The 144,179-nt window shown below is 34.2% G+C and overlaps 2 pseudogenes; both read right to left on the bottom strand.

The window, feature by feature from the left end:
- Positions 1-29,976: 29,976 nt before the first annotated feature.
- On the bottom strand, positions 29,977-104,099 carry LOC123246670 (annotated as a pseudogene).
- Positions 104,100-111,989: 7,890 nt separating this feature from the next.
- Positions 111,990-112,904, bottom strand: LOC123246669 (annotated as a pseudogene).
- Between the last annotated feature and the right edge of the window lie 31,275 nt (positions 112,905-144,179).

Raw genomic sequence — 144,179 nt, 5'->3', positions numbered from 1 at the left:
CAAAAGAAATTGTTTTGAAGAATGACAAATATGTCTATCTAGAAAGAACTGAAAAATAGAAATAGATAAGACACAGTTTTACATACATATCTTTTTTTTTTATTTTAAACCCTTAACTTCTGTGTATTGACTTATAGGTAGAAGAGTGGTAAGGGTAGGCAATAGGGGTCTGTCAAGTGACTTGCCCAGGGTCACACAGCTGTGAAGTATCTGAGGCCAGATTTGAACCTAGGGCCTCCTGTCTCTAGGCCTGGCTCTCAATCCACTGAGCTACCCAGCTGCCCCCTACATATCCTTTTTTTTTTTTTAAATTTTTTTTTAAACCCTTGTACTTCGGTGTATTGTCTCATAGGTGGAAGATTGGTAAGGGTGGGCAATGGGGGTCAAGTGACTTGCCCAGGGTCACACAGCTGGGAAGTGGCTGAGGCCGCATTTGAACCCAGGACCTCCAGTCTTGAGGCGTGGCTCTCAATCCACTGAGCTACCCAGCTGTCCCCGCCTACATATCTTTTTGAAAGACATAAATTTTTATTTTTTCAGGTTACATGTCGATATATTTTTAAATATTCATTTTCTTATATTTCGCAATCCATGTCTTCCCCCAGCCTCTTTCCATCCTCCTATTCAAAGAAGGCAGGTTATATGATATAGGTTGTATATATATTATAATATATATTTTCATATTCTTTTTGTGAAAGAAGATACATATTGCTTATAATAAAAAAAATTCTTAGAGGAAATGAAGTAAAGAAGGGTATGTTTCAATTTGCATTTATACTCCATATGTCCCTTCTATAGTAGTGGAAATATTTTTCTGTCATGAATCTCTTATAATTATCTGTTTCCTTGCCTTGTTGATAATAGTCAAGTCATTCACAGTTGATCATCAAACATTATTGTTGTTATTGTGTACAATGTTCTCCTTATTCTACTGTGTGTGTGTGTGTGTGTATGTGTGTGATTTCTCTTGGCACAAAAGTATTCTATTACAATCATTTACCAAAACTTATTCAGTCCTTCCCCAATTGTTTCCAGATCTTTACCACCATAAAAAGAGCTGCCATAAATATGTTGATTAAGTAGTTCTTTTCCCCTATCTTTAATCTCTTTGGGAGACAGACCTCATGGTAAGGTTGGGTCAAAGGGAATGCATAATTTGATGGCCCTTTGGGCATGGTTCCAGATTGCTCTCCATTATGATGGTTTCAGTTTGCAAAACAATTAGCAGAGTATTACTGTATTAGTGTCCTAATTTTTCAACATCTCAAACCCTTATCATTTTTCCTTTTTGTCATGTTAGCCAGTCTGACTGGTGTAAGATGATACCTTAGAGTTGTTTTAATTTGCATTTATCCAATCAGTAGTGATTTGCAGCATTTTTTTTTCATATAACTCAAAATAGTTTTAATTTCTTCATTTAAGAATTGCCTGTTCATATTTTTCAACCAATTGTCAGTTGGGAAATGCTTTGTTTTTATACATATATCTTTTAATCAAATGATATCCTTCTCTAATGGGAGCAGGGGAGGGAGGAAAGAAATTGAGTACTTTTATATAACAAACAAATAAGTAAATAATTTAAAATGGAACCTTGTAGTTATCACTTGTGGCTATTGTTTTTTTAAATAAGAGTATATATACATCTATGTAAAATATAGTTAGATTCAGTTATTTAATTTTGAAACTGTTTTGCTATTTTTTAGTAATGTAGTATTAATCCATTTGGTTTTGAGTCAGTAATATGAAATTAACATTTTTTGGTGTTAGTACTAGTGAGAAATTCGCAAATTCATGAGGACCAGATGCCTCTTTGGAAGTGTCTTGCTAAACATAAACTCCCACCTGAACATAATGACTCAGTGTCTCTGGGTGAAAACAGAAAATTTCTTCCGAAAATAGCATTTTGCGTAGGAATGGAAATATTTCACCCATTTGGAAGGGAAAAAAAACATTCCATAAATCATGAACATTTAACCCCACTTGCACCCCCATCTCAACTTCCAAGTCAGGATTTACCTCTTATCATGAGAAAGTACATTTAATGAAACCTTTATCCCCAAACAGTATTGTCATTTTAGTGAGGATTTCTTTCAGGAAAAAGAGTAGGACTATGGATAGGGCTTATTCTGAGTGAGTTGCTAGGGGGAATCAATGCATAGCATGATGAAAGCCAAATGCTTTCTAAAAGCATGTGAGGAGAAAATGCCATTTAAAAAATGAACAGGCATTTAGTGCAGCAAATGCAGCTTCTGTATTTGCTTTTTGAGAGAGATAATTTACTTCATCAGATACTTTCAAAGTTTCATCTCCAGGTGTCAGATTGTTCAGAAAGAGAGAATAGGCTAGAATTATTTTTGTAAACTTGTTTGACTATCCAGGTTTTGCTTATAGCAATAGTGAACACTTCTTGTTATTTGATAAATGTTATTAAGGAATTTTCATGCATTTATTCTTTACTCTTATTTATATTTCAAACTCTTAGAGATTAGGAATTGTATTCCATTATTTTGCTCTTATCTTGGCCCTCCATCTTTCCCTAGTCACCTAATCTAGTTCTCTGAACAGTGTGGCCTGGCTCTTCTTATAAGTCTGCTGTTTGAATGATTAGTATTGATGTTTCTCTCTCTCTCTCTCTCTCTCTCTCTCTCTCTCTCTCTCTCTCTCTCTCTCTCTCTCTCTGTCTATCTCTTTCTCTGTCTCTGTTTGTCTCTCTGTCTCTCTCACTCTCTGTCTCGCTCTCTGTCTCTATCTATCTATCTATCTATCTATCTATCTATCTATCTATCTATCTTTATACTTCTTCATACAATGCTGCACCAACCATTTTTATTGGTTTTGCTCAGTCATGTCCAAGAGACTTGCCCAAGGCCAAGCTACAAATCTATGGCAGAGCCAATTCAAAGCCTTTGACTTCTCAGTACTTTCATCTGTCTTAGGTCCATTGAGTCACTCTTCCTTTGTCCCTCTGTCATTTAAAATACTAAAAATAAAGCAACCCTACCATTTCATGTAATTATAGATGGCTCATTTAACATCTGTATAACACATGGTTTCTAAACAAAGAATCGTGCATTGTACATCTGCTGCACATTTCAGAAGTATTGCTCTAAAATTCTTTCCTGGTTGCATCTTCATTGAAAATGACTTCCTTTTCTTCCATATATCATTCTGTTTTGAAGTTGGATCTCGTGTTTTTTGACCAAAATATCATTATCTAATGGGGCAACTTGAACTTGTGCTAAAAGCAATGTTGTTTTTGGAATATGAAATTAGGTAAATCCAGTATCACATTGCAGAATTACAAAATCATGTAATGTGAGGACTGGAAGGACCTTGGGCAACATCTAATCCAAACTCTTCTTTCGATATATGACATGACCAAGGCATCGTGGAGCGAAATATCTTGAGACTGACTTTCACATTTCTTATATTACTGTAGGGTTTATGACTGCAAAGGACCTTATAGATCATATGGGCCAAGTCCTTCATCGAGCATATGAAGATCTGAATCCTAGGTGATGGAAATGACTTTTATAAAGTCGTACTGTCAGTAATAGAGATAGGATGTATTTCAAGGTTCTTTTGAATAAATCATATGGCATTCCATTAATTAAGATGATCATTTTTTCAGTACTGCCCACTCACTCTCTGCAAACCCCACTGTAGCCTTTTCTATGAAGTTCAGCTACCCTATCAACTCTCATTTGGATGACACTCTAAGAGGAGCCAGTCAGTGGGCCATCAGGCCCATCTCTCTCTTCTTCCTCTGTAGTGAGCAAAGTTATAATTTAAACATGTACAAGCAGCAGTGATATACTTTTTCATCAACAAAGGAGTTTTTTTTAAGTTAAGTTTAAAATGATTTAAATTTTTAACTCAGATTCTTTTTGAAAACTAATTAATTTACAGTATTACAACACATATATACCCAGAAAAGGAGGCAAACTGATCACTCATCAAGGAGAAAGAAAGCACAAAAGTCATTTACTAGAATTGTCTCCCTCTCTTTCTTTCTCTTCTTTTTCTTCTCCATCTTCTTCTTTCTCTCATCCTTTAGGAAGGCTTCTGGGGAGAATTTATGGAGAAACTACTCACAGACAAGAATAAAACAAGATAAGAAGGGATAGATGAGCTATGATCTGAACCAATGAATGTAATACCCACATTGGTGAGATCATGAATCCATTGATGTATGAAAGTCTATTGGCCCAAAAGTAAGACACATTTCTTTCGCCCCTCATTGTTCCCTCTTCAAATAAAGTTTGTACCAAACTCAAGAATGACCTTTAAATTGATTTACTGACTTTAGTTTCATGTACTGGGGAATAAAGTGCAGAATCTATTCACCAAACTTCATGTTCTTTGTTGAAAATAGGTTCATACGCTCACGTTTCCTATATCCCCTTTTTCAAATGTCCAACCCTATAACTTTTATGAAATTTTTTAATATAGTAATTATGTATAATTATTTTTCATTTTATTTCTCATTGCCTATACAGACACATATATAAATATGTAATAATTACATATATACATATATACATAACATATACATAATATGTTATAGACATAGACATAGACATGTAAGTGCACCTACATATGCACTATATAATAGGATTTTATTAAATGGAATTATATAATCAATGGGTATAGCTTATAGTTTGTGATAGATAGTCTATATTCAGATCAATATAGTGGAAACAGACCCATTTAACACCATCTAGGTTCATTATATTCTCTCTGATTATTACATGTTGGTGAAACAGTAAAAATATAGCTTTAAAAAGGAGACCACTTTTAACAATTTTCTATTTGAAGGCTATGCCCATTTTCTTTGTATAACAAATTATTGGTCAATTTATCAAAGTATCTGAATTTATCATTTTACCTCAATCACTGGGACTGTACTGAATAGCCAGAAGTGTTATTATGTCACACCTGAATATGTCCAGTATGAACTGCTTTGATATCTACTACTGGGTTGAGTTACATGGTGATAGCTTGGGGTTGTTGTTATTATTTTAATAGAATTCAACCACTTGAGGATCACACCACTTTACTGCAACATTGATATCATCAGGTGATTTCCAAGAGTGATTTGACTTCCTCGAATGGGAAAAGGAAGTTACTAAAGCATGTGTGATTTTTTTTCCTTCTTCCAATTAATTTTATACCAATTTTTTAACACAGACTCCTCTCCTTTGAAAGATCAAATGGATTGCCAATTTGGGTGATTGTCTTAATTTTCACTTTCACTCTTGTTCATTGAAATATGAAAGAGCTGAAAACAAGGCTTAACTTAATTCTAATGTTTTAAATTCAGTGCTTAGGTGAACATCTGTTGATAGTCATTGACATGTAGGGAATATTTAGAGCAGAAAACTACTGACCTATTCTATTGGGGAGTAAAAAATAGGCTGTTCCCCTCTTTTGGAGATAAAGTTATCTACTTAGGGCTCTAGGGCACTATTTGGTGCACTAGAGCAATCATTTACCAAATGGTACCCAAATTGCCTTAAAGAATGAATGCAGTCCAAAAGCAGAGCAATTGACTCTTTACTCACTGGTTGGCTCAGGGTCAGAGATTTTCCATTTTGCTTCAGTAGGAAACATTTTATAGTCAATGAAAATCAAATGTGAATTCATTTAAAGTATGCATCTTAAGTCAGTTTTTGCCCATAGCTGAATTTTTAAAGTAGTTCTGAGTTGAGGTCTAAGCCAGATATCTACTTCTGTTTTCTCCACAATATTAGAGAAATGACATAGATGCAATGCCTTTCTTGATTCTCTGAGATGTGATTGGCATAAGCTTTGTAGTCTTGTTTGCTATCATTTTGAGTCTTTCCCATGATAGTTTGATGTCATGATCATTACCTACCAAATATGAAGGAAGAAAAGAAAGTCAGGCTATAAAAAATTATAAGCAGGATGATTTCAGGAAAAGTTTGGAAGATCTACATTTACTGATACAAAGCAAAAAAAAAGCAGAAATCAGGAGAATGTTATGTATAGTAACAGCATTATTGTACAATTGATCAATGTTGAAAACTTGACTACTCACTGAAATGCAGTTATCTGGGACAATTCACCTCACCTCTTAAGAAAGAAGTGCTACAGTCAGATATTAATCATATAATATTGATAACAATTTATGAGTATATGTTTCTCATCAGTGAATTTATGTTTTTCTTTTGGGGTTTTGGTTTTAGATGAATGTACTCTAACAACAATGACTAATATGGAAGTATGTTTTGCATGATAATACATATATGGTCCAGATCAAATTGCTTACTGTCTCTGAGTCAGGGGAGGGGAAGGAAGGAGGGAGACAGTTTGTATCTTGGAATTTTGGAAAACATATTGAAAATTATTATTACAGATAATTGAGAAAATAAAATATCTTTGAATAAAAAAGAAGAGAAAGTCAATAGGGTAGCTTTCAGTGGATAATTATGTTTTTATGTGAAAAAGCTAAAATGCTCAAGCAGAGCTTCCTGTTCACCAAGAAAAATGACTGACTGGCTGACCTGATAAGGCAATGAGAGATCAACTTTGCTTATGTTACTTTTCCTACTTGATATTTAGAATTGGAAAGAGGTAAGGCTAACATACAGGCTCCAAAAAACTAAAAAGGCAGATTTTGTTCTGTCATCTCTAAATTTTGGCATCTGCTGTTCTCCTATTCTAATACAATTAGTTAGCTGTATCTTTTCATGTGCACATATAATGTGTGCATACAATAATATTTTATTTATATTTTCAGATAACTCAGAGAACTATGACATATGCAAATAAGCCATTTTGCAACTTTATGAATAGTTTTATGGAAATCATAAAAAAATTGTCATAAAAGCTGAGAAGAAAATAACATTTGGTAGAGTTACAAGAAAACCTTATTCAGCAGTAGCAGATAAATTCTTCTTTTAAAAACAGAAAAATCTTTGTTGCTGTTCTTTGATGAGGAAAATTGGAACTATAATCAATTTATAATCGTCTTTTCCATCCCAATTTCCACCATCCAAGATTGCTTCCCTTACCTTTTGCAAATGTGCAAAATTCATGAAAATATGACTTAATGACCTTTGAGAACTTTCTAGTTCTAAAGTTCTTTTCTCTCCCCTTGAAGTATGAAACAAAAAACACAACCTCATTAGTAGAATTATCCATATTCCCAAACTGGTTAGAGTAAACCCATTAAGAAGGTCACAGTAATCTTTATCACAGAAATTTAGAGTTGGAAAGGACCTCAGAGGTACACTGGGCTATTGTTATGTCATGCCTAAAGAAAAATGTCCTTGTCCTTCTAATTCCAAGACTGTGATCCTGACGAAGTGATCATTCAAACTTCTTTTTAAAGACCATGTTTGATGAAGAACTACCTCTGGAAGCAGGCATTCAACATTTAGAACAGTCTCTGATTGTGGGAAAGATTCCAATACCTACCTCTTTGTATATGTGTGAAAAAATGTCTACATTTTGCTCTTTGTTGACTAAGATCCAGTAGAACAAATGAAATCCCATTGGCTAGGTAGTGGATTTGAGGGTAAATCAGGGCTCTTATAAAGAGAGTGAGTGAGTGAGTGAGTGTGTGTGTGTGTTTGTAGGTAGGTATGTGTATAAATTTAGAGAGATAAAGAAACAAAAAAACAGATTGAAAAACAGAGATAGACACACAAGTGACAGAGAAGATAAAAAGAAGGAAAAAGAGGGGAGAAAAATAGTAGACAAATAAGCAAAGAACTGAAGAGTGCAGACCAAAACAAGAGCTGAATTGTTCATTCATTCTAGTACATATATTTAAAAAATAAGTGTCAGGAAGAAGTGTAGAAATACCTGATGTAGCAAAGAAGAGGACCAGAAAAAAATGAAAATGTCCTGACAAAAGTTGGTGCATGTCAGTAATGCTTTCTTCATTGCTTCTAGTTATCTTTCTCCCTTGACTTTACATATCTGACTCTTATGAGCACACGCTATTTTTCTTCTTTCTGATTTCCTCTTTGTGTTTGTCTGGTTTTCACAAAAAACCCCAACATATTCACTTGGCTCAATTATTATTGTTCTAATGCTTAAGAGTCATTAAATAGAAGGCATTTGTCACATACTGGCTATGTGACCCTTAATAAGTTTGGCCATTTTGGAAGCTTAATTGTTTAGTGCTTAAAGAAAGCAGTTTTCTAAATCTATGACTCAGGAGTCAAATGGGTAGAAAAGGGAGTTTCCCTTCTAAGCATTCTATATAGCAAAGAAATTACAAATCTACTACAAAAATAATGATGGTGATCAAAGTGTTCCAGGTATGTGCTAACAACCCACTTGCTCCTTTGGGGAAAAAATATTTTTTTCAAAATTTAGACCAAGAAAGTTCTGTTACCTTAAGCATTAAGAAACTTGCTACAAACACACTATTATTCTTTATTAAACTTGATCTGTCTCTAGATTATTGCTCAATTCTCCTCAAGTATTCTCTGGAATATATAGAGTCAGGTCTAGACCTCTAGTGACCTACCTAGATATTTAGGTCATGTATATTTCTATTTATAATTATATCTTTATTAAAATTGATTATTGCAGTATGGACAGCATTACAAGAACTTTTACACTTTAGATTTTAGAAAAATCTCCAGTTATATTCTAACTATCATTAAACTTAGGGAGAGACTATGACAAACTTATTCTCATCCATGGCTCTCCAAATTAATCTTGGCATGATACAGTTTCCAGTTGTCTTTTACTGCCCTTATAAAGTCAGATATTAGAGGTCTAGTTGCTTCTACTTCCCCAAAAGTCTCTAGATAATGTAATATCTGCTAGTATAGTTGGAATAGAAATAAGTTTGGGGAAGCATTACAGGTAAGAGGGATGCTATCCACCTCTAGAGGAAAAAAAACACCACTTGAATATGAATGGATATTGAAACAGAATTGTTTAAACATTCTTTATTCTTTTTTGTCTGTTTTCTTTTGCAATATAGCTAATATGGAGAATGTCTGCAGATATATAAGCTATATAAAATTACTTTCCTTCTCAAGGATAAGGGGGGATTGGGATATAGGGAGAGAATTTAGAACTCGAAATTTTAAAGGCCATTTGTTAAAAATTTTTGTTTATAGGGGTGGAGCCAAAATGGTGGCTTAGTAGCAGCAAAAGCTGAAACTGCTCTGACAATTCTTCCAAATCAATTTTGGAAAAAAAAACATTTCAAAATGACATTATTCAGAAACCAACAGCAATATGGAATAAGGGAGCTCTCCTGCTGAACACAACTTGAAAGGTAGGCTTCCTACTTGACAAAAAACTGCTGGGAAAAATTAGGTTTAGATCAACATCTTACACCTTAAAACAAGATAAATTCAAAATGGGTAAATGACTTAAAAATATTTGGCAACAAAGAAAAGTCATAAATATTAGAGGGAATGTGGCAAAATTGTGACACTAATATACTGCTGGTAGAATTGTGAATTGGTCCAACCATTCTGGAGGGCAATTTGGAATTATGCCCAAAGGTCTTTAAAAGAATGTTTGTCCTTTAATCCATCCATACTACTGCTGGGTTTGTACTCCAAAGAGATACTAGGGAAAATACTAGTACAAAAATATTTTAGCCTCACTCTTCGTGGTGGCAAAAATTTGGAAAATGAAGGGGTGTCCATTGATTGGGGAATGGTTAAATAAATTGTGGTATTTGATGGTGATGGAAAATTATTGTGCTTAAAGGAATAATGAACTGGAGGATATCTATGTGGCCTGGAAAGACCTCCAGGAACTGAGGAGCAAAAGGAGAAGAACCAGGAGAACATTGTATACAGAGACTGATACATTATGACACAGTCGAATGTAATGGACTTTTCTACTAGCAGCAATGCAATGACCCACTTATGAGAAAAAACATTATCCACATCCAGAGAAAGAACTGTGGGAGCAGAAATGCAGAAGAAAAGCATATGATTGATCACCTAGTTTGATTAGGATATGATTAGGGTTCTGATCTTAAAGGATCACTCTACTGTAGATATGAATAACATAGAAATAGGTTTGGAAAAATGATACTGTATAACCCAGTGAAATTTCTTGTCAGCTCTGGGAGAGGGGAGGAAAGAGTGGTGGGAAAAATCATGAATTATTTAGCCATAGAAAATATTCTAAATGTAAAAAAAAAATCTAAAAAATATAGGGAGAGAGTGTTGATTTTCATGGGATAAAAGGGAACTGGAAGCAAAACTGCACACAGAGGTGTACTGACTAACCACTCCTCCCCACCAACTGTACCAGATTCTACAGCTGGACACAGGTTAACTTCAGAATCCCAGAAAGAGCCCTATACCAACAAAAGAGTACTCCTTGAAGTCCCAGACTCTGGCACCAGCCTCCAGTTCAGGCCTGCAAGTCCATTGCATTGGGCCCTTTCAATCCTGTACTGCTGGGATAGACTAATCCCATGACAAAATAGCTCACAGTGTCAAATTCAACAAGCTGTAAGCTGAAAAGTGAAGACAGATTCCTAAGTTTTCAGAATTTCCAGTCCACAGGCAAAAATAAAAAAGGCTGAGAAAATGAGAAAACAGCAAAAGAAACACTTAACACTTAAAAATTTCTATGGAAACAAAGAGCAAAGCATAACATCTACAGGGGATGGTGAGATACAAGCCAGCACATGCAAAATATCAAAGAAAAATGGGAAATGATCGCAAGCTCTGGTACAAATCAAAAATAAATTCAAAAATCAAAAGAAAGAGGTCTAAGAAAACTGAGAAAAAAAGAAATGAAAATAATAGCTTAAAAAGCAAAATGGGTCATATGGAAAAATAGGCACAAAAATCCAATGAAGAAAAACATTTTTAAGAACGGATTTGGCTTACTGGAAAAATCCATTTTAAAAAAGAGTGCCATGAAAAGTAGAATGGAATAAATGGAAAAGGAGGATCAAAATGTCACAGGAGTAATTTAGTTCTTCAAAATTATAATTTGACAAATAGAAGCTAATGACTTCACAAGACAATGAGAAATAGTAAAAGAAAGTGAAAAGAATGAAAAATAGAAATATGAAATATCTTGTTGAAAAAAACAACTGACCTGTAAAATAGTTATGAGAGACAATTTAAAAACTATTAGACTACCTAAAAGTCATGGGGGGAAAAAAGCCTAGACATTACATAACAAAAAATTATCCAAGAAAACCTCCCCGATATTTTTGAACAAGAGGGTAAAATAGAAATTGAAAAAAATTCGCAGATCACCTCTGGCAATAAATCCCCAAATGACAACTCCTGAAATATTAGAGCCAAGTTCAAAAACTCCCAAGCCAAGGAAAAAATACTGCAAGCAGCCAGAAAGAAACAATTCATATATCATGGAGCCCCATTCAGGACAACAGAGGATCTGGAAGATTCCATATTGAAGGTCAAGAAAGCATAGGATATTATATTCTGGAAAGCAAGGTAACTGGGTTTATAGCCAAGAATCCCCTACCCATCAAAACTGACTACATTCTTTCAGGGGAAAGTGTGGTCACTTAATAAAATAGAAGATTTCCAAGCATCCTGAAGAAAAGAACAGACAAACAGAAAATTTGATGTTGAAATAGAAATTTCAAGAGAAGCATAAAACAGGTAAATAAGAAAGAGAAAAAATGTAGGAGCTTCAATAAGGTCAAATTGTTTATATGGGAAGATGATATCTGTAACTTAAAATAATTGCTCTCATCATAATAGTAGAAGAAATATATATATATATACATGTATATATATATATATAGAGAGAGAGAGAGAAATGATGTAGTAATAAGCTATTTAAGATTATATGTAAAAAAAACTAGGCGTGAAAAAGAGGATTGTACTAAAATAAATGGGAAGAGAGAAGTAAAATGAGAGTAAATTATATCACAAAGTGTTGGTAGTGGTGTTATTACTATTACAGTGGAGGGGAGGATGAAGGTGGTGATGGGTAATACTTAAACCTTACTCTCACTGGAATTGGCTCAGAGAGGAAAGAAAAGGCAGATTCATTGGGTTATAGAATCTTATCTTACCACATAGAGAAGTAGAAGAGGAATAAGAAAGGGGATAGTGGGGAGGGGAGTTATTACTTATTAAGGGAAGGAGAAGGATGGGAGTGAATAAAAGCAAAACACTGGTGTAGAGGGAAAGACTGGAAGGAGAAAAGGCAGGAATAAAAAAGGAAATCAAGATGGATGGGAATACATAGATGGTACTCAGAAATGTGAATATAAATGAGATGAACTCACCCATGAAACAAAAGTAAATAGCAGAGTGGATTAAAAACCTGAATCTATTTACAAAAATTTTGTTTCCATGTAAATAGGAAAAAAATAAGATGAAAATGAAAAATGAGATGACTTCTCAATGTATATGTCTTTTTTTTGTCCCTAAGTTATGTTTTTTTTTTCCAAATGGCTTTTGTTAAAGGTATTTGTGCACATAAGGCAGTCTGAAATGGAGACAGACATATTTTTGTGACAACTTTTTTGGAATAAAAATTCTTTTTTTTACCATGAAGGCTACCATTAGACCTCTTTTCAGGATGATAAATTCACTTTTACTTACTCCCCATCTATAATCTGAACCTTGCTTTGGATCCTTATCCAAACTTGATCTCAGACTTGGAGACAAGGTCCTAGGCCTCTAAGCTACTGCCATGCTGCTCCCTGTCCCTTCCCCTTCATTCCATTCCATGCACTCCCCTCTCCCTTCAAATTTTCTTCCAGGGCTCTTTAAATAATGTGGTAGTAAACCTTTTAGTACAGAGCCATTATAGAAGTTTATTTTGCTGGAATTTCCATATGTATTACAAGTATTGTTCCTCTTTTCTTCCAATGGATAGGAAGTTGGGGTGTCAGGGATAGAATAACATCCTAAAAAAGAAAGAAAAAAAAGAGTAAAGTAATATTTTTCAAAACTGCAAAGAAGAAAGTACAGAAAGAAGCAGAAAATCAGGATAGCTTTGATAGCTACAGATTTAAATTTTTATATAAAAAACAAACTCTCTATAAAGTGTATCTTATATTTTATGTATAATTCTCTTTTTTCTGTTCTACTTTGTATATCAAAAGCTCCATTTGTTTTGATATTCAGTGCATATAAAAATAAATAAAGTGGTCCCTACCAATATTAGTCATCATTAAAGGGTCATTTTCCTTACAGCAAGGCTTTTTTCCTACTAAAAGAATGTGAAAAGTGCCATTAAGTTTTGACTGGTCCTATAGTAGGTAGGTCCCTGTCCCAAAGAATTTAAAAGACTTTTTCTGCACCAAAATATCTTTCCCACTGGTCTGCTAGTGTTTCTGAAACCTATCATTAGAGTAATTTTTCAGATGAGGACACTGGCTCCCAAAGTCCTTTGTTAAAATGCTAACTATCTGGAAGGGGAAGCATTTGAGTGCATTAGAGCTTGTTAACATGCCAAAGCTCATTGGAATCAGTGTGCTACAATGGGGATGAAAAACATTTTCTGGAATCAGAGTCAACTGTGGGTTCCAGATTTCTCTTGATGCTAGTAGTTTGACCTCTGGAAAATCATTTCATCTCTCTGAAGCTCCATTTTCTCATTTAAAAATGAGTCTAAAACTTATGCTATCTAGCTAATAGGGCCATTGTGACCAGTAGATTTTGTCACAGTAACCTCAAAGGATCTTCAGTACCTCAGCTTCTTGAATGGATTCCAAATCTAATTCAGCAGGCTTCCAAAGTACTACATAAATAGAAACTACCATTTGATCAGCTTAACTGGGTGTCACTTAGGAGAGAGCAAAGACCTGAAAGAATTGGATCAAGAACAGATTTTGTTGAAAGAGGTAGAAATTTTGGATTCTATTATTGTGTGAGGAAATAGGTCTGAGAGGCCAGTGCTAGTCTATAGGCATCAGGACTGGACATTTGATAAGAATGAGATCTCAAAAGAGCTGTTCACTATTGACAACTGTAATTGGTCAATCAGCCAATTAATATTCATTAAATACCTACTGTATATGTTATGGGCTCAAGATTCAAAGAAAGACAAAGGATAGTTCCTACTCCTTTAGAGCTTCTAGTCTGATGAATTTTAAAAAATGAATATTTTAATGAATTAGATTTATCAATAATCAACAGATATTAATTAAATTAAATATAAAAAATTAATTAAACTAATATGTGCTAATGCTATGAGATGGATCCTGAAGATCCAAATAAAAAGATTGCAACAATATAATCTTAAGGAGCTTATTACTATCTTAATAAGGAGAATGCAACTACAGATATAAATATGGGCAGAATAAATTAGAAAAGGGTAAATAGAAATAAATACAAAGAAGTTAAGTAAAGAATCATTTGGGAAGGAAGGCAATAGCAGTTGGGAGCATCAAGAAAAGCTTCATGCAGAAGATAATACATAGAGAGGAATTCTATGAAGCAGAGGTGAGGAGGGAGATATTTCTTTGACAGAAGTTTTCATTCAGGAATTAAAATTAGGTCAAGGCCAAACAATAGGTCAACTTTATTAGTTTAAAGAACCTCATGGGATTGTTTTTCTTCAGCTGGAATAATGCACTTCTCTGTCTTACTTGGAAATCCCTTACCCTACAGAGTTAAATGTAGGCTAATTAGTTTTAAGTTTTCCATCAGATCCTGAGGAAGAGGTTAATTTGCAATGTGATTGCTTTCCAGGAGCCTCTATCAATTGTGCCCTCCTCTCAGGTATTATTTGCTGATAAGTTTGTTCTGATTATGTAATGTTTCTCTTATAATGTTTGACTGCCAAATGCTTATTGCCTTATCAGAAGACAACACAGTAACATTACCACAAAATTGCCATTGTTTACAACAGACATCACGGAGAATTATTGCACAACCCTTGCCCATATTTCATGGTAATTCACCAAGTAATTTGCAGTGCAGATGCATTTGCCTATCCCATTTACTGGCAGGAAGCAGTTTTTGGTGCTCAGACAATGGCAAATTGAGGTTATTCTGAACCTTGAAGAAGCGAGACATTTTAGATAGTGGAGTCTTCTGGATAGCACAGGGTTTACATTTTTAGGGACCAAATTGAAAAAAAAAATACATTTTTGGAAGAAAATCTTTTCTTTCTTTATTTTCAAGTTCATTATATGCTGCACATCTTGGAATTTGGACATTTCAAACACAATTTAGCCTTTCCTTGTCATTTTCAGCATGATAATTCAGCAAGCAGATATGATCCTGTTTTTGACAAGGCAATAAGAATGTTAAAAGAAAAATAAAATTTCCCCTACTCTCAAGGAACTTACATTCTCATTGGGGAATAACTTATATGCAGTCAGATAAGTAAAGGTGATGTATATAGAAAATAAACACAAAGGAATTTCAGGAAGGAGGCAATAGTTATTATTGGGGGCTATACTATGATAAAACATCTGGGTCTATACAATGATACCTTGACACATGCATTTAATTCTTTCCATGGCCAACCTCATAAATCAATTTGCTCCCGTGTCAAATTGAATTTCCCCATTTAAATGAATGGAAATGCAATTAATCCATTCTAGCCCCAAAAAACCACATGAATTTTTTTGTTTTATGTATATGCTTTTAAATAGGAAAATGTACTTTATTAAATAAGAAAGGATGTAAAGAAGTAACTTACTTATCAAATATTTTTTACCTTCAAAGTCAGGTGAAGATGCTGATGGAGAAGGTTTTCATTTTGTGCACTATCACTTATAAGAATTTAAATTTAGGCTTTATGCTAAATATGAGAATTCTGAAATATTATTGTGGTCGCCTATTTAAAAATATTACAGCTTAAGTCAAAATGACTTTTAGCAGCTTTATTTACAAGGAGATAGAAAGACTGAAAGTGGAAAAATGTAGATAAAGATATAGAGGGGCAGCTGGATAGCTCAGTGGATAGAGAGTCAGGCCTAGAGACAGGAGGTCCTAAGTTCAAATCCAGCCTCAGACACTTCTCAGCTATGTGACCCTGGGCAAGTCACTTGACCCTCATTGCCCACCCTTACCACTCTTCCACTAAGGAGCCAATACACAGAAGTTAAGGGTTTAACAAGAAAAGATACAGAAAGCACTGTGTAGCTACCAATACCCTGAGTTTAATCCTAACATCTCCAGACCATAAATGTGAATCTGAAAGTAAATCTTACTAGAATCCAAAGTTCTAATTAGGAAGCAGAAATCTGAAGAGTCAGGAGATGCAAAAGAATCCATTGAGAACCTTCAGTGCAGGAGGCTAAGACCACCAAGATTCTCACCAGAACTCATGCTGAAAGGAGTGTCCCACTGAAACACCAAGGAGCAGAGATCATCTCCTCACCAAAGAACCAAGAAAAGAATCACTCCACTTCTTTTCATGATTGTGGTGAATTTGAAATGAGATATTAGTAAAACATTTTACAAACTTCAAAAACATATGAAGTACTAGCTATTCTTATTATTTGCAATAATAAAATAAAAACTTTTTAAAAGAGGGAAACCCTCAGCTATCCAGAAAACTTGGCTACTGTACCATCATATTTTATATTTTTTTTTGTTTTTGAATTTCCTTTTTGTTCCTGGTTATATATATGTTAATAGGCTTTAAAACTATTTAAGCATTTATGGCTTAATAGCTGCACATTACCTTGGTATAACAACACTTATTAGATATACATGATATTATTATGATACATTCTATAATACAATAATAATTATAACACTATTAATAAATGTCATATTTTTTCACCAAAGATAAAACTAATCTGGTTGTGTTTTTGTTGTATGTACCATAGAAAACAGAAAAGTCCATGCTACCGCATTATTATTTTAATTTCATCATGATGATTTGAATGTGTACATACATATAAGTGCATGTTTATATACATACATGCTTCTACATAAGTGCTGCAAACACACACACACACACACACACACACACACACACAGGGACAAAATTCAACTCTTCTAGCTCTCCCCTCAGGGCCGAATATACACTGGGAGACTTCGAGAGGGTGTCACCGGGAAACTGGGTAACCTGAATGGTCCTGCTGTCCCATAGGAGTTGGGGGTAAGGCTTTCCTATAAGATGTGGCACCCCAATCCAATTCTGAATGAGGACGGGGTTCACACAAGCCTCCCCTGAGGTCAGTCAACTTCACAGCGGGTGGTCTGGCTTCAAGATGGAGGCAGCCATACCAAGCTGTGGTTCCCCTCCCCCTCTCAGGCACTTTGGAATGCTATCTGACTAATGAATAGCTTTTATTATTCACAATTCAGGGATTGGAGAAAGGGGTAAAGTGCAGAGGGATTTTGGGTTTCCCTCTTCTCTATTTCTATGGAGTCCGTCACTTGGGTGGGAACCTTTGGGGTTCCCACTCTTAAGCATCTCCCCTCTTCTCTTCTCCTTCAATTTCTATTTCTATTTTCTATTTCTATCCTTTTCTATAATTTTAAGTTTTGACTGAAAGGAGGTCTCTCAGCAAGGTTGGGTAATGGGGAAAGAAGTCTAAGAGATCACTCCTAAAATGGAGTCCAAAAACTTATCTAACTCAGTAGTTGAAGTCTTGCTGGGTGAGATGCAATGGAATCTTTGACCAGGGAATCAGGGTTTCATTGTCCAAAGAAAGATCCTCAGAAAGCCCTCAGGACTGGATCCGAGCTGGGATGTCCTCCTCCTCTCTTCACACAGTCCTTTGCCTGAAGCCTTCTCCTTCCCCTCCTCCTCTGGAGAATTTCCCAGAATTCTCTCTGGTCTCTCAACTGTCAGTAACTGTCATCAAATGTCTTCTTGCTGCTTTCATCCCATCCCCCTTGCACAAATCCCATCTTTACACTTTGTATTTCACGCTTAAAATGGAATCTAATGGGGATAAGCGTGAAAGTTCTCCTTAAGTACATAGCCTGGTATAGCAGAACAAATGTTAGAGATGGAGTCATTAAACCCAAGTTAAAAATCCTGCCTCTTATGTTTACTAGTTGTATAATCACAAGTCATATGTAGTAAGTCATAAAATTTTACTTTATTTCCACAGTAAAATGAGCAGAACAATTTTACTAACTTACAGGGTTATCATGAGGAAAGTGTCCACAACTTTATAAACCTTAAAACATTACAATGTGAATTATTATTATTATTAATCTAAAATAAATTAACTTTGCACTTACATGATGGAGGAGTCATAGCTTAGGTATTATTTAATGTGAAGAGACCTAGGGGTTTGGGATCAATATGAGCCAGCACTTTGACGTGGCAATTTTAATTCAAATCAATAAACATTTATTAACCACTTACTATGTGCAAGGTGCTGTGCTAAGTTGCTTGAGATACAAATAAGAAAACCAAAGATTGTACTTTCCCTCTGAGAGCTTACAATCCAATTGAAGAAGATAATGCACAAAAAGAAGCTGAGAAGGACAGAGGTACCAGGGACTACCCAGTTAGGGCAATGATGTTTCGTAGAGCTGATCATGGAAAATGGAGTGTTTCCTAGAAAGTTCTGAAAGTTCTTAGCCCTCTATAAAGAAAGGAGGTATTTGTAGGGAGTTTATTGTTCCACCCTCCAGTCTTCTAATTAGAGGGAAGAAGTTACTGAGGGAGTTGTGAATTGTTGAGTATCAAAAAGTAAGTAAATCTGCCTGGTGATGAGATTTCAGGTGATCAACTCATTCTAGGGGAGACATGATGTTTTGTGAAGTGAAAGAAGCAGAATTGCTGATGGAAAAAGGAGATTCCTGGCAATTGGAAAAGTGAATAAGTGTAATGATGGGCACAGAGCACCCAGAATGAGGCAGGTTATGTTCCACTGTATCCTGCCCTATCAGATCATCTTTGAAATATTGTGGACCATCTTGGATGCCACATTTTAGGAAGGGAATTGACAAGCTGAAACATATTCAGAGGAAGGTGTATATAGCTGTGATGGGATTAAAACGCTATTTAGATTTACTTTGAATAACTAGGAATTTGGAGACTTGGAGGGGACACAGTAGCTATCTTCAAGTATATGAAGGACTATACCATGAAAGAGAGACATTTTCTACCTAGCCTCAGAGCATTATGAGTGGCAGGCAAAGAGAGGAAGACATTGAAAGGGAAATATCATTCTCTGAAGAATCAAAATCATGCATCACACAAAGGGCCAAAGAGGGACATGTTTTAAGCATATATGTATATGCTACTTGCATCAGAAGTGAGACCAGCTCATTTTTCTTGGCCCAAGAAGCAAGACCTTACAGTGACAAGAAAAGGTATAAGAGATCAAGTTTTATTATATTTAGGAAACAAAAACAAAAACTTCTCATACCTAGTCCTTGACACAGAAATGGGTTACTTCCTGAGGAAATCAGCTCCCAAACACTGAGTGGTTCAATTAGACTTCAGCCAGTGATATAACTTGTAAAAGGATTTCTTTTTCACTGTGGGATGGATTAGATGACCTTTTAGACCTGTTCTCACTGAAAGTCTGAGAAATGACCTCACCAAGCAACAGGACTTTTTAAATGATTCTTATAAATTTGGTTTAGAAGGTTTTACCATAGAGTTCATTATTGAACAAAGAGGTATATTTAACTTTTATCACCAGCAATATAAAAGGTCCATTAGTTCCATTGTGCCTCCATAATGAACAGGGCCAAGGCTGAAAATTCAAGATGGTCAGCAAGTAGAAGCTTAAAAAATTCTTTTTATTAGTATGATTAAATGAACAATAAATCACTATCTTCACTCTTCCCCATAGACAGTTTTCATTGAGAACACTGAGTAACATAATTCCTCCTTTGTGTGGTGTTCTGTTATGAGAATATAATTCAATAGGCAAGAAATAGAGGTAATGTTTGTAAAAAGATCAGCCCACTAAGAACTTTGGAGTCAAGATTTAACCATTGGTCTTTGTGACACCAAAGAATAATAGGAACAACTAAGGGCTCACCTGATTCATGAATTAATGTCTATTTTATATTGAAAATTTTGTTATCTCTTTATATATTTTATATACTGATCAAAGTATTTGTGCACAGGTGGAACCCCAGTATTCCTCTAATCCAATCAATCCTGCTTGCTGTTGTTAAGATCAGAGGGTTAAGAAGAAATTGATGTTTAGATGTGATTTTTGAAAAGCAAACTGTCAAAATTAAAGAGCAAACATGTTTTAATTCTTTACATTTTTTATGCCTAGTATTTTACACCCAAATACTGGGTGAGCCAGCACAGCATAATGGAAAATAATAGGGAAAATATCAATAATAAAAGAGAAAATGGCATCCAGATCAGGGAAAAGAGGACAGCCATCTCTGAATAAGTGTTGCAAGACAAAGGAAGACAAATGAAGCAACTTTTGACGCATAGTGCTTTATAATTTCCTAAGAGAGCATAGAATCACAGGGGGATGTTCCTGAATGATTTGAAAGAGAAATAAGAATTGATGAAAGCAAAATTTATGTTCTTTACAACAGAAATAATTGGCGGAATAGAATAACATAAATCCACAGTGGTAATTCTTACTAAAGAAATAAAAGAGGATAATTGATTGGAAATACAAATACATAAAAGGAAAGAAGTTTTAAAAATTAAAATTTGTTTAAAAGCATGATCTCCATATGGGAAAAAAAGTTTGTTTTGAAGACAGGATATATAGAAAGAACTTCAAGATAATTGATAACCCAGAAGAACACAAGTAAGTCAAAATCCCTTGTGTGGTGAGTGATAGGAGGAAGAAAGGGAAAGGAAGGGAAAGCCAGAGGAAGGGAAAGAAGGTAGCCCAGCCGGTAGCCCCCAGCCCCAGGAGGGGAAATTGACCCAAACTCTTTGGAGCTCAATAAAGATCAGGTAGCACTTATTGTAGAATAACTAGGTTTTATTTAGACTTGGAAAGGGAAAAGTTAGGTAAGGAAAAGGGGTCTCCACCATAGGCACTCCTCCAGGGTCAAGAGCCTCCAGGCTGGAGAACCAGGGTCAAGAGAGCAAAAGTGCCAAGAGAGCCTCCGGGCTCCAGAGAGTGAAAAGGTGCCAAAACTCTCTCTTTTATACTTTCTCCAACACCCCTCACAAAGGAAGTGGGAGGTGTTGGGGGAAGTTGTAGCAGGGAGTCCTGGGAAATGTAGCCTCCCAGGGCTTAGAATAATTTTAAACAGCACACCCTGAAGCCTAAAATTTAAAAGATAATATAAGAAACCTGTCCAGGAACAGAAAATAAAAAGTACCACAAAGTACCAACCAAAATAATCTACAGATTGCTTCTAGGAAAAGTCCAAACCAAAACCCCAAGTAGCAAACTCCAAGAAACATAGTGAATAATTTAATAATTTCAGTGACAAACAAAAAATTGCACAATCAACCAAGAGAAAGGAAATTTAAATAACGTAAGACCATTCAGTATCTTCTTAAAACTACAGGAGGGAATGGAATTATGTGTTATGAAGAATAAAGAAACTCATGATGCAATCTAGATTGACCTCTCCTGCAAATCTGAACATAACTTGGAATGAAAAAAGATAGATGTTCAATAAAATGAGTTGAAATATTCCTTGAAAGCAAACCAGACTCGAAAAATTCATTTGCATCTCAAAAACCCGAGACAACACAAGTACAAGAATGAAAGAAATATCAAGGAAAGGATAGCAACAAAATAATAAAAGAGGGACCACTAAGAGACTTTCCTCAAGGTATGCAAGGAGTAAAAGCAGAAGTCAAACAGATAGTCAAAAGCAGATATCAAACAAAGTGATAGTGGAGAAAAAGTCTTGGAGTATTAGACTAAATCTCATAAAACCCTGCCTTATTTCAATTTTTGGGGTGGCACTAAATTTCAGAAATGGAGAGTTTATTAAGGAAGAGAGAGGAATCAGAAGAGAAATAAAAAGTGATGTTCCCTAATAAAGTAGAAGTCTAACTAACAACAAAAATAACTCCTTTTGTCCCTTATGAGGTAGAAAATGTACAGAAGAATGGATGAGGAAGCAAAAGGAAGGATTGAAACAAGGTAGAAATAAACATGGAAATCTTGACAACAACTCTGGGAGTTAAGGGTTATTACTTTTACCATTTTGCCTTTGAAGAAATTGTGACAGATAGAGGTTAAATGACTTGCTCAGGGTCACACAGTTATTAAGTGTCTGAGACTATGATGCTATTGTAAAGGTTCACAGATTCTTTCCATTGAGATCTATTTTAAAGCAGTTTTAGGGAAAGATGTTGCCAGTGACCTGGACCAGAAAAGCAGATCTGCTGGAGGAAATGCTATAAAGACCCTCATGATTTCAGATACCTACAAAGATGACAGTAATAGAAAATGCTTCCAGAAATCAGATACTGCATTAAGAGATTCTGAATGAGCCCTTGTATAGAACAAACTGAACTGTAAGGATGCCATTCATGGAATGATTAGTTAGGGAATCTGTTTCCCTACAAATCAAAGGGAGTAATGTGGAAAGTTAATATTAATCTGAACCCCCTTTTAGTCCTCTTCAATAACCTTTTGCTTTAAAAGCAAAAAAGTCTTAGTCTAAGACTCGAATGATTCTTCCTGAGGCTATGGGGCAAGTCCTTCTCTTGTCTACTGTGCTAGGAGTTGCCACTACATGTGCTTTCTGGCTATTCTAAACTCCATATGATTACTCCTGACATCTCAAAGACACTTTTCTTGTGGCTGAGTTTGGCCATCAAAGAGGCTTGAGAAAGGGACATTATGGAGATCATACATTGGCAGATAGGACAGAAGTCACACTCTTCCTTTGGGACTGCAGATTAGAGAGGGTGATTGATCTGATTTGGGACTGGCCAGAGGAGCTTTTTTCCCCCTCTGGTCTACTTTTTGCTATTTAATAAATAATTGTAAAATTAAATATAGTCTCCAGAGAATTTTAATGATAACAAGACTGAATTTAATTTCTGTTTTTCCTGACTCTAATCTCAGTAGTCTATCCACTGCACCACCTAAAGGACTAAATAAGCATAAGAACCATAGGTGAAAAAATGAGTTCAGAATGGGCAGAAAAGGAAGATGAATATTAAAGAGAATGAGAGAAAATGGCATTTTTAGAAAAATGTACAGAAAACAAATTTTAATGCAATTATACCTCAAGTTGAAAGGGAGAAGATGAACTTGACTGTTTAACTGGAAGGGGAAAAATGGTAAAGTATGATGTAACTAGATAAAAGCAAGCAAGTTTTTAGTATTTAAAACTTCAAATTCAGAAGAAATAGAAAAGAAGTGACACTTGAGGATAGGGTGAAGAGAGCAGATGGGACCATGATTGCCTTAAAATAGATATAACTAAATGAATCCTGGAAACCCAATCACCTCAATTTGATTCTGTTAAAATGCTACCACTCTTTCAAGGTCTACTTCCAAAGGCACTACTTTTATAAAGTCTTCCTTGGTCTCCAGATAGAAATGATATACATGATACAATACTTTACGATTTATGAAACATTTTATATGTATTACCTGATCTGAGCTTCATCACAATTTTGTGAGATAGGTACTCAAAGGAGAGGAATAGAGTCTGAACCTTTAATTTCATTGGTATAGAGAATTAATTCACAGACCAATTTAGGTTTGCATCTTCTTTGAAACTATGAATTTCAGAGATTTATCAAGAACACCAAAAGTTTATTTGACATTCATTCACAGGAAGGCATTGCCAGTACATGTTACAAGTGAGATTTGAGTTGAGGTCTTCCTGGCTCCCAGGTCAAGTTTCTATCCACTGTGCCATTCAGGTACTCATGTTATTCCCATTTTCAAATGATAACACTAAACCTTGAAAGACTTAAAAAATGTGCACATGCTCACACAAATATATGTTAGAGGAAGGATATAAATGCAGTTTGTACCTCACTTCAGATCTGGCATTGAACAAAAAAAAAATGACAAAAATTTATACCACATTTGTAGTTTTCTTATATTCTATTTTATATTAAGGGTTTTTTTGCATTTATATCATATACTTATAGAATATAAACTCTTCTGTGGCAGGGATTATGTCTTCATCTTTATTTCTATATCATTCTCAACACCTCACACAAGATTCTACCATGAGAGATCCTTAATAAATCTGTATTAAATTAAAATAAAGAGAATCATCTTGGCATGGAAAAGAGAGACTAGAATTTTAAATTTATTTCCCAAATACCTCTGACCTAACCTTGAAAAAGTCACTAAATCTCTCTGAATTTTCCTAATTTGGGGTCATTAGATGATCCTGTTGATTTTTGATTTCTCAGAGGAGTCTGCTGATGGGAAAAAGTGATGTGCTAAATTAAATATATCAAAATGGCTTCCTTTCAGATTAGGAAGAATAGAAATAGAAAACAGACAATAAACTAAAGATATGAACTATAAAACATTAATTCAAAATAAACAGATGCTACAATACCAATAACTAACTCTTTTTGAGGCTACTTTTTGTGAATTTGATCAATTGCCCCTTTAAATAGATCAAGACATTGAGATTTTGAGTCATAGAGACCTTGCATTAAATCCTAATGTGTTTTGGGGTGGTGTTGGGGCAAATTAGAGGGGGGCCAGAAAAGAAATCTATGTTTCTGGTCCTATTCCTGCCTGAGTCATGCCTTTACTATATTTTTGTTAGTTTTCATGTAGAGCTTTATAGCAGATAACGAAAATATGCCTTCTTGGGTAAACTTTTTCGTAGTTTTTATTTTTTTTCTTAGTTTTGACAAATGCCTTCTCTTTCAATTATTTTAGCTCTTTGTTATTTTGCTATAAAAGGGAGGGTAGAAATTCTTAAATGATAAATTTTTCCACCTTGTTAAAATGTATGATTCATCACTTTGGAGATGTTTTGCAAAGTACCCCAAAAGGACAAAATATTTATTACTCACTGTGATTGACACTACTGTGAGCTTGAGGAACTATGGAAAATAAAACAGTCTTATGAAAACAATTTCTTAAGTTGTATTAGAAGAAAGCATAAAAACTAAAAAAGACTTGCATAATAACAGTGATATGGAGAGAAGGTGAGTCATCCTGTCTCTTTTAATATACTGTGTGCTCAAAAGAAGAAGACTTAACAACATTCTTATGCTTGTCAACCTTTATTACAATTGGCCTTGAGTCAGTAAATATAGAAATTGTGCTTGATAAATGTAATGAAATATTATGATACCAAAAGAAATAGTGACTATGGAAGATTAAAGAAACAAATAAATATGGGAAAGCCTCCTTGTTTGAACTGAATCAGGCAGAAAAAACTGATCTGAGAGACAATATGCAAAATGACAATGATAATGCCAACTGAAACAGCACTGAGGCATCAGAAGTCATAAAATATAATGACCAATCTTGATTTATAAGGACTAATGATGAAAGAGTCTTCCTTTCTATTGTTAGAATGAGATGTGATCACAAATTTAAAATTTTATACATTGTCAGTTGCAAGTTACATAATTTTGGAAGTTTTTTCTTTTAAAATGTGTTATTTTGATCACTTTTGCCTTCATGTCATTGACTTCAATATTCTATTTCTGTACCTCTTCCAAGATTTACTTCTCTATTCTGACAAAGATGAATATGCAAAAATAACTGGTCTAGGAACCATATCTATTTACCTAATTAATGTATGCATATATACACACAGGGGGAGAGAAGAAAGGAAGGAAGAAAGAAAAAAAGAAGACAGAAGAGAGCGGGGTGGGAGTAACATAGACTTCACCAGACTGACAGAAAGGTACATAACACTAAAAATGTTAAGAACCCTTTCTCTAAAGCCTTATTGGGCACCCTCTCCTTTACCTCTCTTTCATTTCATATTATTTTGTGTAATTAGGAGAACTATGAACATATGATCTCTCACTGGGCTATTTTCTCAGGCTTCGTTTTTATTTATGTATTAATTTTTAATTTTTTTTAAACCCTTAACTTCTGTGTATTGGCTCCTAGGTGGAAGAGTGGTAAAGGTGGGCAATGAGGGTCAAGTGACTTGCCCAGGGTCACACAGCTGGGAAGTGTCTGAGGTCGGATTTGAACCTAGGACCTCCCATCTCTAGGCCTGACTCTCAATCCACTGAGCCACCCAGCTGCCCCTAAGATACGCGTTCCCCGAAAGGAACCCTCTCAGGATTCTTAGTCTTTTGCCTTGTTATAAGGGATAGTTCTTTGCGAGATCATTTAGTAAGAAATTATTGTGGTCTAAAAAAGTTTAAAGTATCTATAAAAGATAAAAACAACAACAACAATAAATTTTATTATGTTAAAAAAGTCTTTATCCTATTTTCTACTTTACAATTTTTCAGATTGTGAGTGCATCATGAGATAAATTGTTCTATTTAAGATACCATTTGCACTTTTTCTATCAAGAGGTAGAGTGATATTGTCTTTTCAAGCATGTAATGATGTAATAGATTAGGGAAGTCCGTTTGGGAAGGCTTAAGTTATTGAGAGAAGTGACAGGGAAATGTATTCCATTTTATTCCAGGTTTTTAGAGTCTAGACTTATTTTAATGTATTTACAATTGACTATGTGTAAAGCATCTATTGGCAATAACTTTTTCTGTAGAGAATTGTCTAAAAACTTAAAGAAAACACAACACACACACAAATTGTACCTCAGTTATGTATCAAATCAGCTCATTATTAGTGTACTTTGTTACCAGAAAGATAAAATGTAGGACTTTTCAAAAAGTTTAAAATCACACAAAAGTACATTCTGTTGGTTTTTTTTAAATTGTCTATCTTCAAGTGTGACAGAAAAAATTTGTCATTATTATTAGTCTACTCACATATTAAGTTAAGGGCAACTAGCTTCCCTAACTTTAAAATATTGAAAGGTTTAAGAATATGAGACAATTTTTGTTAAAATAGAAGATGCATATATTTGTATTCCAAACAGTTATTTTGATTTTTGTTTCTTGGTTTCCTACAGTTAGTATTTTATATACTAGGTCAAAGATTTTATTTTTTATCTTAATTATAGTCCTTTAGGAAAAATGATAATCACTTATATTTTATGCATTATTAAATCTCATCATATATATATATATATATAATTTGTTTTCATAAAATTCTTCTAATGTTGGTAAATGACAGATTTTATGTTCTTCATTTTATTGATTATGAAACTAATACCAATTGAGGTCAAAATGAAACACTCAATAAAGGAGTTTTAATAAGTTCTTTATTTACAAAAGGTAGATAAGTCAACCATTTCTCCCCATTTAAAATGTAATTTATATGATTGTAATTACATTATTGAAATTGTAACATTAATTTTTAATAACATAATTATTTCTGTACAGACTTTTCCCCTGCCTTCACACTCTCCCTTGTAATAAAAAACAATTGAAACCAACAAATACAGATTATATCTGTTTGCCACATTCCACATCTGTAATTATCTAGCACCAAAAGATAGATTAGGTCCTTGACTTGAAGGCACTTGAACCTTGGTTCAAATTCTGACTGAGACACTAAGAGATAAATCCCTGAACAAATCATTTAACCTCTCTCTGTCTCAGTTCCTTATCTGCAAAATAAAGTAGTGGTGGTAGATTCATTGATTTTGGAGAATCCTTCTGGTTGTAAATCTATTATCTAGGACTTCTGTAATTCATCATTGTTCATTGACACATGTTAAAAATTTGATTTTCCTTTTCAAAATTATTTATATAATTGTACTTACAGTTTATGTTATGGTTTTATTTCAATGACTGAGCATGAGTTCATATAATTCTTATGATTTTCTAAATTATTTATATTCATTGTTTTGTACATCATGATAATATAGTAGTTTTCTATATTATAATTACATAAGCTATGCTCAAATTACATGGATGCCTTTAATATTTCTAATTTTTTCCTCCTTATGAAAAAGTACTCTTATGAACTTTCCTTTCTGTCTTTGACTTCTTTAGGACATGTAACCATTGTCAGGACTGGTGGTTCAAAAGGTAGGAGCTTTCTTTTAGATTCTTAAGTAAAAACTTTTTGGCAGGACGGTATAATTTCACATTATTTTCTTAAATGATTAGGATAGTTCACAGCTCCATCAAAATCAGTTTTCTTGACATTTCATATTCCTACATTACCTCCAGCATCAATTGGTTTCATTTTTATTATATGTTCTAATTTGAAAGTCATGATATGAAAACTGTGATACTTTAACTTAACATTTCTCCTTTTAGTGATTTGCTTTATTTTCCCTTTCTTGTTACTGATACTTTGCATTTCATTCCTGTTCATAACCCTTTCCACTTAGATGTTGAGGAATGGCTCTTAATCAGAGTACATGGAACAATTCCCAATGTTATTTTCAAAATATTCTGAGGAAATAGACACAAGTAATAATACCTTGATTTTTGCAAGTGATGAAAATATTGATAAATTAATATTTCATTTATACTTTAGGCATCATTCATTTCATCAAAGTGTATTAGTTCCATTAAAATACAGTCTATTCCCATTGTCTGGATAGGTGATATTAAGGAACTGATGTGGATGGAAAAATTATCACCTTGCAGCCAAACTATTGAAGAACTTTTTTCTTAGACTGTTCTCAAAAATGAAACCTAAAAATTCCCATCGGCTGAAGCCTCTCTAGTCTTAAAACTATTTGTACTGCCTTCAAGAACTCAGAATTACCTCCATCTGAAAGTTTGTAGTAAGACACAATAAAAGATCTTTATGATGAATGGCAATAAGCTTCAAAAGAGTTGAATAGTTGTTTGCTGCCATTTTATCTTGACTAAATCAATTGACTACATGGCCAAAGTAAAAATACAAACTAAACTAAAATGAAGACAGTTGTATAAATTTTGGACAAAACTCTGATGTCTTTGATTTCGAAATCTGTTTGTGAAATAGGACATACAAACAAGAAAAGTTACTGTAAAACATAAGGAAACAAATTATTAGGAGGGAAAAGAGCTGCACAGAAAGAAGAGACAAGAATTCAGAAATTGGAGGATTAGTATGGACTGTCTTATAAAAAGGAAAACTTCCAAAGTTATATTAAACAATAATTTTGTCACATATATAATTTAATTATTTGCAGTTTCATTCATTGCACAGTGACTCCAAGACAAAAATGGCTACAACATTTATATTACATTTTAGAATTATATTTGCAGTCATAAATGTTAAAGCATTATATTTTCTTCGTGTATTTCCCTTAAAGCCTGTCATCTTTTCATCAGAAGGAAGCAATGACTTTCCAGGTAGCATAATCAATCATTAAAATATTTTGATAGATCAATTAAAATAGTGTCAGATGGTCATAAATTCTGTAATCAAATGTTTAGTGTGTTACTCAGACACATTTGACAAGAAATATAAATGGAAAAGTGCACACATGAAACCTTTAAGAACAAATTGCTTCTTTTTGGGAAAATACCATACATCCGTTTTGCCATGGGTCATTGGTTCATATTTTTCTCAGTATGTTGCCATAGAAGTGATTAAAATGTGCACACACAGATGTGCCCTATACAAAAGGTTGTGATCCACATGTGGGTTACAAAGTCAGCTCTCTATAACAATAGGGCGCATTTACTAACAAACTTTGAAGAATTTAGTTTGAAATTTTCTGCTGAACCATTAACTTTGTTTATAGCTTTTTCAATTATTTTTTTTCTTTCTGTAATGAATTCACTTATGGTTCTTGTCTGTTATGAACTGAATAAACAACTGTCTTTTTTGATAATTTTTTTGTGAAAACTTTTGTGTAATTTAGGACACATTCCCATTGCCATTTTGACCCCAAATTGGAATATTCTTGGTTGCCTACTTGAAAGCCAACAGCATTTAAAGGCCCTTCTTGGAGCAGTCTGCAATATGGTATCTGAGTTCCACTGGGTTCGAGGGCTAGAAAACCATCACATTTCTTAAGCTTTAGCCAATCACAAAGGCTAAACAATATTCCTTGTCCTAATTTTTACCACTCGTTTCTTTTTTTAAGGGGTAAAAGAAAATTTATTGTGATGAGTATTTCGGAGATATATGTACATAAAGGGACATGATGCCAGCTTTATTACAAATTTTACTACATTCAAAATCAAGAGTTATACTTTTGTTAGTGGTCTGGCTGGATACTGAATTATTAAAGAATTCAGCTGTGTAATAGTGCTAATTTTTGTATGCTTAGTGCAGATACAGTTATTCTTGATAGGCATGTGCTTTTGTAAATCCCTGGTTCACAGGGTTATATTCTTAGCCATTTGATGCATTACAGGAAGAAGAATCTCCTTCAAATAAGACATGTAGTGTTGGAGAGTTGAAGTCGTTATCATGGACTTTCAGTGCCAAACATAAAGCACTTGTTACAATATAGGAAGGAGAAAAGTGGACCAAATCATAGTCCATCACTATGACTTCTGTCATGTATTTGGCTAAGCTGTATTCAGTGCCAACCTGTTCAACCTTAGATACTCAGTGTAGAAAGTGCAAGGGTAAAGGTTGATCTAGGCTGAAATCTAAATCTTTTAGAAATGCCATTTCCTTCACTTGAATCTGGTGCTTTCTGTACATGTGGTCAGTTACAGAGGCAAAGTTCCAAATTTCAGGTGGGTACATATCTTTGTATTTGCTGACAATGAACATAGAGGTTTCACCCACAAATTGGAGCAGTTTTGGGGGCACAATTTTGCATATATTGATCAATAAAGGCCATGATTTTGTACATACTCTTCTCCAGCAACCTGAACTTCATTGGCATTTGTACCAATTGGTCAGTTAGAATAAGTCTCATGTTCCTAGGGACTGATTGATCCACCAAGTATTTTGATCTGCTGGTCTATCCTTCCTCAAGTTGTCTAAGGCAGCAATAAATATCTTTCACATATTCATTACAAAGTTTTGCATCAGCATATTCATTGCAAGTATTACATTGGCAGAGAAACTCTTTTGTAGGTGCTTATCTAGATGTTTCCACTGGGGTTAGAGATGGAGAATCCACATTCATAGATTTAGAGGTTATTTTCTCTTCTTTAACATGTTCAGATACATACATCTTTTCTACTGGTTTGGGGGATTTTTTTGTAGCTACTTTCATAATAAGAGTTTTCACGTCCTTTTTCAAATGCATTTTTGATGGAAGCAGTTGCTATTGCTCCACACACTTTGTTGTTGGATGTCACCCAAAGCCATTCATGACCTCAGTCCAGGCTTGGAGACAGCAGTGGGTATAGTTCACCTTCTTGGCACATATAATGTTGTCCCTCAGTTTTTCTCATCATTGATCTTCATTTTCCTCATGTGGAATGCCAAGGCTTCTACCTTTTCAGGCAGTAGCTTATTGGAAAGGAACAAACACACACATAAAAAGAAGGACAGATAAGTATAGATAAATGGCTATGCTTCTGCCCCCACTGCTCTAAGCCCTCAATCCCTGTAAGTACAAAGCACAAAGCGCTTTGTAAATGTTATCTCAGAAATATGAGGAATGGAATAAATGTGAATTTCTTTAAAATAATGGTATATAAAACCTATCAGCAAGCATTATCAGTAGTGAGGACAAGCTAGAATCATTTCCATTAAGATCAGGGATGAAGTAATGATTCTCATTATTACAACTGTTATTTAACATTATGCTATGCTAACTATTGCAATAAGAGAAGAAAAAGAAATAAAATGAATTCAAATAAGCAATGAAGAAATAGAACATTTACTCTTTATACTTAATACCATGGCATATTTGGAGAATTCTACTGAATGAACTAAAAAATTAAGATAATTCAAAAAAATTTAATAAATTTTCAAGATATAAAATAAACCTTATAATATTGTAAACCAAGTACAACTGCAAGAGATAGAAAGGGAAATTTCATTTAAAAGAACTATAGAGACTTCTGGGGGCAGAGCCAAGATGATGGCATAAAGTAGAGAAGTTCAGAGTCACCATGAGAATCCTTTCTAACCAATAGTAAAATGACACCACAAAACAAGTACAGAAGTGCAAGAACAATAAGGAGATAGAGCAAAACAACTTTTAAGAAAAGAAAAACCCAAGAATGTAGGCAGAAAACATCTGGGGTATTAGAGTGAAAGAGGAGCACAGTCAGCAGGAGACTATAACAAGGTGTAAAGAGCAAGCCACAATCTCCTCACCCCACATATGATGTTCCTGATTTGGAACTTAAGTTCAAGCCAACAGTCAGATCCTGAGACCCTGCCTGGACAAAATAGAGGTCCAACCAACCCACACATCTTGAAATTCTAAACCTATGGGGAAGTCCAGAATCCCAGCCCATGGAAGACTGTGCTGAAGTGGGATGATTTCTGTGGGCTCAGAGCAAAGTCAGGAATTCTAAACTTGATGTTTGGGGCAGTTGGTTGATCCAAAGGGGTTCTGGATCTATTTGTCAGAAGCTCAGGGTGGAGCTACAAGGCAGGGCAATTAACGGTGTGACTAATTAGATCAAGTACACTGTGAGATCAAAAACTTGCACCTAAGCCTGAGGTTAGAATTTGAGAAGTGCCTGACCTGATCAATCTCAGAGTAAAACCAAAAGCTTTTGTCCAAACCTGAGGCAAGCCTTTAAGCAATCAGCATCTCAAGGGTTAATCAAATCAGCAGTGGGAGGAGACCCTTAGAGCTTCCAGCTCTCAGGGCATCATACCATCTTAGAAGAACTGAAACTGGCAGAAACACAGAAAAAACCTAAGGGTAGTATAAAGGAAGGACTGAAGTTTAAGAGGATCCCCTAACCTCCAAGAAAACAGAGTCTACCTATAAAAAGATAGGAAAAATGAGCAGATAACAAAAAAAGCACCTAACTCTAAAGAATTTTTATAGTGGCAAAGAGCAAGGTACAGACACAAAAGGGGACAGTGAAAACAAAGCAAACATAAACAAAGTCCAAAAGAAAAATATGGATAGGACACGGATTCTGGAAGAACTTAAAAAAAACTTCAAAAAATAATTGAGAGGTAGAGGAAAAGTGGGGAAGAGAAACAAAAGCAATGCAAGAAGAAATGAGGCAAATGAAACAGGAGAGCAACAAGCCGACAGTAAAAAATCATGTCTTAAAATCAGAATTGAACAACTAGAAACTAATGATTTCATGAGAAATCAAGAAACAATAAAACAAAGTCAAAAGAATAAAAAAACAGAAGAAAACATGAAGTATCTTATTGAAAGAAATAACCAATATGGAAAATAGATCCAGGAGAGACAATTTAAAAATCATTGGACGATCTGAAAGCCATGATTTAAAAAAAAAAAAAAGCTTTGACATCATAATACAAGAAATTATCAAAGAAAACTACTCTGATATCATTGAACAAGAAAATAAAATTGAAATTAAAAATTCACTGATCATCTCCAGAAAGAAATCCTCAAATGACAACTTCCAAGAATATAAGAGCTAAATTCAAGAGCCTCCAAGCCTAAGAGAAAATACGACAAACACATAGAAAGAAACAATTAGTCAGGATCACATAGGACCTAGCAGCTTCTACATTAAAGAATTGGAAGGCATAGAATATGATATTCAGGAAGGTGAAAGAACTAGTTTTACAACCCAGAGTCACATATCCAGCAAAACTGAGTCTATTCTTTCAGGGGGGAAATGGACATTCAGTAAGATAAAAGATTTCCAAGCATTCCTAAGGAATAAGCCAGACCTAAACAAAATTTTGAAGTCCAAACATGAGACCCAAGAAGGTAAATAAAAAAGAAAATTTAAGGGACTCATTGAGGTTGATTTGTTTCTATTTCTACATATAAAGAAGATATCTGTAATTCTCAAAAATTACTCTTAGAAGAAGAGCAGTTAGAAGGAATATACTTAGAACGACAGTGGAAAAGTTGATTTTGATGATGTGAGGGGTATGATAAAATGATGTGTAGGTAAATGTGATGATATGAAATGATAAATATATATGTTATACATATATATGATGTTATTTGGTATATAAAAAATCAAGGGGATGAAAAGAGGATTGCACTTAGAGAAAAGGGAGGAGAGAAATAGAATGGGGCAAATTATATAACATAAAGAGCCATGAAAAATCATTATGGAGATGGGAGGATAAGAATGGTGATAGGCAATTGTTAAACTTTATTCTCATCATAAATGGCTCAGAGAGGTAAAAACAAATATACTCAGTGAAGTATAGAATTGTATCTTACCCTACAGAGAAGTAGAAGGGAAATAAGACAAAGGAAGGGGGAGGTAATTTTAGGGAGGGAGAAGTAGGGGGTGATGAAAAGCAAAATACTGGTGAGAAGGAACAGAGAGAAAGGGAAAAGAGCAGAATCCAAAAAGGAAAACAAGATGCAGGGCAATACACAGTAATCATAACTCTGAATGGGAATTGGTTGAACTCACCCATAAAATGGAAGTGGAAAGCAGAGTGTATTATAAACCAGAAACCTACTATATGTTGTTTATAAGAAACACATTTGATGCAGGATGACACATATAGATTAAAGGTAAAAAGCTGTAGTAGAATTTATTATGTGTCATCAAAAGTAAAAAATAAAAAAGCAGGAGTAGCAATCATTATACCAGAAAAAGCTAAAGTAGAAATTGATCTGATTAAAAGGGATAAGGAAGGAAATTATGTCTTGCTAAAATGTACTATAAACTATGAAATAATATCAATACTAAACATTTATGCACTAAATGCTATAGCATCCAGATTCTTTAAAGAAAAAACTAAAGGAGCTTAAGGAGGAAATAAATAGTAAGACCATGAGACCTTTCAGAACTAGATAGATCAAACCAAAAAATAAATAAGAAAGAAGTAAGGGAACTGAATGAAATGTTAGAAAAAATAGAGCTAATAGATATCTGGAGAAAACTGAACAGGGATAAAAAAGGAAGATACCTTCTTTTCAACAGCACATAGTACATATACAAAGAATTACCATATACTAGGACAAAAAACATTGCAAACAAATGCAGAAAAGCAGAAATAATAAATGAAACTTTTTAGATCATAATGCAATAAAAATTTAATTAATAAGGGTCCATGGAAAGGCAAATTTAAAATTAATTGGAAACTAAATATAATTCTTCAAAACTGCTGGGACAAAACAGAAATCTTACTAACAATTATGAACTTTATTTTTAAGAAATGATGATGAGAAAACAAAATACCAAAAACTATGGGATACAGTCAAAACAGTAATCAGGGGAAATTTTATATCTCTGAATGCTAATAGCAACAAAATTGAGAGGAAAGAGATCAGTGAATTGGGCTTGCAAAGAAAAAGAACAAATTAAAAATTTCCAGATAAAAACTAAATTGGAAATCCTAAAAATTAAAGGAGAAATTAATTAAATTAAAAGTAAAAGAACTATTGAACTAATAAATAAGTCTAGGAGTCAGTAGTTTGAAAAAACAAATAAAATAGATAAGGTACAGCTAAATCTTATCAAAAAAGAAAGAAGAGAATCAAATTAACAGTTTACAAATGAAAAGGATGATCTTACTTTTAATGAAAAGGAAATTAAGATAATTATTAAGAGCTACTTTGTCCAATTATATGGCAAATAAGCATGACAATCTATATGAAATGGGTGAATGTTTATAAAAATATAAAGCATCTCGATTAACAATAGAGGAAATAGAATACTTAAATAATCTCATCTCAGTAAAATAAGTATAGATAATATAAAATATTTGGGAGTCTACCCAGACAAATCCAGTAACTATTTGAATATAATTACAATCCACCTTTCACACAAATAAAGTCAAATTCAAATAGTCAAAGCAATAGTAATTGCTCCTGGGGGGGCCAAGCCAATATAACAAAAATGGCAATACTACTAAATAAATTTACTTATTCAATGCTATGCCAATCATATTACCAAAATCTATTTTATAGCACTAGAAAAATAAGAGGAAAATTCATCTGAAAGAACAAATAATTAACACTAATAATCAATGAAAAATATGAAGGAAGATAATTTTGCCGTACCTGATTTCCAATTATTAATCCATAATCATGATACATAAATCATACAGCCTGAAACTGGTTAAGAACTAGATTAGTGGATCCATATATTAAATTAGTTATACAAATCACAGTCAAAAATGACTATAGTAATTTAGAGTTTGATAAACTTAAGATACAATATTAGGGGACAAGAAATAACTATTTGACAAAAAATGCTAGGAAATATGGAAATCAATTTGACAAAAAACAGTTATAGAACAACACCTCATACTCTATTCAAAGATATAGTTAAAATGGATACATGTTTTAGATTTAAAGGGTGATACCATAAGCACTTTGGGGGAGAATGAAAATTTCTATCTGTCAGGCTCATGGATGAGGTTTGAATTTGTCATGAAAAAATTATAGAGAGCATTATGAGATATGAAATGGGCACATCAAAAAAAGGCTTTGCACGGACAAAACCAGTCCAACCATGATTAGAGAGAAAGAAGGAAACTTGAAAAATATTTTAAAACAGTTTCCTTTGATAAAACCTCATTGTTAAAATATATAGACAGCTGAGTAAAATTTACAAGACTACAAGTCATTCCTCAATTGATAAATGTTCAAAGGATATAAAGAGGCAATTATTCTGGAGAAGAAATCAAAGTATCAATAGTCACATAATAAATCATCTAAATCACTATTGATTAGAGAAACGCAATTTAAAACAACTCTGAGGTACAATCCTTCACCTATCAACAGCTAATATGACAGAAAGGGAAAATAAAAAATGTTATAGGGGATTTGGAAAAATTGGGACACTAATGTACTTTTGTGGAGTTGTCAACTGATCCAACCATTCTGAATAGTAATTTGGAGTTATCCCCAAAGGGCCATAAATCTCTGTATACACTTCCCCCCAATAATACTATTACTAGATTTGTTTTCCAAAGTGATCAAGGAAAAAAGAAAAGAATACATACACACACATACACATATACAATGTTTATAGCAACTTTGTATAGGCAAAGAATTAGAAATTGAGAGGATGACCATCAATTGAAGAACGACTGAACAAGTTGTGCCATATGAATGTGATACAATTATGCTTTAAGAAATGACAAATATGAGGCTTACAGAAAATCTAGAATGATTATCAGATATCATGAACTGATATGAAGTAAATAGTACCAGGAGAACATTTTACAGCAATATTCCAAAAATGAATAACTGGAAGTGACTTAGCTTTCTTGGTCTTTTCAATGATCAAAAAACATTCCAAAGGAATTATGCTAAAAAATGATAGCTGCCCCTAGAGAAAGAATTGATGGAGTTTGAATACTGATTAAAGGATACTTTAAAAACCATTTTTATTCTTATTTTTTGTCTGTGTTTTCTTTTTCAATATGGCTATCATGGAAAAATTTTCATTTCTGTACATGTATAATCTGTATCAAATTGCTAGCCTCAAGGAATGGGGAGGGGAACAATATATTTAGAACAAAATTTATTTTAAAATGCTAAAATTTTTGTTTATATGTAATTGAGAAAAAAATTAAATGTGAAAAATAAAGTTCTCTTACAACAATCTAGGTGTTAGGTGCTGTTATTGTCCCCATTTTATAGACATGTTCTGTGGTGGACAGAGATTGAATGATTTGCCCAGTCACTGAGTGTTTCTTAGTCCAGAGTCAAACTCTTAAAAGTAGGAACAACACCAAATCTACTCACTGTACCACCTATGTGCCTCACAGAGGAATTAGGGAGTAGTGGATATAAAATGTTGGACTTGGAGTCAGGTTTAGCTTCTGACATTTATTAGCTATGACCGTGGGCAAATCATTTCATCTCTGTCTGCCTAAATTTTCTTTTAATGATTATAATAGTAAATGCTTGAAGCTTGATTGGTTCCTTTGTATTTTTCTAGAGTATCAAATACAATGCTGATACATAATAAGGATTCAATAGGGGAAACTGGTGGTTCAGTGGATAGAGTGTTTGACATAGAATCAGGAAGATTTGAATTCACATTTAGCCTTGGATCCTGGTTCTGTGGCTCTGGCCAAATCACAATATCTTTCTGCTACAATTTTCTCATGTGTAATTTGGGGTAATAATAGCTTCCCAGGTTTGTTTTGAGGATCAAATAAGGATAATACTTGTAAAGTACTTAGCTTAGTGACAGGCACATAATAGCCTTTAATATTCTTCCCTTCCCATTCCCCCAACATATGCTTAAAGTTTTCAGGAAAAGTGTTATGGGCAGGAAATGTTATTTTTGAAATCTACATCCCCAAGAAGTACATGTAGAATGTAGCAAGCAAGTGATGATATTTCCATATTATGACATCTTTCAGTCAACTCTTTCTTCCTTATTGAAATATTTTCCCCTTTGTCTTTATAAATTAATTCTTGAGAAGTTCTGATAAATTCTGTGCTGACTTTGCAGAAAGAGATTAAGTTCATGATATCTTATTTATCATTCCTCTAAACCCTTTAAAATTTTCACCACTGTTTCAGGGATGCACATGAAACTAGACCTGACTCTCCTCCATTATTTCCATATGATTATTCTTTTGACATACATTTTTCTCTAGATAAATGGTATATATCAAAAATTATTTTAAATTAAGTAATAAAAATACTAAAATAATGTATTAATTATAGTCTATCCTCAAAGAATAATTACCATTAATTATTAAAATTAGTTACCAAATTTATTTAAAAATAAAAAATCTTTTGATTCTGCTTGTGTAATTTGTAATTACATTTGATAATTTGTAGTAATTTATATTTTCTAAATACTAATTAATTTTTCAGTTATCTTATTTTAAACTGTTTCTGGATGTTCTTTTTATTCATAAGAATTTCATTATTTTGGCTAAGTAATTAACATTTCACAAGTATTTACATATTAAATGTATATATATGCATATTATATATCAGGTTTTATTATTAGTTAATTAATCTGTTTATTACATGAAAACACCCAGTTATTTCCTCCATCCCATTCTCTCCACCTTCCATTAAAAAAGGCATCAAGAAAAATAAAGGTCATTTAATAAAGTAAAAGACATTCAAATATTCTTGAAGAAAAGATCAAAACTGAACAGAAAATTTGATCTACAAAAATGAGAAGAAATCTAAGAAGATAACATAATTCATTATAAAGGATGTATTAAGGATAAACTGTTTATTTCTCATGGGAAAATGGTATATTAAAAATTTAAGAGTGATATCATTAATTAGGTAGTTTAACAGAGCACAAATAGATAGAAACTTCAAGGTCAATTTGAATATAATGGAATGAGTAAAAAATTGAAATTGAATGGAGAGGGATAAAATGGAATAATTACCTCATATAAAAAGGTATGAATGAACGAAATGTTAAAATGAGAGGAAGAAGGGGATGACGGGCTAGTAATGCTAGCACCTTATTCTCATCATATCTGGTATAAAGAGGGAATAATGCATACACATAGAAAGATAATACTTAACTTATAAAGAGATAGGAGGGCTAGGGATAAAGATTAAGAGAAGGATTCTTAGAAGAGCTTATACATTAAGAAAAAAGAGATAAGGGGATAAGATAAGAAAGGGAGCAATAGAAGTCATTTATATTAAATAAAAAATTAGAAGTATAAGAGAAGGACTCTTAGAAGGATGAATAGATTATTAATTAAGAGGGTAAGGGGAAGAGACAGGGGAGGGAAATTGAGAAGGTGAGGTTTATTTAGAACTAAGGGACTGGGGGAAGAAAATAAAGGAGGGACTCAGAAAAGGTGGGTATTAGGGAGGTAGTTAGTAGAATATAAGTTTTCTCAGCAGGAATAAGATAAAGGAAGAGGCAGAGAAGAAAAAGTAGTGAGGAAAGCTAAAATGGAAGGAAATACATAATAAATAATTATGATTTTGAATGTGAATAGGATGAATTCAACCACAAAATGGAAATGTATAGCAAAATGGATCCAAAACCAAAACCAGCAATCTGTTGCTTACAAGGAGAACTTTTAGAAATGAGAGTCATACATAGAGTAAAAGTAAAGAGATGAATTAAAATATATTACTTTCATCTGACAAAAAAAGGTAGCAATAATGATCTTAGACAATATTAGAGGTAAAATAGATCTAATTAAAAGAAATAAGCAAGGAAACTAAATTATTTTAAAAGGTAGCATAGATAATAAGGCATTATTAATACTAAACCTATTTGTAGTAAATATTATAGAATCCAGATTTTAAAGCAAAACTTAAATGAGTAACAATGGAAATAGATAACAAAACTATTACAGTCATGAACTTTAATATTTTCCTCTCTGAACTAGATAAATCTAATAAGAATAACTAATAAACTCATAGAGATAAAATCTTAGGTAACCTAAAATAAGATAGATTTCTGGAAAGATCAGAATGGTAATAGAAAGAAATATATGTTTTTTCTCAGCAATATATGGTACCTTTTAAAAAAATTGACCATATATCAAGGCACAAAAATTTATAGTTTAATTCAGAAAAGCAGAAATATTAAATGAATTATTTTTTATCATAATGCAATAAAATTATATTCAATAAGGGATCATGTAATCATAGAATCAATATTAATTGGAGGCTATATAAAGTGTGGGTTAAAGAAAAGTCATAGAAACAATAAATAATTTTGTTAAGGAAAATGATAATAATAAGACAGCATACAAAAAACTATGGGATACAGCAAAAGCAGTAATTAGAGGAAATTTAATATCTTTAAATGCTTATATCAGTAAAATAGAGAATGAAGTGATCAATGAACTTGGTATAAAATAAAAAAGACAAGAAGAACAACAAATCCAAAATGATGCTATCTGTCATTTTCAGTGAACCCATTATTGGTGTTTTTTTACAAAATCTATTCCACAAAACTTGTAGGTTATACATGGTGAGAAATTTTAAACATTCTTCAAAGAAGTTTCTTTATCTAATGCCACTGCCTCTAAATTCAGATATTCATGAAAGTTGGACCTCCTGTTGTTCGTGTCTCAGACATTTGTTTTTTGCCTGATTTAAGTTTTATGTAATTCACTGTTAGAAAATGGGGAAACTGATGTTATATCTGATTTACTGAGGTTTTTTGTTATACTAGACTTGTATCAAAACTGTTATGATTTGGCTTCTGCCCTTTAGGCTTTACTTATTAAGGTAGTAGGATGCACTTAACTGCACATTGCATCCGTGGCCATGAGTAAGTTCCCCCAATAGTGTTATGTATATTCTATATAAATAAGGAAATACTTTGTTTTCTCCTTAAAGTTCACTTATGAACTTTGTACTTTTCTTTTTTTTTTGCTCTAAGTTGGAACTTTATTAACCCCCAAATCAATAGTCGGAAAGTGAATTTCATTAAAAATGATAATTGATGCAACATGGTTTAGGTGAATTAAAATCCCTCATTTCTTTTAACTAATTTGTAATTATTGATTTAGAGAGATACTACATTTATAATGAAATGAAGGATACCAAATGATCATTTTACTCATTCCTACATTTGTCTTTGAATTTGGAAAGCAAAAGCAACATCTGGTTATTGTCACTGGTACTGAAAAGGGTATGACAACCTACTGCCCTTTAAATCCATCAACTATTCTTGTAATTACCTAGATCAAAATTTCTTTATCTTGCAACCATTTCTCTTTGTATTGAATTTGGGTTCAGAGACTTTCTCATTTTTCAAGTTTGTGTCTTGAGCGTGTAGCATAGTGTCTGGATACCAGAAGATGTTTAATAATTATGATGACTAATTCAACACTTGATTATTATAATACTGAAAGGAACTAGGCAAAATGTTAGAATTAGTTAAAGTTTGGTAATTGAGGGAGGTTAAGCTGAACATTCAAAATCATCTATTTAATAACATTATTGTGAAACATTTTTGGTTGAAGCAACATTATGTATGGTGTATGTCTATATTTTCCATCAAAACAACACTAGTTCCAAGTATTTTAATGGGCATGTTTTCTCCACTCTATTCCTGCCATCCCTTGTCCTCCTTTCTGTTCCCCAAAACTTTAGTTTTGAAAGTAATTTAGGAGTCTTTAACCTAGAGACTGCAAACTTGTTTTTTAAATATTTCATAATTATTTCATTATAATTGGTTTTCCTTCTGAGCCTATGTATTTTATTGTAATTATTTAAAATCATTATTTGAGAAGGGTTCCATAGATTTCAACAGAATGCCAAGAGGTTCTGTAATAGAGTAAAGGCTAAAAACCCCTAAGGTAATTTCAGCACTCACTTGTTTTTTTTTTTTTTTGAGGTTTTTGTTATTTCCTGTGTTATACTAAATGAGTTATTTCCTATTTTGTTAGGATAATTTGTTTTCCTATTGAACCAAAATAACTATGCCACTAAGTTCCTTGATGTAAGTTAACATTCAGCTGCCAGATTTTGAACATCTAGGTGGTGGGTGGTATTTTATTTTATTTTCTCAAGACACCCTTCATAAATATTTAACAAATAAAATAATAAAAGAACAAATAAAAATAAATAATAAATAAAAGAACAATTGAATTTTCCAGGTGTGGGGATCTATTGTATAGCAGCATATTTCCTTGCAGAATGCCTGTCCTTTAGAGGAATGACTCCTTTCTAATCACTCACAGTGTCCATTTAGATATTAGTCTTTGTAAAATAATGGCCTAAAACAAAAGCAAATGGCTCCAAACTACAAATGTACAAAGACCTTATGTCATATTTCCGTTCCCACTGGGATGAAAGTCCTAGGGTTAAGACTAATCTGAGCTGTAATAATAACTTAGCATCTTCATAATACATTTCTGTATAACCTCCTTGGAAATCTTTCTCTTTTTAGGCTAGATATGATTTTTCAGAAAGAATCACTAGTTATTTGGACCCAATTTTACTTGTTAATTTAGGAATAGAGCTGGAAAATGTTTTTCGTTCAAAAGGAAACATGACACTAATATAACGAATAGTATTTGTTTGTTCTTTGGCCATTTAACTAGATTTGAAAGGAACAACAAAATGAATTTTCCAGAATTGTTTTGTACAATGGCAGTCTTTGGAATAAGTGTATATGATCTCCCAAGATGACTTCTTTGAAGAATTGAGAACATAAGAAATTGTTCGCATGTAGATCTTATAATTTACATAAAAAATATGATCGGCTTCGTCTGTAGACCTGTTTTGAATATACGTTCAAATTAGATATTTTGATTGATTTTAAGATTCTGAGACCCACTGTTTGAAATGTTTTCAAGATTATAATATATAGAATTTAAAGATGCATTTCTTAGTGAAATGGAAGTGTTTTAGAATAGAATGGAAATTAGGAGAGGGGAGTGCAATTACTAGTCATGTGACCTTAAATTTTCAGACTCAATTTGCTCACTTGTGAAAGGAAGGTGATGCCTCAGATAATGTTTAAAATACCTTTTAGCTTTAATTATTCTACTTTAAAGTATCTTTTATTTATTCTCTAAGATAATGCAATCTCTTATTTTCAAGGGTCTGTGCTCTCCATTCCTGGTGGATATACAATATAAGAACACAAAAGCACTTAGAGGAGTTTTGTATTTTGCCAACTAAATACAACTTGATTTAGAGTTCTTTTAAAACTGCTGCAAAGTCAGAAGGCCATGGATTTAAGTTTTAATAAATTCCCTAAGTATTTAAGTTTTAATAAATTCCCTAAGACACAGCAGAAGTCAGGTGGTATCAGTTGTTGGTTACACTTAATAACTATTTATTAATTGGAGTATTATCTTTGGAAGGTCCTAGAAAGGAGGAAAGTCTTCAAGTAGAGGGAGGATGGGGAATCTTCTTCCATTTTATGAGGAATAAGCTAAATAAATTTTGAGATTTTCATCAGTCAACAGATAGTAAATTATTCTGGCCAAAGTAAATAAACGAATACTACTATCTAAAGTTTCAAAGTGCTGATTGTGAAATATATTGGTGCATGCATAGATAAAATTAAAAATCTCTTCAAACACTGAAGATTTTGCCTATCATTGTTTTTATATATCAAAAGAGTAAAGATTCAAATGAAGATATAACCAACATAATGTATTCATAAATTCTAGGCACATGTTATATACACCCAGTTCTCATTACTTTTTTCCTTAATTTAGTCTATTGTTAGAGCTGAAAATAAATAGACTACATTGAGCTTTCAAAAATTTCAACTCAATACTTAACTAATCGGACCAATTCTCTCACTCTGGCTTCACAACACAGTTATGTTTTCAGAGGGGAAGAAGCCCTTCTAAAACTTGAAGACCAATAGCTTTCATATTCATATTAGTTTGTAGTGATTCCAACCATCATGTTCATTTTTAATATTCAATGGACTCTTCAAAGATTGTTGTTATCCAGTTGTTGCAGTGGTTTCTGACTCTTTGTGATCCAATTTGGGTTTTTTTTGTGTTTTTTTTTTTTGCAAAGATACTTGTGTGGCTTACAATTTCTTTCTCCTGCTCATTTTACAAATGAGGAAACTGAGGCAAAGAATGTTAAGTGACTCACCCAGGATCAGATATCTAATTAGTGCCTAAGTCAGGATTCAAACCCTGGAAGTTGAGATATCATTACTACATGCCTAGCACTCTATCCACTGCACGACCTAGCTAGCACTAAGTATTTGCCTTTCCTTTTGTTCATAGTGCTTTATACACTGAGTACCTAAGAAATGCATCCTGATTCATGACTCAAGTAATCATACTTTGAAATTAGCAGAATAACAGAGTTTTGGACTAAGACTTAGAAGATAAAGGTTCTAATTTCAGCTCTGTTTCTTTTTGACATTGTGATCCTAAGCATGTTACTTATTTTTCTAAATCTCTGTTTACAAATCTGTAAAATGGAGATAAACTACATTATTCTTATCTCACAAGTTTTATAGTGAGCATCTCATCAGAAGGGAGAAGAGATTTGAAAGCAAAAAGCAAGCCACACAAATGTAAGGTATTATGAAGTGCAAAGGATTTGCTATCTCAATGCAGTTTCTCTACCAGCAATTGATTTTGCACAAAAAAGCTGCTGTTCTTTTTCAGTATGCTTTCAGCAATTTTTCCTAGTATATTCAGAAAAAGGTGTAACTTAAATAATTGTGCAGATTACTAATACATATACAATAAATATAATCAAACATTATGTTTGTAACCCCTCATACAGCACTCTTAAAGTGCTGAGCACCTAGTAAGCACTTAATATATAATTAATATAATAAGCACTTAATATGTAACATAATATAAATATAAACAAATACATGTTTGTTGCAAAGGTTTTTTTTAAAATTACATGTATTTGGGGTAATGAGGATGAAATCTCAACCATAGAAGGAAGTAAAATGCTGGCAACATTAGCCTGATGTCCTGCTGAATCTGAAATACTCAAAATTATAGTGAACTGCATTGAAAAGCACATAGGAAACCAATTAGTCAATCTTAACTGTATACTGTCCTTAACTTTCAAATTACTTGATCCATTGACTTATCAAATGCCTTACAAATATAAAAAATGAATTGCTCCCCCCATCTTCTAAGTTCCTATTCATATGATGGCCCAACCTCCCTTTCCAACTTCTCTATGCACTATGCCCCTCCATGTCTTGTTGCAGTCTAGCCAATTCTTGCTGTTCCTCACAAATGATACTTCATATTCCATCTTTGTAACTTTGTCTTCTCTGCTCCCAAAGCTTCAGAATGCTGCCTCTTAGAATCCCTATTTCCTTCAAAATTCAGTTCAAGCACTGCTTTCTGTATTGTGATTTTGTATGTGTATGTATTTACATGCATCTTCTTCTTCCCTCACAAAATTAAGCTCCTTATGAATTAGGACAATTGCATTTTTATCTTTGTATCCTTGGCGTCTAGGGGAGCATCTAGAACATCAAGGTGCTAATTGAGTGGTTATTGATTGATGAATACTTATGGGTAGTGTGATACAGAGAGGAGGTATTAAGAGTTTGCAGGTTTTTGCTGAGTGCTTATGTCAGTTAAGAGGTTTTAGAATCTTGGAAGAGTTTCAGTTGGACCTGGGAACTCGTGGAGGGAATCAGGGCCAGCCAAGCTCCTTCTGGAGATTGAAACCTAGCTTAGACTTGGAGTGTCTTTTGAAATTTGTTAATTTAGATAAAACCTTTGACTCTCCCTATCCTACCTCATTTTCTACCTTCAATCCCTTACCTAAATGTCTGAGAAGAGTGAATAAGGAGAGTGAATCAGAGAGTTAGTTCAAATCTGTGAGAGTTTAGCCCTACCCTTGCAGTAATATATCTAGGGAGGTTTTGTATCCATCATCCTAATCCCTTTTGATTTCAAAATCACCTTGAGAGCTGAGTAAAGGCAGGTCCTTTCTCAGTCTCCCAATCCTGCTTCCCTTCCCCCACTTGAGGTTTCTCTAAGCAGCTGTTAGGGCTTCCTTGATCCTTTTACCCTGGCAATCTATCCTGAGAAGACAATAAACCCCTTTGTATTTAAAACAGACTTTTTTGGTTACTTCATTAGTTAATTAGTAAGAAAGGGAAGAAGAGGAATAGAATCAACATAATCTGGGTTTGAGGGAAGCTGGGGAATCCATTTTGAAGGAAGTGTAACTTCAAACCCAGCCCCTTCCTGTGATACTAACTAAAGCCTGTAGTCAATTTCAATCTGTCTTGGTTCATTCTAACTTGGCTGTATAGTGTCTTTTACTTGAAGTGATCAGCCTATTTCCATTCAGTGTTTTGTCTTTAGTCTAAGTCCCAGTCTGTAATCCTTGCTGCTGTTTGCCTGTTTAGATTAATTCATCCTCTCCCTGGCAATCCTTGTTACTTCAGTGTTATACTCCATGAGCTCAGACATTCCCTTATTTTCCTACCACCTCAACTCCCATCTTTCATCATTGAACCTTCCTCATCCATTAAATTGCCTTAACTTCCCTACTACCTAGTTTATTCCCTTGTTTACCTCTAGCCTTGGGTCCCTTTCCATGTCTTACGCCCTGATCCTACCAGTTATTACCCTTAGCTTCAGCCTCATATTATATCCTGCAGCTCCCTATTATATTTTACCTAATCCCCATATTACCTCCTTTCCTAAGTCCCCTATAACAGTAGTTAAGTAGAAAAGCTTTGGAGAAAATAATATAAACATGGATCTGATCCACAATAAATTTATATGATCTTGGCTGAACTATTCATGGCAATTTTTTGTAAAGCAATTCCTCTGGGCTACACACCTACTTGTACTCACTGGATAGGATTGGGCCTCCCAGAAGCTAGATCAGTGATAGTGAATGTTTTAGAGACAGAGTGCCAGGCCCCGCTCCCTGCCCCAACCTCCAGACCAAGTGCCACCCCCCCATCCCCCAAGAGATTGAGTGCTGCGTCCTGCCCCAACCTGTGTCTTGCATCTGCCACCTTCCCCACCTCCCCCACCCCCTTACCCCAGTCAGGGGAAGAAGAAGGCACTCCTATTAGACTTCTGGGCAGGGGGGTGAGTAATAAGAGGTGCATGTGTAGAGAGGGAGGAGAGTGACTCCAGGGCTCTGTTCCCCTCCAGCTCTGCTCCCCTCCAGTTATGTGCCTTGCTGTGAGCTATGCTCCCCTCAACCCTAGCTCCTTTCCAACCCCACTATGGGAATTACTTTTTCCATAGACTCAAAAGGTTGGCGTCTATACTATACTTTCACATAGCATATGAGCTCCCTCCCCAGTGCCTTACCCCAGACAGGGGAGGGAAGAAGAGCTCCCATTGGTCTGCTGGGCAGAGGGGTGGGGGAAATAAGGAATGTCCTCAGGTACATGGAGAGGGGGCACAGGGAAAGTTCTGTACCAGCACTTTCTAGTAATGAACTGAGACTCACAGAGAGGCCTCTGCATAATGCCTTTTTGGCACACATGCCATAGGTTCACCATCACAGAGCTAGACATTGCCTTGTGGATGGCTCTTTCTTCTACCATATCTCAGAATCTTCCCCCAGTCCCATGTACTTCTATTAAGAGGTAGATTTCTAAATAATCTCTTTGACTCACATCCCTATAGCACTCCAGCCTTTCTGGATGCTTCTAAAACACAGTGATAGCCATTACTTTTTTATTCCAAAAAGTTCTGGTGACTCTATTGCTTCTAGGACAAAATACAAAATTCTCTGTTTGGCATTTAAGATTTTACACGATTTGCCTCACACTTTCTTTCTAGACATATTGTGGTCCAGTAAAAATGACCTACTTCCCATTCCTTTAACAAAGGTGATGAAACTTAGTGTCTGAGAGCATAGTAGTCCGTTTTAATTTAATTTCCATGTCTGGACAAGCTATCTTCCATGCTTTTAATATGTTCCTTCCTTGCCTCTGTCTCTTAGGATTCCTGTTGTCATTTTTCTATCATGTCTGACTTTTTTGTGACACCATTTGGCATTTTATTGGCAAAGATACTGAAGGGGTTTACCATTTCCTTTTCCAACTCACTTTACAGATGAGGAAACTGAGGCAAACAGAGTGAAGTGACATCTATGATCATAAAGCTTGTAAGCGTCTGAGGTAATTTTAACTCAGGAAAAGAAATTTTCTTGACTTTAGCCCCAGTACTTTATCCACTGCACCACCTGGCTGCTTCCAAGGACTGAATAAGTTTTTGTGAATGAATGTTTTTGTTCATTTGTTTCAGTCCTGTCCAACATTTTATGACCCTATTTGGGGGTTTCTGGACAAAGATAAAAGAGTGGTTTGCCATTTTCTTCTCTGGCTCATTTTACAGATGAGGAACTAAGGTAAAAAGGGTTAAGTCACTTGTCCAGGGTCACACAGGTAGGAAATGTCTGACACCAGATTTGAGCTCAGGAAGATGACTATTTCTGACTTCAGGCCTTCCTTGCTATCCATGGCACCATCCTACTGCTCACCTTAGCATCCCTATTATTCTTCAAAGCTAAATTCAAGTATCATCTCCAACCTTGGAGTCTGCCTAACCTTAAGGCATATTCCTCCCCCTTTCTGCAGCAGTTAGTCTCTCTCCTGAAATTACTTTTTATTTACTTTATTTACTTTTAATTCTGAGACTGAATTTCTGTGTTTCAGGTAGTGTAGCAACTTCTTATGTGAAGACAAAACTAAAAATTAAGACTTTTTAACCTGTAAAAATTTTTTTGGAAAGGATATGATTGTCCCATAAACCTATAAACAGTGAAGAAGTAGTACACATTGGCCTATTCAACAGTTCTTTGAATTATAGAACAAAATAATGTTCCTGGAAAGCTGGCAGAAGGCATATTCTATGTCTGAATAACAAGGAAGACAGAGCAGGTGAAGGAAGAGGTTCCTGAGTGTTTTCTTCTTTTGTCTTTTATATATAACTAGTGACCAATACTTTGGGAGCTGAGGCCAGGAGAATAATAGTTGTGTGCATCCCCAACATGGTCTAAGCTGAGCTTCTAACAGTGAGCCAGAATCCTGACATGATATCACCCCTGTGCTTCCTGCGCCATGAAGATACATGTCCCACTTTCAGCCTTGAGAGGCATATCTGATGGAATCAGCTGGGTTTTCTCTCATTCCTGAATAATAATGCTGTAAACTATAAAGCAGCATATGTGAATGGAAGTTATTAATATTGATCTATTACAGTGATTCCCAAACTTTTTTGGCCTACCACCCCCTTTCTAGAAAAAAAATATTACTTAGCCCCCTGGAAATTAAATTTTTAAAAAAAAATTTAATAGCAGTTAATAGGAAAGATAAATGCACCTGTGGTCATCACCGCCTCCCTGGTTCATTGCAACACCCACCAGGGGGTGGTGGCGCCCACTTTGGAAATCACTATTATATAGAATATGATCCTGAAGAAGGTGCAAAGCTAAAGATACTGATAGATTAAAATGAGGCTTAGAACAATTTATTGATAATAGCTACAGGACAGATTTCCTAAGGGAAACAAGCATGTTTTATGGTATATCCCTAATCATTGAATTTTATGGATTCAATTCTTGATTTTGCTACTAACCAACTTGTTTCACCTTATACAAATTACTTTTTTTTGAGTTGCAGCATAATATTAGCCCTGCCCCCTGAACATGACTGTTTTGAGAATCGAAGGAATGAACATTTTTAAAGAATTCCATAGGCTCCAAAACACAATATAAATGTTAGTTATTGTTACTGTTGTTTTATTATTGTAATATATGTATAAAGAAAAGAATAAGATGCTAAACAAAACTTGTTGCTATCCATTGTAATTATTGTTATTGTTATTATTTTGAGGAGGAGGAAGAGGAGGTGGAGGAGGAGGAGGAGGAAGAGGAGGAGAGGAGACAAAAGGAGAGCAGAAGGAAGAGCAGGAGAAAGAAGAATAAGCCATACCATTTAGGGCTATGTATTTTGATATCTGCTATCTTCCACTTAACAGAACTGATGACCCATAAATTGTACCCAGCATGGCAATTATTATATTCTTATGATGAACTTGTAGTGAAAAATCCTCTGTAGCAAACAACTTCAACTGAATTTTCCAGCTCTCAGGGTTACAATTTTTTAAAAAAATAATCCACCGGCTACATCTCCCAGCCCAAATATACACAGCAAAATAAGGCCTTCTGTCTACAAAGAACAGCTGCTTTCCATGTTTCATCATTCTCTAGAGACAGAGGACTAATCCCGTGGTTAGTTCCTTTTTTCTGAGGCAGCTCAGTAACTGAAAAAACATTCATCCATGAGAAAATAGAACTGCTGCAACCATATCATTTAGATCCAAATGAGCTTCTTGTTTTCATTCTTTGGAGATAATTTCAGTTATCCTCATATATACTTACAAGATATATGCAAAATGAAAGGCAGTGCCAGATAAATAAGACAACTTGTCTTGGATTATCATATATTTAACCGACAGTAGCACCAAAAAAAGTTCCACTTGCTTTGATTTCACAAGACAAAGCTTAACATCTGTTTTTCTTCTTTTATTTTTCATGAGGAAAGCTCAGAGCTTTGCACAATTGTGGAGTAAGAGAATCTTTTCTGTTTCCACAGTTTCCTCTTTGTATGCTTCATAACCCCCATCCTTGATGGCAACACTTCTTTGCTATTTTTTAGGTATACACATGCTAATTCTTCTTCTAATGAGAAAAGGATCTGTTAAAATCATTCATATGGGATGAGGAGAGGTGGAAGAATTTTGTTTTTTGAAGGTGATGCTCTGGGGAAAGGTATCACTATCTTGATATTATACTGTTTAGTTGATGTCTTCTCTGCCTAGATATTGGCATTCTACTTGCTGCCTTTATTGGTTTCATCTCCACTAAACAAGATGTTTCTCCCATGATAAGTTTATCACTTCTAAACTCACTAATGTTTTCTATTCTGAGTGTGAGGAGCTAAAGGGTAGAGTACCAAATTCCTCCCAGTGCCTGTCATTATAGAGAGTAGAACCTGGACTCTCAGATCACTCCATCTTACATATAGTGCTTTTGCTGGTTTTGACTCTGTGGAATAAGATGCCCCCATGTTGGGTACCTATTAGTTTCCTATTCTCCCCTCCCGCTATTTCCCCCCTTTTTCTTGTGTGTGGTTTTCCTCTTTAAATCATAAGCTTGCTGAGGGCAAGGATTGACTTTTTTTTTAGTTAATTGTATCCTCAGCTTAGCAAAGTGCCTGGCACAAAAAAAGGTACTTAATAGATGTTGATTGGATTGGACTGATACAATCAATCTCTGAAAATATGTTGACTTTCTGATCAGTTATGAACAAATATAAACCCCCAATATATTAGTGTTTTTTGTTATTGTTGCTATTTTCTATTTTCTGATTTCTATTTTCTAATTTTTGCTATTTTCTAATTTCTGGCAACATATTTCATATCCTCAAAAATTATACCTAACAATTCCATTTTATGATTTTTGGCGAAATTATATTAGAGCACTGACTCTTATGAAGCTCTAGTTCTTTTTAAAATCTCAAATGGGGGGGATTCTGGGAAGATGGCATCTTAGATTGAGCAAACTTTAAAATCTCCACACCCTTACACACTGAGATAGAAAACAATGCGCTTTGAGAAGAAAGAGGAACAAATGTAACAAGGAGATTGTTCTGTAGTTTTCTTCTCTGTGTTTGATCTACCTGGCTTTGGGATCAGTACCATATTTGTATCATAAAAGGAGTTTGATGGAACTCCTTCTTTGCTTATGTCAAATAGTTTGTATAGTATTGGAATTAGTTGTTCTTTGAAGGTTTGATAGAATTCACTTGTGAATCTATCTGGTCCTGGAGTTTTTTCTTAGGCAGTTCTTTAATGGCTTGTTCAATTTCTTTTTCTGATATGGGATTATTCAAGTATTCTATTTCTTATGCTATTAATCTAGGCTATTTACATTTTTGTAAATATTCATCCATATCACCTAGATTGCTATATTTATTGCCGTATAATTGGGCAAAATAGTTTTTAATGATTGCCTTGATTTCCTCTTCATTAGAGGTGAAGTCTCCCTTTTCATCTTTGATACTAATGATTTGGTTTTCTTCTTTCCTTTTTTTAATCAGATTGACCAGTACTTTGTCAATTTTGTTTGTTTTTTGAAAGTACCAGCTTGTAGTCTTATTTATTAATGCAACAGTTATTTTACTTTCAATTTTATTGATTTCTCTTTTAATTTTATAATCTCTAATTTAGTCTTCAACTGGGGATTTTTAATTTGTTCCCTTTCTAGTTTTTTGATTTGCATGCCCAGTTCATTGATCTTTGCCTTCTCTAATTTGTTAATACATGCACTCAAGGATAAAAATTTCCCCCTGAGTACTGCCTTAGCTGCATCCCACAGTTTGGTAATATGTCTCATCATTGTCATTCTCTTCAATAAAATTATTGATTGTTTCTATGATTTCTTCTTTAACTAACTGGTTTTGGAGAATCATATTATTTAATTTCCAATTAGTTTTTGATTTGCCTGTCTATTTGCTCTTACTGATTATTATTTTTATTGCATTATGATCTGAAATGGTTACATTTATTACTTCTGCTGTTTTGCATTTGTTTTCCATGTTTCTATGCCCTAGTACATGGCCAACCTTTGCGAATGTACCATGTGCAGCTGAAAAGAATGTGTATTCCTTTTTGTCCCTATTTATTTTTCTCCACATATCTATTGAATCTGATTTTTTCTAGGATTTCATTCACCTCTCTTATCTTGTTCTTATTTATTTTTTGGTTTGATTTATCTAGATCTGAAAGAGAAATACTTAGATCTCGATTCTCAATATTTTTGAAATATGAGGCCTTTGTCAGAAATACATACTAACTATACAATTTTCCTTATTTTTGTTGCCTGCCTTCTAAACTTGGTTTCATTGATTTTGTTTGTATAAAACTTTTAAATATTTAATGCCAATGTTATCTATTTCGTATCTTATAATGTACCCTATGCCTTATTTGGACAGATTTTTCTATTGTCATCGATCTGACAACTAAACTATTTCATTCTCTTCTAATTTGTTTATGGTATCACCCTTTGTTTTTAATTTTTTCTTCATATATGATTATTCTACTCTTTCTTCTTTTTTCCATCTCTGTCTCTTCTTCCTCCTCCTCTTCCTTCTTTTTTCTACCCTCCTAGTCCTTCTCTTCAATATTATAAAATGGTTCCTTTACACAACTTGAGATATGCCTTTTAGTGGCTATTACTATTTGACAATTGAGGAATTCAGTGCCTTCTCCATAGGAAGTGGCAAAAAAGGGTTAGAGGTAGGGTTCAAATTCAGCTCTTTTGACTCAAGTAAAATTTAGTCGTCCCTTGTTTAAATTCATATTAGCTTTAGATAGTTCCACAACTATACATCGAAAATAGTACTAAACAGAATTAATTATTTTATTTTCATTCATTTTTATCATGAATATGTAGAAAAAGGCAATTATATTGTCATAGCTCAGTTTTCTTCTGCTAATTATAGTGCCCAGCTAAGTAAACTGCCTATTAAAGGGGAGGAATAACAATCATCAGAATTGGTAGGTGGGGAAATTTACTTTGCCTTACTTCCCTCAATTTTCTTCTACTGATAAGCAATCAATATCCACAAGCTATTATCTGATGGTTGTTTCCTAAGTGCTATGTTCCTACCTGGTCTCTTCTCTTCTCTTCTCATCTCCTTCAACCCAAGTTTCTTGCTCCAAAATTATCTTTCCCTCCCCAAACACATTTACTTAAGTCCCCTTTCTCTAAATACCCCCTTTCTGCTAACTTCCCCCACAACCAAGATCTAAGATTTTATTGATAAAGAATAGAAAACTCTAGGATACAGAAACTCCTACATTGCAGATAGCAACCATTCTACAACTTTAGAGTGTTACAGTATTGCCTGGGATGCTGAGGGTTAAAGGGTTAAAGGGATTAATTTAGAGTCCTTTAGCCAGTAAGCATCAGAGATAGGGATTGAATCTATATAATAATGACTGGGAGTCCATTTCTTTAAAAAATAAGCTATGTTGCTTTTTGTGCTATTTAATTTTTTAAGAACTTAGTCTGTCATTCTAATATATATATATATATTTACAAGTAAATACATATATATATATTAGGACTTGATAATCAATAATAGCTCAAAGAGCTATTCCTTCTGGAATATTTGCATTTTACAAGGATGTCCAGAGATAGATTTCACTGATCAAAAAGAATAATAATTTTTATATTTTTCCTTTTTTAAATTTAATTTAATTTCCCCCAATTACACATAAAAACCGTTTCTAATATTTTTCAAATTTTGAGTTTCTCCCTTTCTCCTCCAACCTTACTGAGATGGTAAGAAATGTTATGTATATTTTACATGTACAATCATGTACAACATTTTCCATATTAATTTTTTAGTAGAAGTAAACAACAAAAAAATGAAGAAGGTTAAAAAAAAGTTTGCTTTAGCATATAGCTTTGCCCTCCAATTCCATCATGGTGCACAAGATCTTTTGTGATAGCCTTCTAAGTTGTTTTGAATGAAAACATTATTTCACCCTACCTTCTTATTGGTTATGCTGCTTAGAAATTCATTTTGAAACATTATATCATAGATTTTTGGAGGAGAATTTGATACAGATCAGGTAGTCTGCACCTTCTCTGCCATCATAGCTCCTTTTCCTGGAATGATTCTTTAATTCTGGAATTTCTATTATGATAACTAGGTGAATTTTTTTCCAAGATCAGAGGAACCCCCTCAATAGACCTCTTATCTCAATGTAGATGACAGCCTAATCTTCCCCATCCATTTGAATTCTTAAATTAAGTTGAACAACAATGACATTCTGTTGAGAGATAATCATTTTAGTGTAATAAATATGTTTTTAAAAAGTAACCTAAAATTATTGGAACATTCTGTGTTTTGGAAAGACCATCTGTTTTCTTCCTTAATGTTTTCTATTCAAACCTATGCAGCTGGAAACCATCACAGTGTACTGTGTGTTTTTAAACACAGTATTATTACTCTAATGATGTTCTAATGTCCTGGTCCTATTGTGCATAGCACAGAAATTTTAGATGACCTTGTTTCTTGAAAAGTCTTGTTGAGGGAGATGATGATACACAAGACCACATTCTCACAAATATGACTTGTTCATGAGGGAACTTGCATCCTGCCCTTGAACCCATCAGATCATTGACATGAGGAAGAGAAAAGGAGGAGATAAAATGAAAGACAGTATCTCTCCTAAAAGGAACAACACTTTGTAAAGACAAGTTAAACTCATTCAATTCAATTCAACAAAAAAATTTAAACATCTACTCTTTGTAAAGTATTGTGCTAGGTGCTGGGGATCCATAGACACAAGCAAAACACTGTTTGCCCTCAAAGGCCTTTCATTATTTTGTGGCTGGAGTGTGACTTGTACATCGATGATACAATATAGGAATGATTTAGAAGCAAAGATAAGAACCAGGGAAATTTATTTAGGAATTTCTGAGAAGGTGGGAAATAATACTTTCAGTTTGGTTAACTACTAAACACTGTAACTTCTCTGCATTTTGCTATTGATATAGAAGACAGTACTAACCCAAATCTTTGCCTTGGCAGCTAGATTTTCTTCTCTCAGTTCTTGTGTTTAAGTTCTGAGCAGATACCCTGGTACATAATTCATTTGGCTTTTATTCCCTCTTTTTTTCCCCTCACTTGGCTTTAGATTGAACTTTACTATTGAAATTGTACTACCTTCTATGGTCTTAGGAAGAGAATTTCCTTTCATCCAGGTTTGTACTCTAAAAAGATTATGACAGATGAGTTTTCAGATTGGTTCTAGAAGAGTGCTTTATTCCCATCAAAGGCCATGAAATCACAAAGAAATCATAGATGCTATAAGATATATAGGTATAGGTTAATAATGTCATAGGTGCCCCAGAGGGGAAAAAAGTGAGAAGAGGAAAAATATGTAAGTAAAGGCAAAATGATAGAGTCAGATAAAGTCCATTAGTAAAATTTAGTCAATTAAAGGTCAAGGTCTTGTTGCTACTGACTTCCAGGGTTCTACAAGCACAGCACCTGACATGTACTAAGCTCTCAGCTGGACATATTCACTATATACTCTATTTTCCTGGAATCCTTCCATTTTTAATCTTTGGCTAATTCATATTTTTCTTTGGAATTTTGCTCATACTTTTTTTTTACTTTATTGTCTTAATTTAAGTGTGTGTCTTGATTTCCCTGTCATCATAGTAGTAGTAGATTGTTATGGTGATGCTCCCTTTTTTTGCTCATTTTCCTTATTGACTTAAAACTTCATGTTAAAGTTGGGCTCTGTCGAAAGTTCAAGAACCTCTGTCCCAGTTTTTAGATTTTTCATGGGACTGTTTACAGAGCTTGTTCTGAAATCCAAGAGTCCTGCACCCAGTGTCCATAATGAGTCCCATGTAATCTTCTTCTGAACAATTGTCTGATCTCTTTACCATTTCTATGTTGACAGCTACTTCAGCTACTGATGTTGCTAATGAACTGCCCATAGTGTGAACTGGGGTTCAATCCCAGCCATCAACCTGTTGAGTCTGACTTTTCCTGCTGACCTAACTTATCTTGGTATGGGAAATTGTTTCATCCTGAACTTTTGTTGACTTTGCTGCAATATAATTTTATTTGAGGTGTTATTTTAAAGTTATTTGGAGGAAATTTAGGAAGACAGGTAATTATCTACCTTCACTTTACCAACTTGGCTCTACCTCTGTAGATTTTTTCTTTTTTAAAAAATAATTCTTATTTTCCCCCAATTACATGTAAAAACATTTAAAAAAATTTGGAGTTCCAAATTCTCTCCTTCCTTTTCACCTCTTACCACTCCCTGAGACGGTAAGCAATCTTATATAGATTTTACATATGCAATTATATAATTATATATTATTTTTCTATATTAGTCTTTTTGTGGAAGAAAAAAGAGTGAAAATTTAGCAAGTTTTGTCTGAATTCAGAATCTATCAGTTCTTTTTTCTAGAGACAAATGACATTTTTCATCACCATTCTCTCTGATTATCTTTGATCACAGTATTGCTTAGAATAAATAGATAATTCATAATTACTCATCAAAAACATTGGTGTTAATATGTATAATATTATTCTAGTTCCACTCACTTTGCTTTGCATCATTTAAGTCCATACAAGCTTTTCCAAATTTATCTTGCTCATCATTTCTTATAGCATAATAGCATTCCATTAAAATCATATACCACAATTTGTTCAATTTTGCCTAAATTGGTAGACAATCCTTCAATTTCCAATTTTTTGCTATGTGGATTTTTTCAAACAAAAACTGTTAGATAATTTTATTAACAAAAAAACCAGGAACAATAATATTAAAACCAGAGGAAAAGCTGAAACATCTAAATAATTTTAAAGGAACATTCACGTGTTGTTTTATTAGCCCATAAATACAAAATTTATATAGTATTTACACTAAATGAATATGTAACCCAAGGTCCATCATCCCTTAAGTTTTGTTCTTACATAAATTGAATTTAGTCCTTTCTCTCTTCTATATTGGTATAAAGGATAGTGCACTGAATTTAGAGACAGGAAAAATCTGAGATTTAATATTGTCTCGGAAATTAGTAGCTGTATTAACCTAGAAAAGCAACATAATTTTTTTCTCTCTCAGCCTAGTTTCCTCATCTAAAAAGTGGTGATAATGATAGTTTACTGCTGCTGTTGATACTATAGATTCTGCTTTTACTATTGCTACTACCACTACTACTACAGTTACTGTTATTACTACTATAATAATTATAATTATAATAACTAGCATTTATATAGGGTTTACTATTTGCCAGGTATGTACTAATTGTCTGAACATATCATCTGACTCTCACAATAACCCACAAGATTATGTGTTATTAATATCTTCTTTTAATAATTGAGGAAATTAAGGCAAATAGAGGCTAAGTTGTTTGCCTAAGGTCACACAACTAGTAAATATCAGAAGTCAAATTTGATCTTATGTCTTCCTGATTCCATTTTGACCTATATCTATCATGCCACCCAACTGCCCTTTACTTATCTTCCTTCTATTCTTCCTCCTCTGCTTCTTGCTTCTCCTGTTCTTCCTCCTGTTCTTCCTTCTTTTTTCTTCTTCTCCTCCCTTCTTCCTATATACCCAAGTTCCTGTAGATGTGGGGAAAATATAATATAACCAGTACAAATATTCTAGGTAATGCCTACATGTTATGTACAAAGTAGACTATTTTACTCCATAGAAAATTTAGAAAACACAAAGCCATGAAGCCTACAAACAAATGTAACAGAGACAAACTTGTAGGACATAAAATACTCCCCAAAACAAACAATACACTTCTTTCCCTGTAGAAAAGTAAGATTTTGACACATTGCCACAGTGTGATTTGACTTACTCATAAAGGAAACACAGATGGCCTTTCTAAAGAGACAGCCCTTTGGCATTTCAGTGAGTTCCCTTCCACCCCCCCCAAAAAATGATACATAGGGATTTAGCCTTTAGCTGCTATTCTGAGGGATTGGACTTCTTAGACTTGAAACATGATTTGGGCTGCTAGATAGGCAAACTTCATTCCTCATTGGATCCATATGGTTTCAATAACAATTCAGTTTTGGAGTATAAAAGTTAGATCCTTTGCTTCTCCATGTCATTCTTTTAAATCCATTACATCTTACCCTGACAATAGAAGCCATATATGAAGTCTCCTTCTCTCCCCAAGAATCTCAGGGCTTAGGAAATTCCCTTTTTCTGAGTAAAAGGAATCCCCAAACTATCAAATTGGGGTTACCAGTGACCCATCCCTAAAGAAAGTGCTGATCAAGAAATTTCCCTTTCTCTAACCAAAAGGCTAGGGTTTGGGAGTGATGTACAAGTGCTACTCTTAGGTCACATGCATTTACTATAACTTTTCCGAAGCAAACCTCTTAATGTCACCTTTTATGCTCTCATTGTCTCTTAAAAAGAAAGATAGAAAACTATACAAGCAAGCACACAATGAAAAAAAATCTCTTTTATATGCCAGAACAAAACACTGGTTCTATCCATAAGAGTCTGTCCTCCAAAAGATCCTAGACCAGTAATTCATTTTGGAAACAGCCCCCATTAGTGAGAAACATTCTACCAAGATGCCAAAGGGAATGTTTCTAGCTTTTATTGTATGATACAATAAGAAAGTGCCCCCCCCAAAGGCTCACTTTTTGTATGCTTATCAAATTGATTAGGGAACTGAGCATTTTCCTTTAAAAAATTTCAAGAAATGTATTTTATATCTACATAAATTATGAGTTTAATCTTTTCCTCCTAGAGTTGGTGCTTATGTAAATACATTTTTGTTAAGGTGTATTGGTGTGTATTTTTGAATGAATCTTGAGAACTTAATCACACTTAGTCCAATAAATATTTATTAGACTCCAAAACAAATATGCACATCCTCTTATGTGTAAATTACTGTGCCAGGGTTTGGAGTTTCAAAAACAAAACAAACAAAAATAATTTCTACCCTAAAGAGGCTTACATTCTAATGGGAAAAAGCAACATATTCACATTCAAGGTGATGCGAGGAAGAAGAGAACATTAATAGGTGAGGGGATTAGAACAGGTTTTAAAATTTAAAATTTTTATTATTTTATAAAAGGTGGAACCAGAGATACCCCTTGAAGGAAGATGAAAATTTTAGTGCCAGAGCAGAAGAAGAAGTGCATGCTAGGCATGGATCTCTCCTGTATGAAAGTATGGATGTAAGAGGTGGATTATTAATTCTGGGAAATGGTTGTAAATCAATTGCTCTAGGGTCAGATAACTAAGACAGTGTATACAGAGAATTGTGGTAGTTGTGGAGGGAGATCCAGTGATGAATTGAACATAGTTCATGACCTCAAATTGCTTCCTGCCCAATACAGGGAGAGATATATCATAAGATATAACTATAATAATAATAATAAATAGAATATGTTAAATGCAAATAAAGGAATATGCATAAAGGTCTCTGCAAGATATAAAGGAGGAAAGGGGTAACAATAAGGATTCTATCTGTAGTATTTCTTCCTATAAGATTCCCTCCCTTGTGTGCAGTTAGACCTTTGTTTATAATTTTGGAGCCAGAGAGCCACAGCAAAGCAGCACTCAAGACCTTACTCTTTTTCAGGGATGAGATATTTCTCAGAAATAGAATCCCAGATGGTCCCCTACTCTCTCAATGGACAGGAAAGACACCTACTCACTATTTCCAGGAGCTCTTGGACTGAAACCTTAAGACTTGCTCTAGCAAGTCTCTGGTGGTCAATAACATAATTCAATTCAAAATAGTAGAGCTGAGGATAGGGATCAATGGTGGTAAGAAGAAAAATCTTTATGGCTACATACATACAAACCCTTACCTTAAAATTTATGTGTGGCAAGAATTTATTTTCCTAACCTTGGTCATTATGCTACTTAGAATTTTCTCATGCATCCCCTTTGCCACCCAGGCTATAAGTTCTATGTAGTTCTGGTTCTTACTATATATGGCCAGAGAATGAGTTCCCCCTTTATTTCTATAGGTTTATGCTAAGAAAAGGATCTAGTAGGCACTTAATAAATGCTTATTAACTGAGGAGTGTTTAATTTTTAGAGATACAAACCTTTTAATAATATATGGGAATGGAGAACAGTTATGTGACTCAGTGGATTGGGAGCCAGGCCTAGAGAGGGGAGATCCTGGGTTTAAATGTGATCTTGGATACTTCCTAGTTGTGTGACCTTGGGCAAATTGCTTAACCATAATTCCTAGCCACAACCACTCTTGTGCCTTAGAACTCACATATAATTTTGATTCTAAAAAGGAAGGTAAAGGTTTTTATTTTAAAAAATATATATATACATATATATATACATATATATATATGGATGGAAAAGTCAAATCATGGTTTCGTTGGAGTCAAACTATTAAATTATAATGCATAATCTTAAATATGGAGAATTGACAAAATGCTTATGGAACATATATATAGTCAGATGCAGTTGCTGTGGAACTTTATATGTATATGCATGTAGGTACATATATGTAATGATTTAGTCATAGAGGTTAAAAAGGACTGATTGTGGTATAAAAATGTAAGACAAAAACAAAACACAAATCAATCAGTCAACATTTATTTATTAAATTTGTTTATTTATTGATTATTAATTTATTTTACCTATTAAATATGTCAGATAATATGCTAAACACTAGGTGTACAATGGCAAGAAAGGGTCACTCTTTTAAGGATAAATACAGAATAAATTGGAGAAAATCAATTGAGGGAAGATACAGTAAGGGAGAATCAGGGAAGGCTTCTTGTGGCAGGTGGAATTTTAACTGGTACTTGAACAAGGTCAGGGTATCCAGGAGGTAGAGACGAAGAGGAAGAGAATATTGGATATGGGAGACAACCAATGAAAATGGAAGTAGTTAGGAGATGGATTCTCTGGTTTTAGGAAAAATGAAGAATTCAGTGCTTTTGGATTGAAGAGTTCATGTGGGCGAATAAGGTACATGAGGACTGGAAAGGTAGGAGGTAACCAGACTAAGAAGAACTTTGAATAACAGGTTTTTATATTTGTCCTGGGAGTGATAGAGAACCTTGGGGTTTGTTGAAGAAGGAGGAATGATATAGGCAGCTATGCTTTAGGAATAAAAAAATGAAACAAAATCTTGGAAACCATAATATTTCTATAACACACATATATACACTCAAATATGGCTGAGGATTAGAAATGAGTACTTTAAAATTAGGTTTCTCAATTCTGAATGTATATCTGCATGGTTACTCACATAAATGCATGCTGTGTAAAAAATAAATCTTAATTTTTATAACTTCTTCTCAATTAACATGCATCTATGCTAATGGATTAATTAATTAATCTACTGAGAAAGGTTAGCTGTGTGTCTAAAATCTGACTCCCTAGATTTTCCCTCTTTGCCTCTTAAGCTGACAAAAAAAACTCAATTAGATCATTTTATCCATAATTCATTACCCAGATCTGCCTAATCTCGATGTTTTGGTCAATAGGATCTCTTCCTTCCTTTTTCCATCCTTGCTAATGACAAGGAGTGTATAGTCTATAATTATCATTAGTTTAGTCCCCTGGGTTCTCTATCTACTCCTTATCCTTGTTCTTGTCCAAAAGCAAATGTTATCGTGGAATTATATGCAATTCAATAATATTAAAGCTCAATTCAGCACGCAATAGCTACAATTGGTTTCTGCCTCTTTTGGAAGGATGAAATTGATTTTATCTGGCAACCCAACTTCAGAAATGTAAATACTCTCTGGTGAGAAAGACAAAATACTATATACTTTTGAACTAAGATCTGAAAATGTGGAAAAATGAATGAAATTTCTAAAACAGCTTGGATATCTCTGAAGGGTAATACTGAGTTTAGTTTAACAGTTTGTTTCAGTTCATTCCAAAACACCAAACTTCAATTCAAAGTCTCCTGTACGTGATGTTGTTCATTTGTTTTTAGTCCTGTCCAACTCCCCATTTCACCATTCGAGATTTTTTTGCAAAAGTACTGGAGTGGTTTGCCATTTCCTTCTCTAGTTCACTTTACAGATGAGGAAACTGAGGCAAACAGGGTTACAGGGTCACACAGCTAGTATGTGTCTGAGGCCAGATTTGAAGTCAGGAAGATGAGTTTTTCTGATTCCAAGCTACTATGTATAAGGCATGCTAAAGTGATTGCCAGTGTAGCCATGACCTTATTACTGTTTCTATTCGGCAGATATATACTGATGCACAGAGTCCCCTGGCCTTTGATCCATCCTCCTCCCCCAACAAGCCCAAGTCTGCCCTTGGGTCTATGATCTCTGACCTGTTCCTCTCTTTCCCCTGATCTCCCTGCTTTTTAAGAGAAGTAGAGTGCTTTGCCTCCACTGGGAATGCATAAGATCACAGATTTAGAGCTCAAAGAGACTTTATGGGCCATATAGCCCAATCCTGTCATTTTTAGTTGAGAAAAATGAGACCTAGAGAGTTTAGGTGATTTTTTCAGGACCCATAGGTAATAAGAACAGGAAGAAATTAAACCTGTGCCTTTTCACTCCAAATCCAGGGCTTTGTCACTGTATGGAAGTACTTCTAAAATTCCCATGCTTCCTATAGCGAATATTTGTCCAAAGCAAAGATCTTTATTTTACCAGCTTGTATATTCTTGTATCTGGTCTCACCTTTTACATTTGAATTCTGTCCCTAAGCTTGCCTTGTTGGGCAGTGCCATAGCACTTCCGTACTGCACATAATGCCCCATTGAAACTGCTTAATTATTCTTTCTCCAACCAACACAAACCGTGACAGAGGTCCGGAAAGCATTTAGTGGATGAGAGTATCATGGCTCCAAAATGCCTGGAGATGCTCATTCTCTTCACCAGGAACAATATTTCCATTTCTCACTTCATGATAGGAAGCAACACCCCTTGAGCAGGGCTGAAACAGCATCCTTGTTGCTTAGCATCTTTCAAGTGCCAACCAACAATCCCACATATGCCAATGTGATTGCTGGAGGAGGCTCTAATTAAATTTTCCTCTACTTATTCTTTGCTTCCCCCTTCTTGACAACTGCTTTCATATTTGTCTTCCTCATTTTACACTTCTTTTTTTCTTCTTCTTCTTAATTTTTTTTGCATTCGCTCAGCTTAATGCATAAAGCAGGAATCTTGTCCAGACTTGGAGGTAGCCATCAGTCTCTTTAGAAAAATCTAATGCCGAGACAATTATTTAAAGTGTTTAGAAATGCTGCAAAATTTCACATTTGTAGTTTCAGGGCCTATTGTGGGTAAGCAAATGTTCCTATGTGAATATACAGGTGTATATTTTCAAATATGCAGGTACATAGACAGACACTCAGAGAAATATCTATTTCCTGGCTCTTTTTGCTCAGTGACCTATTGTTGAAACTGCATTGGGTGTGTTTATTGGGTGTGTTTATTGTGTGTGTGTGTGTGTGTGTGTGTGTGTGTGTGTGTGTGTGTATGTATGTGTTAAAGTGAGGGAAGAGAGGAGAATAGGAGATACATACACAAGAAATGCTATATATTTAGATATTCAAATACATCAAATTTACCAGAAATTATTCCTCTGTTACTCTGTGTGTGTGTGTGTGTGTGTGTATGTGTGTGATGGTTAAATTTATCATTGTGATAGCTGAAATTAATCACTGCTGCACATTTAACATTGAAAATAATGCTCATGTTCAGAATACATTTCCCAAAGCTGCTGCCAGTGTTTGGCATGCCGTCTGTTGGAAATGAATCAGAATACCCCAAAAGGGGCTAATTGACAGGTCTGTGGAGGCTGAAGGTAAGCTGCAACCTAAAATGAGGGCTGTTCTCATAATGAGAGACAGCTGAAAGATTATGTATGAGGAGCTTATAAAATTGATTCTCTGGCTTTTTTCCTCCTACAAGCCAGCAGATGGTAGCAGAGCCTGTGGATCTTGGAGAAGGCAGTACATATTAAACACTATAACTGCCCTCATTCATTTCCCATTCATTTTCCCTTGTCAGGTTCCTCATAAGTGCCTTTGGTAGATGCTGACCTGAAATTGCATCATTTAATCTGTAATCATATATTGCCAACATTTCTCCTTTTTACCGCTTATCAACCACATTAATTCCTCAGCACTATGGACCACCGATAGCTTTAGGCAGCCCTCTGCAGAAAAGAGATATTCATAAAATACAGCCACACAGCAAAGGAGAAGCCAACACATGCCTGAGATAAAGTAAGGATTTTTAAAAGGAAGAGAGAGTCCAGAAAATAATCTATAAACAGAGGCTATATACATTTTTCTCCTTCCTAGTCTTTTCCTAAAATATCGTGCTTGGCATTCTAAAAATGGATTATCGCAGAAGACTTAATGAGTATTTTGATTCATTTAATGGTGTTCCAGTTATAATGTAAGTAAGTAAATTAAAAAAACACAAGCCCATTCTCCAGAATCTGTAATCAGGAGCTGATGTATCCAAGACTAAGTTCCTGCTGTCCCCTGGTACTAATATTAAAATAAAATAACCTGTGTATTCCCTACAATCCTTTTTCAGTGAAATATTAGTGGCTCAGTAAAGGTTCAGAAGATATTCCATGAAATAAAAAGATGTCAGAAAAATGATAGTCATAAGTATTATATGGGAGGATTTAATTGGTAATCTGTCAGAGAAAAATTATAAGACTCCATTTTCCTAGTCTTGTTTAAGCCTTTGGGAAAATGCAGGCAATGCTTTTCTCCTTAGGAATCTTGTCACTATCTCCCAAAGCTCTAGATGGTGCTATACAATCACAATGTAGACTTTTTTCCACCATTAGAAATGGTTTCTTTTCCCTCCTTTACATTTTTTTGAGGGTGAGTGGAGGTGAGAGGTGAATGCAGTGGGGACAGAGTCTGTAGTGGGGGTGTGTATGGGGAAAAACCTGACTGAAACTTCAAAGAAACCCATATATAGTAGATAAAAGGACTCAATAGTAAAATTAAGTCAAAATCTACAAAGAGAGAGAATGGTTGTAGATTCTATTTTAAACTCCTATATTTAGATTAAGTTTCATTTTTAGTATAATGAGATAAATGTTATAGAAGCACTTAACAGCATCGGGTTCCAGCATTAATGAGTTATACTCTAATGTGGTGAGATTTTCCTGAATTTTACTGGCAAATAAAAGAACGTGTAATTTATCATAAAGGTGGCACTCTATATTTTTTATGTGCTTTTCCTCCCCTTTTTTAGTTCCTTTGCAAAGAAACCATTGTGCCAGGTGGCAGACTTTCAGACTTCCATATAGATACTTATACATGTATATGTTTGCGTACACCTCCTTGCCTTTCTCAAATATAGGTATGCCAAGGCTATTTATAGATATACTGTTACCACTTTGACAAGTAAAGGAGTATATTATTTTATTCCTCCCCATCTGGAAAGGGACCAGGTGGATGAAAAGGAAAGCACACAAAAATGGAGAAGGAATGGCTATTTACAGGATTTAATATGACTATTTACAGACTTCAGCAATAATTTTTTTTTAATAATACTTGCCCCCAAGATCACATGATACTCTCCTTTAAGATGGAACCTACCTTTTTTTAACCCTGTGTGTCATTCAAATAAAGTGTAATTATAGATAGAAGTATACAGTTATGCCTTGCATGGACATGGTACCATTTTTATTATTTGTACCACTTAAAACAATCCAAGAGAATGTGCTATGGCTTTAACGGACTTATTTCACATAACATGAGGTATATATATATAAAGTGAAAAATGATACATTTTACTCTTGTGGATTGATAATAAATCAAAATATCAGAAGGCAGACCCCATATCTAAGAAAAAAATAAATCCCAATTGGACAAGAGAAATGCTTAAAATATTAATAATTGTTAAACTTGTTATCTCCTGAGAACTAATATTGAAAGCCACTGAAAGATAATTTTATTCTAGAGGGGATTAAGTGGATTAAATGAGCTAATGATGCAGATATGCTATTATTATTAGCTATTATTATTATTATTCTCTTTTGTTTTTTAAATAATTGATTACTTGTTATTCCCTGGCAGAGGTTACATATATTTTAATAGTTGTATATGACTCAGACATACAGGCAAGATAACAAGAACAAGACTGTTAGCTTTAATGTGATTTTGAACACAAATATTGGAACCTTTGGGAAGATTCACATAATGGTGAAAGAATTGTTTCCTAAAAATTTTCAATAGATTTTTTAAAATAGAGAGCCAATAAAAATTTGTTAAGTATGGTTTAGTCACATATCTAAACCATTTTGGAAGATAACATTTTCTGGGTAAAATGATTCTACAACTTCCCTATGTAACATCTAATACTAAAATTGATAGATGCTGCTTTCTGAAACACTTTCTTCCTCCAACCTGAAGCCTAACTATTTGTTGATTGATTTATTGGTTAATTGATTAAGTAAGCCACATTTTCTTTGATTTATTCCTAGAAAAGATGGAAAGTAGTTAGCCACCTCATTGGTTAGTCTTCTTTCTTGATATTCCTAGTTAAATGTGTGTCAGGATAAAAATGAAAAGCTTTGGTCAAGAAGTATTATTTTTATCAAATTAAATTCTTATTTCAGAGTCTTTGATCAGACTTTTCCAACTGGTAGAATACTGAATTCAGTTAGAAACAAAATAAAACAGGACTCTTTCTCTTACAACTTGTATGACTTTGGGCAATCTACATTCTAGGTTGCATTTTCTGAACCATAAAGTGACAATTTGCGAATAGTCTGATGACTCTAATGACTCTAAATCTATGAATCTGTGATCTTACTACTCTACTTAATAGACACCAATATTTGTCTTCATGTCTACTATTGGATACAATAAATTTTTTTCTCTCTTTCTTTGCCATTCAGTGCACACTGTGCTGCTTACATTGTCACAAGTTAATCATGATTCCCCGAACCAGATTATTGATGATTTTTGGTATCTTTCGATTCTTTGATATTAATTGACCTAACATGACAGTTTTATTCAGGTTTATTGTCAATTCTTAATTCTTTGGGTGTGTATTATTATTCAGTAGCTATTGGTGTGTAGTTATTCTTGGATAGTTTAAGAATTCTGATCTTGGGAAGATTAGAAGCAAAAGATTGTTATCATTTTCCTTTACCAGCCTTTAGGAAAATTAGCCTTACTGCATCCTTCAATGTTGATAATACTGGTGGCAGCATTCTAACACATCACTTTTAGCCATATTAAGCTCAGCATTTTAAAACTCATAGCATCTATTGCATCATGATTTGCTGCTATTATTTTTTAATATTGATAATTCATATTAAATAATCAACACACATTAATTAGGTATCCACTTATTTCAGAGCCTTTGAACAGATCAGCCAAGCATTCTATGAAGTGTTGGGGAAGTAAAAACAAAAGTGAAATATCTTCTGCCCTCAACTGCCCTGCAATTTTGTAAGGAAACAAATTAATATATATATACATATATATATATATATAAAATTTTATTTGTAAAATGTGTATATATTTATATTTATATGTGCATATACTTATATTCATATAAATTTGCATATGCATATGTTTATTTATGTGTATGTATGTATACATATATTATTATTGTTGTTATTATTATTATTATTATTATTATTATTATTATTATTCCTATTGACTCCCAGAGGAGAATAGGGCCGCAACCAACCGACTCTTTTCTGGGCAACTTCCCCCAACTGGGCCCATGTCATTCCGATGGTCTTTGTTTCATTTTCCGCATATCTTTGCCAGGTCTGTTTTGGCCTTCCAACTTTCCTCCTCCCTGATGGGTTCCATATATTTTTTCATAGCATCCTGACTGAAAAGGAGGCTAGCAACCTCACCCCGTAAAAATCTCACTTGCTACAGAAACTGCAATCTCATTAAACCAACAAAACCAAGATCGCCTAGTCTGGAAGATTGCTCTCCAACAGAGTCCATGACGCGTGCTGGCAAAAGCCAACAAACTCCAGGTCTTTGTTAACAGATGCCTACGTCACATCTTCAACATCAGATGGCCTGAAAAGATCTCCAATACCAGACTTTGGGAAAGAACAATTCAGTATCCCATATATAATATAATATTAGCAAAATAAATATCATGTAATGGAGAGGAGAATTAGGAAAAACATTATGAAAGAGTTGAGCCAAGTGAGTCCATTTTCCTTGATGTGACTACAACATGGCAACCCATTCAAATTCCAAATTAAGAAAATTTGTTTGCTGATATAATGGGGAGATCTGGAATGGCCTAATATAGGAGAAGGCACTTGAACTAGGTCATGACATAGAGGATTTTAATAGATGGAGTAGTAGAGGGAATGTAGGAAGACAAGATGCATATCTGTTTTTTTGGCTTGAATCTAGACTGCATTAAATTTAAAATAATACCAGGAAATTAAATTAGAGCCAGACCATAGAAAGATTTGAATAGGAAAATAAAGAGTTTACATTTTATCATCTACAAAGTGATGCCAAGCCCCTTTTGGAGACTGTGATATGACCACACGATTAGTCAGTCAATCAGAGGATGAGAAGATAGATTGCCTCCTACTTTCCAGCTTAGAAAATTATGCCATTTTTCCCCACAACCACATTTATCCTTCACCTCTTACACTCTAGCACACTGTCTACTCTATCTCTCCCACCCTGGGCAAAGTCTCAACCCACCCTCTTCTCCTTGGAATCTAGTAACATCTTCTCAGGGTAGTTATAATCTAGCCAGTCATAACCCTGGGACTCTCAGGAATAACTCTCATGTATTATTAAAAATATTCCTTTCCCGAAAAACTTCCTGTGATTGGATGATGATTAAAGGTGAGGAGTGGTGATTATTTTAGAAGTTTGAAGACCTTTGTAGTATAACAGGGAGTCACTGAAGCCTTTTGAGCAGGGAAGAGAAGTGATTAGATTGCTTTGGTAATAGTGTGAATGTGGAATAAATGAAATGTGTATTTGAGAACCTTTACCTTCCTTCCCCAATATCCTCTAGAAAATAGAAAACTTTTTGTAGGTCATTCTATCTCTTCATTCCTCTGTGCACCATTGAAAGATATGGTTTGGTAGAATGAGTTTTCCCTCTTTTTACCCATTTACCAGAATTTGTTGATAATTATTAATTATGGCATGACATAAAAATTATTTTCCTTGATTTTGTTTCCATAATCATGAGGAAGTTTTATTCTTATTTATATATTCCAGTATTGCTTCGTTGACTTTAATATAATAAAAGAGAAGTCAAGAAGATACACAAGATTTCTTGAGATGTGTTTTTGGCTTTGTAGACTATTGAAGTGACTGGTTTCTGTAGGATCATCATTTAGCACAGAGCCTGCGACATAGTAAGTGCTTAATAAGTGTTTATTTGTTGATTTATTTTTCATGTGACAGAGGAATTAAACTCCCTGATATTTGAGATTCAACACCTTGTTCTCTTGATTAGGAAGGCATAGAATGTCACAGTGTGAGTATAGTGGTATAGAGTAGCCAGATAGAGCTCTTGAGTTCCAGTACTAGGTAGGTGATTCACATATTCTTTGAAGCCTGTAGGTGATTACCTACAAAGAGGGGTTTCATTTTAACCATTTTACCTTAAAGTAATGATTCTTTCCTTTTGAGAAAAAAAGTGATGCATTGTGATTACTGTTTACATTGAAATAGCAATACCTTCATTGCATTGCTTAGTAGAGAGAGTATTGTTCTTTTTACCATTCATACTCAATCTCAAAATGCTTCCCTGAAGTGAGTGGAAATGGAGGAGCCAAGTTTTTTGTAACCTTTATTTATCTTGCTTATGGTTATTATATTCTGAGGCAGTGACTTCATCAATCCCAATCCTCTTCCCATCATTTAAAAAGAAGTAAAATAATATCAACATATTTGTGGGATGCTAGCACAGAAAATACAGAATTGGTAACTAGACTGCAGTTTGGGGAAAGAAGTCTCAGAAGCCCAATAATTTTGAGTTTTGTTAATTTGTTATTCATCACGTTAAAAACACACACACACACACACACACACACACACACACACACACACAAATGAAAAGGCCTGACCTTTTTTCTAGCAGTAGCTAAGCCTGACAATAGTCAATAGTAACAGCTAATAGTTGTGTAATTTAAGATCTGCTGTATAATGATTTACTTGTAAACAGGCATTTTTTCTTCTTTTTTTCTAGAGCTGTGTAAGTAGTAGGCTTTTGTCAGCAGGTATAAAAATAAAATATATCCTTCTTGCTAGTTGTTATAACTTGGTCAGTCGTGACCACTCCCTTTCCTATAATGAGAATTCATGGAAAATTCATAGAAGAGAGAAGGCCTTGGGTGGTGCAGTGGGCAAGGAATTGAAGGGGGAATAGGGGCAGGGGAAGAAGGATGGGGAGTGAATAGCCAACATATTTTTTTTCCTTTGGCCCTTCACCATTTAAAGGTCTATGGGTCTCAAAAATGTTAGGTTGACCTTTCAGAAGGGAGAGCTAGGTATGGTTTGGGATAGAGATGATTAAAAAAAAGATAAAACACAAAAAGAATATCTGAGTTCCAGTGCTGTTGCTGGAAATCCAGAAGTTAGCCAGATGGAATGGCAAGTCAGAGCTAGTGATTTCTCCTCTATGTTCCACTGTCTGGTTGATTGCATTTGCCTTTTCCCATCTTTTAGCTGTTCCACTCATTTAAACATATGCATAAACATAAATTTCTCCTCATAAAAAAACAAAAATATATTCTACTTTTAAAGAATTTGATGCGCTCACCAATACAATTTCCTTTATAGTATACAATGATAGTCACTCTTCTAGTACCTGCACATCTGGTGCTTCATCAGGAAACTTGCCAAAGCTATCAGAAATGCTTAACACAGGGCTTAGGCCAACTGTACACTATCCATTCAGGTAGGGAAGATATAAAAGAAGATGTTCAATTTTCCTATTTCTTAAAAGATAATAATCAAATAGATCATTAGGACATTTTTTTCTTCAACTGTCCCCCTTAACATTTTCACTTACTTCAAGGTTTTTTTTTTAAAAAGGGCAATTCAAATTCCTAGCAGCAGGAATTACTTCTAGGTGGCACTGTGTATAGAGAGCTGGGCCTAAAGTCAAGAAGATCTGAGTTTGAATTTGACCTCAGACACTTAATAGATAAATGATTCTCAGTAAATCATTTAACCTCTATAAGTGTCAATTTTCTCAACTGTAAAATGAGGATAATACTAGTACCTACCCTCCAGGGTTGTTGTGAGGACCAAATTAGATAATGACTGTAAAGTGCTTAACACAATGCCTGACTTATAGTAAAGGCTATTTAAATGTTAGCTATTATTGTTATTATTTCTTATTAGCCAGTGCAAAGCTATGTCAACTGCTACAGTGGGATTTGTGAATTGATGAAGACAGTCATCAAAGAAAGGATACAAGTGTAAGTAATTGCTGAGGGCAAGAGAAAGGAGGGGAAGGAACAAAAAGAACATTGCTCTAGGGATTAAGTTAAAGAAGGACCATAGGGAGAAGAACATGTCAAAAGTAATAAGATATATAATATGATGATGCATTGTGAATGACAGCAATTAACAGAAATGCAAAGATTCAGGACAACTCCAAGGGACTCATGATGAAAAAAGCTATCCAGTGCTGTAGAAGGAAGTGATGAAGACTGAATACAGATTGAAGCATGTCATTTCCCACTTTATCTTCTCTATGAATTTTTCTCAAGTGTAATGTCTTCTTCCACAACACGATGAACATGGAAATATGTATTAGATAATAACATGTGCCACCTTTATCATATTACCTGCCATCTTTGAGATGGGAGAGGAGTGGGAGGGAAGGAAAGAACATGGATTGAAAAATGTCAGGAAATCATTTTTGGAAATTGTACCAACATGTAACTTGGGAAAATATGATGTTATCTAAAAACCAATAAGGGAAATCTGTATTCTGGAACTAGGGAAGAACTGGATGGTGGCGTGTAAATGAGGGGAACCTTGTTCATTCATGTTATTACCCCATGCTATGAAAGCTCCAGGTCCTCTGTAGTTGCCCTGACAGAATCCTGTAACTTCAGTTTTCAGGGAGGTGGACCTACTGCCTTGTCTCACCAGTTAATAAATAATAAGAACTATAGACTCAAAAAAATTTGGGGTCAGCTGGAATCTTGACTGGTGTCAAGAAGATCAAATCAAGAGACATGGAGAATACAGGACAGTCAATCAACCATTTCTGTGCATAAAAGAGTTGAGAAAAATGATGCCCATAAAAATTTTAGTTGTTAAGATTGATGGGACAGTTTTTAATCATTTGTCACTTTGGAAAATGACTTAGGTTTCTGCCATTTCTTGCTTTAGAGTTTTTAGATGTTCTTACATTTACTTTGAAACTGACATTTTTCCAGCTCAGATGTGTGTTTAGAGTCAATATTAATTTCAGTTTCTCTCAATTGCATCTGAAAACAACTGGAAAAAGAGATCATTTTTCTACCCTGACAACACACATATTAACTAGTCTTTAGATTGACTTAATGATCAAGTGCTGGGATGGAATAGGGAAAGTGAACCTTCTTTAAGATAATGGACAGTTCAGCTGGAAAAGAGAAAACAAACAAACCTCTACTCACAGGAAGAAGAAAGATGGTCAAACAAGTGTCTCAAGCAGCTTTTGAATACGTGTTCCTAACTCTAAATCCCATTCTCTATGTTACCATCTAGACACTTAATGTGCACCATTTGCCTACATTTTTCTGTGTAGGATAATCTCATATGAAATATTTTCCAATCTATAAGTAATAAAAATGGTGGTATATCTTTGAGGAAACTAGAACTTATTGGAATACCCTGTAGTATCCCAAGCTTTGATGCTGTTAAACAGAACAGGATTTTTCCTGAACAAAAGCAAGTGAAGCACTTTAACCTTCTATTTGGATTTTGTGCAAGTCATTCTTCATGGTCATAACACTGGATATATGTTTTATATTTTGTGCCTAGTTGATAATATTTCTTCTGTGTCTAGAAAAAAAGAACACTAGGCATGATATCAGGAGAAATATGTGTTCTGAATGCTGCTTCTGAAGCTAACTACTTTGTGTGATTATAGGCAAATAATTGAAACTTTGTAAGCCTCAATTTTCCCATTTGGAAAATAAAAGAATACACAAACTAATTCAAATGATTTGGTGAGGCCCAAATGAAATTATGTACATGAATATTTTTGTTAACCTTAAACTATGTTTTACATATTATCTTTACGTATTGCTTCTATTTTAGATTCTTATATGATTTTTACATGTGAATGGCAGATGCATTGTAAGAGAATCTTTGAAGTTAAATTTTATTATACTGTTTTTATCCCCTTTATTTGGTAACATAAACAATAAAGACAGTAAATTCTTACATTCTCTATACCTCTCAATGAGCTGTGGAAGTGAAATCTAAAGATCTGATCTGTGGCAAAATATTGCCTGTGGAAGCCTGCCTACATATCTTGTGATACAATTGTTAAGCTTTCCTCAAGGAGATTTACAAAGCATGCATAGCTATTTCTTGTAAATATTATAGAGAGAACATAAGATCATAATTAATTGAATTGCAATTCAATTTAATTAAACATTTCTTGAGTGCCCAGTATATTTACTACTGTTAGATGCTGACATGTATATATATATATATGTATGTACACATGCATATATATTCATATATAGTAGAACATTGATATATGTATACATATATACATATATGTATATGTAGATATAACATTGGTACATTCCCTACTAAGAGGCTCTGATTTTTTTTTATTCAGTTGCTCTGATGTGTGAGAACTTATGTTTCAAATGCTTAATTAATTCTCATATATTAGGGAAAATTACTGTGTATTCCTGTATCTGGCATCTGGGTAAGAGATACCATCTACTTTGTTGTTTTTTGTATTTTCTTTGTCCTTGGGAATCCCAAAGAATGCCTTCCTTCTTGGTAGAATTTGGTTAATAGATAAAGAGGAAAAGGGGTCCTTTTCCAGCTTATGTGACCTGTCCACCTGTGGGGATGGGTAGATAGGTTTATGGACCAACTTTTAATTAACTATCACCAATCTTCAAAGATGGTTTAGGATGTTGAAGGGAAGGGCTGAATAATGAGCCCTGGAAATTTTTTTTATTAAGCAACCTGACCCAGCTTGGGCTGTCTCTGGTTCTGAGAGAGCCGTGGAGACCTAATCACTTTATCAGTTGTGATGCTAGCTTAACCATTAAACTTGATATAATCAGTGAACTTATATTCTTACTCAAAAATGAGTCTCTTGGGGTAATTATAATTGTAATAGTTATAAAGATATCTGAGTATTAGTGTTTTATGATAATGTTAATAAGACAAGGAGAGCCAAAATTTATATAATATAATTAAAAGTCAAATAAATGGTTTAAATGCTTCTAAGACTCTTTGATTTTCTAATAATTTTACAATTAATTTATTAATAATTAATAATGTACTTAAGTTATTAATTATCTTTAATAAATATACAATTAAGCATTAGAAAACTAATTCATGTTTGACTTCTTACTAGTGTGGAATGTGGTGGCCTAACAACATTATCAGGAGAAGACCCCAGAGTACAAAGATTGTAATCTATGATATTGCTCTCAAGAATTTTAACAAAACAGAATACTAATGAATAGTTTAAAAATATGTACTATTTATAACAATTTCTATAAAAATTGCTGCTAGGAAAAGAAATGAAATCTACAAATATCCTAATTGCTTTTGTCTGCTGGGATGTTATTTGACTTTCAGTCTTTAGCGGAGACATATCACATTTAGCTTAACTGCTGTTGAGTTCCCCCTACATCAACTAATATGGATCATTTAGCACTGGGGTAGTATGGAAGTACTTTAGTTTTTACCCTCTCTTCCCAATTATGATTCATTTAATCACCCATATTTTTCCTGCCTTCATACATAGTTATGGAATATAATGCAAATATTTCATTATATCTGAATATTTAAAATAGTTATTTTGTTGTCTTGAATTACTTGGCTAATACTTCTTTCTTTCTGAAAGAAACTTTGAATATTTAGACAAGACCCAAAGGAATACATCATGACATAATAATGTGTTGCTTTAATTATGTGACTTAAAATTTTTTAAAATATTATTTTATAAACAAATTCCTCATCATGAATTTCTCTTTAAATTTCTAACATGTCTTCAAATAAAAGATACTCTCATCATGGAGATATTATTCACTCTATGAATATCTTTTGGGAAAATAAAATTTTTGTTTAAATAACTAAAAAGAACAAAATTGAAATGTATACTAAGTAAAATAACAAAAGGAGTCCAATCTTAATTTATTGGTGACCTCCATTGTTGTGTCACAAGCCTGTAATCCATTCTCCTGGGGAGGCTCAGGCTGGCAAATCAGTCAATTAATCTTAGGAGTTCTGAGCTGCATTTGATTTTTTACCCTACCATCAGGCACCAATATGGTAGATCCCTGGAAGGGAGAGGAAGGGGCACCAAGTTGCCTAGAAAGGAGAAAACTGATCCAGGTCATCCCAAAGCAGATCATCACTTCCATGCCAATAATCAATGAGACTGAACCTATGAGTAGCTACTGCATTACCAGATTGGGTAAAAGAGAGATTCAGTCTCAAAAAATAATACTTCATTGGTGAGCTCCAAAGTAATATTTGTTCATTCATATATTTGTGGAAGAGGCACAAATCATTAGGGAGTTTGAGTCAAAGAGTAAAACCTTTGAATTTATGTTCCTATATATGTATATGTATATGTACACATATAATTTACATACTTAAGCTTTTCATATATATGAAACTTTTTCATATATATACATATATATATGACAAACTTTAAAAAACATTTTTATGTATCTATAGGACTGTATTTTCTCTTTCTAATCCACCCTCTAAATAGTTACCAATGTATTTTTTTTAAACTCTTACCCCTTGTCATAGAATTAATACTGTATATTATTTCCAAAGCGGTAGAGCTGTAAGGACTAGGCTTTGGGGAGTGACTAATCCACAGTCACACAGATAGGAAGTATCTGAGGCCACAAATGAGTCCAGGTCTTCTCATCACTTGGCATGACTTTTTATCCACTGAGCCACCTAACTCCCCAGTCCCCTGTACTACCAGAGTATTATTTTTAAAGGACAAAGTTGCCTTTCACTCTCTTGCTTAATAAATTCAAGTGATTCTCTAATACTTCCTGGATTAAACATAAACATCTATTTGATATTTAAAGTACTTCTCAACCTCATTGATCTGTCTTTATAGCCCTTTCATTCATTACTCCTCTTCATGAAATTTGCATTACAGAGTAGCTGGCCCCCTCATAGATATTCCATTTCCCAGCTTTTTGTCTTTGTCTAGGCTGTGGTTCATACCAGTAAGGCACTGTATCCATCTCTTAGAATCCAAGTTTCCTTCAAATGACTCTGTTATAAAGATACTTTCTTTAGGAGGCCATTCCTGATTCTCTCACCCTTAAACAATTATCTTGACTTGCATTATATATATATGCATATATATATATTGTATATTTCCCTTATTAATTTTAAATGGGTTATGGCTGATAAAGGACAAGGTAATACTTCTGCTTTTCAGCATTTATTTCTTTATACTTGAACATATGACAAATTTTCTAAAGTTGCAGGCTAACCATGAAAAATTATTATTCTTTTCAAGAACAGAATAAAGAAATCAATTATATTTTCCAGAATTCTTTTCAGAACAATTAATTCTTTCTTTTCTTTGTGGGAGATTCATCATATTCTGAAAGAGAAATATTAAAGTTTTAAATAATGATTATTTTATTCTCTAGATCTTTTTGTATTTCAGCAGTTTTTCCTTTAATTATTAAGATTCTATAAAACTTGATGTATATACATATAATATTGATTTTAAAAAATCAATGGTGCCTTTAAGCAGAATGTAATTTCCCTGCTTTTGTCTCTTGACATTGTTTACTGTATTTTTACTCTTATCCTACTTAAAATCATAATTATAGCTTATGTTCTTTTCAATTAAACTAAAACATGATATATATTTTAGCTCTTACTTTAACTCTACATATGTTGTCATGTTTGAAATCTGTTTCTTCTTTGGAGCAAGGTGTTGAATTCTGTTTTTTAATTCAGTCTACAACCCATTTATTTTTTATGGTTGAGTTTAACGAATTAACATTCACAGCCATAATTGTTTGCTTTTTCCTCTATCGAATTATTTTATATTAACTTTTAAGGAATCACCAATAGATGCTTCTAATTTTTTTTGTTTGATACAATTTTATTCAATCTCCATTCTCAGGCAGTCAATTAGTATTTAAGTACATTTTATGGGCAAGGAACTGTTAAGTGCTAGAGATACAAAGAAAGGTAAAAAGCAGTTCCTGCTCTCAAGGAGTCCACAGTCTAATGAGTCAATGATAAATAAGTAGCTTTTTTTTTCTAAAAACATTTAGACAGGACAAATTAAGGATAATCTTGGAGGGAAGAAAGTAAGTTAAGTAGAACTGGAGAAAGGCTCCTTATAAAAGGAATGACCTTAGCTGATCCTCTGCTTCCAATATTGTTCATTTTTCCTCAGGTCCTTATACATTTGAGATATAGGGGATCTATTTTAAATATATATTGCACATATATATTTATAGAAACTCATTGTAAAACCCTTCTCCCCCAGATTTGGCACACTTCTTCCAAAGTTTGAGTTGATTAAGTGGAACTGGGTTTATAGGCAATCACTAACTTAAACATTTTCCCAAAAGACTTTCTTTAATCTGGCTTTTTGCATTAAATAAAATTATTCTATGTTATTCTTAATTTTGGTATGGGGGAATCTTATAATTTAGTGCATCCTAATTCAATTTAATAAAACTTTGTAAATATCCTACTATATGCAAATACATAGATAAATTAGATGAGGATTTATAGAACTAGATTTGGAATCAGGAAGACATGGGATAAAATTCTGTACCAGCTGAATGCACATAAGAAATACTTCAAGTCCTTCAGCCTCTATATTTTAGCTACTAAAGTTATGGGTAGGTTGTAATGTCTGTTGATGGAGAGAATTTTTATTGATCTGTGACATAGTGAGTTTTATTAATAATCCTGTGCTATATCATGGAAGGACAAAGACTGAAAATAAACCAAAAGTATAGTTCCTAATGAAATTTAGAAATTAATGGCTATGGGTTACATAAACCATGTGCACTAATAAATATGTTACAAGAGAGAATATAATAAGAAAAAAAGAACATTTAAACTTCATCAGGAAAAACTTCCAAAGAATGAAAGTTGTCTAAAAGAAAATAGTTTCCCTCTTTATGCTCTATCTTCTTGGGAATTTCCATTTGGAGGCTGGATATTGACTTAGTTATATTATTGCAAAAATTCTTTGGTGAATGGGTTAGAATAGATGCTGCTGAGGTCCTTTCCAACTCTCAAACTTTATTATTCTATGAGAAAAATACATCGTAATATTACTTAAGGCAAATAAGGGAAGAGATTACTTTCACCTGAAGAGATCAAAGAAAGTTCCATGGAGAAAATGGCAACTAACCTGGGCATTAAACAAAGAGAATGATTTTATTATTTTTTAATTATTTTTTAGAAAAATGTTTTCCATGGTTACATGATTCATGTTCTTACTCTCCCCTCAAACCCCCCAAAATCCCCCTTCCCATATCCGACTCACATTTCCACTGGTTTCTTCATGTGTCACCAATCAAGACCTATTTCCATATTATTGATAGTTCCACTGGGGTGGTCGTTTAGAATATACAATACAAATCATGTCCACATCAACGCATATGTTCAAACAGTTGTTTTTCTTTTGTGTTTCCACACTTGTAGTTCTTCCTCTGAATGCAGGTAGTGTTCATTTCCATAAGTCCCTCAGAATTGTCTTGGGTCATTGCATTGCTACTAGTACAGAAGTCCATTGCATTTGATTTTACCACAGTGTATCAGATTCTGTGTACAATGTTCTCTGGGTTCTGCTCTTTTCACTCTGTATCAATTCCTGGAGGTCTTTCCAGTTCACATGGAATTCCTCCAGTTCTTTATTCCTTTCAGCATAATAGTATTCCATCACCAACAGATACCACAATTTGTTCAGCCATTCCCCAATTGACGGGCATACCCTTGTTTTCTAGGTTTTTTTGCCACCACAAAGAGCATAGCTATAAATATTTTTGTACAAGTCTTTTTCCCTATGAACTCTTTGGGGGTACAAACCCAGCAATGGTATGGCTAGATCAAAGGGTAAGCGATCTTTTACCTCTCATTGGACATAGTTCCAAATTGCCCTCCAGAATAGTTGGATCAATTCACAACTCCACCAGCAATGCATTAATGTCCCAGTTTAGCCACATCCTCTCTAACATTCATTACTCTCCCGTGCTGTCATTTTAGCCAATGAGCTAGGTGTGAGGTGATACCTCAGAGTTGTTTTGATTTGCATTTCTCTAATTATTAGAGGTTTAGAACACTTTCTCATGTGCTTATTGATAGTTTTGATTTCTTTATCTGAAAACTGCCTATTTATGTCCTTTGCCCATTTATCAATTGGGGAATACCTTGATTTTTTTGTACAATTGGTTTAGCACTTTTATATTTAAGTAATTAGACGTCTGTCAAAGTTATTGGTTATAAAGATTTTTTCCCAATTTGTTGTTTCCCTTCTGATTTTGGTTGCATTGTTTTTGTTTGTACAACACCCTTTTAATTTGATGTAATCAAAATTATTTATTTTACATTTTGTATTTTTTTCTAACTCTTGCTTGGTTTTAAAATCTTTCCTTTCCCAGGGAACTAACAAGTATGCTATTCTGTGTTTGCCTAATTTACTTACAGTTTCCTTCTTTATATTCAAGTCATTCACCCATTCTGAATTTATCTTGGTGTAGGGTGTGAGATGTTGATCTAAACCTAATCTCTCCCATATTGTTTTCTCAGCAGTTTTTGTCAAATAGAGGATTCTTGTACCAAAAGTTGGGCTCTTATGGATTTATCATACACTGTTTTGCTGATGTCACTTGCCCCATATCTATTGCACTGATTCTCTCTTTTGTCTCTTCACCAGTACCATATTGTTTTGATGACCACTGCTGTATATTATAGTTTAATATCTAGTACTTCACATTTTTTTCATTATTTCCCTTGATATTCTTAATCTTTCGTTCTTCCAAATGAACTTTGTTATAGTTTTTTCTAATTCAGTAAAAAGGTTTCTTGGTAATTTGATAAGCACGGCACAAAATAAGTAAATTAATTTGGGTAGAATGGTCATTTTTATTATGTTAGCTCATCCTACCCATGAGCAATCAATATTTTTCTAATTGTTTAGATCTAGTTATAATTGTTTGGAAAGAAATTTATAGTTGTGTTCATATAATTCCTGTGTTTGTTTTGGTAGATAGATTCCCAAGTATCTTATATTATCTATGGTGATTTTAAATGGTATTGCTCTTTCTAACTCTTGCTTCTGTGATGTGTTGGAAATATATAGAAATGCTAATGATTTATGTGCATTTATTTTGTATCCTGCAACTTTGCTAAAGTTGTTGATTATTTCTACTAGCTTTTTAGTTGATTCTTTAGGATTTTTTAAGTAGACAGTCATATCTGCAAAGAGTGATAGCTTAGTCTCCTCATTGCCTATTTTAATACCTTCAATTTCTTTTTCTTCTCTAATTGCTACTGCTAGTGTTTCTAGTACAAAGTTAAATAATAGAGGTGATAATGGGCATCCTTGTTTCATGCCTGATCTTATTGGGAAGGCTTCTAATTTATCCCCATTGCATATGATGCTTGTTGATGGTTTTAGATATATACTGTTTATTATTTTTAGGAAAAGTTCTTCTATTCCTATACTTTCTAGTGTTTTCAATAGGAATGGATGTTGTATTTTGTCAAAGGCTTTTTCAGTATCTATTGAGATAATCATGTGATTTTTGTTGGTTAGTTTGTTGGTATGATCAATTATGTGGATGGTTTTCCTAATGTTGAATCATCCTTGCATTCCTGGTATAAATCCCACCTGATCATGATGAATAACCCTCATGATAAGTTGCTGGAATCTTTTTGCTAGTATTCTATTTATGATTTTTTCTTCTATGTTCATTAGGGAGATTGGTCTGTTGTTTTCTTTCTCTGTTTTTGGTCTGTTTGGCTTTGGAATAAGTACCATATTTGTGTCATAAAAGGAATTTAGTAGGACTCCTTCTTTGTTTATTATGTCAAATAATTTATAAAGTATTGATATTAGTTGTTCTTTGAATGTTTGATAAAATTAACTTGTGAAGCCATCAGGCCCTGGTAATTTTTTATTAGGGAATTCTTTGATGGCTTGTTCAATTTCTTTTTCTGATATGGGATTATTTAAGTAGTCTATTTCTACTGTTGTAAATCTAGGCAATTTATATTTTTGTAAATATTCATCTATATCACCTGGATTGCTATATTTATTGCCATATAATTCAGCAAAATAATTTTTAATGATTGCCTTAATTTCCCCTTTATTAGAGATGAGGTCTTCCTTTTCATCTCTTACACTGTTATTTTGTTTTTCTTCTTTCCTTTTTTTTTATTAGATTTACTAGTACTTTGTCTATTTTATCTTTTTTTTCAAAATACCAGCTTCTAGTCTTATTTATTAAATTTGTTCTTTTACTTTTGATTGTATTAATTTCTCCTTTGGTTTTTAGTATTTCTAATTTAGTTTTCATCTGGGGATTTTTAATTTGTTCACTTTCTAGTTTTTTCTTTTTGCTGCATGGCCAATTCATTAACCTCTGCCCCCCCTAATTTGTTAATATATGCACCCAATGATATAAATTTTCCCCTTAGAACTGCTTTGGCTGCATCCTATAGGTTTTGGTAAGAAGTCTCGTTATTGTCATTTTCTTCAATGAAATTATTAATTATTCCTATGATTTGTCTTTTTATCTAACTTATTTTGGAGAATCATATTATTTAATTTCCAAATGGCTTTTGGTTTACCTCTCCAGATAGCCTTGCTAATAACAATTTTTATTGCATTATGATCTGATAAGGTTGCATTTATTATTTCTGCTTTTTGTCACTTGTTTGCCACATTTCTATGTCATAGTATAGGGTCAATCTTTGTGAATGTTCTATGTGGTGCTGAAAAGGTGTATTCCTTTTTGTCCCTATTTATTTTTCTCCATATATCTATTAACTCTAATTTTTCTATGATTTCATTCACTTCTCTTATCTGTTTCTTATTTATTTTTTATTTTGATTTGTCTAGATCTGATGGGGAAGGTTGTGGTACCCCAGTAGTATAGTTTTGCTATCTTTTTCGCCCTTGAGCTCCACTAGCTTTTCCTTTAGAAATATGGATGCTATATCGTTTAATGCATACATGTTGAGTACTGATGTTTCTTCATTGTTTATACTGCCTTTTATTAGGATGTAATTACCTTCCCTATCTATTTTAACTAGATGTATTTTTACTTTGTCTGTCAGAAATCATGATTACAACTCCTGCCTTCTTTTTCTTAGTTGAAGCCCAATAGATTTTGCTCTATCCTTTCATTTTTACTCTATGTATGTCTGTCTGTTTCAGGTATGTTTCTTGTAGACAACATTTGGCAGGATTTTGGTTTATAATCCACTCTGCTATTTGCTTCTGTTTTATGGGTGGGTTCATCCCATTCACATTCAGAATGATAATTATCATCCCTGTATTCCCAGACATTTTGATTCTCTCTCCTTGTCCTGCCCTTTCTTCTTTCACTATTTCCTTCTATACCAGTATTTTGTTTTTAATCAGTTCCCCTAATCCTTTCCCTTAATTTACTTCTCTTTCTTCCTTCTCCCTCTTTTTCCTCTCTAATTCTTCTTTAGGGTCTTTTTAAGCTCACCCCCCCTCTCCCTTCCTTGTGTTACTTCCCTCCTCACCAGTCCTTTGTTACCTTTCTACTTCTCCATAGGGCATGAATCAATTCTCTGCCCCAATGGATCTGATTGTTCTCCCCTCTTTAAGTTGATTTCAATGCACTTAAGTATTAAATATTTCCTCTCTCCAACCTCTTAACCCTTTCAATATATTGTTATTCTACCTTGTTCACCCCACACACTTCTTTATGGAATATAAATTTACTCCATTTTGTTTCTTTCCTCATTTTTCTTAAGACACACACACACACACACACACATATATATATATATATATCTTGACATTTCATCCTACACAATTTGTCACTGTTCCCTCTATGTAAACTTCTTCTAGTTACCCTGTTGATAATAACAATTTTTAATATTTGCCAATATTTTCTTTTCTTCTACAGATACAAATAGATTTAAATTATTGGGTCCCTTAAAGAAAATATTTTTATAACCCTCCTCCTTCACCACCACTCTCTTAATTACCTTATAGTGATTCTCTTGAGTCTTGTGTTTTGGCAGCAAACTCTCTGTTTAAGTCTGCTTTTTTTCTTTATGAATGCTTGGAAGTCCTCAATTTTATTGAATGACCACACTTTCCCCTGCAAAAATATAGTCAGTTTTGTTGGATAGTTGATTCTTTGTTATAGGCCCAGTTCTCTTGCTTTCTGGAATATTATGCTCCATGCCTTCTGGTGCTTCAATATAGATGCAGCCAGATCCTGTGTTATCCTAACTGTGGTTTCCTGGTATCTGAATGACTTCTTTTTAGTAGCTTGTAATATTTTTTCCTTGGTCTGGTAGTTTTGAATTTGGCTATACTATTACTCTAAGTTGTTAGTTGTGGATTAAATGTAGGAGGTGATCTGTGGATTCTTTCAATTTTCACTTTTCCCTCTTGTTTAAGAATGTCAGGGTTGTTGCCTCTGATGATTTCTTGTAGGATGATGAATAAATTTTTTTGTCATGATATTCTGGTAAACCAATACTTCAATTGTCTTTTCTAGCTCTGTTCTCCAGATCTTTGGTTGAATCAGTGAGGCATTTCATATTCTCCTCAAATTTTTCATTTTTATAATTTTGATGTATATATTCTTGCTGCCTTGTAAAGTCATTTGCTTCTAGTTGTTGAGTTCTATTTTTTAAAGACTAATTTCATCTTTGGCTTTTTGGTCATCCTTCTCCTTCTGGTCTGATTTTCTTTGAAGATCAGCTTTTGCCTCCCTTGCTTCATTTTCAAGCTGGTCATTTGTGGCTTTTAAGACTTTATTTTCTTGTTTTAGTTAATGTATTTCATTTTTCAAATTGTCTTCAGCCTCTCTTGATTGCTTCTTGAGTTCCTGAAGTTCTTGAGATAATTGAATTTTGAGATCTTTGAAAGCCTGTGTCCAATTCACTGGAGCTTCTTCCTCTTCTTCTATTTCATTTGCTCTCTTTTCACTTCCTTGAAAGAAGTTATCAGTTGTCATTTCTTTTCTCTTTTTCTGTTGTTTACTCATATTTTTTCCTTTTCTGTTCTGCTAGTTTTAGCAGATGGATTTAATGAGCTTTGAGCTCCCTTAGCTAGCAATGTGTGTTTGTAGTTACTTTCTCTGCAGTATATGGAGGAATGTGGTGGAGTTTCCCTGCCTTCTGAAGACTTCTTGTCAGTCCATTTGATGGGATTATGCCTATATTGATTGGATTAGTCTGTATTGCTTAAAGTGCCCTGAGGCTAAAACCTAGAGAGGAAAATATAAGAAGTGGGAGGACAAGATGGAGTGTTTGCACTGAGCTGTCCAGCAGTAAGGTCCCCCTGTTCTGTTCTGTTGCTTAACCTGGTTTTCTTTCCTCTTGAAGTCCTTTGTTCCCTATCTAGGTGTGATCAAAACAAGTGGTCTATGGGTTGGCTCCATCTAAGCAGCCATTTTTGAATACTTTTGCTATGTTTCTCTGGCTTTCTCCTCCAATAACCTCCCTGGTGCCTCTGTTTAACTCCCCAAGTCCAGAGCCAGGAAGTCCCTCTCTCTAGGCCACTGTGCCTGCCCTCCTGGAGATTTCAGGGGCCACTGGAGACTTTGCACAGCATGTTGGGGAGGGATTCTGGGATTCCCATTCTATACCCTCAGACCAGACAGTTCAAGAATTCAAGGTTTTTTCTTGGTTTACCTCCAGCAGCAAGATCCCCCTTCTCTGTCCCCTTGTTAGATTCGGTCCTCTTTCTTCTCAAAGCACATTGTTTTCTATCTAGGTGTGGAGAGGGTGTGGAGGTTTTAGGATTTGCTCAGTCTAAGCCACCATCTTCCCAGAATTCCATTCCCTCTATCATCCTTGAGTAGCAATAATTGAAATGAAGTTTTTTTCACCTTAAATTAAACTTAAATTTACCTCTTGCAGATCTCTACCATACCTGTACTCCTAGTTTTTTTTTTCCTTCTGGGGTTAAGTGCAATAAGTTTAATGCTTCATGATAGCTAAACAAATACTTGAAAACAGTTATTGTGTCCTCCTTATATAATATTCTCCAACTTAAGCATACCAAGGCTCTTCAACTAATCTTTAAATAGAATGATTTCTATGCCTTTTAGATTCTCATAATGCAGTTTAGAATCAAATTATATAGCACCTTATGTGCTGAGCTAAAGGGTTTGAATTTTATATAGATGGTTGGGTGTCACTAAAGGTTTTTGGCCAGGGAAATGACATAATGAAAATTTTCCATTAGCAAGACTTTTGGGGCAACTGTGTAAAGGATATATTAGAGAAGAGGATAAATTAATCAGGGCAACCAAATAGGAGGCTATTACTATGGTCCCAGAGTGAACTAATAAAAGGCTAAACCTGTGGGACAACAGTTTGAGCTTGAAGGAAGAAGCTGGAATGAGTGATTTTGCCCAGGCAGATTTGACAATAGCTAAGGCAACAGAATGGATTGTAAAAAGAAAAGGAGAAGAAAGAGTCCAAAATGAGGTTCTGAGCTTCAGTGCCATAAATAGAAATATGAAAACTGGAAGTTGGATTAAAATGCAAGGGAAAGATGAGATAAGCACTTTAGAGGACATCTATTGTAAATTTCCCATGTTGCATGGATCAAGAAATTGAGATCTAGAGTTTAAATGATTAAAGACATAGAGGTAACATTAGATTTAAGTGTCAGTGGCATAGACAAAAATAGGAAATTTTGGGGAGGGTTGAGATTTGGCAGAAAGATTTTAATACTATAGACCTAAAGTCAGAAAAGACCTGAGAGACCATCTATTATAGCACTCTTTTTTTTAATAATTCAGGAAACTTAGGCCCAGAGAGGTTAAATGACTTGACTAAAATGGCACAGGTAGTATTTGAGGTACAATTTAAATGTAAATCCTCTAAGGAGTGCCAGATGGCATAGTGGATAGAATGACAGGTCTGGTATTAGGAAGACTTGGGTTAAAATCTGACTTCAGCTGACTACTAGCTATGTGCCCTTGGGCAAGTCATTTAACCCTGTCTTCCTCATTTTCCTTAATTATAAATTAATCTTGAGAAGGAAATGGAAAACCACTTAAGACTTTTACCAAGATAATCCCCAAAAGAGGTGACAAAAAGGACACATCTCAAAAATGATTAACAACAGCTTCTGATTACAAAGAAAATTGTGATTAGTTCTTTCAGTAATTTTGTATTTAAAGTGTAAGCAAGTAATTCAGGTGTATATAACTAGCAGAAAATTGGAAATTCAATGCTTAAAATCCTAAATGGGAATCTTCAGATTTGATTTTTTTAGGTATGGAAGTAATATAAATAAAATAATTATAGTGATCATTGATTAAATTACCAGATAACCCATTTTAAAGAGAGAAAAGGATCAATGGTAGAACCTTGAGAATTTTCCATGCACAAAATGAGATTAATGATAAAAAGAACAGTTAGGTTGAAGAAAAGAAAAGGCAATGTCAAAGAAGTCAAAGAATATTAGGGGTTTCTAAATAGCATTGCGTTTGTAGAAATTTTTAAAAGATTGAGGAATAATAAAAGGCCACTGAATATAGCAAATATAAGAACATTGTAAATCTTAATAAAAGCAATTTTGTCCAGATTTTAACATCTGAGACATGAATTAGTTGTGAAGAAGAAGAATGTAGACCATATTGAAGGAGTATAGACTTAAAAGACAATGACTTGAGAGGGGAAGTAGGGTTAGGGAAGACTCATGAAAATAGAAAATTCTTCAATTGTAGAGGAGATGGAGGAGATGAATTTCAAGATTTATGGCCTCAATCTTTTCAGCAAAGCAGGAGGCAAGGTGAACTGTTGAATTTGTTGGGATGGAGGAATCCATTGGCATCGTGAAGAAAGAGGAGAAAGTTTGGAATAGTTTCTAGAGCCATATAATCATATATCTATCACTGCAGGAGACCTAAAAGATCATCAAATCATATGCTCCCCGCCTCCATTTTACAAATAATGAAAATAAAACCCAGAGGGATAAAAAAAAAAGTTTTCTCAGTGTAACACAGATTGTTTCGAGTCCTTGGCCTATAAATCCATTAGCTTTTCATGCATAATTCTGAACCTATCAGAAATGAACACAAGGATAGCTATGAAACACTGGGGATTTTCCCATGCTGTGTGGAACTCCTAGAATAAAACCAACATCTAATTAAAATCATTTTTTTGGTAAAAGAAAGTACCTTACTTATGGAGATTAAAAAGCAAATTCTTTCTGCACAATGTACAGAGAGCCATATCTGGCATCCATGGAAGCCAAGAATTAAAATGTTAAACCATTTTGGAATGCCAGATTTAGTGTAGTGACTCACATAAAACAGTTGAGTCTCAGTTCATTTCAGAAAGCCTCTTTGATAAGGCCATTACTCTTGATTCTTACAACCAGCTTATACTATCCATCATATAGCAATCAGTCTAATAAAAGGAATAGTGGATTAGAGATTGTCTTTCTTAACCTGACATCAAAAGGGGAAAAAATCATTCTGAGCTGTCTTTTTAACCAAAGAAGCAGAGCACAGCTGATGGCTAAAACCTGTCTCTTTTTTTAATTCAAAGAATTTAAGTCACCATCACTATAATTATGGCATCAAATATTATAACATTTTTGAAAAAAGAATTCTCTGCTTTTCATAAAAGAAAAGTAGCATAGGAAGAACGAGGCATTCTTTCCAGTTCCCTAATGTGAAACATCCCTGCAGAAGATGAGTAATTTAACATGGCACTGGCATATTCTCTTGGTATAGGAAAAAAATATTACTGCCTGCTTTGTGAACATTTGAACCCTTAACCAAGTTACAGTCCCATAAGTGGTGATTCTAAAGAGCTAGTATCAGTACCATGTTATAGGAAGGGTTTGAATCCTGCCTCAGATACTTACTAGCTTTGTGAGCCAGAGCAATTCATTTGAATTGTCCTAGTCTCAGTTTCCTGACCTGTAAAATTTATAGAATAACATAAAATTTATAGGGTTGTTTTAAAAAGTTATATCAAAGCAGATAATATATAAAGTGCTTTTAAAACATTAAGGCACTATATGAATGTGAGCTGTTATATCAACAGGATCATCAGACTCCCACCTTAAATTCTTGCTAGCTGTGTGAGTGGACAAATTACTGAATTTCTTTGAGGTTCTCATCTGAAAAATGGGAATGATGATCATTTTATCTACCTTTAAAATGATCATGAAAATCAAATGTAAATATATTTGTAAATCACTTTGTAAAAATCTTAAGAGTATATCAGTGTGAGTTATTCAGTAGTCATCAATCAGAAAACCATATGATCCAGTGAATTAGGTTAGACTTTGAAGTCGGCTCTTTGTCAAGGAGAATGAGTCACCAGAGGTTGAGATACCTTGGCAAGAAATACATCTGTTTGTTTCAGCCAAGGGTATCCCAGGTGCTTCCTGCCTAGGGCAGGCACCAATTCTATGATGTGACTGGCAAGGAGTGGATCAGAAAGGTAACCTGGATGGGGTAGGAGCAGAAAGAAGGTCATGCCCTTATATAGTAAGAATATCCAAGTGTCTCAAGCTTGTATTCAAAGTCTCCATAATCTAAAACCTTTCTTTTTGTTTAGAAGCATCTCTCTACTTCCTTAACCTACAGGCAGACAAATCTCTTCACTTTCTCCTGAAGGGGTCATGCTTATTTCTCTGACTTTGCTCATCTTGTGTCATTGACAGGGAATGTTCTCATTTTTCTTCAATTCCTGATGAAATTCTATACATCTAAAGGCCAGCTCAAGTTCCAGCTCCTTCAGATATTTTCCCCTTAGTTCTGCTGTCTATTTTTAGTTCCTTTTTCTTTGAATACACATAGTGTTATCTAATCAAACACAATTTAGTGCAATTTAATGCACATTTACTAAATTCCACTGATGGACAGTTAGGTGCAAGAGCCCCACAAATAGCAAGCACTGCCCCCCCGCCCCTCCGGGGATCTGGTCCTATTTTCAGCACATTCTCCTGAAGCCATCATCTGAGTGAATAACGCTTGTTGAAATATAATGAAGAAACTGTCTCTGTAGATGCTGTAGCACCCATCTGCTCAGCAACTGCAGCGACTGAAGATCCAGTTTGGTGCTTTCCATGAAAACCCTTTAATACTATTTTATACACATACACACATGTGCATACACACATGATATATACCTATATAAAATGAGTGTAAGTATGTATGTATGTGTACATATATGTATGTATATACATATATTTGAAAATTATTTTTCACATATTTATTTCATATATTTGAAAATTATATTTTCCAGTCTTAAATCTCCCTTCTGAACTCTCTGCCTGATTAAACAATGCTTATTAGGCTTTTTCAATTAGATGTATTATTGGAATCTCAAATTATGTCTACACAATAATCCATTGTCATTTAAGCTAAACATACCATTTTCCAAACATCAGGATATTATTTCTGAGGGCACGACCATCTTTCCAATATCCTAGCTTTACAACCTCAGTCTCATCCTTGCTTCTTTACCCTCACTTGCTGCACAAATCTAATGGGTTGGTAAGTCATATATTTTTTTTCTCCAATGTCTCTCATGTCTGTTCCATTCGCTTCAATTACATACTGTTACTGTATTTTAGAACCTCAAGACTTCTCATTTGGACTATTATAATAGCCTTATTTTGAATCCCTTCCCTTCCCTCTTAGAATCAATACTATATATTAGTTCCAAAGCAGAAGAGCGGTAAGGACTAGGCAATGAAAGTTAAGTGACTTGCCCAGGGTCACACAGGTAGGATGTATCTTAGTCTAGATTTGAACCCAGGACCTCTTATCTCTAGGTCTGGCTCTCAATCCACTGAGCCAACTAGCTGCCTACTTACAATAGACTTCCAGTTGGCCTCCCAGACTCAGTTATCTCACCACTCCAATTCATTCTCTATACATCCACCAAAGGGATTTTACTAAGGCACAGTTCTGATAGTCTCATGCTCCTTAGTCAATAAACTCTAGGGAAATCTTGTAACCAAAAAAAAACATATATGTGAAATATCCTGAATTTATTAAATAAATAAAATTTTCAAAGCTAAAAAGATAAAAAACTTAAAAAATAAAATTGCATACTCATTTCAGTGAAAAAAAAAACAAACAAACACAAACAAACCCAGGGACTACCTATTACCTTCAGGATCAAGTAAAAATTCCTTTGATTGACATTTAAAATTTTTCACAAACTGGCCTCTTCTTATCTTTTTGGGTTTCTTACACATTATTCCTCTACATACTCTCTTAAAAAGTAATATTGATCTATTTTCGGGCCTTTACACAATGCTCTATCTCTTCTTTCCATACTTTTCTCTTATTGTCCTATGTGTCCTCCCTCTATTCCTGGTTTCCTTCAAGATTCAACTTGAAGTGCGATTAGGAGATGATTAGAGTTATGATGTTAAAGGATCACTGTATTGCAATTATGAATAACATAACAAATACATTTTGAATAATAATACATGCAAAACCAGTGGAACTTCTTGTCAGCTTTGGGAGGGGGATTATGAAACATGTAATCATGGAAAAATATTCTAAATAATAATAATAAAAAAAGATTCAGCTCAAACATCTCCATTAGTAGTCTTTTTCTTGTCCCTGCAGCTATTAGTACTTTTAAATTTTTATGACTAGGCCTACTGGTCTATCCACTGTGCCACCTACCTATTCTAACCCAAAATATAATATGATTAACATGAATTTTCCTAGTTGTCTCTCAGTACAGGGGAAAGAGGGTTGGATTTGTATTAAGACAATATCAATTAGCTTTAATACTTTAATTTCTGCATTAGCTTAGACAAGTCACTTAAAGTCTGGTTCCACGTTATTCATCTATTGAAAAATATTTAAAATATTTTTCAATGGTTACCTGATTCATTATTTTTCCCACCCGTTTTCCCTGCCTCTTCCCAGAGCTGACAAACAATTCTACTGGTTTATACACATATCGTTGTTCAAAACCCATTTCCATGTTATTCATATTTGTGGTAGAGTGATCTTTTAACATTAAAACCCCAATCATATCCCCATTGAACCGCGTGATTTCTTCTGGGTTTCTACTCCCACAGTTCTTTCTCTGCATGTGGGTAGCATTCTTTTTTCCTGAGTTCCTCTGGATTTTCCTGGGTCATTGCTTTGCTGCTAGTAGAAAACTTTATTACATAGGTTGTGCCTCAGTGTTATCAGTCTCTGTGTACAATGTTCTCCTTGTTCTGCTCCTTTTGCTCTGTATCAATTCCTGGTGGTTCTTCCAGTTCACATGGAATTTCTCCAGTTCATCATTCCTTTCAACACAATAATTTTCCATCACCATCAGATACCAAAATTTATTCAGCCATTCCCCAATCGATAGGCACCCCTGGTTTTTCATCTATAAAATAAGTGTGTTGAAGATGATGACTTCCAAAATCCTGAAAAGCTTTAGATTTTTTTTATACTGGATCCTATTGCTTATAATAGTATTAATTTTCCACTTATGTATAATTTCCTTAGTCAATATAACTCCTTTCCTTTTAAACATGAATCTGCATCTCTGTCCCTTTAACATATTCCTTACATCTTTTCAATATTATCTTTTCAATTCAATAACACTTAAAGAAAGGTAAAAATGATATTAGAAATAAAATTCAGGGATTTTTTGCCATAAGTCCTTGGACCTGAGCCAGCCCTTTCCCAGGCCTCATTCAGAAACACTCATTTGGTTTAACCTCTCTGCCACTCTAAGATGCACCTTTGTCTTTCTCAAGAACTGATATACCAATTACTTTGATTAATATCATCTTACTTCATTAATATATTAATATATTTTATTATTGCTAATATAATTTTATGTCAGAGGGCAACTTTGTTCATATGATGCTAGAGAATATCTTAGTTTGAGATAAATTCATTTAAAATTGTCACTATTACTGAATAATAACTGACATTTTTATAGATTTTGAAAGTTTAAATGTTTTAAAGTACTTTACATAAATTATATGAATTTTTGTTCCTGGTAACAATGAATGTGTGAAGTATAGCTGTTTTCATAAACCCCATTTTAAAGATGAGGAAACTGAAGTTTAGAATGTATAGAAAATCTACACCTAGGGTTCATTTACTAAGTTCTTATAATGTATATCTGTGAATATAATTTCCTATAATGGCTGGTCCACAAAATAAGAAAACAACAGATCCTTTTGACTTCTGTATATAACACATATATTTAGAGACTTTTAAATTAAACACTGAATCAGGTAGACATAATTCATACTGATTTGTTATTTTCTAAGCCATAGATTCATAGATTTTTAGAGACTATCTAGTGTAACCGTTTCATTTTGCAAATATAAAAACAAGCCTCGGAGAAGTTAAGGGACTTGCACTAGTTCACACAGATTAGAAAGCCAGTATTTGAAACCAGATATTCTGACTCCAAATCCATCATCTCTTTCACTTCACCACACTTTTAGCCTTGAAACTCAGGCTTAGAATTCCTTTCTGGAAACTCGGTGTCGACATATTCCCCACGACCACCCCAGAAGTTTGGTGAGATAGAGATTCCATCTAGGAATGTTGATAGAGGCAGGATTCTACCATGGAACTCTGATCATATTAGATTTCCTTATTGGTAGGAATGAAATTCCTCCCTTGCCCCCCATGAAATAATAGTAAAACAGAGAAGAGATGGACTGGTTTAGGCTGATTATGAATTTTATTTTCATCAACTTTAGTAGTTCTAAAAGTAACCTCAAGGAGGATTGAGTTACTACATCTCTAGTGCCACTGTCTTCACACTGACTATGGAAAATGATTTACTTTGTACCTGTCAGGGGGAGACCTGGCTCATATAATCCTTTTATTTTGAGTCAGTTCTTTCTACACAGGAAAGACCACAGAACCTGCTTGGTGCTCCATGATTTGGATTTATATGCAAAGTTACTGTAAAAAAGTTTCTGTACACAATAGGTAAACTGAGGGAAGGGAAATGGCATATTGAATCATAGTTTCTTTGAATGTGTCTATTCCCCACTGACCATGACATCTGAAAGCCTGTCTAGGATTCTTCTTTTGTCATTAATATGTAGAAGAATATCTGTTGGCACATTAGTGCCTCATCTGTAAAGTGAGCTGGAGAAGGAAATAGTAAACCACTCCAGTGTCCTTGCCAAGAAAACCCAAAATGGGGTTACAAAGAGTCAGATAAGACTGAAACAACTGAAAAACATCAAACATATGTGATATGACTTGGCTGTGCACACACCCTTATCTGAGCTTTAATTTGGTCTGTATATCTTAGACATCAATTTCTGACTATCTATGTACTTTTCTTTCTTCCTGAGGTTGCAAGCAACTTACACTCAAGAATTTTAATTAATTCTGTAAGAGTCAAAGAAAGCTCAAATGTTATAGGATTTCCTTGGGCTTGTCAGTGGTCATCACTTGATGGAAGTGCAAACCAAGATCCATGAGATGTTCATTGCACCACGGGCAGCTCAGATCCTACTGTCCACCTAGGTGTCTGTCCCATCCCAGGAGTAGGCAATTAAGAAATAGGTCTTCTGGGTGTAGTGATGGTAGAAGGGATCCAGGAGAATTAATTTCCCCAAGACTAAGTTGTATGTGCTTAAAAGCAACAATAGTATTCATGAAAATAATCATAAAGTAACCAAATATGTTTTTCAAATCTAAAATTTCCTAGGGTTCAAAGAGCATTCTGTGGGTAATCTTAGATGTTAATTATTTTCAAATTTCTTTGTGGTATGTTGATAATGATGTTATATATGTTATTCTTTCCTGTTTTCCTAAAGGAGGAATTGAATAAAATTAAACTGGGAGATTTCAATCTAGTGTTGCATCCATGCTGTTTTAGTAAAGAATAATTATGATAATCATCAGCAGTTTAAGGAGAAGGCAACTTACAGTTTTTCATGTTAATAGCATTTATATCACGTTCATTTGACATAGTAAGAGACATTAGATCCTTAAATTAAGATGCCCAGTAAGTATTATTTTTTATTTTAAGCTTAATTCCATGTACAATATAAAATGAAAATAATTTAGTAAAACCTCAAATTAAAATGTTTACATTTAAATTAGGAGTTGTTTTATGGGAACCAGGGGAGAAGTCTAAGGGAGATAATTATGTAATAGTGTCCATTCAGGCTGTGCTTTGGGAGATAAAGTGGAACTTTCTCATATAGTTGCAGCTCAGTGTTCTTTCTCACATTCTTGTTCTCTTTTGTTTTCTTCTAATAAATAATTTCCTTCTTGTTATTGCTGCCAGAATCCTGGTGGGAAAACAATAGTAATAGAGTTTGGGAAAACATGACAATACCATGTATAACTGTAAGAAATATAAGGAAAAAAGTGTCAAATCAGCATGAAAAAAGACAAGGGACTGGCCAGATTTTTTCTGCACCAAAAATTAATTGTTAATTTAATATTGCTTAAAATCAGTAGGCTATTTGGGGTATAAGTTTGGGCATTTCTTTTAGTCATTTAGTCATATAAGTATTTGTAGTAATAAGGTTTGGATAGCAAAACTATTTTACTTGTATTCTGATGAACATTCATTTAGAATATTAGTAAAGTGGTGATATCCCTTAATATAATTGTGTTTCCTTTGCAAATATGCTATTGTTAACACCTTTATTTTCTTGCGTAGGAGTATAGCTGAAAAAAATTCAACAAACATATTGTCCTCTCATTCATTTAGATACTAATGAATCACTATTGATATTTGTTGTGTTATGTTTTTAACCACACAGATAGATCTGCTGTTTTTGCTCAAAATTATCTTTAAAATAAAAGGAAATGATGTAAACCAGAATAATTCTCTTCTAGACCACAGGAAGAAAATTTGCGTTTCCTAAAGCACATATGGTTTTAAGTGACATAAATACAATAATTAATCACAAGGTATTCCAGAAATCCAGAGTTATCTTTCATATATACATCTGATTATATGACATCGCCATTCAAAACTATTGAGTGACTCTCTTTTGTGAACTGCTTTGGCTCCAAACTCCTTATCCTAGTATTCAGGGCAATTCACATTTTTGTTCCATTCTGTCTTTACAAATTTATTGCCTAGAAGTTAATATGCTACAAATTTCAAATCCATAGCCAAGAGTCCTATCTAGACTTTTTTTTTAAAGAAAATCTCACCCATCATCTATCTCAGGGTTTTAAAAAAATATGTATTTAAAAAAAAACTCATCAAATCTGAATATGAATGCAGTCCATAAGTAGCACTGAAGATAAAACAGAGAAGGGATATGCCAAATAAAAGTAGAGGAGAATCAGAACATGATACTTACAGGTCTCATTGTAGAGTAATTCAATCTTCCTTTAATTACTTGTGAATTCCCCAAAGCTGTACTGAACAACTTCTCCAGGTCCAATGATTTAGCTTCTTTTCTTTGAATCACAGAGAGAACCTAATCTCTTTGACTTTAGAAGATAACATACCTCAAGGACATGGACTCTAGTAGTTTAACAATGACCATTTAGAGTCAATCATCATAACTGAGATGGTATGGTACTTAATCTTTTTTACTGGATAATATAATTGCTAGTCATTGCCCTCCCCTTAATTTTCCACACCATTTTAAATTGACATTCCTTTTTTTTTTGTTCTCTGTGTAGATGTGTCAGGAGTTGGGGGGCTTGCCTAACAGTATTTGAGTTCCTCGAAGGGGTAAGAGAACTGAAGATAATGTAGGGAGGATGAAATGAACTCTGTATGGGAGCAGCAGGGACAGTGATATGAATGATGATGAAAGGAAACTTTATTGAGAGTAATTGTGTTTTTTATTGGGGGCACATGATAAAAAGCAAACACAGGAAGTATCACCTGGTATAGAAAGGACCTGTATTTGATAAGGGCTTTTCTTATTCCCAGCTACTTTTAAAAGATGAGTTCCCTAACAAGTTCATTCCTAATTTAACTGAAATGAATCTAGCTTGCTATTGTTTCAAGATGCCTGATGTATAATACTGGCATTGTAGTTTAAAGAAAGTGTGACTGATGGTGATTATAATCTATACATGTCCAGGAATTTCTTTTCTGTATATCATTAGTACTACAGCTATTCAGAAACATTTTACTCAAAGACATTTCATAATGAAGAACCTGCTTTTGTTCTAGGCAGCACAGACCAGTGTGGGATGGCTTTCATTGTTTGAGAATTCTTCTTAGAATATCTCTTTGTACCATCCACTCATTTCCCCAGACTGATCTTGTGGAATCAAACATTAAAATATCTGTTTTAAGTGATTGGAGACAGTCATTATGTCCCTTCTAAAATCTCCCTATGCCAAACTTTTCAGTTCTTTAAATACATATTTGTGGGAAGCCAATAAGAGAATAGATAAAAATCTGAGACTCCTCTTTTGACTTCTTTTGTGATCCTGTGATTTCTTATTGAAAAGTATTGTGGCCTTATTGAAAAGCTTTAAGTTCCTAGCAAACCTGAATTTAAGAGGTTAACACTCTCCCCCTTTTGCCAGGAATGTAGCTGCCTGGTACAGCCAAGGCCAAAACCTTAGCAAGGACAATTCAACCCTGAGAAAAATATTCCCCAACTTGGCTTTCTGATAAGAACCCAGTCAAAATTCAGCCTTGGCCTTGTTCTATTCTGAAGCCAATGAGCCCTTTTGTGTTTTGATATGACATAATTTGGAACTTCTGCACATCTGCAAAGTTTTGGGGGGTTCTTTTGTGTGAAATGAGTCTTGAAATATATATAATAAACTCCATGCTCCTGGAGACAGAGCTGGAAGCATGAGCTAAAAGATCTCAGTGTCCTTTACTTCCTTATCAACTAAACTGTCCTTATCAGATAATCAGAGATGATAAAGAGATCTGGAGACATACTCACATGGAACATTCTAGAAGCGTTTCATCATCCCATTTGAATTCCTTACATGCCCATAATTCCTACAATCCACATTTTTCCCAGAATGTGGAGGCCGGACTAAACACCATAATCCACATATAGTCTGACCTGGGTAGAATATAGGATAATGACTATTTTTCCTAGATTCTAGGCAGCCAACGATTGAGTTTTTTTTTCAACTGTTATATATGGCAGGTACAAGTCTCAAAGACAAATATAAAGAATACTGAAAAAAGGTAGGCTTTCATCTTGGCATCAACATTTTTTTCTTAAACCCTTACCTTCAATCTTAGAATCAATACTGTGTACTGGTTCCAATACAGAAGAGTGGTAAGGGCTAGGCAATAAGGGTTAAGTGACTTGCCCAGGGTCATACAGTTAGAAAGTGTCTGAGGCCAGATTGTCCCTAAGCCTGGCTCTCAATACACTGAGCTATCCAGATGCCCCCTTGTCATCAACTTTTAAGTCATGTTTATGTTTAAGCATTCACAAAAGACTTCTCCATTTGGTTTCTCTGGTATGTTGATCAGTTCTATTTTATGCAATATATTTCCTAAGTAGTAGATTTATTGTCAGCTTTAATTTTTTTCTTTGCTATCTGAGCATGGCATTTCCTTAGTGGTTGCTGCTTCAAAATCTCCATTACCTTCAGGTTTGTCACTAGTCCATAATACTGTGTTGACTCAAAAAAAGAAGTGAAGCATCTAAAACCAGATGTTTTATATCATAACAGAATTCTTTTCCATGTTCTCTTTCATTTGCCTTGAATTCTTTTAACCCCTTGTTTGTGCAAAATAGCCAAAATTACATAAATCTTCAATCCTTAGTGAGGGGGAATTGAATTTTACCCATCCAATCAAATGCTTAGCCAGAGTTTATGTTAGAATGAAGGAAAGCACTTAGACTTGCCCCTTATTGAATCAAGATGTTCTCAGTAAAGAATATAAGACAGATACTTGTATGGGTCAAAAATCTGGCAATAACAAGCTAGAAAGGGAAGGGGGCTTCTATGTCCTGCAAAAACAGGACTAGAAGTCTAGCTAGTATAAATCCTCCATCTTGGTATTTACTTTGAGAAAGGACATAGTGAATCCTTAAATCTCTTAGCTTAAGCATGGAACACCCAACCTTAAGGATCTATTGAGGTACAAGATATCTATTACATAACTATAGACTACCATAGGACCAAAGAGTTAGCAACAAATTATTGATAATAGGAGAAAAATTTCGAAAACTAAAACATTCAAGAAAGAAAGGCTTAATACAAACATATCTCCCAAATGGATTTCCACAGTGAGAATCAAAAAGACATAAGGAAAAACAAGTAAAGATTTTTAATGCTCATAACACATAGAATAAGTATTTTAATAAAAACAGAGATGAAAAAATTTCTAATGTAAGAAAGAATTTTGTGAATTTTTGTAAATGGGAGAAGGAAAGTTAGAAATAGAGAAAAGCTATACTTATATGCCCTTACCAAATATGTACATAAATAGTGTAGTAATAATAATAATTGATTTAGACTCTCAATTAGAGTTGAAGCTATGGAAGAAAAGGATAAAAACTATGATTTAAGAGGCATAGTTAGAGGAGGTATATGATTGGCTTATGACATGAAAAGGGGAAAGAAAAGATTGAACTAAAAAGATGGGAAAGACTATTTCTTTGATAAGAGATAGGTCCTTATAATGGATTTTGTCTTTGGAAAATTTTAATATTAGGAGACAACTTTCTTTCTTAAAGAGGTAATTTCTAGGAAAATAAGGAGAGGAGATATAATTTCCAAAGGGGAGTCAGCACCTAGAACATTAGGAAGAACTAAAACAAAAGACAGGCTCACATAATCTTAGGAAGTATAAATTACCATGGTAAGACAGGGAATTGGACTTGGGCTCACAATTAAGGACACAGATTTACTCCCACCATATAACTCTGTTGTCATTTAACATGGTTTCTCTCATTAACTGATATTTTTAATAATGTAGCATAGCAAGAATTATTGGAAGGTGAAGAATGTTGGAAATCAAAAAAGGAAGGAGTTCAAATTTCATATGCCAGAAGCTTTATCATCCTTAGAGATTTAGAGAAAATAAAAGAGAAGCAAGATTATTACATACTATGATTTGGAGACTAGAATCGAATGAAAAGTGTAATAATGAGGAGAAAGACATTAACAACTATGTAGGAGAATAGTGCTATATAAGAATGTTACATAAACTGATATTTGGTATTAAAAAGGAAAAATTTGGGACTATATTTCTAGCTGGGTAGAGCAAAAGAAGGCTCAGGAACAGGACAAATAAATAAATACAATGAGAAAAATAGTGTCACAATTCAAGGAAACTTAAGGAATATAAATGTAATTTAAGAATGACATAAAAATAAAAGAAATAGAAAATAGAAAAATGGAAAAACAAAGGGAGAGTTTAATCCCTAAAATCTGTATCATACATCCAGAACAGGTCATTCCAAACTAATTTTAATTCTTTCTTTCTACAGAATAATTAAATTAGTTTTTCTAGGTTTTACTAAAGTATTTAAAACAATCTCTCTGCTATCCTGAGAAACTTGGGTTAAATAATTTGTGTAGTTCTAGATCTGAATCAATGTTCTGAGCTAGACAACTGTTAGAGATGAGGCATGCCAGTTTAAGGGAAAGTCTTTAGTGGAATGACATAGTGATCTCTTATTATTCCTGGGCTTTTAAGCATTTTCCCTGACTCACTTGGAAAAAAGGCATAGACCAGACCTATTAAAATTTCAGATTACACAAAGCTTGGATAAATAATGAAAATATTGGAAAATAGTAAGGAATGAAAAATATATTATTGTGGGGGGTGGCGAAACACTTTTCTGATTGGCAGGCAAGATTTGCTCAAAGCTATGTTAGATAAACTCAACAATTTGAGACATAGCACTTAGACAACTGCTAAAACCTCTTAGGGGTCATCTATAGGTCATTTGGGTTAAGGTAGCCTCTCTAATTAGATAACAATTCCTAGAGCACAGAAAAACAAAACAGCTAATATAGGACAGCTTGAAAATGGTAGTATTTTAGCCATATTGAAATCTATTTCATCAACAAGATAAAATGATATCCCAAAAAGAATAGTTTTCTTTCCTATCCAACTCAAAATGAAGATGATCAGGTGAAATACCCTGCTAAATTTAGCTATGATGAATCTTCAAAGAAAAAGTTCAAATAATAAATATAATTCAACAATAAACATTTATTAAGGGGGTAGCTGGGTAGCTCAGTGGATTGAGAGCCAGACCTAGAGATGGGAGGTCCTAGGTTCAAATCTGGCCTCAGACACTCCCCAGCTGTGTGACCCTTGACAAGTCACTTAACCCTATTGCCTAGTCCTTACCACTCTTCTGCCTTGGAGTCAATATTGACTCCAAGACAGAAGGTAAGGATTTAAAAAAAACACATTTATTAAATTCTTACTATGTACAACACACTCATATACTGGGGATACAAATTAAAAAAAATCCAAATCCCGCCTTCAGATGCTTTACAATCTCATGGGAGACAATAATGCACAAAATGGGGAGGGGACCACCAGGGAGTACCTGGAGAGTAGGCCATAGTATCATGAAATGGGAACTAAACAGAACCAATCATTGAAAATGTAGAGTTATCTGGAAAGTTCTGAGCTTTTGGAAGAAAGAAGACTTTGGAAGGAGTTTATTGTTCTTTCCTCCAGCCCTCCAATCAGAGTTTAGAAGTAACAGAAAACATTGAGAAGGTGTTGATAGGTTTTGGGTTAAAAAAATCAACTTCTGAACCATAGTATCAATGACAGACTAGATAATATGTTATATTTAAACATGTGAGGAATTTTGTTTATTAAACTCAATATGAGTCAGTAGTGTATAATGGTAGATAGAAAAGTGAATGCCATCCTAGGCTACATTGAGAGGCATGTAGTTCTATGTAGTTAACAAATTTTCTTTAATAGATAGTTTTTTGAGGAGACCATATCTGGAGTTCTGTTTGTATATTTGGTCATTACACCTAAGAAGGAAATAGTCAAGCCAAAATATGTATTAATCAAGTGACTCCTAAGGCAATAATAAAGATAGCCAATGCCCTATATGGATCTGTTGAAGGGAATGGGATTAGTAGACTATAGAAGAGAATAGAAGGGATGAAGAAAGGTATTGATAACTGTCTTCAAGTATTTGAAGGACTGTATTGTAGGAAAAAATTATATTTCGTCTAATTGGCCCTAGAAGGAAATGAATGAAAGAAAGAAAAGAGTCAGATTTATTCTGTGTGGGAAAAAATTAAACTAAAACTAACAAACCCCTATTTTTAATAATTCAAGATGTCTCTAATTGATAAGGTAAATGATAACCTTCTATAGATATCACTGGAGTTCTTCAAATATAGGCTAGGGAATCATTAATGTCCAAAAGAAGTTCTCTCTTCATGGATTTCTTCACACATAGATTAGATGACCAATTGTTTCCAGAAGTAAGAAATTCTGGCTTACTGTCTTCAAGTAAACCTAGAGGATCACTTGTGTTCAGAAGTGGTAAGGTCAGTAAGAAAACTCTTATAAAGGTAAATCAGAAAGGGAAACCCTGGGATGGTGTTACTGAGGTTAGCCAAGAGGGTTGATTAACCCTCAGAGCACCCCTAATTGACTTTTTAGGGAGCCAATGGCTTCTCCCTTCAAGCCCCCTTCACCCTTACAAAAGACTATCTGACTGCGTTTAAAGTTGATTTATTAACCAGTCTTAAAGGGAAGGTATTAGGATAGAGGGAAGTAGGTTTGCCCTCAACCTTAAGCACAGATTGAGTTTGAAGTCTTTGTTAGAGTTTGAGCTGAGCCCAGGGCATATAGGCTTATGGAGGTTTCCTTTCTTCCTAATCTGTACTATATCTATGCTAGCTTTTATAATAGAAGTAGACAGCAAGAGGAAAAGAGATTCTGACCTTCAGAGCTGGGTTAGCCTGTCTCTTTGGGTTAATGCCCTAAAGACCGCCCTTATAGTTCAAGCAGCCCCCTTCAAATCCTTTTGATCAATAGTATGATCCACAGGAATCAAGGAAGAGAAACATTTTGGAAAATCTTTGGAATAGAGGTAGTTTCCTGAGAGGCAGAGAGAGATTCCCTCTTGGGCCGAGGTCCAGGCAAGAGTTCCTTCTGAGAGCAACTGTCACTCTCTCCACTCTCTCCCCTCCTCCTTCCAACTGCCTTAACTGTCAATCAATCTTCTCTCCAACATTCCAAACCCTTTCTGTGCATTTTCTCCTACAGGTCCACCTCTCTAGATGCTTAATAGAAGAAACTTAATAATCATTTAGTTAACAATACTCTAGGATATACTGTGTCACATATGGTTTGTCCTTCATTTTCTTTTTTTTTAAAACCCTTAACTTCTGTGTATTGGCTCCTAGGTGGAAGAGTGGTAAGGGTGGGCAATGGGGGTTAAGTGACTTGCCCAGGGTCACACAGCTGGGAAGTGTGTGAGGCCAGATTTGAACCTAGGACCTCCAGTCTCTAGGCCTGACTCTCAATCCACTGAGCTACCCAGCTGCCCTCTTGTCCTTCATTTTCAAAGTGGACCAATGACATCATTGGTTGGTGTCTTGATTTCTGCACGAATTAGATTTAAGGGAAGCATAGTTGCAGAAAGTCATTAGCCAAACTCTTTCTTCCAGAGTTATCAAAGTCCAGTAGTAAAAGTCAGGACAGCTGTTCATGGCAACTTTGATGTCTGACCAAGTTCTAATAGCTGTTTAGCACCTGCTTCAGTTGCCTTCATGGCTTTGGGGGAAAAATTTATTTTCAATTGACCATTCCACTGGAGAAGTCTTCACATGCTTGAGGAGACACCTCTTTAATTCTCCAACAAGGCTGAGGCCTTTCAGCTACCATCAGCTTGGTTTAACCCACCTGCCAAGATGGTTTTACCAGGGTTTGGCACCTGTGCATGCTACAGCTTCTTGGAGCCATGGGCGAGAGTTGAGTGGCATAAAGGTGGATTAATAGTCCTGAAATATGTTCAGCAAGCCCTGATACCAGAGATACTAGTGTTTCTTGAATACTCATCACCCCGTTTTGTTATATAAGGTGGAATTGAATGAACTCTTAAGTCTTTTCTAACACTCCTAGATTCTAAAGGAAGGTTGCACCATGTTACTAACTACAACTTCCATACTAGATGTGTCATAAAAACATTATTAAGAATAAGTATGACCAAAAGAACACAGGGAAATAATGTACTGAAACTGAGAGATAGATAGCCCAAGAAATAATCTATGGAAACTAAAAGGTCAAGAAGTAAGCCTGTAGGAAATTGTCTAAATTCAATGTGGAGAATTACATGAAAACATGAACAAGAATAGCATAGAATCAGAAGAGCTGCAACTTGTGGCAGTTGAAAGAGTATACATAACAATGAATTCACAAATCTTTCAAAGTAAAATTTCTGAATTCCAAAGAGCTAATTGTTTTCTGAGTACTTTATCAACTAAATATCTCTTATATTGCTACATTTCAAAATACAAAGCTCATACAATAACCTTGAAGTCATATTAGGTGAAATATCTTGTCAAGTTTAACCAAAATGAAGTTTCATGAAACCAATAAAATCAAGATTAGGGACTTTGCTACTGACTTTTTCTCACAATTGGGAAGTAAATGGATTATGATCGCAAAGGCTATTGAAAATTTTACCTTGCTTATTTAATGAACGTTAGCTTTTTGTTGTTGTTGTTTTACAACATTAGAAGAAACTTCTAAATTGATGAAACCATATCCATTTGAGTACAATTCAGAACTTGTTGCATAGCATTCCAGGAATCAGTTTCTTCTTCTGTGTCAAAAGGAGTTTGAACTCCATGAATTCCAAGTTCTCTTACAGACCCCAGATCATAAGTTTAAATGTTATGATTGAATCAATTAATTATATGTCTGTTTTTATGATAATTATGAAAATGGTATTAGAAGAGAGATTACTTGGTATGCTACCAAGGAGAGATATGGTCAAAAAGCTGTATTTTTTAAAATTCATCTGTTGTCAGTTTCATTTCAAGTTTAACCTTTTTTCTAGAAGAATTGAATTTGACTAGTTACAGACAAGCAAGGGTAATCTGTGGAAAGGGATGACACACAGTCTCAAGTTAGAAGGCATTTGTCTTTGGAGAGTATTCAGGTCTGGCTTCTGGGTATGCAACTTTCTCATATTCATCTCAATTGGCATACAATAGGAATTCAATAAGAATGCTCATGTAGTTGCCATGTTATCAAATGTACTCAAAATCAGGCATAGAATTTTCTGATGGGACACTATATCTGATGAGTAAACAGATGATTACATGCCTTTTAATATGTACTTTTGCCACCCTGTTTCCTAATGAGAATAGGGATTGTATTTTGTGCCAATTAAAACATATTGTTGAGACCCAGGAATAATAGCATTGCCGACTAGTTAGAGCCATGATTATACTAGTGTGTTTGCAGAAGAGGAGTTGGCTTGTGGCCTGCTCAAAGAGATAAATATAGTTTTTTTTCTTTAATTTGCAGCAGTAGAGAAATGATAAATGTAGCCAGATTTTTAATTTTTGTCTCATGAATGTAGAGCCTTACTTTAAAATTATATTTGAATTACTTCAATGAGATTTCTTAACATTCAAATTTAAATTATACATATGTGATGAATCAATGTTAAAAATTTCAGACAAGTGTGTTTGCCTTAATTTAAATGTTCCCTGAACAGTTTTCTTAGAATGCTGCAAATCCTGAGAATCCAGGATTCTCAGCCTCATGCTAATCATTTACATAGTAATAAAAAGAAGATTGAGTCTCACAAAACTAATGATAAATCTAATAAACAATGATAAAGGTAGACAGAGCCAAGATGGCAGAGTAAAGACATATTTTAGACATAAAGAGAGATTGCATAACAAATTAGGTTTGCATGAAATAGCTTACTTGTCAGATGTATGGATAAGGGAAGAATTTATGACCAAACTATAGATAGAACATTAAAGGATATGAAATTGATATTTTGATAAAATTAAATTAATTTTTTCATAAACAAAACTATTACAGCCAATATTAGAATGAAAACAGAAAAATGGGAAAATAATTTTACAACAAATTCCCCTGATTAAGGCCTCATCTCCTGAATATATAGAGAACTGTGTCAGATTTATTAGAGAATGTCATTCCCAAATTGATAACTGGTCAAAGGATATGAACAGACAGTTTTCAAAAGAAATCAAAGCTATCTATAGCTATTTGAAAAAATGTTCAAAATCACTATTGTTTGGAGAAATGCTCATTAAATAGTCTTGAGACACCAATTCATACATATCATATTGGTTAATTTGACAGAAAATGAATATGACAAATGTTGGAGGGAATGTGGGAAAATTGAGACAATAATGCACTGTTGGAGTTGTGAAGTAGTCTAACCATTCTGCACAGCAATTTGGAACTATGTGCAAAGGACTAAAGAACTGTGCATACCATTTGACCCAGAAACACTACTGCTAAATCTATATCCTAAAGAGATGAAAGGAAAAAAGACTTATAAGTATAAAAATATTTAAATAAGCTTCTTTTGTGGAGGCAAAGAATTAGAAATTGAGGAGTTGCCCATCCATTGGGGAATAGATGAATAAGTTGTGATGTATCATTGTGATGAAATACCACTGTGTTATAAGAAATGATGAGCAAGATATTCAGAAAAATCTGGAAAAACTTAAATGAACTGATTCAAAGTGAAATAAGTAAAACCAGGAAAGCATCATATACAATAACAACAATATTTTAAGTTTACCAACTTTGATCGACTCAACTATTTTCACTAATACAAAGATCCAAGATAATTTTGAAGGACTTATGATGCAAAATTCTATTTAATTCCAAAGCAGTAACTGATGGAGTCTCAATGAGGATTGAAGCATACTAATTTATTACTTTATTAATTTTTTTCATTTTTTGACCTATGTTTTCTTTTACAATATTCTTAATGTGAAAGTATGTGAGTGAAAATATGTAAAAATTGCTTGATCTTAAGTAAAGAGAGGGAGAGAATCTGGAAGTTAACAAATGTTAAAAATTGTTTTTCTATGTAATTAGAAAAAATCTAATATTAATAAAGAAATATAGACAGAATTCAAGACTTTATTTCTCTACATTACTGTGCTAGGGAGCTCCTTTGGTTATATACATATATAATATAAGTATAATAATAAATAATAAATACATAATACAAACATAACGATTAGTCCCTTTTGCTTTGCAAATTTGGACAAAACCCAAAGGTTTGTTTCTGAGGCTTTTTTTGACCTTTTTAGTAGCCTTAGACAGACAGTAGGGTGATCTTGTACAAATCACTAATCCCTTGCAACTTTTCCCAAAAGCATCCAATAACTTCCTTTTTCCACTCCTCAATTTTCTTAAGGCCAGGAGGAAGGATGGGTAGAGTCCCTAATACACAGTATGACTCCCAGGCTATTCATTTCCTATGATTCCTTAGTTATGTTTCTTCTTTCACAGTTACAGTTAGAGGTCAGAGATTAGAAGCCTATAGGTGGCATGGATGATAGAATTTAAATATAGAGTCTCAAAAATGACCAGAGTTTAAATCCTGCTGAGACATTTACTAATTGAATAATTCTAGGTAAATCACTTAGCTTTTGTTGTCTCAGTTTCCTATTCTGCATCAGGCTGCTCTGAGGATCAAACAAGTTTACACCTATAAGACACTCTGAAAAAATGAGTTCTTTTAAATTTTAGTGTGAAATTTGTCTATATTATATATATATATATATATATATATATATATATATATATGTTTACAGTGACTTCTCTGCTTAGCTCCTCCCTTTGTTTCCTACCACCATCCTCAGTAGACATGTTGATGATACATCTTGTAACTTGTGTTCTCCTTATCTGCTTCATCATTTCCAAAAATTCCCTTCCCTATCCTGCACCAGACACCTATTGTTCTGGTTACACATTAACCCGACTTGTGTCATCTCCCAGACCCAGATGTTTGAAACATCACTCTTATCACTAGCTGCTACCATCTTTCCCTCTAAGACTCTTTTCCATAGACTCCTTATAAGTTGTTTCTCCCACACTGGAATGGGAGCTGCTTGAGCACTGGAATTGCTTTTACATTTCTTTGAATCCTCAGCTCTTAGCACAGTTACTAGCACATAATAAATTTAACATGCTCGTTCACTGACTCACCATAATTTCCTATTCTTCTTCTCCTTCCATTGTCTCCCAGTTAGCCTATTCTTAACTTCTACTAGGACTTTCAGTTGCTCAACCACTGACTTATCTTTCATTTCATCTCTTCCAAAATGGTTTTACTTGTCTTCATAGCTAACTTTGCCTGTTTTCCCTACATACTACCCTGAAATCCACTTTACTCTTCCTTACCTTCCACCATTCCTGTCTTGCTAATTTTCTTCTCTAATTTTAACTTTTCAAATTCTCTGTTTCTGCTGCAGGATCAAGTATAAAATGTTCCATTTGGCATTGGATGCCCTCAAAGGATTATATATATATATATATATATATATATATATATATATATATATATATATATACATATAAGGAGACAAATGTACATATATAATTATGTACTTATATATGTACATTTGTCTCCTCAAATTGAATGCAATATGAATGAGATCAATTATGATTTCTCTTTTTTGTCTTGAATACTCAGCACCTGATATAGTACTTGACATATAGTAGCTAAATGCTAAATGCTTTTTGATAGATTGAATGGTTGATTGTGTACAACTGAATTTGGATCAGTATTATTTTTGTAGAATTTAAGAAAGGGAATCATATCATGGACTGCATTAAGAGAGGCATAACTTTCTGCAATGAGAGGATAAGACTACCCATTTTCTGCCCTACTAAACAAAATATGATATTGTAAGTTAAGTTCTAGGTACCAGATTTAGGAAGAATATTGACAAGAACATTGACTCTGCTAAAAGTCTAACCAAAATGGTGAAACTCCTCAAGTTTATGGCATTTGAGTTTCAGTTTATTTGGAGGAACTAGGAATATTTAAACTTCAGAAGATTCAAAGAAGTCATGATTAATGTCTTCAGATACTTGAAGGGTATAATGAAGAAATGGGAATAAATGTATCTGTTTGTCCCCAGAGGGCTCAACTAAGCACAATAAGTTGAAGTTGCTAAAAGACTAATTTAGAATCAATGTGAGGAAAACTTACTAAAAGTTACAGCTCTCTGAAAGTGAACTGAGCTGCCTAAAAATAGGTGAATTCCCCCTCATTGGGAGTCTTACAGTAAAGGCTCAATGAACACCAGCAGGCCATGTTGTGAAGAGTAAGCATTTTGCCTTAATTCCCACTATCTGCTAGAAGCTATTCTGCTAATGCCTACCCTTTTAGATTGCTTTACACCTGCCCTGTAGATATCCTGCATGCACATAGTTGTTTGCCAACCAGAATTCAGAGTTCTTTGAGGGCAGAAACTATTTTTGTCTTTCTTTGAATATCTAAAGCTTAACACAGTGTCTGGCACTCGCATAAATGCATGCTGCCTGAATGATTGAAGAGGATTCTTTTTTAGGTAAGAGTTATGCTCAGTTGCCACTGGGGTTCCTTCCTACTCTGAAATTCTATGATCTTATGATGCTGGTTGCAAGTATTAGCAAATTCATTAGTTAGGGTCATGTTTACAACCAGAAACATCTGTTTAAATAAAGGTTTCCATAGTTAATTGTAGTCATTACTGTTTGTCAATAAGTGTTCAGGTGTTTGAATTTCACCAAGTATAAATTGCACACTCCTTACATTTCCTAGCTGGAGTCCAAACTCAGTCAATTCTTGTTTTGCTTTGTTTACAAAATGACAGTTCTATGGAAAGAGAGAAGATATTAAGGTAATGAAATTACAAACAGGAACCTAGTTAAGGAATTTATTGATACTATTTTTTTTCCTGTTTGTGGACAATACATGAGTAGGAGTCATGAACAGCGGAAGATGTCATCATGTGGGTGGCAGAACTCAGAAAGTCTGGCAATTAGTAGAGGTCAGAGCAAGCAGCAGGGGATCCAATGCTATACAGTAACAATCATAATGCCAGAAAGTGAATCTTTTAATGAAATGAAGTTCTAACCCAGCCAAAACACACACACACACACACACACACACACACACACACACAAACATACACACACACATACTCAGACACAGATTTTAATTTTTTCCAGATTACATGTTAATACAATTTTAAATATTTGTTTTCTGACATTTTGAAATCCATGTCAACTCCCTCCCTCCCCAAGAAAGCAGGTAATATAATAAAGATTGTACATATATGATCATCTAATACAAATTTCCATGTTCATCATTTTGTGAAACAAGTCACATTACTCACATTAGAGAAAAATTAATTGAAGAAATAAAATGAAGAATGGAATGTTTCAATCTGCATTTGGATTCTGTTCTGTCTATGGCAGTGGATAGCCTTTTTAGTCATGATATACTTGGAATTGTGCTGGATCTTTGTCCACTTTCCGTTAAATTTCCCCAATGAGAAAGGCACCCCCAAAACAATCCTGCCTCCTAGAAACAATATACTAAGCTGGAGTTTTTATAAGAGAAGACAATTCTGTGTAAGATTCTACCTGGTGCTGTCCTTGTCCCCATTTTATCACCCCAAGAAAAGGGAAACCACACCATTTGATGTTTATGGAAAATAAAAATCCTTCAGATCTGTCTGTGGGTTAAAAAATAATTAAATAATTTATTATATGAATAATACCTTTAAAAAAAGAAAGCAAGTGGGAAAGAAGAAATCAAAAGGGGGGGAAAGGATTTGCTCCCCTCAGCACCTCCAAAATGATGGATATCACAAGTGTGGATTGAGTGCCTCATCTCCCCACAAATGAGGCTTCTCCAGAGAGGATCCACAGATACTTGACAAGAAAAATGAGTTGTGAGGGTTTTAGGTTTTTATTTTTAATCCAAAATTACTCCTCCTCACCTTGTTCAAGAGGATCAAAAAATGTCAAGATGAGATATTTGGAATTTTTTCTTTCTATCATTAGCTTTAAAGTGCACATATAGATACTGTGATTATTCCTGGAAGAAGTTACCCTATTTCATGGAATTAAAAGCAAATCTAAAACCTGAGCTACCCTGGGGCTTGGTGAAGGAATAATAGTTCAACTTTTCAGTCCAGGGACTCAACTCAACTTCTTAAAAAGAACTTGGGCAATCAGTAGCACCATCTTGCAAAATAATCAAGTCTGTTTGGAAGAGGAGGAGGAGGAAGAGGAGAGAGGACCAGTGATGAAGATGGACCCTCAACTGGATAAAGAAACTTGACAAAGAAGAAGCTGAAGATCATCTCAATTCTTAGATGAAATAAGGAGCAAGCTACCTGGTCTCTTCTTTGAGGGGCCTGTGTATGTTGATGGAAGTTTCCCAATTCATGCATGCCCATACAGCAAAGGGAGAAAGTGCTCATCAGGAGGCTTCTATATAATCCATCAATGTAGATAATTGGTCTATGCTTCAAAAGCAAGAGCTAGCTATCAGAGATGGTGATCTTGATTCTCTGGCTTCCCAGAGAAATCCACAGGAGGACATTCTTTATTGAAAACAAACAAAAACAAAAATCTTGATAAAACTGATGATAGTGGTTCTTTTGAGAAATGAGCTTCAGGCAATGACTTCATTAATGCATCTGATGGATGCACCAGGAGCTATTATTTTCAAGGGTGCAGGGAAAATCCCAATGCTCTGCTAACTGCCTCCTCCAGATACCATGACATATGGTCTAGTCCCAATGTGCGATCATTCTCTCTGCTGGTGTCAGGAGAGATGTGGAGGGTTCTTAAGGCTTTTCCCTACCCAAGAAAATAAAATAAAGTGAAAGAGTTTGGTGTCTCAAGAGGCAACAGCAGAGACACTGGGGCTTTACTTCAGCAATCTGCCTGGAGGATGCTTCCCCCTGAGCATTTAGTCACAGACAGAGTTGTAAACACTTCTGTACACACTGGGTGGATTCCTGTTGTGCTGTCCAGCTGCTCTTTGGTCAATCCACACTTGAAGGCTGCAGCACAGCCCTGAGTGACTTTGCCTGCATCTGGTTCCAGGACATGGAAACTCACAACTCATTCATTGTCTTTGATGTGGCAGATGACTTTGTCATAGCATTTATTGTCATCTCTTGATGGGATAGTCCATTCCAGTCACCAAAAGTAGCTGTGGTAGACCTCTATATTTTCTTCTCTAAATTTCTCATTAGCTCGCTCTTCAGAGAGGCTACATGCCCCATATTTCATTGGGGGTAAATACAGTGGTGGGGATGTAGTCACACTTTATATTGGAACCAGCATAAAGTCACCATGCAACCAGTCAGCCTTCTCGGATTGCGACTGGTGTCAGTTCCAATTTGCCTTCCAAGACATACCCAATTGCATAAATGTAAAGGTACATTGGTTTGTTCCTCACTGATAGGTATTTTCCATGTCTTTTCATTGATCTGTTTCCAAGCCAATTTTTTTGTGTGCATGAATCTTGTTCTATAATCAGTAGCATTCAAAAGTCTCCTTGCCATTGGTAGACTGAACCACCATCTTGAGTATCCCAGTCATGCCTTCTTTGATTTGCTCAACCTTAATGGGCACAAACTGCTTTAAAAATCTTATGTCATGATCTTCCATGTGGTTCCCAATTTTGTTGACCATATCTTAATCAAACCCTTTCAAGAAAATGGATTGAACCATCATGGTGACATCCAAACCAATGCCTGCCAGAAACCCAGCAAGCTCCAGGGCCATGTAAGAAGCACAAACCACCAGTGTCTTTCCTGGGTAGTAAGGAGAAGAGGTCATCAGTGCTGACCTTGTGTGTCTAAACTACTTTTGAAACAAAAACAGTTGTATTGCTGACCAAAGGAGAGAACGTTAACCTCTTGACTGTTGGTTTGCTAGGAGCTTAAAGCTTTTCATTAAGGAAAGCTGTGGATCAGAAAAGGAGTCAAAAGAGGAGTCTCAGATTTTTATCTATTTGAGACTGTTTCTCTTATTGGCTTCCCACAGGCTCTGATCATCCTCTAGCTCACAGTGTTAGGGAGCCCCAAGTTTGGGGTTCCTTCCTTTAAGAAGACAGCAGTTAAGTTAAGCATTTAAAATACTTGAGACCTTGATTTCAACTTACTTTCTCTAGGATCATTAAATATTATTCCCCTCTTGTACTCTATGGTCTAGCAGCTAGATTGTAGTCAAACTGGATTTCTTGTAATTCCTGACACATGGCATTCCATCTCTCTTTCCCATAACTTTATTTATCTTTCTTTTAAAGCACTATTTTCCATCTTAGAATCAACATTGTGTTTTAGTTCCAATGCAGAAAAATAGCAAGGATTAGGCAATGGGAGTTAAATGACTTTTCCAGAGTCATACAGCTAGGAAGTATCTGAGGTCAGCTTTGAACCTAGGACATTCTATCTCTAAGCCTGACTCTCAATCCACTGAGCTACCTAGCTGCAGTGACCTTCATCTCTTATAATCTCTAATGACCATCAAAGCTCAGTTAAAGCACAAGAATCTATATAGATTTTTTTTGATGACCTGATCCCTGAACTACTATTACTATCTCTTCCTAAACTACCTTGTATTGATTATGTTTTAGTTTTCATTTTGTATATACATATATGTGTACATATTAAGTCCTTAATAAATTATAATGATCTCATGATTTTGTCAGTGGTGGTCTCATGCTTAATGGATCTTTGCCCAATGAGAGATTTCAAATTGGTCTGAACATCAACTTTCTTTCAGTGCCCTTTTGAGACTTTGATATAGCCATTCCATTTCCTTGTATGCTTTCTCTTGGGATTGGCTATTACTCTCAGCAGGTGCATATACTTAAATCATTTTTAACATCTTACTTCTGTAATTTCAGCACTACAATCCAAGGTGAAATGAAATCACAACTTTTAATGATGCACTCAGCATCACTGCACCAAATAAAATAAAGCCAGTTCTACCCATCTAGACATGATTTTCTTAGAACTTTTTAAGGAGGAGACAATTCTTAACTTTGCATTTGTTGCACTCTGAATTTTAGACTTTTCCAGACATGAATTGCCTAAGCCATTTTTAAAGACTATTTAAAGATTTTAAAGATTATTTTATCCTTCCCTGTTTTCATGAAAATAAGCCAAAATAAAAAAAAATCTGTTAACAGTGACTTGGACAGTTGACATCCTAGTTTCAGTAGTCCTAAATAACAATAAAAAAGATTAAATGTAAAAAGTATAAAGTGCCTACTAAGAAGACTCTTCAATCAGGCAGCATGTCTAATGCATTGGAATTTAAAGAACTTTAGCAAAAGGGGAAAAGTAATTTGAAAATGTTATTACGAAGCTCCCCTCATCTGTTCACATATCAGGTTGAAGTGTTTCCTCACCTCCAGAAAGGTAAATTAATGAGAAAAGTCTGGGCCAAGGGAGAATGTACTGTGCAGTTATGGGAAGGATGCTAGAATCCCAGTCCTGCCACTCACTTCCTGTATAGCCATGCACAAATTATTGAACCTTTCTGACACTGATTTTCCTCATCTGAAAAATGAGAGGTTTGGATTTGATGACTTTAAGGTACCTTCCAGCTCTAATCTGAATGAAGAACATTGAGGAGGCAGCATGGCCATGCAATTATTAGCTATATAGAGAACAGACGGAAGATAATGCCAGAGAGAAGACACTACTATAAAAAGACAAAGACAAAGGCTTCTTGCTGAGCTGAGTTACAGAGCCAATGTCAGTCAGGAAGACCTGGGTTCAAGTCCTCTCTCTGCCACATACTAGCTGGGCAAGTGTATTAATCTCTCAATGTCCCAAGCAAATATCTAAGACTAAATATTATTTTTAAAAATGTCAATGTCCATTTGTAGAGAAAATACCTCAAGAAGAGCTCCTTCAGACAAAATTAGAATTCTAATTTAAAAAAGAAAGAGAAAAAGGAAAGGCTACAAAAACTTGTAAAATGCTAGGTAGTAAATTAGCATTTTCTACTGAAAGATTATGAAGGATTAAGGAGAGTCATTACATGAGGAAGCTGAGGAGAAACAGAGCATGTAAAAAGTCAGGAAATATTTTAGTAAAGCACAGAAACTTTGGAGTTCTTAAGACAAAAAAAATGTGTATTCTCTAAGATTGCCAGTGAATAAAAGATATCTCTGAAAAATACTGCAATAATATCTATACTTGTTGCAACCCTAAAAGACCCAAAGTACCCTATATTGAATGAAGAGAAATTGCAACTCCCATACATTATATGGGATGTAGTGTCTGCAAAAGTTTAATAGATTCAAAGTAAGGGAGAAAAAAGCCAGGAATATGACAAAATCCATAGAGAACCTCTCAAGGTGAATGGAGATGCATTGTAAAAAGAATACTCAAGAAGGTTCATATATTACCTTTCAGGACCTTCATACATGCAGGCCCAGTCATCTAAGTATGTGAAACATTCTTCTGAAAACAAAGTTGATTTTGTAAACTGTGACACCCATCATTCCATTACTCTCCCTTTACTAATTTTCAGGTCCTTCACATGAATTATAACTCTGCCATTTTGAGAAGGATATAAAGAACTCCACCAGTTGAAAGCAGGAGAAATTTTGTCCTGGTCTTTCATTCATTGACAATGTTCATGTCCTTTGGTAACTGCAAGAAAAAATGAAAGAAAATCAAATTCTTATAAGCTATGCCTTTGTTCTCTAAAAAGGGAGTTGATTCAGTGGATTCAGTGACATATAGACTTGGTTGCTAGTTTCAAGACCTCCTCCATTATAATTTGTGTTTATGTTTATGATATTGATCTGTGCATTCCCTCTATAGAGTACAAACTCCTTAAAAATAGGAATTTTCTTATTTTTGTCTTGTGTAGTCTATGTAAATTCTGAGGATTCTTATCTAAACTCTCACTTTCATTAATGAGTCAGTTTCCCAGAGCTAGACTGTGTACATTACTCCTTTACGGTTGTAGCAGTATTCCTAAGGGATCAATGGAAATCCCCCAATACTAGTAACTTAAAGCACCCAGTGGTGTGTTTCTCCCTCATCCTCCAAGATTTTCAGATGAGAATCATTTAGTCAGATTAGAAAGGAATATTTACCGAAGTGCTATATTAAGCAAAGTTGGTACGAAACATTAATTCCACCCTGGGTTGTACTAGAACCAATTAAAATTAACTCATGAGAGCCAGTTTTTAAATTTTAAAACTTTAATAAAATAATCTAGATATTAGTTGAATACTGCCACAAAGCACAACATATGAAAATAGCTTAGATATTGAAGAGATGGTAGGATACATTATCTCAGTTATCAACTCTGGTAATAATAACAATAAAGATAAAGAATCATTGAAGACCTATACAATGTAATCCATAATGTATATTTAAGAAGTGTTAAAAGAATAGTAACAGATGTTAAAATATTTTTTAAACCCTTACCTTCCATCTTGGAGTCAATACTGTATAGTGGCTCTAAGGCAGAAGAGTGGTAAGGGTAGGCAATGGGGGTCAAGTGACTTGCCCAGGGTCACACAGCTGTGAAGTATCTGAGGTCAGATTTGAACCTAGGACCTCCCATCTCTAGGCCTGGCTCTCAATCCACTGAGCTACCCAGCTGCCCCCAGATGTTAAAATATTCTAAAAAATACCTGTACAGCTTTAATAAATGAAATATCCCCAATGACCACCATGTAGTAAAATTAACAATTCTTGGAAAAATAATAGAATGAATGATATTCTAAAATTAAACCATAAACAGGATAAAAATTTACATAAATAACTTATGAACAAGCAAATATTTTTACTTTATGTATCAGTAAAAGCTCAAAGTAGGTATATACTGCTTTATTCATCCAGTATACCCAAAAGTGTCTCTCATTGATTCTACCATCAAAGTATTTGTCTTATGCATCTTCTTTTCTTCTAAGATATAGTAACCTCTCACATCTAGTGGTTCAGGCCCTCATCACTTTATCCTTAGACTCTTTCAACAACCTTTTGATTGTTCTTGCCTTAATTCTCTCCTCACTCTCATTTATCCTACTCCACTAAGTTACCAAAATGATTTTTCTAAAGTACGCGTCTAATCATGTCTTGTCCCCTTATTCAGTCAATTCCACTGAGTCCCTATCACCTCTGGGATCAAATATAAAATCCTCTGGCATTCAAAGCTCTTCATAACTTGGTTTCCATATACCTTTCCAGTTTTATATGTATTTCTCCTCCAAGTATTCTGTGATCCTATTATACTGGCTTTGCTTTTCCTCATACAACACATTCCAGCTTCTGACTTTAAGCATTTTAACACCCTATCTTCCGTGCCAAGAATTTTTCCCTCTCTTTTCTCCATCTTTTGGCATCCCTAACCAATATGATAGATGTGAGGTGATATTTCAGATTTTTGACATTTTTATTTTTCTAATAAGTAGTGATTTGGAACATTTTTTTCATGTGATTATGGATGGTTTTAATTTCTTCTTCTGAGTACTACTCCTTCATATCATTTGACCTTTTTCAATTGAGGAATGCTTTGCATTCCTATAAATTTGAGTCAGTTCCCTATGTATTTGAGAGAACGGTCCCTTTTTGAAGACACTTGCTATAATATTTGTTGTTTCCCTTCTAAACTTGGTTGCATTGGTTTTGTTTGTACATAAACTTTTAAATTTAATGTATAATCAAAATGAACCATTTCAATTTTTCATAATACTCTCTACATCTTGTTTGGTCATACATTCTTCCCTTATCCATAAGGCTGACAGGTGAACTTTTCCTTGTTCCCCTAATTTGATTATGCTATCACCTTTTATTCGATTCCTAGGGTAAGTATCCATTTGACTTTATCTTAACATATGCCATGAGATGTTGGTCTATGCCAGTGATTCCCAAAGTGGGCGCTACCGCCCCCTGGTGGGTGCTGCAGTGATCCAGGGAGGCGGTGATGGCCACAGGTGCATTTATCTTTCCTATTAATTGCTATTAAAATTTAAAAAATAATTTCTAGGGGGCTAGGTAATATTTTTTCTGGAAAGGGGGCAGTAGGCCAAAAAAGTTTGGGAACCACTGGTCTATGCCTACTTTCTGCCATACTATTTTTCAGTTTTCCCAGCATTTTTTTGTTAAATAGCGAGTTCTTCCCCCAAAAGCTTGGATCTTTGGGTTTGTTAAACAGTAAATTACTATGGTCATTAACTACTATGTGTTGATTATTTAACCTATTCCATTGATCCACTACTCTGTTTACTAGCCAGTTCCAGATTGTTTTGGTGATTGCCACATAATAAAAATAATAATTCATTTAGATTATCAGAGTTGTTGGCATATATTTTGGCATCATAACTTTCAGTAATTTATTTTCTTCTTCATTTCTGATACAAGTAATTTGATTTGTTCTTTCTTATGAAAATAAAGATAATCAATTATTTATACATTTTATTTATTTTTCCATTAAAATAAGTTTCTTGTTATTTATTTGTTCAATTGTTCAGTTTTATCCATCTCTCTTTTGATTTTTAGGATTTTCATTTGATCTTTAATCAAAGATTTTTAGTTCATTCCTTTTTCTAATTTTTAGTTGCATACTTAGTTTGCTGATCTGCTCTGTCTTTATTGATATATGCATTTAGAGATATTAATTTACCCCTAAGTATACCTTTGACAGCATCCCATAAATTTAGTATATTTTATCTCCTCACTGTCATATTTTAATAACATTTTTATTGTTTTTGTGATTTGTTTTTTGACCCATTAATTCTTTTTTTAAAAAAATCCTTCCTCAGTTCAAATCCTTACATCTTGAAATCAATAATAAGCATTGGTTCCAAGTTGCAAGAGTAATCACACAGTTAGGAAATGTCTGATGACCAGATTTGAATCCAGGACCTCTCATAACTTGGCCTGGCTCTCAATCCACTGAACCACCTAGGTGTCCTTACCAATTCATTCTGTAGGATAAGATTATTTTGTTTCCAATTGATTTTCTTTCTGCTGCTCTTTGTTAAATATTATTTTTGTTGCATTATGGTCTGAAAAAGATGTATGTATTTTTTCTGCTTTTCTACATATTTGTTTTAAAGTTTTTATATTCTGTTATATATATGTATGTATGTATGTATGTCTATACATACATATATATACACCATATATATATATATACATATATACATATATATATACCATATGACCACATATATCGTTATATGGTCATTTCTTGGGAAGGTTCCATATACTAATGAGAAAAAAAAGTATATTACTTTCTATTCTCATTCATTCTTCACATGAGGTCTATCATATCAAACTTTTCTAAAGTTTTATTTACCTCCTTAATCTCTTTCTCACTTATTTTTGTTTATTCTGAGAGGGGAAGGTTAAAGACCATCATTTTCCCATTTCCTCCTGTAATTTGTGTAACTCCTCCTGTAGGAATTTGAATGCCATGCCATTTGGTGCATTTTTCCTTCCTGTTACTGTATTTGTCTGTTCAGGTTCTTCTCTGCTCCTGGTGCAGAGGAAGCCTTGTTCCAAGCTTGCAGCATACTCTTCTCTTGCACTTGGGGTAGCCCCTGATCCCTTTGTTTCCTACAGTATATCTGTTGAGGTATTGGCCCTGTTGGCTTCCTTTGGGGGGCTTCCAGCTATTTTATCCAGCTATATTCTCCTTATCCTCTCAGTTCTGCGGTTGTCTAGTGGGCTGGACTGGTTCCTGCTGTGCTGCCTCAGGTACTTATTTACTTTGATATCTCAGCCACCACATGGAATTATGTAGGTTTGGTACCCACTCTGCTTTTACTACCCTTTCTAAATGCCTTAGACTTAGCTAGTCCCTACTGCTTTGCTGCCTCAGGTGTTTTGCAGCTTCACTGCCACAGGACACATATTTCATACCCTCTCTCTCTACACTACCTACAGTTGGACTTGGGTTGGGTTCCTTTCCTCTCTACTGCTTTGTTGCCTCTGGGTATATAACAATGTTTGGGGTTAGTCCAATTTCTTCCATTTCCCATAGATACTGTACTCCTTGGTTGTTTCTTGCTTTTTACTCTAGTGATGTGGGTTTCTCTTGCTTTACTTTGTTTTGAGGTGATTTGTTTTCCTTTTGAGTGTGTGTGTGTGTAGGTTTTGGATGAAAAGCGTCTTTTTCCTTGCCATCTTAGCTCCTAGCATGCAAATGAACTATATAGATTCTTTCAGTATGTTCTTCAGAAAGGTGCTAATTCCCCTCCTTCTCCCACGTAGTTGCCAAAGTGACTTTTCTAAAATGAATACTGATAATCTCCAACCCAACTCAATAAACTCCAGTGCTACCTATTACATTTACATATCAAATATAAAAATTTGGCATTTAAAGTTCGTTACAATCTGAACTACCTTTCTACTCTTCTTGTACATTACTTCTCTTTGCCTACTCTAAGACAAAATCATACTGAACTACTTGCCAATTTTCCTTGTAGATCTGGGAAGAGAAAAGAAAGTAGCTGCTCCATCAAATTCATCCACTGCCCAACAGAGAAACTCTTCTTCCAATTATTACTCTTCCAGAGAAGAAAAGAGTAAAAACTGAAAGGAGAGAAGGAACTATTTAGAAAAGCTGTACTTCTTTAAGTCTTTCCCACTCTTATTGCTAATTATATCAAATTAGCATCTGTTTAAGGACAGTTTGAAAGTTGGAGGCAAAACTGCTCCTTTTGTATTCCAAACTCAATGCCAGATTTTTCCCACCCTGGTATATTCTTTTATATTTTTTTTAGTCTTTTTTCATTTGAAAAAAATTATTTAATGAATTAGTTTAGAACAGAGCCCACGGGCCAGATGCAGCCCCGTGAAATGTTCTATCTGGCCACAAAACATTATTCCTAATCTGATGAATACAGTGAGTAGGATACAATACAATGAAACTTTGAAATAGTTGCCTTAAGAACAGACTGACCGATGAACATTTCATTTCCTTTGGCCCTCTCTTTAAAAAGTTTGCCCATCACTGGTTTAGAATATTTTTCCATGGTTACATGATTCATGTTATTTCCCTCCCCTCCTCCCACCCCACTCCCATAGCCAATGAGCAGTTCAACTGGGTTTTACACGTGTCATTAATGCCAGATCTTAAAGCCAATGGTGATACTGTGTTTTTTTAATAATTTTTATTTTTTAGAAAAGTTATCATGGTTATATGATTCATGTTCTTACTTTCCCCTTCACCCCCCAGCCTCCTCCCCCCATACTGTGTTTTTATAAAAGATATAATAAGCAAATTTAAGTTGATGGCCTCTAAGGATCCTTACATCTCTAAATCTATGATTTTATATCTACTTTAATTTAGAAAGGTCAATCTCAGTCTAAAATAGAAAAGCAACCAATCACATATATTCTATTTATTTTCTCCTACAAAAGTTAAATAAATTCCTAAAATCTTTCAGCACTGTTCTTGTTGCTGCAACCTTTTCAGTGATCTATTATCTCTCAGAGAAACCCATTCCATTTTCTTAAATATCTAGGAAAGTTTCTCTTAAATTATCTTCTTTGCAACTTTTACCCAAAGCTCCTAATTTTGCCCTCTTGGGCTAAGCAGAACAAGTTTATTCCATTTTCTACATTGCAGTTCCTTAAATGCTTGAAAATAAACAATGGCTTACACTCTGCCTTCAAATCTCGAAGTTTAACATTTCCAGTTCCTTTACTGATTCTTATTTAGCATGAACTTAAGAGCCCTCCAAAATTATATTTAGATTCCTATGACTGTTTTCCTCTATGTTAGTGTCTTTTCTAAAATGTGGCACCTAAAACTGAGCATAAAAATCCTGATTTTTAAAATAGGAGCTGATTATCACTTCCCTACTCTCGAGCATTATTCCTTTTAGAATAACCTAAGCACATTAATATTTTTGTTGCTTTTCATATAATATAACAATATGATTTATTTGAATCTGAAATCCTTTTAAATGTGACCCATAACCTCCTAAAAGAACTTGGTCTAAGAAGCTAAAAGAAAAAAAAGTATATATAGATTTTTTCTAGATAGTCATATGCAGCTAGAAACCTCAAATGACCCCAGAATTAATTAATCAGTGCAGGTATGCCAGTGGACAATGAGGTGGAGTAGGAATTAAATGATAATGGGACTCATTGCAATGGAAAATCAAACAACAGGAACTTTGTGCAGTGCTTTCAATGACTTCTGACTCCTCCATGAAATAAATTCCATATTTCTATTTCTCTCTTTTCTAATCCACTCGCTCTATACAGCTGCCAAAATATCTGTGCCAATGTCCTGTTTTAATGGGCACAATAGGTATATGCACACAGAAACAAACACACACACACACACACACACTCATTTTTCATCTGATTGCACTTTTCTGAACATTTCTGTCAGGCCTCAGGAACCTTTTTTATTTTGCAAGATCACTTCAGCGCTGAAACTCATTAAATATTAGTTCCCTCTATCTATGGGGTTCCTTCTTTCCTCTGATTAAAAGGTGGAAGACTCAACCAAGAACCTCTATTAAAGGAGGGTTCCCAGGCCAACCAATTTTTCACATCCCATCTGGATCCATTCCTCTGAAATTTCCTCTCATTCTTCTACCATGTTTTTGTTCTTCCTTTGAGGAGGTGTTTTCCCTCATTAGACTGAAAGCTTCTTGAGGACAAAAATTGTCTTTCACATTCCTTTTTATCCTCAGTATTTAGCAAAGTGTCTGCTACATAGTAGATGTTCAATAAATTTTTATTGATTGATACACTCTGAATAATTTTCTGGAACTCACAGTAATTTCCCACTGGAAGTAAGCACAATTCTTGTCACATCTCTTCAGTATGGTTTACCCCTTCTTTCATGTTATCTGATCTAATGGACCATAAGGAGTTGCATAGCCTTGTTCTTCCTTGCTGTTTCTACATAAATGATTCTTAACCATATTTGTGTGCATGCGTGCGTGCGTGTGTGCGTGTGCGTGTGTGTGTGTGTGTGTGTGTGTGTGTGTGTGTGTGTTAGATCTCTTTAGTAGTCTGGAAAAGCTTATTCTTAGAAAAATATTTTCAAATGCTTAAGATAAAATACTAAGAATTATAAAGGAAACCAAAGGTCAGTGAAAACCAAGATATATATTTTTGCCTTCTAAGTTCATAGACTGTCTTTAAATCTGTCCAAGTTAAATAGGGCAATCCTACAACTCTTTAATTTTCACTACATTTATCTAGATCATTTGTCTATGTCCTTGTTGCTGATACTTATTGGACCTTAATTCACCCACTCTTTTTAAAGTAGATCAGCAGTCTTTTTTTCCTATGCCCATTTCAGTTCTTCTACTTGGAGACCTTGATATGTGCAAAATGTCAGTCAAAAAGCCTTAGAAGAGTAAGCTAAAAGTCTTAGTAAAGTTAAGCCATCTCACTTTAACAACTTCAATAGCTAAATAGGCCTTAACTTTTCGGACACTATATATATATATATATATATATATGTATATATATATATATATATATATATATATATATATATCTCAAGGTGTTTGTTAGGACACATGAAATATATATTTTATGTTCTAACAAACACCTTGATTTATCAATATTGACTACCTGGTATACATTTCCTTTTCACCTTTCTCTCAGAGTCCTTTTCTAACTAACTCCATTTCTTTCTTTCTTCTTTTTTACATCATTAAGCTATTAGATACAGGCAATGACATGGACCTAATTTACCTGTTAGCCACAAAATATTTGATAAATTTATTATGCTATACTTATGTTAAAGCTAGAAAGATGAGGATTAAATGACTATAGTTAGGGACATTTGAAAGAGGTTGAGTGACTAGAATAAAATTGTAGTGTGGGCATCTCTCAGGAAATGTTTATGGCATCAGCCTTCATTCCTATACTGTCTAGTCATTTTGTCAGTGGCCTTGAGTAAGGGAAAAGTGGTATACTTATCAAATATTGGATGATATCAGGTGGGAAGGAGAGATAACATATTAGATGATAGTTATGATTCAAAAAGTTCTCAACTGACTACAAAGTTAGGCTGAATTAAGATGAATTATGTACTGCATGAACTATATGCTTCCAGCAGAAGCTTGTGATAATACCTAAGATGGTATCAAATAGTGAAATTCTTTAAATATATTGGTCCGAGAATGAGCCAGAGCAGTGAGAAATCCCCCACATAGTGTCCATAGCATTTGTGCCATCTGAGAATCATATAAGGGTTACAGATACAAGTTGAGAATTTGTTCAGCTAAATGTACTTCACTAATTTGTTTCCCTGGCTGCTTTTTCTTATCATTATTATTCAGGTGCTGAATATTATTGAGTAGCATTAATCTGGGACATTTTAGGGGAACAGGAAAATTAAATCTGTATACATAGGAAGACATCATTTGTCCTCCCCCCTTTTTTTAGTAAAGGAAAGGGCATTCTTGCTCTTTCTGCCAATGTTGTTTTATTCTTTTTCATTGTAACTCATCATAAGGATGGGAGCTGGCTTCTTAAAAAGAAAAAAATGTTAAATTTCATTAGGTTTATTTGGATTAAGTCTTAAAAGTTTGGGGATTGCTTAATTTTATGTGCTATGGAATTTTAAAAGCATCTTTATATATGAATAAGGCATGTGCTCATTGAATAAGAGTAATTCTTCTCATTCAGATAATTTAAATACCAGCTGTCTTGTCCTAAACTGTATTTTCCCATAAAACCTTTTATGGAACCAATATGATACGTATATAATTCTGGGGATTTATGGAGAGTGTTAGGTCTATTGGAATCTATATCCAAATCTACCAATCACTTTAATTAAAAGTTTGCATATATGGAAAAATCACCAGGCTGAAAGAATGGTTACATAAACTTGATGCATTACTCTTTCTGGGTATTTTTTAAATAGATACATCAAATGAACCTTTATCCAATGTGATCCAGAACATGAATTACATGGAAAATAGAAAATCACATCCCTCTCTTCAACACCCTAAGTTCTAGTAGTTAAATAGTGAGTTAAAATCTATATAGAATTCTACTTTAATATCTCACTGTGATATAGAGATGAATTCCAGAAGATTATTTCTATGGGATACAGGTTTTATGGACCCTATTTCACTCCAAAATTCTTAAGTAGATTACTGGCAAGAGACTATCTGCTTTCTGAAGACCACCCTCTGGAGAGGGTCTCCAATATTAGATCAGCTATTTGGGAGTGAATTCTTTGTAAATGATAACTTTTGACTTTCAGCTCTGTATACCCCGTTTCTATTTCAATAGTTAGAATAGCAGGAAGGGGGTAGAGATTTTAGGAATCATATTGTTTTTGACTACTTGCCAATATTAACTTAGCTACTGACAACCTAGCTATAAATTTAGCAAGGGAGTAGACACATTACTGAATTGGAATGCTCAGAATCAGCCATGACTATCTTGACTTTCTCTCAGTAAATGAAGCTGCTGCTAAAGGGAAGGGTGAAGTTGTTGGTCCTTCCATGAGAGTCAAAGAGAAGAGTTAGAGTAGCCCGGTTAGATTCATCATGTGTCCAAAGGCAACAAGAAACCTCATTTCATGGGTAATTTGGTCATTTCACCCTTCAGTACTCAAAATGAGCACTAGCTGAAAGATAAACATGAAAATAATTGCAGTTTATAGAAGGGAGGAGGAAAGGGGAAGAGGAAGGTGAGAAAAGATCTATGAAAAACTTTACATTTTTTCTGCAAAGGCAATATCTACACATATATATCTACATATACTAATACACACCCATATGTATATATTTGCATATGTACCTGTATTTTTATTTATATAAAATTTTATGAATATATATGTTTATATAGTAATACTTGATGCCCTCAAAATAAAGGTCAGTATAGTAGAGGACAATGAAAAATACAGAAGAAAAACATGGTGCAGAAGGACAAAAAAATATAAAATAAAGAACTGTTTAAACCACTCTTAACCATGATGAATACTTCCTCAGTAGGCCCCATAATGTGGTAGACAGATTGATCAACTAGAAGCAAGCAAAAAAAAAATGAAATTCATGGTTTAATAGAGAAGACACAGCTGCATATCAATACAGCAATTATTTAAAATTAGCTATCTGATTATGCTTAGATAATTCACTGGTTAGAGAAAGGTCAAAATCAATCCAAATTATAAGAAAGTGTAAAAATGAGAAAACTCTGCATGATATTGGAATATCTTTTTTTTGACCTGTTTAATGTATATTTTTGCTTTACCTTAAAAATAAATTTATAACCTTTCCCGGATTACATGTCAATACAATTTTCAATAATCATTTTCTGGCATTTTGCAATCCATTTTCTTTCCTTTCCTCTGTTCTATCTCCCAAGATGGCAGGTAATATTTTATTGCTCTTATTGTATACAATGTTGTCCTAGTTCTACACACTTTACTTTGTGTCACTTTATTTAAGTGTTTCTGAGTTTCATATAGTTTTTTCTCTTCTCCTCCTGCCATAAAAAATGGAATGCAATAAAAAAATTTCCATTATTTTACAGAAGTTTAACTAATATAAATATGTACCACTGTGATGAGGCTGGAAGACCTTAGATATTATCTGTCAATAAACAAGCTACTAAATTTTGCTGATTCATTTGGTAATAAATGATATTATCAGAAATATACCAGAAGGCATTACTAAAGATCATGAAGAATGAGTTAGGAAAAAATTTTAGAGGTACAAGTAGTATTTTACTCTACCCATCAATAGAAAAGAAAATCAAAAGAGAAAGGCAGATATAAGAAGTGGGCAGCCAGTTAAGAAGATGCTATATAATAAAAAAAGAAAAGATGTTATCTTAGAATAGAATTTGGATGCTCAGGCTACAATTTAAAATTTAGGAACAACATTTTTTTTTGCAAGGGGTGTAGTATACCTAACAAGGGCTAATAACAATCCTTATCTTCACTCATTCATATTCTCCTCTCTTTCTCAAACCCTCTTCACTTCCAGCCTGTATTATTTCGTTTCATTTCATCTCATCTCATCTCACTATTCTCCTTGCTTCCAATGTCTTCTAAGATAAAACTATTCTCCACACAGATACATTCTCTCCAACATTCATTAATCTCCCCTTATATCATTTTAACCAATCTGCTAGGTGTGAGGTGATACCTCAGAGTTGTTTTCATTTGCATATCTCTAATTATTAGAGATTTAGAACACATTTTCTTGTCCTTATTGATACTTTTGATTATCTGAAAATTGCTTATTCAAAACAAAAACTGATATTTCTAAATCCTAGATCAAACCATGCCAATATCCTTTAAAAAAATTTTAGTACCCTACTTATTCAAAAAAAGTTCAATATGCCCAAAGGGCTTTAAAAAGTATCTGCCCTTTGATCTAGCCATAGCACTGCTGGGTTTATACACCAAAGAGATAATAAGGAAAAAGACTTGTAAAAAATATTTATAGCTGTGATCTTTGTGGTGGCAAAAAAAATGGAAAATGCGGGTATGCCCTTTGAATGGGGAATGGTGATGGAATACTATCGTGCTAAAAGGAATAATGAACTGGAGGAATTCTGTGTGAACTGGAACAACCTCCATAATTTTTGCCACCACAAAGAGCACAGCTATGAATATTTTTGTACAAGTCTGTTTATCTATGATCTCTTTGGGGTACAAACCCAGCAATAGTATGGCTGGATCAAAGGGCAGGTATTCTTTTATCGCTCTTTGGGCATAATTCCAAATTGCTATGCAGAATGGTTGGATTAGTTCACAACTCCACCAGCAGTGCATTAATGTCCCAGGTTTGTCACATTCCCTCCAACATTCATTAATCTCCCCTGATATCATTTTAACCAGTCTGCTAGGTGTGAGGTGATACCTCAGAGTTGTTTTCATTTGCATATCTCTAATTATTAGAGATTTAGAACACATTTTCTTGTCCTTATTGATACTTTTGATTATCTGAAAATTGCGTATTCATATCCCTGGCCATTTATCAATTGGGGAACTGCTTCATTTTTATACAATTGATTCAGTTCCTTGTATATTTGAGTAATTAGACCTCTGTCTGAATTTTTTGTTATAAAGATTTTTTCCCAGTTTGTTGTTTCCCTTCTGATTTTGGTTGCATTGTTTTTGTTTGTACAAAATCTTTTTAATTTAATATAATCAAAATTTATTTTACATTTCCTAATTTTTTCTAACTCTTGCTTGGTTTTAAAATCTTTCCTTTCCCAGAGATCTGACAAGTATACTATTCTGTGTTCACTTAATTTACTTACAGTTTCGTTCTTTATATTCAAGTTATTCACCCATTCTGAATTTATCTTGGTGTAGGGTATGAGATGTTGATCAAAACCTAATCTCTCCCATATTGTTTTCTAATTTTCTCAGCAGTTTTTGTCAAATACTGGATTTTTGTCCCAATAGTTGGGCTCTTTGGGTTTATCATACACTGTTTTGCTGACATCACTTACCCCAAGTCTGTTCCACTGATCCTCCCTTCTGGCTCTTAGCCAGTGCCATATTGTTTTGATAACCACTGCTTTATAGTATAGCTTAATATCTGGTACTGCTAGGCCACCTTACTTCACTTTTTTTTCATTACTTCCCTTGAAATTCTTGATCTTTTGTTCTTCCAAATAAACTTTGTTATAATTTTTTGTAATTCAGTAAAAAAAGTTTTTTGGTAGTTTGATAGGTATGGCACTAAATAGGTAAATTAATTTGGGTAGAATGGTCATTTTTATTATGTTAGCTCATCCTACCCATGAGCAATCAATATTTTTCCAATTTTTTAGATCAAGTTTTAATTGTTTTGAAAGTGTTTTGTAGTTATGTTCGTATAATTCCTGTGTTTGTTTTGGTAGATAGATTCCTAAGTATTTTATATTGTCTAGGGTGATTTTAAATGGTGTTTCTCTTTCTACCTATTGCTGCAGTGATGTGTTGGAAATATATAGAAATGCTGATGATTTATGTGCATTTATTTTGTATCCTGCAACTTTGCTAAAGTTGTTGATTATTTCTCCTACCTTTTTAGTTGATTCTCTAGGATATTTTAAGTAGACCATCATATCATCTGCAAAGAGTGATAGCTTAGTCTTCTCATTGCCTATTTTAATACCATCATTTTATTTTTCTTCTCTAATTGCTACTGCTAGTACTGTTAGTGTTTCTAGTACAATGTTAAATATTAGAGGTGATAATGGGCATCCTTCTTTTACACCTGATCTTATTGGAAAGGCTTCTAATTTATCCCCATTGCAGATCATGCTTTCTGATGGTTTTAGATATATACTCTTTATTACTTTTAGGAAAGGCCCTTCTATTCCTATACTTTCTAGCCTTTTCAATAGAAATGGGTGTTGTATTTTGTCAAAGGCTTTTTCTGCAACTATTGAGATAATCTGGTGATTTTTGTTGGTTTTCTTGTTGATGTGGTCAATTATGTGGATAGTTTTCCTAATGTTGAACCATCCTTGCATTCCTGGTAGAAATCCCTCCTGGTCATGATGGATAACCCTCTTGATCACTTGCTGGAGTCTATTTGCTAGTATTCTATTTAAGATTTTTGTATCTATGTTCATTAAGGAGATTGGTCTGTAATTTTCTTTCTCTGTTTTTGCTCTTCCTGGCTTTGGAATCAGTACCATATTTGTGTCATAAAAGGAATTTGGTAAGACTCCTGCTTTGCTTATTATATCAAATAATTTGTATAGTATTGGGATTAATTGTTCTTTGAATGTCTGATAGAATTCCCTTGTGAATCCATCAGGCCCTGGCGATTTTTTCTTAGGGAGTTCTTTGATGCCTTGTTCAATTTCTTTTTCTGATATTGGATATTTAAGTATTCTATTTCTTCTGCTGTTAATCAAGGCAATTTATATTTTTTGTAAATATTCACTCATATCACCTAGATTGCTATAGTTATTGCCATATAATTGAGCAAAATAATTTTTAATGATTGCCTTAATTTCCTCTTCATTAAAGGTGAGGTCTCCCTTTTCATCTTTGATACTGTTAATTTGGTTTTCTTCTTTCCTTTTTTTATTAGATTTATCAGTACTTTGTCTATTTTATCTGTTTTTTCAAAATACCAGATTCTAGTCTTATTTATTAATTCAATGATTATTTTACTTTTGAATTTATTAATTTCTCCTTTGATTTTTAGTATTTCTAATTTAGTTTTCATCACATATTTATTGACTACTTTATACATTGTGCTAGATGTGGTGACACAAATACAAAGAATGAAATAATTTCACGTTTCATTGAATTTATATTAACAGCTTGGCTGCTACATATTTTTACAATATTTCTTTTTCACACACTGTCCTCTTTTAATTTAGATGGCCTATGCTGTTCTCAGTAAAAAATAATCTATTTCCTATCCCTGAGCTTTGGCATAGTCTGTCTCCCACACTTGGAGCACATTGCCACCTCACCTTTGTCTGACTTTCAAGTTTCCTTTAAAGCAAATTCAAAGACCATCTCTTACTTAAGGACTTTCTTGATCTCCTTAGTTTCTAGTTGTCCTGTAATATTATTTGAGATTAGGAAGTTCTATTCTCCTTTCATTTCAACATAATTTCATTTTTTCATTGTTATTCAACACCTTTTATGGCACAAATTAATTTTGACATTATATTATCTAACTCTATAAAATTTGACTGTTAAAGATAATTCAAAGTTATAAATAGCACTTTCATTTTGCTTATACTGGAATCACTTCTTTAGAAGGAATGGCTCTCTCTTCAGTTATTTAAATGCTTTATTTCATTAAAGAATATTTTAAAATTGTAGGTAGATATTTTGATATGTATTGATAGATTGACTTCATGATATTTTATGTTTTGTAATTAATTGGTGAGTACTTCAGTTTCTATTTTTTCTCCTAGTTTTGATGCTGATAAATATATACACATATACATATATATATATGCAAATGCATATATATACACATATGATTTACTTTTTATTTTTGTGATATACTTAAGCTATTAATTATGTCAAGTAGTTTCTTGATATTTACTATATTTTGTATTATAATTAATCAATATTATAAATGCAGATTATTTTCCTCCCTCTTTCAAATATTTATATTTAAATTTTTCTTATTATTTTTGCTTTTAGTCACAATAATAGAACTATGCCACGTAATACTAATGAAATCAGTTAGCAAATGTATATTGAATCTTACCATATGCTTTGAAATGTGCTAATAGAAATACAAATACAAAGAGCAAGAAAGGTAGTTCTTCCCTGTAAAAAGCTTAAATTCTAATGGGGAAGGGGGTCAAATATAAAGGAAAGCTGAAAAACAGGAGGTTGTAGAGAAAATTTGAGGAATTAGAAGTCAGTCACTGAAAGGAATGAAGACATAGCTGACCTCATCCTAGATGCTATTTTTAGAATGAAAGTCCAGTGAGAAATCCACCAGTCAGAGAAAGAGTTCTCCAGGAGTTATATGACACAGTGGATACAGTTCTGGTCCTAGATTCATGAAAATCTGAGACCAAATATGGCCTCAGACAATTATTAGTTGTGTGACCCAGGGTATGTCGCTTAACACATTTCAGCAGTCTTCTCATCTATAAAGTGAGCTGGAGATGGAAATGGCAATTTGGCCAAGAAAACACCAAATGAGTCAGATATGACTAAATGACTAAATAACAACAACAACAATAACATAAATAATACAGAATATTTCATGAAAAGAACCTGATAAGTGAATTCTAGAGGAAAAAACACATCAATATATCACTGTTTATTTCTTGGCCTCTGTGTGTGTGTGTATGTATAGGTATATATATATATACATATATATATATATGATATATTATTTAACTGAGTTTAATTGATGCTTTAACTGAAACAATTGCTTTATTGAAATCAATTCATGCACATTTTTGAGAGCCCTAATTGTTATTTTGTTTGAATTTGTTTTTTTGGATGTTCTTGTATACAGAAAATTGTTGCTTTCTTATGTGTTCTGCACTTTCCTGACTTTATTGTATTGTTAAATTCCTTCATATTTAATGTTATTAATGTCATCCAGGTATTTTCCTCTAATTCTCTCTTTTTAATTGGTTTTAGTCTAGTTCTTTTCATATTGATATTTTGTACTAATGATTAATTTCGCTACTACTAATTCAATGCTATTTTATTAGCATAAGTTCATGTTTACTTGGTGTATGACAAGGCAGAGTTGAGATAGATCATTGTATTCATTTTAACCTTTTATTACCAACAAAATTGCTGCTACCATCCTCAGAGCCAATCAGGTATGAAGAGGACCCTATTCCCTCTGTCTGGACTTGTCTTATTGTCGAGAAATTAAAACAAACTTCTTTCCTTACTATCATCCTATGCTATGAATTACAGTCTGCCTAATAGTAAAACAGTCTCCTCTGTAAGCTTCTCTTCCCATCCTCTTGAGAAACCTTGCCCCTCTTATTCTTCTCTGTTGTTTTATCTGCCCTTTCAACATACCATCTGAATTTTTGTTACGTAATTAATAATGAAAAAACATATCTTCATTTTATATCTCTTCTTTCAGACTGCCTTCAATCTTTCGAAATTATGGAGATTTTGCTTTGCCCAAATGTTAGTGTATTCCTTGCCACCCTCTTTAGAGTTGACTTCACCTTCTCCAATATGGCCTATGTTTTATTCAAATCCTGAGAGACGTTGGATGTCACCTTGATTGAAAAGGGAGGCAGTTGGAGACTGTTGGAATGTTCCCAGATGCCATGAGCCAGAGCAAAGTCAGTTGGCCTGGGAGTATAAATACCCCTAACAGCCACTTGGAGAGGGGGTCTTAGGTCTTTGGTCTTTTGGTCCTTAGATCTTTAGGTCTCTAAATCTTCCTAGCTCTTTAGGTCTCTTGGTCCCTTGGTGGTGAAGGGAGGCTGGGAGGTCTGCAGAAGCAGAGGATGGGTAGGATCTGAATACTTCCTGAAGGCTGTGAGAGCTAGTGCATCACCAAACACTGATAGTGAGAAGCTGAGAGAATAACATCATCAACACAGCTGTATCAACAAGAGTCACTTTCTCTGGTTTGGCAGTGGCCAAGCTGGGCCAGAGGGGTTGTGAAGAACAAAAGCTCCAGCTTTACTAAATCAAAAGCCTCCAGTCCTGAGTGATTATAGATTATAGATATTAGATTGATAAGGTCTCTAATTCCCAACCCTTATCCTGATTATCCTTTCCCTAATTATAGATCATAACGAGTGTTTAATAAGTGATCTTTATATCATGACCCTTGGGGAGGGAGCAAACACAGTCAGATAACCAATGTGATCCAAGGCTGATCAGAGCCCAATATTAATAATTGATCCAACCCCAGGTTGAACCTGAAAGGGTTACCCATCCACCTAAACTTTTGGGGTCCTTCCCTGGGCAACTATTATTGAAAGGGGAAATTATAACAACTAGCAAGGGTGATTGGGTTGGTGTTACCCCATCACCAGCACCTAGGGAGAATACAAAGATACATCCACCTCACTGCATATCTATGTCTCCCTAGGACCCCCTCTTTCTTTATAACACCTAACACAAGCATCCAGAAATAATTAAAATATGTTTTGTTTTCCATTTCTATTTCAACATACTCCCTTTATCCTCATCACTCAGTAACTCATCTTCCTTTGAGGCTTATGTTATTCAAATTTATTTCCTTCCTTTCCTAGTAGTAATGATATAATAAGTCCCAGGTCATAATGAAATTAATAGCTGGGTAATATTATTTCCCTCTAATTCTTTTATAATAGAATTTTAATAGTTTAAAAAAATCAAGAGAATAGAATTTTCAAAATATATGTTGAAATATTTCTCAAACATTTAGCTTCCACATTAATCAATCAATTAAACTCTCATGATGTACTCCAACCTAACTCAGTTACATAGAAAGAAAGCCATACTTTTGATCTTTTCATTACTTACAAATGTTCTACTTCCCCAGTCAAAAGTAATGAAATTCATTTTTCAGATCATTGCCTCCTAAGATTTCATCTTTTTACTTTATCTCTCCTAAATATGATAAAAGTTCATTTATATATGCAAAAATTATTTGTTTGTAGTTTATAAAAAATAGCTGATGGATCAAAATTTGGTATGTGGGCCATAATTTTCTGACTTGTGAATAAGGCTGTAAAAGAATGTAAAGACATATTTGACACATTTGAAAACTTCATATAATTTATCTCTCCTTGAATATATATTATTGACTTGTATTGAGCTACAGTTTTTAATCCATCTTGGCTATTTTTGATTTGCATTTTTTCATTGTGCGCTCTCTGTCTTATCTTTCTCTCTTTTGAATTATGGTTGATACCCTTAAAACTTGGAAAATGGTTTGGTATAGGGAATAAAAGTAAGTGAACTGATGAGTATGAATCTGCAAGTAAATTTTAGAGAATGAAAGGATACAAGTATCCTCAAAAGAAAAGTGTCAGTCTCTGAACTAGCCAGTATCTCTACTTGCCACAGCTTATAATTACCAGATTTTATTAGTTATCTATACTCTTAACTTGGAATTGTAGATCTCTCTCCATTCTTCAATTTCATTTATCATTTCTATCCCATCTACCTATAAATTCCTCCACCCCCAAATTCCCTATTCTGAACAAAGCTCTCACTAGAGCCTACTGTAACTTCAAATTGTCGTCCTCTCTATCTTATTTCTCCTCTCTCTTTCATGCAGTTTTGCATTGTGTATAATCTCTTCTATAAAAGATAACAATTTATTTATGCAGGGAATGTCATTATTTCATTAAGTATTAATTTAAGTAATCTTTTCTTCTCTACAGAAGAAATGCCTCCCCCATAAGTACATCTTAAATTGAGCTACCTACACTTAAAGGGTAGTTTCATGAGGACCCCATAAAAGTAGAAAAGGATCTCTGGAAACAAGGAGCCCTGAATTACATATTGGTCACTAGTGTTCTTTAAACTTGGGTTTATTTTCTCTATGGATTGCAATTATGCAAGGACTAATTATTTCCCAGGTCGTTTCCTGGAATTTGTTTGTTAGTAATTTTTCTTTATATTTTTGTTCATAATTCAACTTCTTTTTTAAAATAGTCTATTAGAATGATAATTTCCTTTATTTAATTTTTAAATTTCTTTAGTGCCTCTATTTTATTGAATGTTTTTATTATTTGAATTTTGTAGAATATATTATGTTGAATTCTAACTTGAGGTTCTTTTCTTTTTAAAATGTACTATATTATATTATCTTCTGTGGTTTCTTGTGCATGCTCAAAAATCATGAAGGGTTTTTTTTTTGTTTTGTTTTTTGTAACCATTAGGCATTCTTTCACATTTTATTTTTAATTTTAGCATATTGAAATTCTGGTTTTTTTGTTGTTAAAGCATCAGATGGGAACAATATATGCCTTGATGTTTTTTGTGTGTATGTATATGTGTGTTCTTTTAAAAATCAATGGATTTCATTGATCTCTGTTACATGTATTAAAAATTCTGAATATTTTTCTGATTTCATTTCCTATAGGATGGCATTATAAAGGATTAATATTTTCTTTGACTTTTCATATTCTTATATGAAATATATGATAAATTATTTTATTTTCAAAGTCATTTTATTTGGCTTCGATAGAATTCATGATCTTTTAGTGCTATTGATGCTTCATTGCTGTTTTCGAAATTGTCTTATCTTTCTATGGTAATAATAACAGTAAAAATTACTAACATTTATATAAGCATTTATTATGTGCCAAGAACTATGCTAAGCATTTATAATTATCTCATGTGATCCTCACCACAACTCTAGGAAATATTAACATCAGTAAACAGAGATTGAATAATTTGTCAAGGGTAACATAGTAAGTTTCTGGGAGTGCATTTGGACTCAGGTCATCCTGATGCCAGGCCTAGTACTCTATTCAGTGTGCCACATATTATTCCCAGTATGTTGTTTTGTTTTTCAAGACTTCTAGTTTTTTGATGAAAATGTACATCATATCTTACAAATTTTGTACTCTATGTTTTCAAATTCCACTTTAAGATCTCCTATTTCCCTCTCATTGTTTCTTTCTTTATTCTTAATACATGCTTATAACAGACTATTTCTTTTCTGAACTATCCTGTAGTTTTTTTTTTGTTGTTCCATAAAATGAATAAAATTTAAGTCTTCTTTTTGACTCAGGAATTTTGATTGTTAATTCCTTATAGTATTCCACTTATTTTAAGAATGTGGTCTTTCTAAGTTTTAATTTGTTTTTTTTTTCTTCTGTCTTTAAATTATATGTTGCACTTACTAGGTTGGATCCTGCATGTAGGAGATGTGAGCATGCAATTTGTCTGATATTATTTCCTAAATTTTAAACATATTCTGTGCAGTATCTTTTGCCTTGTTGAGTGTGGGTTTAATAGAATTTACTTCATATTTGCTGCATAATTTTTTCTAACGTATTTTGTGTTGAAATTTTTAAAGATGAGTTCTGGTTTAAGATGGCTGCAGAGTAGTTGCAGAACTCTTTACTCTCCTCAACACACACAAAAAAACAAATCCAGATAAAAGAAGGGACTCTACAATAGGGCTCAGCATTAAAGGTACATGGGATTTGGGCATTTTCACACTATAAAAGGGTGAAAAAGTTCCCAACAAAATGTGAACTGATCAAACCTCCCATCTACAGTGCCAGAGCCAGAGCCAATGCACCAGAATTACAGTGAGCATGCAGCAATCTCTAGGGTCTTGGCAACTGATTAAGAGCACCAGGGACCTACCCTTGAAAGCAGCTAGGCTTGAGACCCCAGGAGGCTAAAGAGCTCGTATTTTGGGCGTGGAGATAGAGGGATGGCAGACAGAAGCAACAAGGAGAATACTGGAAAAGTAGCTTCAGGAAAAAAATTGCTCCTTAGCTCCATACACAGAGAGCCTGCCCTCCTCCCTCAGCAAATTAAAGACCAGAAATGACCTGCTGGAAGCTATGAAAATCAGGATAGACAAATGGGAAAGTAAGATCAAATAATTATAACAGAAAACTAATCTTTGAAGAACAGAATTCGGCAAGCAGAAGCCAATGATCTTATAAGACAGCAAGAATTAATAAAGCAAAGTGAAAAGAGTGACAAAATAGAAGGAAACATAAAATATCACACTGAGAAAATTAATGACCTGGAAAACAAGTCTAGAAGAGAAAATTTGAGGATCATTGGTCTACCAGAAAACCCAGAAATCAATAGGAACATGGACATCATTATATAAGAAATTATCAAAGAAAATTGCCCTGATGTTCATAAATAAGAGGGCAAAATAGACATTGAAAGAATCCATAGATCACCCTCAACACTAAATCCTCAAAAGACAACCCCAAGGAATATAATTGCCAAACTCAAAAGCTTCCAAGCTAAAGAGAAAATTTTACAAGAAGCCAAAAAGAGACAATTCCGATATCAAGGAGCACCAATCAGGATTACACAAGATCTGGCAGCCTCCACACTAAAAGACCACAAGACTTGGAATATGATATTCAGAAAGGCAAGAGAATTGGGTCTACAACCAAGGGTCACCTGCCTATTAAAACGGACTATATAATTTCAGGGGAATGTAAGGGCATTCAGCAAAATAGAAGATTCCTAAATATTTTTAAAGAAAAGACCATAACTAAGAGGAAAGTTTGAAACCCAACCACAAAAATCAAGAGACACATGAAAAGGTAAATAAGAAAGAGAGGAGAAAGAAAAAAATTCTTTTAATTTGCTTCTTTAAGGGCATCAATAAGATCAAATTACTTGTATTCCTATATGGAAAAATGCCATGTGTAACTCTCAAAAATCATACTCACTATTATAATAATTAGAAGAATTATTCATAGGGAGAGGTGGGGGCACTAAACAGCCTAAGACCATATGCAAAAAAAAAGGAAATTCTATCAAACATTAAACGAACAACTAATCCCAATACTATGCAAACTATTTGACATAATAAGCAAAGAAGGAGTTCTACCAAATTTTTTATGACTCTAATATGGTACTGATTCCAAAGCCAGGCAGACCAAAAACAGAGAAAGAAAACTACAGACAAATCTCCTTAATGAACACAGATTCAAAAATCTTTAAAAAAATAATATTAGTAAAATGTCTCCAGCAAGTGATCATGAGGTTATTAATTATGACCAGGTGGGATTTATACCAAGAATGCAAGGATGGTTCAATATTAGGAAAACTATCCACATAATTGACCATATCAACAAGAAAACCAACAAAAATCACCAGATTATCTCAATAGTTGCAGAAAAAGCCTTTGACAAAATACAACACCCATTTCTATTGAAAAGGCTAGAAAGTATAGGAATAGAAGTGCCTTTCCTAAAAGTAATAAAGAGTATATATCTAAACCCATCAGAAAGCATAATCTGCAATGGGGATAAATTAGAAGGCTTCCCAATAAGATCAGGAGTGAAACAAGATGCCCATTATCACCTCTATTATTTGACATTGTACTAGAAACACCAGCAGTAGCAATTAGAGAAGAAAAAAGAAATTGATGGTATTAAAATGGACAATGAGGAGACCAAGCTATCACTTTTTGCAAATGATATGATGATCTACTTAAAGAATCCCAGAGAATCAAGTAAAAAGCTAGTAGAAATAATCAACAACTTTATCAAGCTTGCAGGATACAAAATAAACCCAAATAAATCATCAGCATTACTATATATTTCCAACATATCCAAGCAGCAAGAGTTAAAAAGAGAATTGCCATTTAAAATCAACCTAGACAAAATAATATTTTCTCATACATATTTGACCCAACCACCTACTCTGTAATCCACTCCATCTCTGTGCTCTGGTCAATTTTACTTACTATCCCTCATTCCTAAAATATTCTCCTTTCTCATCTCTATGTTCTAGTTTCCTTCAAGTGCGAGAGAAAATCCTACCTTCAACAGTTAGCGTTTCCTAATCCCTCTCAATTCTAATGCTTTCCTTCTAATGATGATTTCCTATTTTTTCTGAATATAGCTTGTTTGGATTTGGTCACCCCATTAGACTATGAGTTCCTTAAAAACAATGACAACCTTGTGCCTTTCTTAGAATCCTCAGTGCTTAATTAAACACTTGGAAATTAAGAGTCACTTATTAAATGTTTATTACCTGCATTGCATTAATAAAGATAATCCATCAACTATATGTTCCCTATTCTGATGAATTCAAACTTAATATGTTTCATAAAACAAAACAAAATAAAAACATTGTTTTCCCCTTAATCTAAATCTCTTCCTGAATTCCCCAGTTCTTTGGAGGTTACCATCATCCTTCCAGTCTCCCAAATTCACAAACTGAGCCATATTTATGTGTTCACTTACTTTTATTCCCTATAACAAACCATTTTTATAAGTTTTAATGTTTTGAATTCTTGTTTTATCATTCTAATGAAAAAGAGAGAGGACAGGAGAGAAGAGAAAAAGAGAGAGAGTCATAGATAGTATTAAAATACATATATAACTGTTAGACTGAGGAAGGTGTGTATAACCACCTCTCTGAAAAAAACAGAACCAAAATACACTTTCAAATATAATCTGAATTAACATTTCTCCATTACTTTCTTACATTAGAAAAAAATCAACAATAAGCACACTCTGATTTGTAGTTTCTGTCATGTAAAGGTATAAATGTTCACTCTGAAAATTTAATACGTGGCTCTGGCAAGTGGAAGGAGCTGGCTTTACTATACCCCTGCCTCCTACTGAGGTACTTTGGCAGTAAGTCCAGGTTTCTTTCTTTAACATCACTGTGCTTCTATGTATAGGAAACCACATTAGATAATATTTCTGCCTCTTCCACAAGAATGAACAAAATAATAAGCCAGAAATGAAAGCCAGAAATTCCCATGTAATAACAACACGGCTGGTCTCTGATGCTTGAGACAATCCTATCCTGATGCTTTGGATTTTGCACTAGGTTAAGTCAAGGCAACTCCCCGACAGACAACACTACCATTTATTTAACTTACTTGTGGGAAACTGTTAGGAACAGATTTGCTTCAAACAGCTCAATATCTTTAAACAATGAAGAAAAGGCACAAGGAACCAGTTAAATGGCACACAGTGTTGTTTGGAAGTCAGTTCACAGTCGTTAACAGGTGTGAATTGATGGCTTGCAAAGTAATTTGCCATTGCACAGATCTTTATGTCTTTTAGGCTGTTTTCCTTTCTATTAACAACTTCACAGTTACTGGGAGCACAATGCTTAAAAAACACATCTTAGAGCTTTTATGTATTTTTAAAGGAACTTATGAAAAGAAATCTCTCCCAAGCAGCATATCTACTAAAAGCCTCAGGTAATCAGGACAAATGCCTAATTAGTACATGACTGTTTGCATTATGGTTGGTGCTAAGCTTCTGCAATTATAGTATGGTATTATGACACAGAAAAACCTGAATTTGGCTGTGGCATAGGGGTAGGAGGAAACATTCTGTTTAAACACCTGTCTCAAACATCAGCATGGCCAACATCCCGGAAACACATCAAGATTCAGTCTCTCTACTAAGAATGCTGAGTGCTGGGAAATTAAAGATATTCCCTGACCTTAAAGAGTTTACATTGGAACAGAGGAAGTTAGCCTTGTGCCTTCCTTAAATAGAAATTCTGGGAGAAGCCTCTATTTGGAGGGAGAGGCTAAAGGGGCAGAGATTATTTCTAATGTGTCAATTGCAGAACTAGCATAAGATTTCTGGATGAAAAAGTTCAATTACTTGTGGCTTTGGGATTTCATGTATTTGTCTTTTCTTTAGGGTGTTCAAAAAACAATTATCTTTCAGGTGTTACTGACTCACTTTTCATCTCTTTCTCTCCAGGACCTTGGTGAAGATGTCTCATCATTAAGAACTGCTTGATTCTTGATAGGGCCAACCCAGCCATCTTTCATTCTCTTTATTTTTTGTCCTTCATGGTCATAAAAGGCTCAGTTCTTCTAACTATTCTATAATGATGCAGCCTCATTTATGTTAACTGACCAGATGCTTGTCATTTAGTAATTTAGCTATATCCTACTCATCATGACCCCATTGACTGTACCTATCCATGGGGTTTTCTTGGCAAGAACACTGGAGTAGTATGCTGTTTCCTTCTCCATTGGATCATTTTGTCAGGCAATAAGAGGTTAATTGATTTGCCCAAGTCAAACAGCTAGGAATCATCTAAAGTCAGATATTGAACATAGATCTTCCTGACTCCAGGTTCAGCATTCTATCTTGTGAGCCACCTAGCTGCCTCCTAGGCATAAAGAAGTGAACTGTCTGATCCAAAGTCAAAAAGCTAGGACATGTCTGAGGCTAGACTTGAATTGAAGTCTTCTTGACTTCAGATCCAGTGCTCTTTACCACTGAGATACAGCTGTTCCTGGAAGCTTAATTAAACCTAAATGGAGATCATAATAAGGATCCAGGGTGCTATTACCTGTACCCTATGTCACAATAGAGGCAGCTACCTGAAAAGTTCTGGGAATGACAAGACGCAGGAGCATTGAAGTTGCATTCTAAAAAAACTGTTTAAACATCAATGAAAAGAATTAATTTTTCTATTTTATTTATTAAGAAATGTTAAAAGTTTTTAATCAAAATAAAATGTAGCCATTGTTTTTCCTTCTTCATCTTTATCTTTCTTTTGCAGTTGAATCATCAGTGGAACCAACAAAACAAAAACCCTAGCAAAAAAATCTTACTGTTTTCTGTTTTCAAGCATATCTCTGATAGTCAGCCAAAGGAGTTTCATCTGATTAATATAATCTGCCTCTATGCACTTACCTCATTTCATATTAATTCCTTTCAAAATAATACATTCAAGTGAGCAGCATCAAGAGAATAATTTATGCAAATACAATATTGAAAAGATAAAAAAATAATCTTTGAAAGACAAAAATATCCTGATCAATGAAATGATGAACTGTGATTCTAGAGGAGTAATGAAGATTACTGATCTTCTGACAAAGAGGTTATAGATTTGATATGCAGAATGAGAGACTCTTTTAAAAATAGGCATTGTGGCAATTTGTTTTGGCTGGCTGTGCATATTTGTTATGAGGGTTTTCTTTTTCTTTTAAACTGGGATAAATGGGAGGGAGAGAAAATAAACTATTAATTGAAAACAAAATAAAGATGGGATTTCCTTAAATTCTAAAACTAATCTTAAACCTGCATTAATATCAGGTAAACAACTCATTAAATTATTCCACAGAAATGTTGGTACCACTCATGGCTTAAAACTACACAGGAAAAACTAGAAATCATTAAAAAATGATGAAATGACAAGAACAATGTAATGAATAGTGTTGTTAGATAGAGATATATTAAGTTATTCTAGGATACTATAATATATCTGTGATCTTATCACCATGAACTCTTTCTTCGTTATTCATACAACCTCATCCTGTGTGACTTTTGTCCATACCACTCAGAAATCTTCCATAAAACCTCTATCTGATATGCAAGAAAAATTCCTCCTGAATATTTGCTATTCTTTGTAGACAAGTGCAATAATACTCTCTTTCCATCTGTTTCATTCTTGCCATGTAGCCAGTTCACCTCCTTTTCCATTCATTCATGTCATTAGTCAGAGACTCAGAATCTTATAATTGGAAGAGATTTCAAAGACTAGCTTGTTCAACAAGTTCCTGAAAAAAATCCCCCCTAAAATAAACTAGAAAGATGCCCATCTACCATTTTTGAACATCCTCATTGAGGGAGAATCCACCACTTTTTGGGGCAGCCCATTTACCTTTCACATAGCTTTATTTCTTAGGGTTCTTATTTACGTAAAAACTAAACATCCTTCTTTGGCACTTCTACCCATTTATCCTTCTTGTCCCTGTGATCAAGACTAATTAATTGGTTTTTTCCCCTTTCCGTGGACTATTTTTCAAATACCTTAAAAACAGTCTTCATTTTACCCCATATCTTCTCTGTGGTAACTCCTACAACTTCAATCCATGTTTTTAAGACTTTTCTCTCTTCTTTGGGGGCCCTCTACTTTAATAAAGCCTTAAAATGTGACTTTCAAGAGTGAAAACAGGATATTTAACCTTAACAAATGAATCGGACAAATCAATCATAAGTATAAATTAAATACAAGCAAGCCCCTATCAATTGGGGAGTGGTGAAATACCTTCATGATGAATAATGCTTGTAATAGGGAATTAAGGCAGGTAGGGTGATAAGGTGGTTGTAATAGGAATTAGGGCAGGTAAGGCTGTAATAGGGGATAAGGCAAGTGGATGGGGTTTATAGACTCTCTAAGTCAGAAAGTGGGAAAGGAGGATACAATGATGGAGGTATTAAATTGAGGTGGTAGGAGGGATACAGAATGACTAAGTTTAGGGAATATAAACACTGAGGTATAAAGAGTTGCAAGGGAGAGGATGAGGTATTGGGCAGCCAGCTGCAGCAGGAGACACAGCCTGGGTACACAGGTTTGAGATAGAGACACTGAAGGGAAACAGACTGAGCCCTTCAGGTAGGAAGGGCACTTCTACAGACAAAGGTTAGGGCCATCCAAGAATGGCTTTAAACTGACTAGAGGGCTGCTTTCTAGTCAGTTTCTCAGATTCACAAAGGAAGAGTCCAGAGGAATTATAGGGATTACCACTTCCTCCAAGATGGACCCAGAGAGAATATTATTCCTTTCTCCCCTCCTCCCTCTTTTATCAATCAACTAATGATTTAACCAAAGGTTTGATTAAGTGACAGACAGGGTTTATTGAGTTTCAGGGTTCATTGTAAGGACAGAGGGATACAAGATATCTCTAACAACCGCCTAGGGAAAAGCTTCAGGTGGGGGAGGGATTCAGGAATGTGAGACTGAGAAAGGATCTGCCCAACTCAGTCCCAGGAGGTTTTTGTTGCCCAAAGGGTTAGGAAAGTTGCATACAATGATTCAGGAGATAATTTGTATCAAAGGTAAGCCCTACTTGACTACAGGGAAACTAAATCTACAAAGTTTGAAAGCTACCACCCAGATCCACCCTCCTTCCAAAAACCCACAGAAATTCATGAAGGGAAAATGATGATTGGGATAGGGAAGGTCAGGGAAATCCAAAGGAATTAGTTAAGCTACAAATCTTAAGAGAAAAGCTACAGAATCAAGGTCAGGTTTTCAGTCCAAAGACAGAGC

Source organism: Gracilinanus agilis, chromosome 4 (genome assembly GCF_016433145.1).
Source record: "Gracilinanus agilis isolate LMUSP501 chromosome 4, AgileGrace, whole genome shotgun sequence".
NCBI classification, from domain to species: domain Eukaryota; kingdom Metazoa; phylum Chordata; class Mammalia; order Didelphimorphia; family Didelphidae; genus Gracilinanus; species Gracilinanus agilis.
This window is presented reverse-complemented; position numbering and strand designations above follow the sequence as displayed.